Here is a 124,806-nt window from a genome sequence, read left to right as displayed (position 1 = left end):
TAGAACACTACTAATCTACTAATAAGGGATAACTAGACCTGGCACAAGGTGTGAGTACCATCAGTATAAGCCAGGCCAGCCTCCTACACCAAGAATCACCCCAACCCGAAGGAAACTAGTGCGCAAGGGAGCTTATTTCTTCGCTACCTATAAGCCAACCTGGTTCCTGGGCTAGGTAGCATATCCACAGAAGCAGCACAGACTGCAGCCACAAGGCTAGCGCCGACTAGTACGCAATGTGCTCGCCTTTTTTTGGTGCTATATTCTCTGGAAGTGCCTAAGCAGGTACCACACAAGCTTTGTAGATGAAAAATTGATTCACGCTGCAACTTTCTCTTTTATCAGCCGAGTAAATATTGTTTGCTGTGTAGTAAATGCTGCTCTGAAAGTTTTTCGTAGCTCATATATGGTTGCCTTCTTGGTGCACTTCTTTAGGTGCTCTACCAGTATGCTTTTGCTCCATATGTCGTATTTTTTGTTTAAATCTCGAGTGTTGACGTTTAAGATTAGTTTGCTTTTGCACAGCAGGAGGTTATCTGAACAGTGCTTCTGGGTAACACGTGTGCCTTGAACGTGTACAGTTGAAATATAATCACTGAACAGTAGAAGATGGCAGAATGCACCAGTTTTTGACACTGCTTTTTGGTATGATTACATAATACTATGGTGGGAATAAAAGTTGTACTGGTACCCAGTATGCAAAAACTGGCTCCTCCTGTTGTGAAGGAAAGCACAACTCTAATGCAATGTTAGCTGAAAGGGTAGTGGGACACTTACAGCGTGGGGTAATTAACGGTGGAATCTGCTAATAGGAGTTACACTGAATTGGTTTCAGCTATGCTCAGGGTCGCTTTTTAATTTTTAAAAGCGTTCAGGCACTATGTACATTATTGCTTTGGCAAGCATTTTGCAAAGCTAAATTAAAGCACAGCAAATGTGGGTGAGATACTTGTATACCAGGGAGTAAGAGTTGGCTCTTTCCTACATAACCACCATACTCAAACAGCAATGGACTGCATATCCCTGTGCATGTAAACATTAATAATTTGATTATATGTATATATCTAGATATGTGTATTTCTTTGTGCAAATATGTGTAATAACTGTTTTATCTTAAAACATATACATACTTTTTAAGCCTGTTTAACAAATGTATATTTTACTTACAGATAAATGTATATATGTATGTATGTGTGTAAAAACAAATATTTATATATATATATATATATATATATATTATATGTATATAGGTGTATATTATTCTACACTTTACATGTACATCGGTCATTGCATAGTTTCTATGTAAGTTGTTAGAGTAGATGCTTATGAGTCTGTTTTTATTTTATCTATCAGAAAGGGTAAATATTATCTTAACTGTTTATCTACAAGCATTTCATTACTGAAATATTGAGTAAACATGAAATGTTATAAAAGTACACAAATAAATGTACTTCAAATACTGCAAAACTTGAAAGTCTGTGATTAAATGATACAACTTTAAATGGAAATATATTACATTTCCTTACTGTGTAAACATGTATCTATATATTTATTACTTTAGTCCTACTGTACAAGAGAAAAAAAAAAAATATCTCAAAAACTTTACTCTGTCTCGGACTCATCCCAAACTCAATTTTACTACTATGATCTCCCTAACCCTTTTCTACAGACTCTTCTCTCTTCTATCTCTCCTTTACGTTTCGCAAACCTCATCTTTCTGCTATTATCTCCCAATTAACACTTCTGGATTCTTCCCTCTTCTATCCCTCCATTATTCTATTCAGTCCAACTAACAAACTCACATTTCCTCGTCTCAAATTAACTCATACCTTCCTATACTTGTACTAATACTGTACTCATATTTCCCTATACTAATCTACCACTAATCTTTTTGGGTTCCAGAGTAGCGTGCTACTCACCGAAAAGCGCTTGGGGTAGTAAGTGCTACATAATTACACTTACAAACATAGAAGTGCCTGTACATGTATAACTTAATTGACCTGCTGAAGTGATGTATGATTTGATTTATGTTCAGATGTCAAGATAGTATTTCTGGATTATGGCTTACCTGACCTACTGGAGTGATTCATGAGTTGATTTATACAGTAATGGTGATTTATGATGGGTCAAGGTTACAGACCTGTATGATGATTTATGACCCCACCAATGTGTCAAAGCTGCGGCAGTCAACTTCCAACAGGTTCGGTGTATATTGTGGCATTTATGAGTGGCCGCGTGCAGGTTTAGGGCTCTCAGGTCCGTTTTGAAAGTCCTCAACGAGGTGGTGTGTGCAGGTTTGGGCTTGGTGAAATTCAGATTTTAGTTGCGGTTTCCGAGAAGGATTGTGCCATCGGTTGCTCATTCTTTCAAAGGGCCGGGTGTTCGAGGAACATTGGTTCGGGCGTTTTGCCATGGTTTGGAGCCGCCTGATAAATAGAGGCCAAGGGAAGGAAAAGAAAACCAAGATGTATTTTATCGTTTCCATACAGTACAAAAAGTGAAATGTCCTTATTGGTGTAGAATGAAATATGCTACCCCCTTCAAATTCGCCTCATTTGACGGCCCTGGACGTCGAGTGAAGAGGACAGCTGTCTACTGGGGCCTGGAACAAGGCCACAGAGCCACTGCGGATTGGCCAGAGACCAGGACACAAGTTGTTCCGATGGCTGCCTCTCTGATCCGGATCTGAGCTGGTGCCATGCTGTGCCCATGCCCATTTGCCAGGCTGTTCCGCCGTTGGACACAGACTGATGTGGAAGCAGCGAGGCCAGCCCGTCAGTCACAGGCTAATGAGGCCGCGAGATCAGAGCAGCTGCAAGTCGCCTTCCTTCTCGGAGGTGCAACTGCGCAGCAGCCAGTGGTAACTCTGAACGCTGGCATAATAAATACATTTTATATAAAGAGATATTTATCTTGGTCTGAGGTTCTCAGCAGGTTCCACTGGGCTGAGCCGAAAGGGGCGTTAAATCACACATTCCGCCTTCTTCCAAGGCACGAGGCTGCCAATTAAAGCCGGTCTCTCGCTCTGCAGCTGGCCTGGTGGGCGGACGGGCGGGCGCTCGCCAGTCGGGGGGCAGCAGCTTCTCCCGCGTGGAGTCGGCGCGTGACGCGCTCCTGCCTCGTCCTCGCCTAGTGGCGGAGACAGCAAAAGCTGCGAAATGTGCAGTAGTATGAAAGAGCTTCACCGTAGCACGCGCAGCGGCCTAGTCCCAAATACCCGCTGCAGGGCCTGGCGGCTGCCGCGCAGTTACCTGGGCTAGGTAAAAAACGAGTCAGAGGAGTCAAAGACAGCTGTATAAACGAACGCACGCGCACGGAAAAGGAGCTCTGTAAATGCAGTTCGTGTGTGGTGAGAGTGGATGCCATCCAAGCGGAAGCCAGGGTACTGGACCCTCCAGGGAGAGCCCACCATCTCTCACCCTTTACAACTCGCAGCCTAACCCTTAGATAGCAGGTAGTGGCGGCCCGTCCTTTAGGGCGGAGGGGCCACGCCCCCCCCACCTTTTGCCCCTCATGAAGAGTGTCTGTCAGGCTGAACAAAGGCCATCCTGACAGACACTCTCCATGTTCAGCTCAGGCAGCCAGGAGCAGACATGTGCGATTTGCGCAGGCTCCTGGCTGCTTGAGCTGAACTTTGCTGGGCTGAGGAGGTCACAGCTCCTATGGGCGTGACCTCCTCGGCTCAGCAAAGGTGCCCCGAGGCCCTCCCCTGGGTGACGAGGAAAGCGTCACCAACTGGCACTCTCCCGAGTGTCAATCAGTGGCAATTCGTCACAGAGTGGGGTGGGGTCAGCAGTCTCACTGACCCCATTCCACTCTGTGAGGAGGCTGGGACTGCTGCCTTCCTTGGAAGGCAGCAGTCCCAACCCTCCTGGGACCTGGAGGCTGAAGGTAAGTGTGTGTGTGTGTGTGTGTGTGTATGTGTGTGATGTTTTAAATGGAAGGTTTGGTGCGCGCATGCATGTTTGAGTGTTATGAGTGTTGTTAATGGATGTGCGTGCGTGTGTGTGAAAGAATGAGTGTGTGCGATCTTTTAAAATGAATGGTGCGTGCGTGCATGTTTGAATGGTATGAGTGTTGTTAATGGATGTTCGTGTGTGTCTGTGTGTGAAAGAATGAGTGTGTGTGTGTGTGTCCCGCCCACCCCCCTCCCTCCTAAAGCTGCCGGCTGCCACTGCTCATACTACACAATCCTTGCTGTCTAATGCCGTGGGAGCAGGGTTATCTCTCGTAGCACTCAAATCTCACAAGCTAGCACCACTCAGGGCCGGACTGGCCGTAGTGGACATCTGGCTTTTTCCCAGGAGGATGGAAGGGTGGGGAGCGGTTTAGCAGCAGTGGTGCGAACTCGCCACGTCTAACAAAAGCAGCAGTGCTTCCCACTTGCACGCTTCCCCCGACCCGGGAGCTGGTCTGCCAAAAGTGCCAGGGCAGCTTTGTGTTCCAAGGCCGGTCCTGATGCCACTGGTAGGTGGGCTGTGGCACGGGTTATACAAATCTTGGAACCTGATGTCACCGACAGTAGGGCTATCACTCAGGTTACACATAACTCAAGCATCTGACCTCAGGCAGGAAGGTTATCCCTCACTTTACACGCACGACACAGTCTGTGACTGACCTCAGGCAGCAGGACTATCACTCCAGTTACAGAGATCATACAAACTCATTCTACACTGATCTGTCATCGCCCTGTTTTAGGCAGCAGGACTATCCCTCATGTTACACGTAACCCAGAGTCTCCAGCCTCGCGCAGCAAGACAACTGCACGGGATATAAAGAACCCCCAGACTCCTTTCTCCGTGCGCATTCTACATAGATTGGTTAGTACCTGCCCTCAGGTAACAGGGCTATCGTTCCCTCCGTTTACACGGACCTCACAGCTTCCGACCTCAAGCGGGAGGACTATATTTCTGGTTCTACAGAGTGCAGTCTGTGGCCTCACTCAGCAGGACAGTCTATCAGGTTAGTTACACGTCTCTGATGTGCAGCCTTGCACTGATCTGACAGCCTCAGAAAGAAGAGTTTCCTCTCACATTACCCTTTTCACCCAGTTCTTGCTTAAAGCAGTACGGCTATCCCTCAGGATACACAGTTCTCAAGGGTAATCCTTAGGTTAGAAGGTAGCTGAAAGAGCAGACCAAGATGTCTGTTGTGTACTCAGCTTTCAGGCTCTTCAATCATACAACAGAGCTTTTTTCGGGTTATTAAAATATGACAGACTTTGAACTACAGAGATATCCTGAGATTAAAAACATAGGGCACAGTTAGCGTTTTATAGCTATTTTTCAGTGTAGGAAATCTGCTAAATATGTTCTGTTTTCTTTTCTGTTTCTGCTGAGGCCAAGAGCTGTCCATGAGCGCTTAAACAGGCACTCTGTCCTTTGGTTTAAAAAAATGTGGCTCTTGGAGTCACATTATCTATCTTATAATGCATGGAACTCAACAGATCCCTGTATAAATGCCCATCTCTAATTTCTTTCTAATATATGGGCTTCTGTAATCCCTGTATAAAAGCCTGTCTCTAATTTCTTGTGAATTTCCCAGTCCGCAGGCAGCTGCTTAAAGCAGCAAAACACATTGCTTTTTTTTCTTTTGCTCTATTTTAATCGCTTACAATGACATGGAGAGAGAACATGTTTATTTTTGGCACTCCTTAGAAAAAAGCTAGAATCTTTCTGCACGTTTCTACAAATTCCAAGCTAGTGCAGTTTTTTTTTTCAATCTGACTTTTATTAAACTGTTTCAAATACCTGTTTTCAACAAATATCTAACAGGTTTTTGATGTGTTTAATTTTGCACTATAAGTTTTATTTTGATTCTTCATGCTTGCAAACATGCTTGCTCTTTCAGATGAAAGCTTTGACCAACGTTTTAAGTGATTTGTGGGAAAGTTGATGGTGTGATCATTATTATGTGGGCTAAAGTATCCTCTGGCGCAAATGATAAGGATATTGCATGTCACTTCAGAGTTCTATAACATTATAAAATAACTCCATCTCCGGCTTCGTTCCTCTATATGGTTATGGAACTCCTCAGTGACTTGCAGTACTTTTGGAATGTACGGCAGGGGGGTAATGTATCCCTTATATAATTAGCAACTTCTGATGCACTCAGTCACTGACAATGAAGAAAAGATGTCAGAAGTCAACTGTAATACCTTACTACAGTTCAGTTCTGACATCACAAAGACCTAGCAGCCGAAGTGAAAGGCAGGTCATGTCATGGACCAGCTGATGAAAGTGAAACATCGCTTCTCTTTCTTCTGCTCTGTGTTTCTTTGAACTCTACAGTGCCAAGCAGAAGGTAGATATTTAATGCAATATGTTTACTTTTTGCCCTCCTTGGGAAATTATAGAAAAGTTAGAATCTTTCTGCATGTTTCTGCTGCACTTTTTTAGATATAAAAAACACCGACTTCTGTTCGACTGCTTTTAATATTTTTTTCAACAACTAGCTAACCACTTTTTTGTTTAATTTTGCACTAGTGATTCTATTATTTTTCTTCATGCTTGCAAACATGTTCTCGTTTTCATATGAAAGAACTACGCACCAAGTATTTAAGTGATTTACAGGAAAGGGAATTGTATGACCATTTACTATACGGGATAAAGTATCCCCTGTCGGACATAATAAGGATATTGCAAGTCACCTCAGAGCACCTTAACCCTAAAAGGGAAATCGGCCTCTGGTCTCGTTCCTCTATATGGCCACGGACCTTCTCAGTGACTTGCAATATCCTTATAATGTACGGCAACGGGTAATTTATCCCATATATTTCAAGCATCATATAAGTTCATTTACTGACTTTTAATATATTTTTCTTACTAGCATTAGTGATATTAGTCATAGGCAACATTTTTATATATCTCTCCTACTATATGGCTACAAGCACTGCTTTAAATTGCCATGGTATTGAGTACCTGCTCTTCTTTCATTAGAGAGTACCGACATTTCTCAGCAGTACATTTAATGGGAGAGTACCAACACTTTACAAGAGCAAACAGGTGCAGTGGATAGTGAGTAGGAGCACGTATATTTTTTTATTTAAGGCACTGGCTAAAGGACTTCGTCGAATATGATGGTATTTGGGCAAGACGATACACTTCGAGTTTTTTTTCCAAACATTTAGTAAAATATTGTGAATTGACAGCTGTGGCTGCAATGACCCACTAATTCTCACACTGCCCTGTGATGTGAAATAAGGGTTGTTCCGCCATTGATAATTTTGATTCCTGTTTCCTCGAATATTATTTCAATTCACAAAGGAAAGACAGCGATGGGAAGAAGAGTAAACACTGATTTCTTTTAAAAGTATAACGTCTAAGCTGATACAGGTTAAAACTGACCCCTGATTCAGATGCTTCTTACCATGTGATTTCGTTTCAGGGCAGTACTAGGCAGAAATGCGTCACGATCTAGTACCACTGCATAGTGGAGGTTTGCACGAGGAAATTAACCAATTTAAGACCAAAAGAAATGGCGAATTCAGAGCAGATCACCAAGATTAGTAGAGAATATCAGGAGTTAGGTAAAATATCACTGAATTTCTTTTTTAAGTAGAAATCGGAAAGGTCAGCTGATAGCAATCACAATACAACCGCACGGCTTTTTACACATCATACACGTTTTAAGTGAGTAATGCCTGCATTATTATACAGGGAGTGCAGAATTATTAGGCAAATGAGTATTTTGACCACATCATCCTCTTTATGCATGTTGTCTTACTCCAAGCTGTATAGGCTCGAAAGCCTACTACCAATTAAGCATATTAGGTGATGTGCATCTCTGTAATGAGAAGGGGTGTGGTCTAATGACATCAACACCCTATATCAGGTGTGCATAATTATTAGGCAACTTCCTTTCCTTTGGCAAAATGGGTCAAAAGAAGGACTTGACAGGCTCAGAAAAGTCAAAAATAGTGAGATATCTTGCAGAGGGATGCAGCACTCTTAAAATTGCAAAGCTTCTGAAGCGTGATCATCGAACAATCAAGCGTTTCATTCAAAATAGTCAACAGGGTCGCAAGAAGCGTGTGGAAAAACCAAGGCGCAAAATAACTGCCCATGAACTGAGAAAAGTCAAGCGTGCAGCTGCCACGATGCCACTTGCCACCAGTTTGGCCATATTTCAGAGCTGCAACATCACTGGAGTGCCCAAAAGCACAAGGTGTGCAATACTCAGAGACATGGCCAAGGTAAGAAAGGCTGAAAGACGACCACCACTGAACAAGACACACAAGCTGAAACGTCAAGACTGGGCCAAGAAATATCTCAAGACTGATTTTTCTAAGGTTTTATGGACTGATGAAATGAGAGTGAGTCTTGATGGGCCAGATGGATGGGCCCGTGGCTGGATTGGTAAAGGGCAGAGAGCTCCAGTCCGACTCAGACGCCAGCAAGGTGGAGGTGGAGTACTGGTTTGGGCTGGTATCCTCAAAGATGAGCTTGTGGGGCCTTTTCGGGTTGAGGATGGAGTCAAGCTCAACTGCCAGTCCTACTGCCAGTTCCTGGAAGACACCTTCTTCAAGCAGTGGTACAGGAAGAAGTCTGCATCCTTCAAGAAAAACATGATTTTCATGCAGGACAATGCTCCATCACACGCGTCCAAGTACTCCACAGCGTGGCTGGCAAGAAAGGGTATAAAAGAAGGAAATCTAATGACATGGCCTCCTTGTTCACCTGATCTGAACCCCATTGAGAACCTGTGGTCCATCATCAAATGTGAGATTTACAAGGAGGGAAAACAGTACACCTCTCTGAACAGTGTCTGGGAGGCTGTGGTTGCTGCTGCACGCAATGTTGATGGTGAACAGATCAAAACACTGACAGAATCCATGGATGGCAGGCTTTTGAGTGTCCTTGCAAAGAAAGGTGGCTATATTGGTCACTGATTTGTTTTTGTTTTGTTTTTGAATGTCAGAAATGTATATTTGTGAATGTTGAGATGTTATATTGGTTTCACTGGTAATAATAAATAATTGAAATGGGTATATATTTTTTTTTGTTAAGTTGCCTAATAATTATGCACAGTAATAGTCACCTGCACACACAGATATCCCCCTAACATAGCTAAAACTAAAAACAAACTAAAAACTACTTCCAAAAATATTCAGCTTTGATATTAATGAGTTTTTTGGGTTCATTGAGAACATGGTTGTTGTTCAATAATAAAATTAATCCTCAAAAATACAACTTGCCTAATAATTCTGCACTCCCTGTATACCTCAAAGACGAAGCTACCATAGCATCTTTCCATGAAAGCAGAGGTCGTACGGATGTATTACACTGTAAAACCGAAGAGATTGTATTGCGAAAATCGTTTTTACGGGTATTATTCACTGATGATTGTGCTACCTGCCGTGTTCACACTATTAATATGTATGTTGACTCCTGTTGCACTAGATGTTCTCATTCTTGTAGAAGCAGGGTCTGAAAACAGGGTGTAAATTATTGCACATTTACGTTTTTTTTCGGAACAACCAAAATATATAATGGAAAGACAAACTGCTGTTTGTTAATGAAAGTTACTCCTGATGCGCAGTCTAGTTATGATGGAGAAGACTCACTCTGTGCGTGCGCACATACACTCATCTCATTGTCAGAGGCTTGATAGCAATTTGCAGTGCGGAATTTTTTGTTGAGTCTCGGTAACACGGTGAAGGATACCGAATTCGAAATTATCCAGTATGATTCCATGATCTGAAGCTAGTAATCATAACTATAAGAGATCAGATGTGACACGTGGTTTGAATTATAAAACATGATTATAAGCAGGTGTGATAAGCATAAGTAACAACCATTCTATTATCACCTTAAAATGAATCATTATATGAAGAAATATTTTCTGTAATAATCAAGTATATGTCATATCGGTTTAATATTTGATTCTGAATACATAATAATAATTAAGAACTAAACTGGTTGTATTTATCAGACATCTTTTACTATTGTCTCTCCACATATAGACTGGCGAAGTGACTTCATCAAGCACTGGCTCTTACTAACTGAGATTTGTGTTTCAATCTATTTGTCAAAAATATGAAAAAGTGTCTCCTAAATTTGTCTTTTGGAACCGTTTTAAACAGTCTAAAGTTTGGAGTTCATCAATCAATTAATCAATTTGTTGAGGCTCAAGGCGCTGTGGTGGGGGTAGTGGGGAAGGAGGTGGTACTCCTCGAAGAGCCAGGTCTTGAGGTGCTTTCTGAAGGACAGGAGGTCCTGGGTCTTGTGTAGGTTGGTGGGGAGGGAGTTCCAGGTTTTTGGCGGCGAGGTGGGAGAAGGACCTGCCGCCGGATGTGGTGCAGTGAATGCGAGGGACTTTTGCGAGGTCGGCGGAGCGGAGCTGGTGTGTCGGGATGTGGAAGTTAAGTCGATCATTGAGGTAGGCCGGTCCGGTGTCGTGGAGGGCTTTGTGAGCGTGGATTAGGATTTTGAAGACGATCCTTTTGTTGACAGGTAGCCAGTGTAGGGTTCTGAGGTGGGCGGAGATGTGTTCGTGGTGAGGAAGGTTGAGGATGGGACATGCTGAGGCGTTCTGGATGCCCTGGAGTTTTCTCTGGAGCTTGGCCATAGTTCCCACATAGAGGGCATTGCCGCAGTCCAGTGTGCTGCTGACGACGGCGTGGGTGACCGTTCTTCTGGTTTCTATGGGAATCCACCTGAAGGGCTTGCGGAGCATACGAAGGGTGTTGAAGCTTGAGGACGAGATGGCGTTGACTTGCTGGGTCATGGAGAGAGAAGAGTCTAGTATGAAGCTGAGATTGCATGCGTGGGTGGTGGGTGTCGGGGGCGTCCCCAGGGTTGCCGGCCACTAGGAGTCGTCCCATGCTGACTTGTTGGGTCTGAAGATGATGATCTCGTTTTTTTCTGAGTTCAGCTTGAGGTGGCTTGCTGTCATCCAGTTAGCAATGGCGAGAAGTCCGGTTGTTCTTGGTGGTTGCGGGGTTCTTCGTGAGGATGAGCTGGGTGTCGTCAGCGTAGGAAATGATGCTGAGGCCGTGGGGTCGGACGATGCTGGTGAGCGGAGCCATGTAGATATTGAGGAGGGTGGGGCTGAGTGAGGATCGCGTGGGGACTCCGCATATGGTCTTGGTGGCCTTTGACCAGAACGGGGGGAGGCAAACTCTTTGTGTTCTTTCAGAGAGGAAGGAGGTGAGCCAGTCTAGGGCTTTGTGACGAATTCCGGTGTCAAAGAGGCGTGTGCGAAGGGTTTGGTGGCATACGGTGTTGAAGGCTGCGGAAAGGTCGAGAAGGATGAGGGCAACTGTTTCACCTTTGTCAAGCCTGGTCCTGATGTCGTCGGTGCAGGCGATGAGTGCGGTCTCAGTGCTGTGGTTTTTGTGTAATCCAGACTGGGAGACGTCGAGTATGCTGTTGTCCTCCAGGAAGCGGGAAAGTTGGTTGTTGACTATCTTCTCTATGACCTTCGCAGGGAAGGGGAGTAGGGAGATAGGTCGGTAGTTTGTGAGGTCTTCGGGGTCGGCTTTCGGGTTTTTTGAGCAAGGCGTTGACTTTGGCGTGTTTCCAGCTTTCCAGAAAAGTGGTGGTCTCGAAGGAGCTGTTGATGATGGTCCAGAGCTGGGAAGCGATGATTTGGCTGGCCTCATTGAAGACGTGGTGAGGGCAGGGGTCTGTTGGAGACCCTGAGTGGATGGTGCTCATGGTTTTGGTGGTTTCCTCATCATTGGTGGGGGTCCAGGTGCTCAGTACGTTGGTGTGGCATGGTGCGATGGGGTTGACCGTGTCAGTGGTGGTGGGGGGGGGGACGTTGCAAAGCTTCCAAGTATGTCTGCGATCTTACGGTGGAACTAGATGGAGAAGGAGTCGCAGAGGTCTTGTGAGTGGGGAGGGTCGAAAGAGCAGGATTTGGGGTTGGTGAGTTCGTAGATGATGTTGAATAGTTCCTTGCTATTGTGTGCATTGTTGTCTATCCGCTCTTTGTAGAAGGATCTTTTGGTGGTCCGGATGAGCTGGTGGTGTTTGCGCCTGGCTGATTTGAGGGCGGTGAAGTTGCTCACTGATTGTTCTTGGTGCCAGGTTTTCTCAGTTTTCCGGCATTCTCGTTTGGAGGCCTGAAGTTCTGCGGTGAACCAGGGAGCTTTCTTGTTGATGCAAGTGTTGTTGGTTTTCTTGAGTGGAGTGAGGGTGTTGGTGCAGTCATCGAGCCATCGTTTGAGGTTGAGGGCAGCGGTGTTGGGGTTGTTAGTTTTAGGTGGTGGGGATTGGGCAAGGTTGTAGATCAGCTGTTCCTTGGAGATCTTGTTCAACTTGCGGTGAGGGATCGGATGTTGTTGGTGATGGGCTTCAGGAAAGAAAAGTGAACGCAGTGGTGGTCGGTCCAATGGAGTTCGGTGGTGTGAGTGAAGGTGATGTGGCTGCTAGAGGAGAATATGGCATCAAGCGTGTGCCCGGCTGAGTGGGTGGGCGAGGTGACCAGTTGCTTGAGGCTGAGGTTTACAAGGTTGTCCAGCAGGGCAGTGGAGCTGCAGTCGCTGGTGCTCTCCAGGTGGAAATTTAAGCCCCCGAGGAGCAGGTAGTCCGGGGAGGCGAGGGCGTGGGAGCTGATTGCGTTGGTGTCGCAGAATTGGGGGCGGGGGCCTGGTGGTCTGTAGACGAGGGTTCCTCTCAGGGTGGTGTCGGCGTTGATGTGTATCTGAAAGTGTAGGTGCTCTGCGGCATCCAGGGTGTCGTTGGTGTTGGTGGAGATCCTGATAGAACTTCTATGTACTATGGCGATTCCTCCTCCTGGTTTGTTGATACGGTCTCTTCGGGTGATCTTGTATCCCTCTGGGATGGCTATGGCGATGTCTGGTTCAGATGAGGGATTCATCCATGTTTCAGTGAGGAAGGCGATGTCAGGGGAGGCTGTCTTGAGTAGGTCCCAGAGCTCGATGGCATGCTTGTGGATGGAGCGGGTGTTGAGGCGGATGCAGCTGAGATGGTTGGGTTGTCTGGCGTTGTTGGCTTGATTGCAGGAGCAGCAGGTGAAAGGTCCGTGGGTGTGCCTGTGTGCCTGTGATCAGCCTGGGCGCAGGCGGTGGGCCTGCCGGGGTTGAGTGCATAGAGCTCTGCAGTGGTGTAGATGCGTCTTGAGGCGTGGGACGTGCGTTGGCCAGGGGGATGGGCGCTGGGCGCTGTCCAGGCGCAGACGGGTGCAGACAAGCTTACCTCTGGCACACCTTTGGCACGCCAGCAGCACAACCGCTACGCAGACAACAGCGCCATGCTATGGTTCACCTTTTCTCATTTCTATTTCAGTTCCGAATATACACCCTCAAGCTTTAAGGTGTAGGTGAAAGCACGGAAAACTGGGGGGGTCAAAATTTGATGAGCATTGATGAGGTGTGGGTACGAAAAGGTGAAACTTGAAATACACTTGCAGATAATATTCAGGATGTAGCCCACAGCTTAACGCCAAACTCTGTCAAGTAACAGATCCAGATTTTGAAAACAGCAAGAAGGAAGCAGGCTTGCCTGGCAAGGTCTCCTTTATATGGCTGCTCACCTGCACATTTCCCATTTTGCTGACCGTGGATCAGTCCTGTGCCACACACCTTGCAAGCACGCCCTCTCTGGGCATAATAGCTCTTAGCCGTAGCTCCAGGGAGTGGGGTGGGTGCCTGGGCCAATAGAGAGTTAGCCACTCGCTGCACCATAGCACCACATGTTCTCCAGTGAAAAGGATGGATCCTATCTCAGGGGGGTGAGGGAGGGCTAGATATATTTTGATAAGGGTGGTTGGTGAGACCTGTCCCTTATTGGTATGGGTAAACACGGTTCTGCCATCCATGTAAGCAACCACCATTCAGGCCGTCACTCCATAGCCAGAGTCCTTAACTCCCTAGCAACGAAAGGGTGCTCCTCACCAAGCAGAGTGCAGAACTCTGCCTGGTAGCACTTTAGAGCCGGCACTATGGTTGTTCTCAAGGATCATCAGGTTTCAAGGGAAAGCAAACAGTCAGGAATCTCTAGAGACAAAAATAGAAAATAATCAAGCTGGGAAAGTTGCAAATAACCGGTCCAGTCTTCCGTTCTGACAGTATGACAGCACAGATAGTGCATGCAAAATGCTGGGCTGCATGCAAATGTGTCGAAAATGAAGGTATACATTGAAAATATTTGCTATACACTGTTTTAAGATGGCACCACAAACGACTGCTGCAAATTACCTTACCCTCCTGGTGGCCACAAAACAGCCTCTATATTCAGAATATGTCCACGTCCAGTATGAAACGAGAGGGGTCTTTGATAAATGGGACACAGGACCTTCATGAAACTCAGACGCCAACAATATTTCTAGGAAGTATGGCTGTACTGCAATCAATTAAGTTCTTTCTTTAAAAAACATTTCTTTGAAAAACATCTATAGAAATTCCACTTTTGGAAGAGGAATAAAAAAAATTCTAGCTATCGCGTCAAGAATTTGAGATTTTATTAAGGAGGCGAGGATTATGCTTACTCTTCACTTTACTGACAAAACAGCAGCCAATAAAAAATGAGATAACTTTAAACTACCATTCCCATGATGCCAAGTCAATCAATCATGGCCATACATTGACCCCATAAATAGTCTGCATGCTACCGTCCATCCTCTTTCTTTGCGAATCCAACCTTATGACGCATTAAACTTGCAAACTTTGAGAAGAAGAAGAATCCTCGTGACATCTGGGACCGATTCATCACTCCAACCAGAACATAGAACCGAAATCCCAACTCTTGATCCGAAAGGGTGACACTCATGAATTCGTGTTCTCTGACCCTGTGAAAAATAAATAAGATAAACTAATATCCATGTATATTGAAGGGTGGGTCAATATTCTTTTTAACATGGTTGATGCATGTACGAATATTATATTCATTATGAACTCTTTACAACATTTGCAATAATGAATACCGGGTGGGATAATCCTCGCCTCCGTGTCCTTAATAGAATCTAAAATTCTTGATGCGATAGCTAGAAAAAATGTCATTCTGTGTCTGGACCGGAGGCTTCGGATTATGCTAGTTTAAAGTCTATTTACCACATCTGACACCACATCAACAATCGGTTTATGATAGAATACTTTGAAAGTAGAATCATTTGACCAGTCCGCCGCAACCATAATATCTTCTAATCTAGCCCCAGTTGCAAAAGCTTTTGAAGCCATGGCTCCTCTGACAGATTGAGCCCCAAAAATACTTATGTCAATACCTGTTTCTGCTAATAACCATTTGACCCAACGAGCCAAAGTTGCCGCAGTGACTGTGCGAAAAGGTTTCTGTAAAGAAATCAACAATTGACCGATAACATTTTGTCTGAATTCACGTGTGCAATCTTCATACACTTTTAAACATTGAACAACATAAAGGGGCATATTTATACTTTTTGACGCAAAACTGCACCGGCGCAGTTTTGCGTAAAAAATATTACCGCCGGCTAACGCCATTTTGGTGCGCCGTGCGGGCGTCAAATTTATACTTTGACGCACGGCGGCACAAACCACAGGTGGGAGTCATTTATTTTGACACACACCGCAGCGTCAAGTCGTAAAGCAAAATGACGTTAACGCGGCGGAAATGACTGGGGGTCGATTTACGACCCCGCAAACCGGATATGCGCCGTTTTTTTACGCAATGGCGTCAAAAAACCCAGTGAACACTGCCATTTCACCAGAGGAGAGCCAAAATAGATCCTAGATGCCACTACAGACCCCAGGGAGATGACAACAGACCAGGACCCAGCCAGGAGGACTCACACAAGAACCAGGACACTTATAAGAAGAAAAGAAAGTGTTGCTCAGTGCAGAGGAGCAGGAAACTCTGGTTAAAGAGGTGACGGAACACCAGCACCAACTGTTTGTCACCTCAAAGTTGCCAATCAGTAGGAGAGAGGCAATATGGCAACAAAGATTAACAGTGTGGCTGAAGTATGCAGAACTGTCATCGAGTGCAAGAAACGCTGGCATGACTGCAAGCGCAGGACCAAGGAAAAGATGGCCAGGAACAGGAAGGCAGCACTGCAAACTGGAGGTGGTAGTCCAGCACACCAGGAGGCCCTGGACCACATGGAGGAGATGGTCACAGCCGTCATCCCTGAGGAGATCGTCACAGGGATTCAAGGACAGGACAGCGCAGACTACCAGGAGACAACGCACATGCAGGGTAAGTCGCATGGGGAATTGAAATGCACTAATGTCAACTGCAACCGGGGGGGGAAATACCTACTACACATTGCATGTAAGTCATCATATGCATGGAGTGGCATGGGTAAAGGGGCACGGCATGGGGGCATGGCCTGCACAGACAGAAGCTGGGGTACACCATTACACTACACCAACAACAGTCCCATGGGGGCATGCTGCCATGCCAACGATGGAGCAGAGGGAAAGCCACGCCAGGAGGGAAGGGCACAATGTCAAACTGACATCCCGGCACACATCAGCCACCATACCCCCCACATTAACTAGGGCCCTCTTAACAACCTCTAGCCATACCGACAACTGGAATGTAACTGCGACAACAGTTGCCACTACCACTTCCGCTATGTGTGCAGCTCAAGAAGCCAATGGCAGTAACCTCCCCATGGATCATACACACCTAAATTAGAGGGTTGAGGATGACAACTTCAACAATCCCCTGAAAAAAGACAAAGGCCCCAGTACTGTCAAATGTCAATGCCCATAGTTGTTGCAAACATCAGCCAATGTAAACAACAATAGGAGCTACACAGCACTAAGGACATACCCATGCTGCATATGTCAGGGTCCATCCTGTGCCTGGGTAACAATGTAACATCCCAAATGTCATACTGCTCAGACAACAGCATTGAGGAGGGGACACATGTAACTGGTCACTGAAATACACCTGCACAGTCAGAGGAGGAAATAGGACACTGATACAACAATCATGGCAATCCAATGTACCACACATTCCCAACATCAGCTGTACACATTACCAATGCCAACATCCATATCGTGTCATAACAATGCTATGCATAGGATATGCTACATGTCAAATACATTTAAGTGGATGTGAAAGATCAGAGACGGGGGCAGGTCCAGATTGTTAAGTGTGCTGCCAGGGCCATCAGAGCACCCACAGCCAGTGAAAGGTCTCACCATGAGAATGGATGTAGACAGAGGGTTGAGTAGGACAAGAAGGTGGCAATTCACTATTTGGCCAAAACCAACACCTAGAAGAGATGATGCAGACAAGTCTAATAACTTAATAACATACATGTGACATGCAGGTGGGCCATAGGCCTGGGAGAATGCCCATCTGAAAGACTGGAGCAATAAACACGAAACAAGATCACAATGTGAATTCATCACAAGGCAGGCATGTCACATCACTCATGCCACAACACAGACACACTAATTGTACCCTGTTTCATTGCATAGGAAGATGGATCTCCTGCGGATATGCCTGTCCCAGATTACCCTGATGACATGGATGACGAGCTTCCTCAGGAGACTATCCAAAAGGTCCTTGAAACCCTCCAGACCCCACCTTCAGTCACAAGGAGGAGCACAGAACAAGCAGCCATTGCAGAGGAACCACCCACCACCCCAATTGTAACACCTGCCACCTCCAATACAGCTGAGGACTCAGACGACACAGGCACCAGCTTTGAGAGAACTGTAGTTGGGGTACAGCGGGAGCTGACCAAGGAGGTGCGGGTGGGGGTGCAAACTATGGCAGCCAGCCTAGAGGGGGTGCGTTTGTGCATGATGTCATCTGCAGATCAGGCAGCAGCTATGCAAGCCCTAACATCTATCTTGCAGGAACAGCAAAAAACCCAGAAGGAAATCAGCACAGCTGTAATACAGTTGACCCAACACCTACAAGAGTACTCCTGTCTACGCGTGCACGAGTGCAACATTGAACCCCTCAGGGCCGACCTGGCTGCCTACCATCGTGATGTGGCTGCTATTCTCAAGAACCAGCAGATCCTCCTTGCTGCAGTACTGCACTTAAGACCTTCACAGGTAGCAGCGACCGGGATGTCTGACTCCACGTCTTCTAACACTGAGGTGTGTGTTGCCCCTTCACAACCACTACCACCAAGAACAGAGGAGGCAACACACACATCAGAAGAAGAAGACATGGAACAGATCACCTTCACACAGAAAAGTACCCGGAAGCACTAGTCCCTGCCACATGGCCAACTATTACCAAGGTCCTGCACTTTGTAACATGCCAGTCTTGCAACAACTCTACTTAATGACTGTTCTGCTTACCACTGTATATCTTGTCAGCCTGCCCAGTGATTGTCTCTCTCCTACTCAGTGGCAAATCCTGTCCCTCTGCACTGTCTGAAACATCACCCCAGCATGTCAAAATCATTTCCGTAACCCCTTGTGTCGGATCACAATGTAAGATGTCACTCTAATGGACTCACAATCATGGACAATGTACAGAGGGCACTACAGCACTTTTCAATAAATAGCACTTACACAACAAATCTGTCTCTGGGTAATGTGACATATCAACTGTGCAGTAGATAACTGAAATGTGCCTACTGTCAAATTACTTAGCTTGTCAATACAACTGTCCTGATATTATGTAGTCAGATAAATCTGACAGTGGCCATGATTGCATCATACTCTGCCCTTCCTGAGGGTAATATCTGATGAAGTGAGAAACCATACACCATCATGCTGTGTTGGACAGAATAATGCTTCCTCAAGGGATATCTAAGTCACCAAATAGTGGCAGCAAAATGTTGTCACCATGCAATACTAACACACATAACAGTGCACACAAATCTAAGCAAACACTACAAAAACTGCATGAATAAAACTGTCTGAGTTTACATCCAAAGAGGTAATCATGCTGAACTGTGTCACAAATGATCAATGTGAGTCATGATAGAGATGAAGGTGTGCAAAAATGAATAGCCAAACGATTATATGGTGATTATTATATGTGTTTATTTAAATTAGTTCATAAAGTGGTGATGGTGATTATATTTAAAAGAAATTGTTCACGATATTTTGTCGCCTGCGTATACCAGCGGCCGTGTTCTGTAGTTCCCCCTCATGTTGCAGGCCAGCATTCTCCTGTTCCTCCTCTTCAGGCATGTGTGGCTCTGGTTCCAGGAGGGAAATGTTCCTTTTGATGCAAATGTTGTGCAGAATAGCACATGTTAGGATGATCTTACAGACCATCTCTGGGGAATATAGGAGGCTACCACCAGTGATGTTGAGGCACCGGAACCTTGACTTGAGGATGCCGAAGGTCCTCCCAACTATGGTGCATGTCCTCCTATGTGCGTCATTGTAGGCATGCTCTGCTGCAGTATTCGGGTTGCCAATAGGTGTCATTATCCATGGCTGGATGCCATACCCCTGATCAGCTGCAAGAGAAAATGAATGGGATCATGTTGATGTAGCTAGCCCTATTGAAATCACCTTTCATGGCAGTAGTTGTCTTGTGTTGTCTGTGACTCTTTTGTGTTATTATGTCGCATCCTAGGCTTGTAGGATGTACCATCTGCATTGTGTTGTTTCCTTGGCTGAACGAGTGTTTGGCTGCTAACCGGTTGTCAGCAGTATGTTTTGGGTTTTGCAGTACAGTGTGCCCTCCCTAGCATTGTGACTTGTGATACAGGTGTGCGTGTGTCTTCACTGGGGGTGAGATGATAGTTCCATACACAGATTCATTTTGACAGTGTTGTTAACACGTTCATATCAATGTACCCTGGACATCCCATACCTTTAGACTTATGCAATGGAATAATGTAAACGTCATTGGGACACTTACAATTTGCAAGGTGACATTTAGGCAACCCACTCCACACGTTGTGATCTTTGACGTCTTAACATTAGACTGTACACTCATTTCCGATGTGTGACAGGTTCAATGGTGACCTAAGATACATGGCTAGCGATGTCACGACCTCAGTGTGTTCCTGTTCACATGTTGCTGTTGTGGTGTATGTGTTGTGTGTCCTAGAGGGTTGCTGTGCAGTGTGTATATGAGTAGGTTTTTGTACTTACCAACAAGTAGTCCATTGCCATACCGTCCATCCTGGAAGTGTTCATTGATGGTGCAGTGACGGAAGATGAATGAGTCATGGACACTCCCAGGATATTTAGCCACGATGTTGGTGATCAATCCTTGGTGATCGACAATGGCCTGCACATTGATGGAATGTGTGTGCTTCCTGTTGCGGTAGAGGTGTTCAGTTGCAGCAGGTGGCACAAGGCATACATGTGTGCAGTCGATTGCACCAAGGACGTGTGGGAAGCCACTAATGAGGTAGAACCCCTGTTTGGTCTCCTGCTGCTTCTGCGGTGTGTTAGGGAAGCAGATGTGGTGGGGTGTAAGTCCAATGATGGCATCCAGTACTTTGGGCAAAAAGGCAGAGAATGACGGCTGTGATATTTCGGCAACCAGGGCACCAGCTGTTTGAAAAGAACCGCTTGCCAGCATCTGAAGTACGGCAAGCAGCTTGGTTTCTGTTGGGATGGTACGGGGTGTCAGCAAAGTGGGTGCCAACTGCGGCTCAATGTTTCGCAGCAGCTGCTGAATGGCCTGCCAGTTCAACCTGTACCTCTGGATGATGTCGTTTTCCCTGAGGCCATGAAGGGTTGCTCTGGGGCGGAATATCCTCTCCTGCCTTCTGCGCTGCCTTTGGGGTCCCTGCTGGTGTTGTGGTAGCTGCTGTTGTAGCTGCTGGGTTCTGTGTCTGCGTGCACGCTGGATAAGAATCACCCCCATGTCTCCCTTTAGCTGCTCTGCTGCTCTGCTGTTGCTTCTGTGTGTTCTGATTAAATACAGGTGTGTTTGCCCCATTTTAACACCTGCCCTGACCCAGGCGTTAAATTTACACGCAAATCGGGCTGTGCGTAATTTTCCGGCTCCGCCTCCCGGCCGTGCATCATTTTTGCCCGAAAGCATAAATACGACGCACGGCCGTTTAAGTAATTTTTTTGAGGGAACGCCTAACTTGCATACCATTAACGCAAGGCGGGTTGCCGCATCCAAAAAATGACGCACGCGGCGGACTTTTGTCATCCGCGGGCTCGGGCATCAAAGTTTAAATATGGGGCAACGTTTGCGCTGAATGTGCGTAAAAATTTTTGACGCACATTCGGTGCAGACGGAGTATAAATATGCCCCAAAGTTTTCTATTATGCGGAAAGGAAGGATAAGAAATAAATTTTGAGGAAGTTTTTGTACGTCTAGTAATGGAAAAAGATACTCCCTCTGGAGTAAATACTCTACCTGATAAGTCCAAAGCCTTAACATCTGAAACTCTTCTGCAGGACAATAGGCATAACAGCATTGTCAATTTAGCAGATAATTGTTTACAAGATAATCCTTCATTATCAGGCCAATTTCTGAGAAAACGTAGGACAATATTAACATCCCATAAGGAAGTATATTTTGGTTGCGGGGATTTAACCATACGAATACCCCTAAGTAACTTACAAATCAAAGGGTGTTCTCCTACTGGTTTACCTTGAATATGAGGCTGGCCAGCTGAAAGGGCGGATCGACAATTATTAATTGTCCTATATGCCAAACCTTGGGATGCTAAATCAGAAAGGAAATTGGCTATGACATGAATTTCTTACCCCATGGGATCCACACTCTTTGTACCGCACCAACATAACCACTTCCTCCAGACCTGCTCATATCTTTTATGAGTGGAGAGGGCCCAAGACTGGGATAAGAAAAACATTGCAGACTCCGAAACTCCAGGCACTTGCCATCGTTGCCTGAAAGTCTCCAAGCCATCAGGGACAACAAACCCTGAAGAATTAGGGGATGAAAGTTGTTCAACAGATCAGTGAGAAGGTCCACAGACAGCGGAATCCTCACCGGAAAATCGCAAGACAGAATCATTGCAGATGGGAACCAAGGCTGAGCACTCCAAAACTGAGTCGCCAGTATTACTTCCGAGCGTTGGCGACAAACTTATGCCAGGACGCGAGGAATCATCACGAAAGGAGGAAAAGCATACAGAAGTTCCTCCGGCCACAGTTGAAGAAAGGCATCTGTCCCCTTCGACTGAGGATCTGGTTTCCAACTGAAAAAACAAGGAACTTGATTGTTCAACTGGGAGGCAAATAAATCTACTTGACACATCCCCCAACGCAATTGAAGCGCTTGAAAAATCTGCGGTTTTAGCTTACAGTCGCTGCCATCCCGAAGGAAGCGTGAATTCCAGTCCGCTGTCATATTTATTCGACCCGAAATGTATTACGCTATTACTGAAATTTGTTGATGGAGGCAATAATGCCAGAATTCCTTTGCTATCTACGCTAGGAGACGTGCTGTGGTCCCCCTAGGCGATTGATGTACCTGACCGCAGAGACATTGTCCATCCGCAGGAGGATACAACAATGAGCCCTGCGAGGGGCAAGAGATCTGATGGCAAAGGCTCCTGCAAAGAGTTCCAGACAATTGATATGATATGTCAGTTCCCCCGGGGACCACCGTCCCCCCGTTTCCACAGGACTGCATCATGCTCCCCAGCCCCATCGGCTGGCATCCGACTCTATTACTACATCTGAGCTGGATGGAAAAATCGCTCTGCCATTCCATGCATCCATGTGAGAGAGCCACCAGGACATCTCTGTCTTGGCCTCCTCTGACAGGGGAATCAACTCTGAGTACTGAAGACCTTTCTGAAGATGGAGAATCTTCAACCTCTGTAGGGCCCTGTAATGTAAAGATCCCAGAAAAATCGCTTGAATTGACGATGCCAGAAGCCCGACTAGGCGAGCTAAAGTCCTCAATGATATAGTCGGAGAGGCAAGCGCCCTCCTCAATTCCTTCTTGATCAAACTCCGTTTGTTTAGAGGAAGAATTAACAAGGATTTTACTGAATCTATCTGAAAACCTAAGAATTCGATATTCTGAGTTGGCACTAAACATGACTTCTCAGAATTGATGACAAATCTGAGGTCCTGTAATAACTGGATTGTCCAATTTAGGTGCATCAGTACTCGCTGTCTGTCCTGAGCCATAATAAGAATGTCGTCTAGATAACTAATCAGACGCACCCCTCGTTCTCTTAAGAACTGGACCACTGGTTGCAGAAGTTTGGTGAAACACCAAGGAGCTGAAGATAGACCGAAGGGAAGGACGTTGAACTCGAACCAATGGGAGCCCCATTGGAATTGTAGAAAACGTCTGTGGGGAGCAAAAATCGGAACTGATAGGTAAGCGTCTTTGAGATCCAGACGTACCATCCAGTCTTCGTCCCTTAAGAGGTCCTGGAGAAGATGCATACCTTCCATCTTGAAATGGCAATAAACCATCCAAGAATTGAAAAGTTTGAGGTTTAGGACCAACCGAGAACCGCCGCCTTTCTTCTGGACTAAGAAAATTGTGCTGGCGATCCCTCGAGGATGTGGAGTAGTTTGCACTACTGCCCCTTTCTGAATGAGAGAAAAAATCTCTTCCTTGATGAATTCGCGATCTGCGGGGGAAAAAAGGAGAGGTATAGGAGGAGCCTTTTGAACAGGGGAGGCGTAAAACTCTAACTGAAAACCCTGGACGGTTTGAAGAATCCAAGGGTCTTGAGTAATATTTTGCAAAGCTGGGAGAAAAAACTGTATCCTGCCCCCCAAAACAACCTCCGAAGGAGGGATAATTCTCACCTGAATTGGAGGTATCTTGGTTGGAACCACCTCCGCGATAACCTCTGGAGGAGCGACTGCGCCCTAAGTAGCGGTTGGGGTAGGAATTCTGTTGGTCTGTGGAACCACTTCGGTTACCTTGAGAGACGAATTTGGAAGCCTGATATCTCCGGCCTGAGGTTCGGCCTCTGAAGCGCCCGGCCCGGGCAAAAAGAGCATTATTAAACACCTTCTTTATGTTGGACTGAGCCTTATCCAAGGCAGTAAAGGTAGCAACATATTTGCTCAAGTTGGAAATTAATTTATTACCAAAGTGCATACCATTGGCCGATGAACCAGCCTCATTGGTTGCTAATTCCGCTAGTTTAGGATCCAGACGAATAAGAAAAGAGCGCCTACATTCTGTTGACATGGCACAATTGGCGTTGCCTAAGAGACAGACCGTTCTCTGTGCCCATTGCAATACGACTTCCGGATCTAATGGAGTATTGGATTCTTTGGATTGGATGGCAAGATCTAAGATTTTTGTTAGAGGGCTGGAAACGTCCAATAGTTTGTCCTGGCAGCCCCTCCAGACACGATCTAGACCCTTCTTAGGGTCCTTAGCATATTTGCGTAAAAAAGTCGCCATGCTGGGGTCTAACTCTGGCGTCTCCGCCACTTTGTCATCACACAAAAAGGACAAGAAAAACGATCAAACTCAAATAATCCAACATTATGAGAAAAAACGACCCTCACCCACAATTTGTGGCATGCTTCATCATAGGGCCCTGCTAACACACTCCAAGTAATAAATCCATTTTGGAGTGGAGCAGTAAGGGAAGGGGAACATATAAGCACAAAAGACACAACCAACAATTATGGCACAGGGATCACAGACGAACAACAGAAAAAAAATGTCTAAAACTGACTCAGGCTGATCACTTCACTAATTTTATTCTGGTGTAGCCTGGACAGGATTAAAATATTGTTGGTGGTGTTTTAGGAGCTAGTCACCTGTACACCCCAAAATCTGAAAAGGGTCAACATGTTTTGGCCTACTTTAACTGCCCTTAGGGGTCATGCGGCCTTCATCAGGACCTTCGTCCTGTCCCTGTATATTAAAGAAATCCCTACCTGTCCTCTGATCAGAAGGCTATTTATATTGTGCTGTTAGTTGCTCATTAGTCCATCAGCACTTTATTACTTGGAGTGTGTTAGCAGGGCCCTATGATGAAGCATGCCACAAATTGTGGGTGAGGGCCGTGTTTTCTCATAATGTTGGATTATTTGAGTTTGATCATATTTCTTGTCCTTTTTGTGTGATGACTTAGGGATTGAGGGAGGTTGGACAAGTAATTCCTCTCACCCCTTTATAGTGTTGTGATGTCTCCGCCACTTTACCAAGAAGAGAAGGCCGAGGGCATTCTGATCTGAGAGTGTTGCGTACCTCTTTCTCAAAACTTTTTCGCAGTCTATCCTGGACATAGTGGGCTACCTCAGCCATAGGAACCCATTCGGTGAAACGTGGGTGTATGATATCTTCGGGTGGGAATAAGAGATTTTTACCAGCCGGGGAATTCACTTCGGACATGGAGTGACGTGTTTTGCGTTGCCTTTTACGTGGAAGTGAATCTGACTGCGAGTTGTCTGACTCTGATTTAGATGAGGATGGATCATGAAAACTGGATTGAGAAAAAGAAGATTGTTGAAAAGATGAGGATGCATCCTGAGGGGGAGGAAAACCCCCATAAGCATGGTCACGCAGCACAGAGGCTGCCATTTGCGCCAAATTCTCAGCTGAGGAAGAGCCTCCTGAGTGTTGCAGAGGGAGACCAAGGGCCGTATTTATACTCCGTTTGCGCCGAATTTGCGTCGTTTTTTTCGACGCAAATTCGACGCTAAACTAACGCCAACTAACGTCATATTTATACTATGGCGTTAGAGGCGTATAGCGCCAAAGTTCCCGGAATGTGCGTCATTTTTTAGCGTGAACCCCTTCCTTGCGTTAATGATATGCAAGGGAGGCGTTCCCGTCTAAAAAATGACTCCCAGGCCTTTACGTGGTATTTATACTCCCGGGCAAAAGAGACGCCCGGGAGTGGGCGTGGCTAAAAACGGCGCATTTGCGCCGCTTTTTAACGCCTGGGTCAGGCATGGCGTTAAGGGACAAGTGGGCTCAAAATGAGCCCAGAGTGCCCTCCCCTGCCCCCAGGGACCCCCCCTGCCACCCTTGCCCACCCCAGGAGGACACCCAAGGCTGGAGGGACCCACCCCAGGGACATTCAGGTAAGTTCAGGTAAGTATTTTTTTTTTTTTTTTAATAATTTTTTTGGGCATAGGGGGGCCTGATTTGTGCCCCCCTACATGCCACTATGCCCAATGACCATGCCCAGGGGACAGAAGTCCCCTGGGCATGGCCATTGGGCAAGGGGGCATGACTCCTATCTTTACAATGATAGGAGTCATGTTGATGGGGGATGGGCGTCGTTAAAAAATGGCGCAAGTCGGGTTAAGACGATTTTTTTGCCTCAACCTGACTTGCCCCATTTTAAGACGCCCTAACGTCATTTTTGCCCAACGCCGGCGCTGCCTGGTCTACGTGGTTTTTTTCCACGCACACCAGGCAGCGCCGGTCTGCTTGCGCCGGCTAACGCCATTCCATAAATACGGCGCCCGCATGGCGCTTCAGAATGGCGTTAGACGGCGCAAAATTTTTTGACGCTAAACTGCGTTAGCGCAGTTTAGCGTCAAAAAGTATAAATATGGGCCCAAGTGTCTCCTTAGGTTCTCCGGATTGCAAGCGAGGTTGTTGACTGCTCTCGCCAAAAAACTCTCTTTTGGCAAAATTAGTCAAAGGCTGAGTAAAAGGTTTCAAGGCCTGGATTAAGGCCCAATTCACGGAGTCCTGCACATGATGCCCTAGTGCCTCCACCAGTCTTTCCTCCATCTGATGCTCCAGAGGCATCTCCTGCAGTTCCTGATACTGCTCTTCTTCATTGGCGTAGTATGCCATAATAGTAATGGGATGATTGGAGGAGTTAACAGGAAGGGGGGGAAACCCTGAGCAGGTGTATAATGCAAGTATCAAACAGCTAAAAAGCTGTTCAGCCGGCAAAGTTCAAGTGGAGGGAGCCACCTGCTGGTAAATTATTATATAAATAAAGGGAAGGCTCATATTCCCCCCTGAGCAAAGCTCTAAACATATTATTGTAGCCCCATCGGGCGAAAAGCGGCCGTTAAACTTTCCTGCTAGAGGACTGTGTGCCTTCCGACACACGCGCGGAAAGCCGATCGGAAAAACCTCTGATCGGCTCAACGCGCTTACGTGGCCGGCAACACAGAAAGAGGACTATGTCCTCTTTACTGTGAGCTCAAGCTCACACACGCCCTGCTCCCGCTCAACGCCGGGCGAATATAGAAAAAATATAAACGAGTGAGAACGGAGCTCCCTAGTACAAAAACAAGTTAAGTACACGCGGAAGCGCCACTAACAGCGCTCGCGCGTTAAAAATATCACAATACAGTAACGAAAAGCATTAAAATACGCGCGTCACTTAACAGACTGCTGCAGCAGCAAAGAAAGAGAACGGACTGTAGCATGCAGACTATTTATGGGGTCAATGTATGGCCATGATTGGTGGACTTGTCATCATGGGAATGGTAGTTTTTTTTTGTCAGTAAAGTGAAGAGTAAGCATAATCCGAAGCCTCCGGTCCTGACATAGAATCTGAGGTTGTGGATGGCCCAATAGTTCATCCCAACCCAGACTATAAGCTGCTGATGCACATTAAACGGAAGCATAACCAAACCACGTCAGTAGATTAAATAGATCTAATTTACGTCATTGCATTGTGACACATGGTGAATGATGTCTCCTGCATGCAAAATATTCCTTTATTTATTTGTTTAAATGTTTTATTGAACTCTGGTTGTCATGTTGGAATACATTTGATTTTCTATTACATATTTCTCAACAAAGGGTAAACAGTCGACAAAGGGATGTAAACATTCAATGGGACGACGAGAACACCATTGACCCACTTTCTCTGAACGCATTTCAAGGGTGGATTTAGGCAAATGATTTAATTTTAAGACATTTCCTTAGAAGGAGGTAGTTTAGTTTGCTTCTGCTTTGAAGGTCCTGGTTATTTCACATTCGAGGGCTCAGTATACCCAATGATCAGCCTTCTGTGTCTTAACAATTTAAATGGACATTGTGGGATAAGCAAGATAAAACAGACACATCCTGCATACCTACTAGCAGAGAATTCAGACAAATGACACCACTTTGTTATAGTTCTTATTTTTTATTGGCTAGCACCCTCCTTACCTGTTGTTGGAGGTGCACCCGGGTTGGCATCAACAGCAGTACTTTGTGGCTATGCCTTTTTAGTTAATACATTTCGAAAATTGTATGGAATAGTTTAAATGAAGTCATAAAAAATAGATAATGATGTCACCTCAAACCCTGATTTTTGTAATGACAAACCATTACTGGAGATCAGCTAAGCAAAAAAAAGGAGACTGGCATCCAAGGAAACCATAGCAAACCAAAGAAAACTGAACTGAAGTGAGAGGCGGCGAGAGCTTGCAGTTTTACTCAATGTAAAGGAAAGGATACAGAGCATGCTGTCAAACCAAAATAGCCAATTTGCTTTGGAACATTTATGATAATCTTATAAAGAATATTACACAGTCTAGCATGGTTCTGTGTCATGCATGCTACATTAAAGTAAAGAATATCAACTCTATCTTTGCTCATCACCTGCATTCAAGCTGCAATTGGTCTTTTATCAATATGACCCCTGAACTATTTTGATACTTTTCACAGAAGTAATTGATATTTGCTGGTGTGGGAAGCCCAGTTGCTCGTTGGTTCGAATTCTCCAAACACTCTTCAAAACTAGCTCCTAGTCATGAAAACATTGTTCCTCTGGCCCGTTGGTAGTGCAAGACCGAGACTGGAAATCAATTCAGATAATGGGCATTAAGGGCCAGCTGTACCAACCCAGCACTTAAATCAAAATAAATCAATTTTGTTAAGCTATCAGACCAATTTAGTAAACTTAAAAAGTATTTTATAATTTAAATAAGAGCAAAACAACAAACACTGAACCATTCACCTGAAAGATATAGATCTTCAATGTAATTCTTCCACTCCACACGTGTTTTCTTTTCTGTATGGACAGTCAGTACAAGCTTCTAAGTGTTACTGACAAATGACAGCTGGAAGCTTCCCCCACTCCAGGAGCACAGCCAACTCCCAGCTCCAGGCTCCCTCTCGCCTGTAGTCAGGCCAGAGGGCCTGGGCAAGAGTCAGTTGCTTTGTGCAGACGGGCACAGTTCACAGATCCAAAGCCACTGAACGGAGTGCTACTGGTTTGAGAAGTGGGCACTGGAGCAGATCTCTAGCTAAAAGTGTGTCCAATGTACAGGGGTGTCTGGTGGCAGTAAGGGGGCAGTTACCAGATACAGTTAAGAGGACCAGCAAAAGCTCTAGAGTGGCCCCACTGAGTTTCAGGGGGACAAGGTGTTCTAGGAAATGGGATGCAAGCTTGCAATTGTCTTAAAGTATGTAAACACCCATGAGAGCACCAACCCAGAAACTCAAGTTGCTGTGATGATTTTCCAGTAGATGGTGCACACATGGACCCCAACTGGTAGATCTCACTGGTAACAAGGTGCACTGTACTTTAGGACCAGTGCAATCACCCCTATCTAAAAGAACGCCCCTAGGGATCTGGAGTGAAATGTAGAGTTCCAAAGCACATCTGCAGCACAAGAGCTATTCATACTCTCATACAAGTCAAAGGGGAAGGGTGTTGTGACAGTCTTCAGCCCGTGCTCAGCATCACAAATAGGTCAGTAGTCAAGGTGCTCCCAGCTGTGCTGCACATCAGATCTAAACAGGGGGCGGTCACCAGCAGACACGGCATTGCAGTGACCGACATGCACCACGCTGGCCCCTGTCCGGAGTAGCATAGGGAGTACCTAAACAGTCAACAGAAAAATGGTGAGCATGAAACACTCTTGTGGCTGATCCACGTTTTGATTGACAATGTAGCATGACAACAGTTGAAGGCTCTGGAGCAAAAGAAGCTAATGACCGAAGAAGGGCTGACCCAAAGCGCTTTTAAACAAGTACACACATTATGTTCACCGGGATTGGCAGACGCATCCATGCACATCAAAATTAAAATGAAGACCAGTGGAAAAAAATATGGACTTGTCACGCCATGGGTGGGTGGGGGACAGAGGGTGCGTGTGTGTCCGTCCCCCACTGGACTACTCCACGTGATCCAGGACAAGTCATTGTATATTGCTGTGCTTCAGTACCTGCAATCCGCTGGGACACCTTAGACAGCATTACTCTTCTCTAAATATAGACATCTCTAGTTATATAACTTGTTGGCAGTGGGACACCTGAGACAGCATTGCTCTTTCTCTAAATACAGAAATTTGTATTCACACAGCTTGTTGGCAGTCTTGGATGAGAGAACAAGAACTGAATGGAAAAGGAGTCTTATCCTCCCTTTCACTCTCTGTTGCCAGTCAAATACACACGATTGGGTAATATGGGAAACTAATAGTGCTTCACAGCAAGGCTGCTGTAAATGTAAAGGGACATGGTCAATGCATCTCAGTAGAATGGTTATTATGTTAACCGGACAGTATCAACATTTCTTTAGAAAAGCTTCTATATTTTTAATCTGATGGTACTAGTATTTCTCGGCCAGAATGCTGTATGTTGTGATGTAGGAGACCGAGTCATACCAATAATATAAAGATGATTTACTGAAGGTACAAGAGCGAGCGTGGCTTCCCCTTCTGCAGGCCCTTTGTAACGCCAGGGAGTGGGACGTCACTGTTCAAATGCACACAAAATACAACATAGCCAGAAAAAAAAACAATTTTCTTAAAGAACGACATTCCATTCAATCCAAGCCAAACAAACAAGATAAAACAATAGGTGATACCAAATTGTATAAATAATGAACAATATTAAATAACGGTAGATGACTAGAAGAAAACATGTCAAAGGTTAAAGCATTGGACACAACAACAAATACAAAATAAACGAAATTTAATAACAGAAATTTATCTAACAAAGTCTTGCAAATAACTTGGAACTCTGCTTAGTCTTTGAGACATTTCAGATCTAGAAACCATACTCCCACTTCCCACATTCTATTGGACAGTTTTGCCAGCTCCGCAGTCACCAGAACCACACAGAGATGGACCAGAATCAGACAGATGGAACAGTTAAATCTTCCACATCTTCCATTAGTATAAAGTTACTGCACCAAGCATTCCTCTCATCATTCCTGACCTTGCACTCTTGCGGTCCATACTTAGCAACTCTAAGATTCCAGATTTCACCATTTGTAAATCTCACATGCAGAGATGAATTTCCTTAACTTCAAAAGGTCCATCGAAATCACACAAACCTTTCACCACACTCCCTGACTTTGCTTTAACCCAGTCACTTTGTACAATATTCCTTTCAAGTTTATTCCTTCCATCATGGTCTGTTCCCACAACCAAGGCTGGTGACCCCATCGTTCAAGGAACTTTAGCCCATAGATCAACTCCTTCTTCCAGAACACCATGAGTTTAGTATTGGGCTTCCTACCACTCATCAAATAGAAAGATGAAGTATTGACAGAAGAATTTCTGTAGTGTGATATGCCCAGACTAAGGCGGTCGAATAACCGCCCTGCGGTCAAAAGACCGCGGCGGCCATCCCAACTTTCCCACTGGGCCGGCGGGCGCCCTCCAAAAGAGCGCCCGCCGGCCCAGCGGGAAAGCCCCTGCAACAATGAAGCCGGCTCCGAATGGAGCCGGCGGAGTTGCAGGGGTGCGACGGGTGCAGTGGCACCCGTCGCGATTTTCACTGTCTGCTAAGCAGACAGTGAAAATCTTTGTGGGGCCCTGTTAGGGGGCCCCACGACACCCGTTCCCGCCAGCCTGGTTCTGGCGGTGAAAACCGCCAGAAACAGGCTGGCGGGAAGGGTGTCGGAATCCCCATGGCAGCGCTGCAAGCAGCGCCGCCATGGAGGATTCCCTGGGCCAGGCGAAAACCGGCAGGAAACCGCCGGTTCCCCTTTTCTGACCGCGGCTTTACCGCCGCAGTCAGAATAGCCCAGGAAGCACCGCCAGCCTGTTGGCGGTGCTTCCGCTGCCCTCCGCCCTGGCGGTCAGAGGCCGCCAGGGTTGGAATGAGGGCCTAAGAGCTGGAGTTAGACCTTGCCAGTAATGGTTCCATCACCGGTTTCCCATTGGGAATCCCGTCCGTCACCTTGGAAGTCTACCCACCCACTTTAGATGTTGGCGGGCCCATAGGCGAATAAGTCCCACCAACTCCGCCAAGAATCTCCAGCCTCTCCGACAGCAGAATTGGGAATATGGGATGACAGCAGGACTCCAGCCACCTTTATTGTCGAGCAGCTTTGGATGTGCGTTACCGCCAAGCCAACTGTGGTATTCCGACCTCCACACCTGAGTTGGCAGATTGGAGGGGAAATGGGGTACAAACCTACCTTTTTCACTATTCCACTTCTGTTTTTGACTGGACAAGACCTTCCATCGCTACTGCCACTGGACCACAGAGAAAACATGACCCCCACCCATCACCAGACTTAAAGGTAGAGAAACTGCATTTGTTGTGTGGTCACCACATATTAGCTCAGGAACAATGGAGTCATATACTTGTCACAGTATTTTTTTTAAATTTCTGTGCCAGGCATATGTCAGGAGCACATTTGTGTGGGACATGGAGGGGGACACACTGGTACATGACACATATGGCAGACATACACAACTGTCATTTTGGTGTCAGTATGCATTGCCAAATGAATGCTGGCACCACATTGACTTTACATTCACATCTATCGACTGTGTCCATGTGTGCACATTGCAAGGGGACCTGTACCTGTGATGGTGTGCTTCCAGTTGTGCTTAAAAGTCATTAAATCTATGAGTGTATGTGTGTGAGATTAAATTGGCTGGTTGGGGCAGAGGGAGCTGGAGTAAGCAAATTGGTTGTGTCACTGTGTGTGTCACTTGCACACGGGTTCGATGTTGTGTATGTTTGGTTGTGTGTTGTGTTGCTGTGTGCATCATTCAGATAAGTGTTGTTGTGTGGCTGACGTTGTGATGTGTGTAGTTGTGCTTATGTGTGAGTGTGTTTGTGTAGATGAGTGTGTAGTTGGGTCGGTAGTTGTGGCTGTGTCGCGTGCGGGTGTAGTGTCAATAAAATGTGTGTTTTGTGTCATAAATGCATGGCAATGCGTGCTTGCAGTATGTACATGTTGTGTGGTGTTGGCAATGGATTATTGTGTGTATGTGGTGCATTGTGTAGTGTGTTGTGCAGGTGGACACATATGGCTAAGGTACAGTGTGTGTGTGTGACATATCTCTATTCCATGGTCACTGCCATTGTATGATATCCATTGGGTCCAGTGACTGGCTTCCTCCATCAGCAATCAGCCACTAGTACACCACCTGCAGGACGGTAACATCTAAATAGGATTTAGGGGAACCCACCAGGCTCACGCCTAGCAAGAGCACTCCATGGTGTTGGTCTGCAGGTCAGCCGAAATACATCTAAATACAATGGGCGGAATAACCACGGCTGCGGTGGACTGGTGATAACACTGCCAAGATCTAAATCAAGCCCTAAGTCAGACACAATTTTTTTCAACATTCAACTTGTTCATCGGTGCCAACTGAATGGCACCTTTGACCACACGGTTTGCCCTTTCAATTATTCCATTACCTTGGGGATTGTACAGAGGTGTACATGAATGCCTAACATCACATGATAACAAAAAAATCCCTAATCTCACGAGATGTCAACTGGATATTATTTTCTATAATGAGACACACAGGAAACACCTTGCCTCTAAACATTTCTGACAAGACGCTCATCGTGGATGCAGTATTTCTTGGAGCAAGGCGGCAGTATTATGTGGTATTATTGGGGGGTCTAATCATTTCATACTATAACGATACCCAAAAGTGGACCTCAAATTCATACCAGTAAACTTTAGCTCAGTCCTGGTAGAGTGGCAAAGAGCAGACAGGCTACTTAGAGCACAACATCAACATGGACAATAAGTAACTGACATGATTCGAAAGAAATCCCAACACCAATTTATAAAAATAAAGCAGATGTTTATATTAATTTAGACACCGAAATGAAGTTGATTCATTGAGGATAACTGGAGTCATCGATTTTAGAGCATTAAATAAATCACTACTTTGCAGACCTGTCAAACTCTATTATTGCGGTCAATGGGAGAAAACACAGTATGCAATCGATTACCTCGAACTTGGTTATTTGAAGTTCCGTGTAACCCACCTGGGGTTAAGGTCTTGTGGGCCCAAAGACCAAGCCACAAGTCAATACAATTTTACCTGGCTCAAGAGGCTGGGATGCAGATTGGTGCTGGCTGTCCTTGGTAGAGAGCGGAACTCGCAGTCTTGGGGTGGGCGCCTTAGAAAAAAGTACCTTGTAGGTCAAGTTAAGCAAAGCCCTTTGATTCTTAACCTGGGAGTTGGCCTCAGATCAGGTATCCCCAAGCAGAGCAGCTCGGCGACACTCGTGTGACTTAGGTGCAGAGGTGCTCCTGGCTGTCCAGAGGGCTGAATGGGATCCACTGGTGCTGGCTTTACCATGCATGCCAAAGTAGGCTGAAAGGAGAGGCAAAGACTGGATCACAAAGCCACTGAAGTAAGTTGCTGCACAGTGACAGTGGTTCCTTGGGCCTGGACCGTTGCGTAAAGCTGGTAGTCGGGCTGACCACCAGCAAGCCTTGGTGCTGGCAAGCACTGCAGTTTGAGTAATCTTCTTCCAGAAGACGAGGGGAACGATGCAGAAAGCTGAGCCTCGCAGAGGGTCTGGTCTGCTCTAAATGCTCCTGACAAGTTACTTTCAGGTGGCCACGCTTTGGTGCCCAATGGACAGTTCTTCAGTGGTCGTGAAAAAGCAGTCAGGGCCTGCCGTCTTCAGGTGACTAGTCCCTCTAATCCAAGGAAGTTCTGGTGAAGGGGTCCAGTAACAGAGGAGATCACATTAATTTTAGATCCGGTCTCTGGTCCAGAACGAGTCAAAGTCCAGCAATATGCAGAGTGCCTACCACAGGTGCAGATAATGTGCTTCTTCTTTATGTGGAGAAGTGTGGCTCAATGGTTAGAGCGGCAGACCCTGATGCAGAAATCTGGCCCGGGACCAGGGTTCAATTCTGGCCTCGGTGGGTCTTGGGCTCAATTTCCTCAGACCTGATCATTCTTGCATTGGTGCCTAATCTAATTCATGAGTCCCACTCTGTAACTCTGGGCAATAGCTTGCTTAATCTCCACAATGGCCCCAACAGCGCTGGGATGCCTGGATTCACCTTGGAGGTTGCCCAGGAGTGGGCACCTCACAGGGAAAAGCCAGTAGGGGTTCCACAGCAGTATGCGTACAGTGCCTTGAGACCCTAACGGGTGAGTAGTGCGCTATACAAGTATGAAGTTTTTCTTTGTGAAGTCCTGCCTTGTCGTGGAGTCAGGTCTCTTTTTGTTTCACGGATGATCTGAGATTTTGGTGCCAGGAGAGCTCCTTAAATCCTAGATTTAGGGGTGTTAAGGGGTGTGAAGACCAGTGGCCAATGGGCATTTCGTCCTGTGGCTGATTTGCCCCTGAGGTGACCACATCCAGTTGGAGTGTGTCACTAAACTACCCAGAGGCCACTATTCCTAATCCTTTTCAAGATGGCATGGGCCATCTGCCACAGTACACGTCTGATGACCCACCCTAGAGGTGTGGTCAGCCTTAGGGAAGTGTCCACCTCCTGACTAGCTAATTTTCCTGCCTGCCCACCTCAGAAGGTGTCTGGGTGGCGGGGGGGGCTTTGTCCTTGAGTGGGGGTCAAATTCCTTTGTCCAACAGCAGTGGTGTAGAATTTGAAGCTCACTGCCATAATGGATCTAATCACTAGCTATCCTGGCAGGGCAGAGGTGTGATCTCCTTCCTGTACAGGTATTTGTCCTGATCTCTGGGAGTGGCACACAATCCCCAGCACATGGTCAGAACTCTGTCTTGAAGGCAAACACTTGGGAAAGCCTGCCAAGGCAAGGGGAAAGCTGGTAACTTAGTGGGCATCCTCTGAAGATTACACATGGGTACATGCTAGGTAAACCTGAGCATGAGAATTGTGTCCGACGCCAAACACAAGGGAATCCGGTCAGGCCATCATGGAGCTAGACATATGGGGTCTGCCCAGGTGGCAAACTGTTTTATCCTATGGACCACTGTTCACTTGCAGTAGCATTACATTTTAAATGCTACCACAGGGCCATATATGCTTGCACATATATGTCCACACTCATAGCACAATGCACCCTGCCTCCTGGGCCATAGGAGGCATACTTTAGGGGTGAATGACTTATGTTATGGATAGTGAGGGGACTTTGCCTGCACCTGGTGTGGGCAGAGTCAAACTCAAGCAGGCAAGCTGCCCATGCAGGCTGACTTGGCAAGCCTGCAGGCTTTGTTTTTACTCAGGTCACTTAGGGTGGCACAATCAGTGCTGCAACCCTGGTGACCCCTTTATCATCACTGCCCTGGGTACCACTGGTACCATTTACTAGAGCCTTACAGTGGTGGTAAAGTCCTTGCCAATTGCATTTACCAACCACAGTTACAATTTAAGGGAATGAGCACTGGCACTGGGGTCTGATTTGGACGCTTCAGTGCACTTTCAGATCAAAAACAACAGCATAAAGCAGCAAAAAGTGGGGGGATGACCATCCAAAAAGGACACTTTACAACATTTTTTACATACATTTCACTGCTAACTACCTAGAAGGCACTCTGACTAAGACAAGAGCAAATCTATTCTCATGTTTAACCCCAAACAATGGAGCAATAAATTACACACACAAACACACTGTGCCAAACTTATTCATGGTCATGCTGAGTACCTAAATCTTCTGGACAACCAACTTTCATTCACTTTTCGCTCTTTAGCATTGCCCATCCAATTTATCTTTATCCATACCTGCCCACCAGAATTCCAATCTCAATATTTTCTTAGTGTGCATTTGACCCAAGTGCTGTTCATGTGCAATATAAACAGCTTCTTCCACACATCCAAGTGTGGTACAATGTTCTCAGTCTCACCACACAACACCATCCTGTCACCTATCAATAACAATTCATCCAGCACTTTACCATAAGATTTCAAACTTGTTAGCAAAGTACTTTCTCTCTTTCCACCCTTCACAGTCATTTGAACTACCTCTTTCAAAACTTCATCTCCATAGCTTCATATCACTCTTTGTCAATTGCCACCGCCAAACTCCATTGAACAACATCACCCAACCCTTGCCATATGTTTTTCCTTTCCACTCCAAATAACTGCATTTTTATCCACACATTCCCAATCTAACGGCAGACGTGAGAGGCAAACTGCTTCTTAAATATGTCTCCACCAAGGTATATAGTCAACAGTGAACTTGTACTCCTGTAACCTGGCTGCAAACCTAGTGAGTCTGGAAGAACCCTTGTCTGCAGCTCCTGGAGATAAAACCTTTACCAAAGGTTTGTGATCGGTACTGAGTACAATCTGACTTCCCCAAATATATGTCCTGAACTATTACATTCCTCACCCTGCTGCCAGTGCCTCCCTCTCAATTACTGAATAATGATGTTCTGTAGATGTTAAAGTCAAGATGCAAATGCAACAGTTTTTTCTGTCGAACCATGAAATTGCACCAATACTGCCTCTATCCCAGGGGCACTCGCATCCACAGTCACAGAGGTTTTTGACTTAGTGTCTAAAGGAAACAAAATCCCGGTCTCACACACTTCCCTTTTGATATTATCAAAACATAGACATTGTGCATCACCCCAAGAAAAAATAACACCCTTCCTCAACAAGTTTTTCAACCACTCGGTCTTAGAAGTTTTTTTTACAAATGTGGAGTAGCATTCGATTAAACGTAAAAAGCATCTTAATAGGTCTTTGTCCCATGGTGCAGATGCCAACTTAATTGCAGCTAACAAATCCTTCTTCAGGTTAATCCCATCAGCTGGCAAAGTGTGCCAAATATACTGAATCTTATTCACCAAGAACACAAATTTCTCTTTCCTCAACATCATCCCTGAATTTGAAATTCAATCTAGAGCCTGTTTGAAAGCAAGATTGTAACTCTCCACACTGTTCTCAAACACCAAAATGTCATCCTGAAAATATATCGCATTATCCAAGCCTCTAAACACCTCAGTCATAGCACTCTGGAAGACACTTGCTGGTGATGAAAAAGTAAAGGGCATTCTAGTTCAATAGTTATGAATTCTGTCAAAGGCTTGGAATCTTCATGAAGGCGGACCTAATGAGAGTCATTATTTAAATCCAACTTCAAAATCAATTCATTTATGTTGAGAAGAGGAAAAGTGTCTCTTGCGGCATTCTGATTCAATCTTCTCCAGTCCACTCAAAACCTAAGCTTCCCATTTTTCTGTGATAACTCCCGGAGAAATCAAACTTGACATCTCCACAGGTTCTATCACATCACTCTCCAACATCTCATCCAGCATTTTCCTTTCTTCACCCCTAACCAGAATAGGTACCATCCTGACCTTAAGTTGGACTGGTACCACCCCTTGCTTCAGTCTTATCCTATGGACTTGACCTTTCAGCTCCCATATGTTCTTCAAAGACACTCCCAGCTCCTCTGATTATATAATTTAATGTAACCTCTTCCACCACCATAACTTCATTGGGAGCATGTGGATGTGATGTGTAAATCATACTGATGAGGTCATCCTAGAATAGGTGGACCTAATTCTGCTTCATACACCTTGCCTTTTATACACCTCCCTCTGAATTTAATGTCTGTAAAGATCTAGCCAATAATATCTACCTTTTCATCTTGATATCCCCCAGGTTTGAAACCTTTGGGAAGTAACCTCACTTGCGGTCACTCTGGGAAAAACAATTTTTGGGGTATAATGGTGTATTGGGACCCTGAATCCACCATAACTCCACTTGCTTTCCTTGAATGACACATCCTGCTTTCAGTCTATTTATCCTATCTGAACAATTGTCACCACCCTCTACACACAAAATTCTATCTACACTCATGGTATCAGGAATGACTTCTTCTAACAACACTGCCACTTTCCCATATGCTGGATTACAACACATCCTAGTAAAATGTCCCTTATGTCCATATTTCCTACATTTTTTACCTATCGAAAAACAATGTTTGCCTCTGTAGTATGACTGTAACTATTTCACCTTCCGCAAACCTTCCAGGTTGGCCTACTGTTGAGCAGCCCTTTCCAGGATTTACCACAAAGTAAATTGGTTGCTACTGACACGTCACTTGCTACCTTGTCTACTGCTGATACATCATTACCTACCCTCACATCTCTATTATCAGTTTCCCTCATGCAATATTCTGACTCTTCCACAGTCTTTGCTATTTCAATGGCAACCTTCAAAGAAGGATTTTTTGCAGCACACAATCCTTCCTGAATTTTTCTACCTCTGCACTGAACAATTTATTGGTCTCTAATCATTCCATCTGCCATGGATCCAAATTGGCATTTGATCAACATTTGCTACAGTCTAGATATAAAGTCATACATTGATTCCCCAGGCTTCTGTGGCAGTGTATAAAGTTTGTCTCTTCATAGCTACATTATTCCCTTTAGCAAACTTCAACTCTAGTTTTTTTGTGTTTCCTTGTAACATCTGTTGAGGATTTACCCTACTGAGGAGGTTATGCAGGTAAATACTTAAATACCTGTTGTCCTTCCTTGCCTAAGGCATTGATCAATAACATCCTTTTCCTGCTTGAACAAAAATCCTGCCCATCCAATGCCTCAAGATAGTTGTGAAACATGTCTACCCACACTTCTCATTCAATTGGTGGATCTCCAGGTTGGGCCAAGAGTGGAAATGATGGTGTTATTGATGAAGCTTCCATAATACATATGACTCAGTACAAAGTAATATGCTATAAGATCTGTCCCAAAATATGGCAAAAAAGATTTCACTGAGTTGTAATTTGACTGAAGGTCTTTCCTCTAACACCACAGGATGCATTCCCCTGAAGCAGGATGCACCACCAGAGTACTGAGGTAATTTTGCTCTAATAACAAAGAATACCAAAAAGCCGTGGTAAAGTTCATTGCCACCTCCCAGTGTAGTGTTACGGCCAATCCTCTTTGTCTGAGGGGGTTTGGCTTCATGAACAGCATTGTTCCATATACTGAGAAGGAGTAATCGATTTAAAGAAGGCAAAGTGTTCTTGTTTTGTCCTGAGGGAAGCCTGGGCTTGGGCCAAAACACATCAACTAATATTGTTGGAGTTCCCTATTTCTTTATGTGCTAGATATACTTTAAGTTAGTTCATACGAACTGTTGTCTGCAATTCATGAAACGGTCCTACATTATTGGCCAGGATGCTGAATATTGGGACTACCTCTTGGTAGATTTTTAACAGTGAAGTTCCAAGTATAAACACATTTGTATATAAAAAGGATGCAAGAACATGAACAATTCTGTTTTTGCTATGAATGGTGTATATGTGTAATAAATTTGAAATATGAAATCTTTTTAGCCTCTCCGCCCAGTTGATGCAATAGGATATGTTTAAATGCATATGCTTTTTATGGGAATTAATTAAAAAAGTATTGTTCCAATAGCGAACTGTGCCCCTATTGTAGTACCAATTAAGGGTTTTGATAAGTAAACCCTATAGAGAACAGCTTGTTTCATAGGTGGTGGCCTGTGAGCACCACCGGCATTTGTTTTAGGGGACTGTGACTGTTCAGTAAGTCCCACAGGTCACCATCCCAATTCAGAAGCAGTTGGTCTTGGGGGAGACAGTTAGACCATGTTGAGTCACTGAGTCTCTCACAGACGTGTCTGTGACCAAACAGCCTGTACCAGCCCAAGTACTTCTGTTTTTTCTTAAAGGCACCGTGTCACAGGACACCTTACCCCATTGCTGCACAAATCAATAAAAGTAATATCGGTGTGGGCCATGCATCCGAGTGCATAAGTGCACACCTGCAGTTGACATGAGCCTGTGTGACTGTATTTGCCACAGTTCACTCGTGGTTCATCTTCATAGTCTCTGGAGCGGCGTCATAGTGCCTAAAACCTGTCACTAAGCATACCCTGAAAAGAACCTTAACTGGAAGAGAGGGATTCTGTTCTGTTGTAACGAACAGAGAAGACATACTAAAACTACCCATGTGCATATCTTTCGCAGGGCCACAGGCGGGGTGAGTATTTCGTGCTCTTAGATATTTGAAGGGCTGACTTCCCTTCTCCTTTTTATGCTTTGAGCCATAAGTAATGCTACTTGGAACATTTTCAGGGACTTGTGATGGCCACCACCTGATCCCCATGTCTCACCTCCCGTGGCAGTCTAAATCATTGCAGTTGCTGACCTTTAACAAAGGGTCCTCGCAGGCCTTCACCACCTCCTCCAAGCCAAGCAGGTCGATAACATGGTATTGTATTGCTTTGCAAAATGTATACAGCACTTATTAACCCTGTCTGGGGCACTGAAGCGCTTGCCTACCTGGGCAGCAAACCACACCATGTAGGCTGTGTCTTTAAAAGTGTATTGTCTTTTTATTTTGATCCTTTGTGGGAAGTAATTCCATGTTGTGCGTGGTGATCACCAGTGTGCTGTGGTTGTGCTGTTATTGTGTTATGGGATGCAACACATAGCTGTGTGGTGGATGAAGAGGTGTGAGAAAGAGCAGTTTATGGTTTTCGGTGGGCTGGCAGCATTGCACAACTCCTGGCCCATATTTTGATGGTTACTGCTGTGATATTTTTCTGTTGGTCATTAGGAGGCATGGTTGGAAAGAAATTGTGAAGGAGATCTGATGGAATGGGCTTTGTTACTATCATCCTATGTCAGACTGCCATAGTAAGATATAAAGAAGTGGTTACACCAAGCTATTTATAAAGGTAACTTACACTTGGAAGTCATTTACATGTCTAATTTATTCTTACATTTTTTAGTAGCTTTACTGCTTTTCGCTATTCACAAATTCCAAGTGTAAAGTTACTCAAAAGTATGGATATGCATGCCACCACCTCCTGAAAAGGGGGATTGCAGCCGAATTTACAAGTGTAATTTACTACTGCCCAAAAAGAAAAACATCAGTAAGTCCACCACCACATCTGGCCAACTAAGGATACTGCCACAATCTCCCATAGAAAATAATGAAGGAAGAGAAAGACTTAAAATACAACCTCCAAGGAAACAATGTTAAATTAAATAATTTAAAATAGTTAAAAATGTAAATACATTTAGTTTGTTAAAAACATCTGAAGCACATTCATTATTTAATGAAGACATATTTTAGTAATCTTTCTTAAATGTGTACATTAATGTAACATTCATTTTCATTAAAATACAATTAAAAGACTTTTAATGAATTTTATATGGATCACTTTCATAATTATTAATGCATAATACATTTTTTTTCAATTTAGCCAGGAATTTATTTTTTATTTAAACATCAAAAAATAGTTTTTCTTTCATTTATATATTATTTCCTTTATATATTATATATTCCAGACAGTCTGATGACAGTCTGAGTTGTACTCAGCCAGGGCAGCACTGAGTTTAGCGCTGTCTGGCTGATTACAGCTCAGCTTTAAGCCATCCTTCTCATGGTGGGGTCTCTGCCATGAGAAGGCTGGTGGAAAGCCAGTGCCGGGTCCACAAGGGGCCCCTACACTGCCCATGCCCAGGGCATAGGCACTGCAGGGACCCCCCTGTCCAGCACCCTCTGAATGCTCACTATCTGCTTTGCAGACAGTGATCATTCTGTGTTGTGATCTATGGTATTAGGCTTGGCTCCCTTAAGGGAGCCGAGACCAATATCATAGCACTGTTCCCACCAGGCAGCCTGGCGTGTTTCCGCTTCTCAGCCCGTCTGGACCACTGTAATATGCTAGGGGTGGACGCCTCCGCTATGGCATGGCATCCTTCCCACAAGTTTGGTGGCCCCAAAGTGGGACCGCCAAACCCATAATAAGGCCCTAAGTTAACAGTGCTGTAGCATGTTTTTAAAATTAATTTATCTTTAATATTTAACATAAAATATTTTGCCAATTTATTATAACATTTTTAAATACATATGCTTTACCATATCAAGATCTCAACCTGGACCATAGATAGAGTCTACCTATGGTAAAATATAGTGAAAAGTGAAAAGGGCAGCTGTTCTTTCAATGGGCGAGTACCAGCACTTCTATCCTGGGCTCCTATAATTCGAAGGTGACAGTACCACTGTTCATTAGTACCCCCCTTTGATGACAGTTACAGTTGAGAGCTCAAGGATTGAGTGTGCATAGTCTGAATTCCCCTCTCATCCATCAAGTCAAGTATGACAGGCACTAGTGGGAAATGACAAAAACCTTAACTTCTTTGAGTGACTTCTAGTTATAGTGCTGTGGAGGGACGGGCAGGAATATGGCTCCGGAGGCTTGTTTTTTCCCCCAAATGGTGACTTTTGTTCAGAACACAAATGAAAGATGAAACAAAATGATAAAGGAATTTGGACAATGGCAGATAAAGTCTCTATTAATGTATGTTCAGCTTCATGAAAGGTGGAAATAATGACAAGTGCAGCAACCCAGTGTAATGTTCTAATGTTCTATTTCCCAGTTCCATGCTTAGCAGCCACACGCTTGCAGAGTGTTTATGCTGTGGGTTCTACCTTGAAACTGTCAGGTGACAGTTGCTTGAGAGTCTCTCTCCTGGTTGCATGTGACAATTAAACTTGTTCAACCTACCTTTGTATGGTCTTCATTGGTTATTTCACTAGCGGCGAGTGGCCTCGTGACCAGGAGGAGAGACAATGTAATGGATCTGGCAGTGATTCTGGGGTCATTGGATGCGGAATTTCATGCGTCCTTTTCACAGCTGATTGACATCGATGATCCAGCATTTTGTCGGCTGCAATCCACGTTTGTGCGGCTGATCGAGCTGTGGTTCACGATTGTGTGAGCAGGTCTTCGCCGTGTAGGGTAATCACCACAGCCACAAGGAGAGGTAAATTCTGAACAAATTAAATAGTTATCGATTGGACACGTTTTCCAACGTCAGCGTGTCACAAGGGCATCCCGCACTGAAGCTACGTTGCCCAGCAAACGTTAAACATATCCACTTCTATTTCTTCAGCTCCAAGGACGCCCTTTGCTGAATAGGCGTTCGAGGATGTCCCGCACTAAAGCTACATTGCCCAGCAACCAGTAAATGTATCCATTTCTATTTTCAGCTACTAGAACACCCTCCGCTGAAGCGGCGTTTCCTTGCAAACATTTTTCTCTTCAATCCTCAGGGCGATAGGAACGCCTTCACTCGCATTTATGCTCGTCTTTGAAACTGTAAAATCAGCTATAGGCACACTGTATATATAAAAAAAAGAAAAATAAGTAAGACGTACTTATTTATGTGTTGGTCATTGCAACAAGGCATATATATATATATATATATATATGTATATATATGTTTACGATGAGTGATTGTGTGCCTTGGCCAGGATTGCAGCATATCTGTGGTGATGGGCACGCCATTTCTAAATTGAACAAATCGAGTGTAGCAGAAATTAATATTACCTAGCCTTAGTTGTCACTGATATCTTATTAACTTAATAATTCCGTTGTCCAGCCTAATTTTATCATGGAAGGTTTTGCAGCTCTTGCATTTTTTCTCAATTCTCCAGGTGAACCGCTTATGGCCTGGGAGGATTGGAAAGATGGATATGAGGCTTATGTCCTGGGTGGGGGTGGTGACATTTTCACAGCATCTAGGAAACGCGCGATGTTCAAACACTGTTTGAGAGCCAATGGCAGGCACATTTGAACCCCTTCTGTGCCAGGCCTTTTCCCCCTCAGGTGCCAGGCCTTTTTTTGGCTATTTGGGCAGTTCGAGCTTAGGCCCGCCTAACATTTTGTCCACATAAGCTACCCGGGATTTCAGAGGTACACAGAGTTTGTGGGTTCCCCTGGAGGAGACTAAGAAATTAGCCAAAATGCAGCAACAAAATTAGTTTTTAAAAATAAAATGGGAAAAAGGGCTGCAGAAGAAATCTTGTGTTTTTTTCTCTGAAAATGGCACCAACAAAGGGTTTGCAGTGATACAATCACCTTCTTCCCAGCTTTCAGGAACAGGCAGATTTGAATCAGAAAACCACATTTTTTAGCATTTTACTGGAGCATACCCCATTTTAATTATTTTTCATGCTTTCAACCTCCTTCCAGTTAGTGACAGATATGGGTATGAAAACAATGCTGGATCCTGGACACCTAACCATTTCTGAAAAATAGACAACATTTTGAATGCAGCAAGGGGTAATTTGTGTAGATCATACAAGGGTTTCCCACAGAAAATAACAGCTGAAATAAAAAAATATTGAAATTGAGGTGAAAAAAACAGCCATTTCGCTCTACATTTTACTCTGTAACTTTTTTTCTGCAATTTCAGATTCTCAAAAGCAATATACCGTTATGTCTGCTGGACTCTTCTGGTTGCGGGGATATATAGGGCTTGTAGGTTCATCAAGAACCCTAGGTACCCAGAGCCAATAATGGAGCTGCACCTTACAATGGGCTTTCATTGTATACTGGGTATACAGCAATTCATTTGATAAAATATAAAGAGTCAAAAATAGATATCAAGGAAACCTTTGTATTTCCCAAATGGCCACAAGATAAGGTGTTGAGAAGCAGTGGTTATTTGCAATTCTCTGAATTCCGGGGTCCCCATAGTAGCATGTGAATTACAGGGCATTTCTCAAACAGACGTCTTTTTTACACACTGACTTACATTTTTAAGGAAAAAATGTAGAGAAAGACAAGAGGCAATAACAGTAATGCCCACAACAGGAAACACAAAATGGACATATCACATTTTTACATTGAAATCTGATGTGTTTTTTAGAAAGTGCCCAGCGATGGATTTTGGCCTCTCGCTCAGCCGGCACCTAGGGAAACCTACCAAACCTGTGCTTTTTTTAAAGTAGACACCTTGGGAAATCCACGCTGGGATGACTTGTGGGGCTCTCACCAGGTTCTGTTACCCAGAATTCTTTGCAAATCTCAAAATTTGGCAAAAGAAAACCTTTTCCTCACATTTCGGTGATGGAAAGTTCTAGAATCTGAGGGGAGCCACAAACTTCCTTCTACCCAGCGTTCCTCCAGGTCTCCCGATAAAAACGGTACCTCACTTGTGTGGGTTGAAAACTAGACACCAAAGGGAGTCCAGGGAGGTGTGACTTGCATGGATCCCCCAGTGTTTGCTTACCCAGAATCCTCAGCAAGCCTCAAATTCAGCAAAAAAAAAAGAAAATTCCCCACATTTCTGTGTGGGATCGCCACAATGGCACAAAGTTTCTACAACCCGTTCCCTTCAGTCTCCCTATAAAAATGATACCTCACTTGTGTAGGTGGGCCAAGTGCCTGTGACATGGAAGAGCCAAAAATATGTTGAAATTGAGGGGGAACAAAAGCATGTCAAAATAGGCAGTTTGAAAAAACATTTTTAGGCTGACAAGTCGGGCAGAATTTTTATTGTTATAGATGCGACAGTGCTGGGTGGTAGGAATTTTGTGGATTCCTGCAGATTCCTGAAGATTCCATTACAAAAATGTGGGAAAAATTTATGTTTTCAAGCAAAGTTGGAGGTTTGCAGGGCATTGTAGGTAAGAAAAGGGTGTGGAGTGCATGTGAAGCACATCACCCTGGACTTACCCAAATGTTTAGTTTTCAGATGTGTCTAGGTCTCGTACATTTTTCTACATGGCAGCGTCCCAAAGTCCAAAAAGTGCAGCCCTCACCATTCAAAGTGTGACGATTTTGAGAGTTAGACAAGCTTGCCATTGAGATAAGATCCTTCAGTGTGCAGGGGGAGAGCTGAAAGATTGTTACCCTCCCTCTGTTGGGGTGGGGGCATAACCATGCCCATACAGGTTAGTAGCCACCACCCCACTATTTTTTTATTTGTATTCCCTGGCATCTAGTGGGCTTTCTGCCCCTCCCCCCAGGGAGTGGTTTGGGGCTAATTGTCCCATCTGCCCACCTGTGGGCAGAACAACTTTGTCCCCATTTATTTGGGGTGGGGGTATGGCAATACCCCGACCCTCTTTTCTTGAAAAAAAAATCTTCCCTGGTCTCTGCTGGGCTTTCTGCCCCCTAGGGGAGAGGTGGGCCTTACAAAAATAGGCTGATCTGCCCCCAAGGGGAGCAACCCTTGCCTACACACACACACACACACACCAATCCTTGGTGCCTAAGTGGTTTCTGCCCCCCGGGTGCAGATCAGCCTAATAGAAATAGGCTGATCTGCCCCCAAGGGGGGCAGAAGTGGCCTAAAATCAATACCCCCCACCCCAGGGAAGCGACCCTGTGAAACTGAGGTAAAAAAAGACTCCCTGGTGTCTAGTGGTTTCTGCCCCCCTTGGAGGCAGATTGGCCTAATAGAAATAGGCTGATCTGCCCCCCAGGGGGGCAGAAATGGCCTAAAAAGAATTTGCCCCCCCAGGGGAGTGACCCTTGCCTAAGGGGTCAGTCCTCACTTCTAAAAATTTTTTTTTTTATTATCCCTGGTGTCTAGTGGCTTCTGCCCCCGCCGGGCAGATCGGCCTAATTAAAATAGGCTCAAGGGGTCGCTCCCCTTCATTGTTTATGTCCAAAAAAAACTCTGGTGTTTAGTGGCGTTTGCCCCACTGAGGAGCGATCCTTGCTCAAGGGGTCGCTCCCCTCATTCCAATTACACATATAACCAAAATACAACAAAAATCCCTGGTGTCTAGTCGGCATTTCTAGTGGGCATTTCTGCAGCCCTATCGCTTCACGATCGGGCTGCAGAAATGGTCAGAGACATAAAAGGAAAGCAAAGGCCTTTCCTTTCATGTCCTCTGCCTGCCCCCACTCTACGATCGGAAGAGAAATGCAAAGCCGAGCTTCCAGCACGATGGGGGCGGCCTCTGAAAAGGTCAGCGCGTGATCGCACACTGACGTCATCAGACGTCACTGGGGGGATTGGGGTGGAAGGGGAAGCGATTCCTCTTCCATCCCTGCTTAGGGGACAGGGGTGGGAAGCCCTCGGGGGGAGTGCTAGCACTTCCCCTTAGGGCTGGGTTCCAGGACTTAACAGTTACGTCCTTGGCACCCGAGTGGTGCAGCCCAGGACGTAACCTTTACGTCCTTGGCACCCAAGGGGTTAAAATATGTGAGGGACCCTGAGGATGAAGATGTAGAAGACAGAGATGAGTATGATTTAGCGATGGAGCAACTGGATGTAAATTCTGGAAAGAGAAACAGTCTGGTGGTGGAGTGGTTTACATTTTTGAAAAGGTACCAACTACCTGGTGAGTCTGTGGAGAGCTCTGTAGCTGGCTTAAGAGCTCTGGCATCGTCATGCAATTACAAGAATTTTCAGGACAAGATGCTAAGGGACCAGTTAGTTTTGAAGGTACACAACAAAAAGGTACAGGAAAAATTACTGAACACAAAAGAATTAACCCTACAAATGGCAATAGACAGAATGAAAAGAGCAGAAATAATGGATGAGGGTTTGATAGAGTTGCTATCGCCATCAGGGACAGTGAGCAATCTAATACACCTGAGAAGTTAGATGAGAAAAGTGACTTAACTTGTTGCAAGGAGAAACACAATGGTGTAAAGAGGGGCAAGAGTTTGATCAATTCTTTGGGGTGAGGTTGGTCAACAATTTATTCTGCAGATAATGGATGTATGTGGATGGTCCTCATTGTGTCATCTGTACTGATGGCGTTAATGTGAGAATGATGGCTGATTCGGGGGGTGCAATAAACTCTGATTGGGAAAGAGTACATGCCAAGATTTCCTGAACAAGAAATCAAGCCTCCTGATGTGCATTTGGTGGTGTATGGAAAAAAGCGCATACATTTGGTGGGTTACATGGAAGCCACGCTAGAGTTCCAGGGTGTGGGTGTGACATCTAAGGTGTATTTTGTTGCCAGTCTTTTAGGATGGCCACAGCAAAAAGATCCAGGGATACGTTTTGATCCTAATCATCCAGAACAAGTCTTGGTGGCATGCACGGATGTGAGTGTTGTGCAGAAATCCAATTTTGTGAAAGAGTATCTGCAGGTACTTTGAAAGGATTTGAGAAAATAGAAAGGATTTCTGCACAAGATTATAGTTAAACAAGGTGCTGTGCCCAAAGCCCATAGGCCACGTCCTGTTCCTATCGTGATGAGAGAACCATTGCATCAGAAATTAGCAAGGTTGTGTGGACAAGGTGTAATTGAGAAGATTGAGGCGTCAGAGTAGCTAGCTCCTGTGGTGACTGCTAAAAAGAGCAATGGGGAGTTGTGCTTGTGTGTGGATCTCAGGGATCTTAATGCAGCCATCTGAGTAGATAGGCATCCTTTGCCTAATATTGGTGAAATGTTGACTACCTTGAAGGGGGCTGGAGTATTTTCTACATTGGATTTATCATCCGCCTATCATCAGATAGTGCTACATCCTGAGTCACTAGTGCTAACGTCTTTCATCACTCCTGAAGGTGCATACATGTTTAGATGCATGTCTTTTGATCTAGCTTTGGCGTCAGCCGTTTTCCAAAGGGCCATGCATCACTTCTTTAAAGGAACCACACACATGATTTATTTCCAAGATAATATTTTGGTGTTAAAACTGTGTAACCACGATCAAACTATAAGAATAGTTCTTTACATTCTGCGAGAGAGTGAGCTGACAATTAAACAGGAGAGGTGTAACACTGGAGTGCCTGGGGTGGAATACTTGGGTCATTGGAAAGACCAAAAAGGTATTTCTCCAAAATTGAAATTGGTGTCAGCTACTGAAAACGCACCTTCTTCTATTAACAAGGATCAGCTAAGATCTTTTTTGGGATTAGCTGAGTACTATTTGAAATTTATTCCAATTTTTGCAGACAAAACTAAGTGTATCAGAAAACTGATGTGTAAAAAAGAGCGAGCTGTCTGGTGTGAAGGGTGTGAGTCAGAATTAATTGAACTGAAAAGACTGATACCTTCAGCGCCTGCACTAAAATCATTTGACACTAAGGATCAGACCATCTTCAACATGGATGCAAGTTCCATAGCTCTCGGTGCAGTGGTGTTGCAAGTGAGGGAGGACAAAGAAATAACCTTTGCATATGTGTCCAGACCTCTGAAAGAAGTGGAGGAAAACTACTCCGTCATAGAAGGAGAAGCCCTTGTTTTGGTTTTTGGGTCTCAGCCACTGCGTAGTGAGAATGTTGGAGCATAGATATGTTCTGGAGTATATCCCCATGAAAAAAAGGAATTAGCGGATGGTAATTAAGGCTGCCTGTTAATGATGGTGTAGAGGAGAACATGGAACCTGAGGAGTTAGTAGCTTCTGTGGACCTGGATGTGGGTAGTGTTACTGAAGGAAGAATTCCACATGAGTGGGAAATAGAAACACAGAAAGATTCTATTTTGCAGGAAGTCGCAGAATATATGGAAGATGCATGCATGAACGTGTGATGAAACTTGCTCATAAAGGCCATTTAGGCATGACCGCAACCAAGAGGCATATCAGGTCAGAGTACTGGTGGCCTGGTATAGATAGAGATGTAGAGCACCATATCAGAGAATGTGTTTTGTGTGCATGGAGTTACAAATCTCATAAGGTTGTGAAAAATCCTCTTATTGAGTCAAAAAAGTCTGACGGACCCTGGAAGAAAATAGCCATTGATGTCATGGGACCATTTTATGCTTTGGGTAAGATACCAAAGTATGCTTTGGTGGTGGTTGATTCTTTTTCACGATGGCCAGAGGTAAAGTTTGTTGACAATGTCACTAGTGAAGCTGTGGTAGAGTTTTTAATTGATTTGAGTCCGAAGGCGTACCTGAAGTCATTGTGTCCGGCAACAGGGTACAATTTGTGTCTAAGGTCATGAGTGATTTCTTGAAAATGTATGACATTGATGCTTGTTTCAGGTCCATGGAGGACCTGGCTTTGCAGTTCGGGCTGGACTGTTCCCATTAGCGACAAGATCAAGAATGATTTGCATATGGCTAGGTCCAAACTGGGGTGGCGTGGTGAGCAAAAACACAATGGATTAAACCCAGCTCTTTGTGAATGGGGGTGAATGTTTGCATTGTTCAGCATTCCGTCCATCATATATTCTTTTTTGCAATTGAATATATAAGGGCATCAATTTACTACCCCCAAAGTAACTGACTAGTTGAGAGGTGGAACAGAACTTTGAAGAATGGCCCACAGTTGGCAATAAGCAATGGTGTGGGTTGGCGTAAAGCAGTTAAGGAACTTATTTGGTCATACCGCACTACTCCTCACAGTTTGATGGGTAAATCTGCATTTGAAATGATGAGGAGGAGGAAGCATAGACCTCTACTTTTGAAGGGGGTGGAAAGGAAAAAAGAAAGTGATGAGCAAAAATGTGGAAGCGGATAATGAGGTTGGTGACTGGGTTCATGTTTCGAAGGGGGGTAAGGTCAACAAGTGTGAGTCTACATTTTCTGACCCTTTGAAAGTTGTAAAAGTGCATAAATATTCTTTGTTAACTGATGTTAATATGTGGAATCATAGTAAGGTTGTGAAAATTCCAGGCTGCATTGATGAAAAGGTGATTACTAATGGTCTCTCTGAGTCAGTTTTATTGAAAGGTAGTGGACGCAGCCACATCTCCTAGACAAGGCAATGATAAGGTTGCCCAAGAGATTTGAAGATTTTGAAATGTAAAAAGTTTTCCTGTCAAATAACTTGAAAGGGCTTTGATGTAACTTTCATTTTCTGTAATGGGATATTTCATTAGGACAATGCCAACGTAGTAATGTTTAGTTTATCTTTACATGTTTCTTGAAAATTTTGTGTAACATAATAAGGGAAGGGGATGTGTAATGTTCTAATGTTCTATTTCCCAGTTTCATGTGTGGCAGCCAGGTGCTGCTGAGTGCTTATGCTGTGGGTTCTACCTTGGAACTGTTGGGCACCAGTTGCTGGAGAGACTCCCTCCCGGTCACATATAACAATTAAACTTATTCAACCTACCTTTCTGTGGCCTTCCTTCAGTCATTTCACCCAGGTCTGATCTTCTTTCTTTTATTACCATCTTGGGATGACCCCCGCCAGCACCCTCAGCAAAACAGGGAAAAGGTAGGGGTAAGTATGACTTCTTGGGGCATATTTATACTCCGTTTGCGCCGAATGTGCGTCGTTTTTTTCGACGCAAATTCGGCGCAAAACTAACGCCATATTTATACTTTGGCGTTAGACACGTCTAGCGCCAAAGTATGGGCAAATAGCGTCATTTTTTTGCGTGAACGCCTTCCTTGCGTTAATGAGACACAAATGCGTCGTATTTATACTCCCGGGCAAAAATCACGCCCGGGAGTGGTCGGGTCAAAAAACCCTGCATTTGCGCCACTTTTTAACGCCTGGGTCAGGGTAGGCGTTAAGGGACCTGTGGGCTCAAAATGAGCCCACAGGTGCCCTCCCCTGCCCCCAGGGACCCCCCCTGCCACCCTTGCCCACCCCAGGAGGACACCCAAGGATGGAGGGACCCATCCCAGGGACATTCAGGTAAGTTCAGGTAAGTATAACATTTTTTTTTTTATATATTTTTTTTGGCATAGGGGGGCCTGATTTGTGCCCCCCTACATGCCACAATGCCCAATGACCATGCCCAGGGGACAAAAGTCCCCTGGGCATGGCCATTGGGCAAGGGGGCATGACTCCTGTCTTTACTAACACAGGAGTCATGTAAATGGCGTCTGGGCGTCGTTTAAAATGGCGCAAATCGGGTTAAGACGATTTTTTAGCGTCAACCTGACTTGCGCCATTTTAAGACGCCCTAACGCCATTTTTCCCAACGCCGGCGCTGCCTGGTGTACGTGGTTTTTTTCCACGCACACCAGGCAGCGCCGGTCTGCTTGCGCCGGCTAACGCCATTCAATAAATACGGCGCCCGCATGGCGCTTCAGAATGGTGTTAGCCGGCGCAAAATCTTTTGACGCTAAACTGCGTTAGCGCAGTTTAGCGTCAAAAAGTATAAATACGGGCCCTTATCTTTTGTCCTAAGCAGTCTGAAAGGAGAGCCCGTCACCCATGAGAAAATTAGGGAAATGGATTCCCAGCTAAGAGGGAGGTCAAGATTTGGTGCCGGTTTAGTGGATTCATCGCTCCTTCCTTTAATTCCCAAGCGATAGTCAGCCAAGTAGTGTGTCAATCTAGCATTTTCCCTCCCTTTATTCAGGCTGTAATTTGTGCCTCAATAGCAGAAAAGAAAATTCAACACTGAGAAGAAGTAAGTGAACAAAATAAAGGTCCTAATATAAAAAAATAACATGCTGGAAAAGGGACATATCAGTGCTCAAAATAGGGAACTGGGGTATTGTAATGTCCCTGGGAGGCTTACATTTGAGCCCCTCACCCGAGTAGCGACAAATCTCCTGAGTTGTGCCAGGCTAGCAGGAGAAGGCTGGCTGCATCCCCCAGTCCTGACTACATTTGGGTCGTTCCCCAGTTTCTTCTTCGTCTCCTTGCTCTCCTGGTACCAGTTCCTCAAGGGTCACTGGGGCTTTTCCTTGTTCAGTCATCCCCAGAGTCACGGTGTCAATCTCCTTCATTTGGTGCTCCAGAGTCTTCCAGGTTTGATGGACCATCCCTGTCAAGTCCCCATTTTATTGACCTCGTCTCCTCCTTACATTCCTGAAAAGGAGATTCTGTCTTAATTTTTATTGGTAGGTTGGACGACATCAGTCTCCCCACTCCAATGATGTTTTGTTTTCCTTTTTCCATTAGGTGGTGCCAGCGCATAGTACGAAAGGCAAACAGGTCTATGCTCCTTGTTTCTGGTACGCACCCAGAACGGATGAACCCTTCGCTACAAGTGCTCTCAATCCTGGCTCTTTTCATAACCTCTCCCATAGCTGAGGACAAAGTGGCTGACACTGTCACAGCTGCCGTTCAAGAGTACCAGCTTATCAGGAAATTCCTTACAGGAATTATGCAGTATGGTAGGAACAAATTATGTGGTAGAGTTAACTAGATTATTTGGCAGGAAAATACAAATTATGCTGTGTGATGCAGTATAATTTGTAGTAGTATTACTTAACTATTTTGTGTATTTTACAATGTTAACACTGTCAATGTTAGTATCAGTTTAAATCTTTAAAGCAGCAGTCAGCAAAAGAAAAGTGACCTGTGGTCATGTAGTAAAGAGCCTGTCACTGTGGGGCAACATGTTTGGCAACGTATTTAATTAATAACTTTTATTTACTTATGCTGGAGTAACTGCACGTTAATCTTTGATGCGGAATTACCGATAACTACGCAATTACTCCTCCTCACATAATTAGGAGGAATTTGCATTTAGCACGTACGAATGGCTGCTCTCACTTACTATTTGTGGCCTGCTGCATGTAGTGCTACTTCTTGGTGCTAAATGCATCCTCACACCCATTTTGGACATTAGGGGACATTTTTGCACTAAGAAATAGAGGTGAATACAGAAATTAAAGTGTAATCTTGCAGAATTCTTAGGTAAATCTGCATAATTATGCTACATGTAATTATCTGAGTTATGCCCACACTTTCTTTTGATTTGTTTGCGCTAGAAACTATGGCCCTCACTACAACCGTGGCGGTCGGTGTTCACCCACAACACCATACACACAAACACATGCAACAACATTACATTTACACCCCGTAACCCCCTGGAAGAACGAAAGAACAAATAAATTGAGTCAAATCAGTGAAATATTAGAAATAGGCAGATATACGTAATGAATAGAAAAACTGTATTTACAAAAATATACAATGTGTACATAAGGCCGTACATTATCCTTTCCATATGCCCGTGGGCCACTGGGCCAAAAATCATGGGCTAAGCCCACACTTGACTCCTGCCTCAATATGAAGAGAACACTGCATGGGCATCAGGTCGAAAACAAATAGGCACCTCAGGGGGATGGGGAGGGGGGGCACCTCAGCCGGAAGACAGATTAACGCCACTGCTCCTGGAGGGGGCTCCATGCCCACAGAGATGTCCTGAGGAGTGCAAGGCCTCAGTGTCTCAAGTGGGTGGTTTGCCCACTGCGTGGTCCTGGGGAGTGCAAAGCCACAGTCTCACAAGTGGGTGGTCTGCCCACTGCTTGGTTCTGGTGAGTGCAAAGGCACCGTCTCTCTAGTGGATGGCTTCTCCACTGGTTCTGGAGGGGGCTTTTTGCCCAGTGTGCTTCATCCTGCCAAGGAGGGGTGAGTGAATGCATATCTCCACTGGTTCTGGAGGGGGCCTTGTGGCCAGTGTGCTTCATCCTGCCAAGGAGGGGGTGAGTGGATGCATATCACCACTGGTTCTGGAGGGGGCCTTGTGCCCAGTGTGCTTCATCCTGCCAAGGAGGGGGTAAGTGGATGCCTAGCTCCACTGGATCTGGAGGGGGCCTTATGCCCAGTGATGCAGCACTTGGGTTGTGGCAGTTCACATTCCCTCACCTGGGTGTCTGAGGCACGAGATTTGCAGGGACCAGGTTGCATGATAGTTCATGGAGGCAGGGCTAGACTCCATCCTGCGGCGGCTAAGGCTGCAAACTGGTGGTAGTGCCGGTGCTGGTGGGGGTGCTGCCAGTGGAGGTGGGAGGCTCCAGCCCGTCTCCTGCTGCCTCAGACGTCCGCCCACTGGGACTGCTGCTGCTGGTAGTGGTCCTACTGTCAGTGGTGCAAGTGGCAGTGCTTGCGGCGGGACTGCTGGCTGTGCTGGCTGTGGTGCAGGTGCCGGTGCTGCTAGTGGTGGAGGGAGGCTCCAGCCCTTCTCCTGCAGCCTCAGACGGCTGCCCACTGTGGATGCTGTTGCTGACAGTAGTGGTGCTAGCGGCAGTGCAGGTGGTGGTGCTTGCGGCGGGGCTGCTGGCGGTGCTGCCCGCGGTGCAGGTGGTGGGGCTGGTGGTTGTGCTGGTGGGCACCAGGCCTTCACCTGCAGCCTCCGACGGCTGAAGTGCTTGCCTTGGGTTGTCAGCCCCTTCCTCAAATTGGCATATGCTGTTGTAGCCTTGGCTCTGGCAGCTGGAGTTTTGGAGGAGGCCTTACTGGGTGGGTCATGCTCCATGCCCTTGATGCATGCTGTCCCCTTCTTCACCTCAGCAGGTGGCGGAATGGTTTGGTCCTTTGCTGGGGTTGGTGGCACACTGGCTGGCCTGACGGGTGCCCCCTTTGAGCCTCTGTGAGTTGCAGGTACCACAGCGGACGCCGTCTTGGTGGCTGAGGTGCTGGCCTGGGTTCTGCATACTCTGGCCCGAGGGGAAGGACGGGGGGAGGGGTAGGGAAGAGGTCAATGTTTGCCAGGAAAATCTTTTTAGACACACTGGGCGGGAAGAGGGAGAGGGTTTGGGAGTGGAGGAAGAGGGAGTGGTTGTAGGAGGTGTCTGTCTGCTGAGTTTGGGTGAAGGTGCATGTGCTGGATGCCATTGTGAGGTGGGTGGCTGTTGGGTGGGTGGCTGTTTATTGACTCCTTGCGTTTGTGTACTTTGGGAGGAGGGGGTCACAGACACACTGGGAGAGGACACAGGGGACGTGTGCATGGATATGAGGGTGGTGACTGCCAGTGAGGGGTGAGTAGTGATGGGCGTGCTGGTGATGGAGGTAGTGGATGAGGATGTAGTGCATGCAGGTGTGAGTGGAGATGATACTGGGAGGGAGGTGGACGAGGAGGAGGAGGGAGACACAGTGGAGGCAGTGGACATTGGTGTGTCTGCATGGAGATGGTGCTTGTGTGAGTGCCTGTGGGATGATGTGTGGTGCTTGTGTTTGCCTGAGCCACTTCCGTGTGTTGATTTGGGTGAATGTTGGTCTGAAGGTGTGCTTGGGATAGGCTGGGGGTTGAGGGGATTGGGACTGGGCAGAGGAAGTTGGAGAGGGAGGCTAGAGACAGGGACAATGGCTGTCATCAGTGCGGAGGCCAGAGCCTGAAATGCTCTCTGTTGGGCCGCCATGCCAGAGTGAATGCCCTCCAGGTATGCATTTGTTTGTTGCAAATGCCTCTCAACACCCTGGATGGCATTCAGAATGGTTGACTGCCCAACAGTGAGGGATCTCAGGGGGTCAATAGCCTCCTCACTGAGGGCAGCAGGGCTGACTGGGGCAGGGCCTGAGGTGCCTGGGGCATAGGAGATACCCACCCTCCTGGGTGAGCGGGCACGGGAAACACACTGAGGGGCTGCTGGGAGGGCTGCTGCTGGGAGGGCGCTGCTGGAAGGGTGGGTGGCGGCTGTACCTGTTGTTGGGGTGGGCACAGAGGTGTCCGCCACCACCAGGGAGATTCCATCGGAGGAGGAGTCGCTGTCTGTGGTGTCCCCTCCTGTCCCACTGGTGCCCTCACCGTCGGTGGATTCGGCCTCCAGGCCCATGTGGGATGAAGCTCCCTCCGTCGCCGGTGCTTCTGCCCCTCCGCCAGATGATGCTAATGCACACAAGGACAGGATGACAAAACAAAAAGGGGGGGGGAGACAGAGGATACACTTGGTCCATGCAACATGCTCACAATGTACTCACCTGTTTGTCTGGAGGACCGTAGAGTAACGTGTACTGAGGTAGGACCCTATCCACCAGTTTCTCCAACTCCTCTGCAGTGAAGGCAGGGGCCCTTTCCTCAGACACATGAGCCATGGTCGGTTCCAGACACAGGTCACAGCAGCACTTGCAATGTAGGTCCTATCCTGTTGAAGGTCAGGTAGCAAGTGAGTGGACAGATAGAAAATGGCAGTGACGTCCACAGCAGTGCGTACCGTCACCGCCAGCGTACATCGCCATTGGCTTCTGGGACCCATAGGGTCCAATGATAACCATTGCGAAGTTGCGCAGCAGTCTTCGACTGCCTACCGCGACGGCGCACAACGCCACCGCGATTACATCATTTCCACTTGTCCCTCCTCACAGGTCAGGCATCCTCCATTTTAGGGGGGCGCAGGGCATGGCACCTAACTGCGTCACAGCAGACATTGGCACAGCAACTGATTGTCGGATTCACATCTTGTTTCTGTAAAGTAGACAAATCATCATTAGTGCAATAGATGTGGGAATATGACCCTCTGCTCACCGTTTTCTTCCATAGGCTTCAGCCGCTGAGGCTGAATATGAGATGGTGGCATCCTCCCGTGTACAGACCCTTGGTGGAGCTTGCGATAATGGAGGACAGACACATTATCATAACCTACAGACTTGATCTTGCCACAATCATAGAACTGTGTGCACAATTGGAGCCAGACCTGATGTCAGCTATCCGCCAGCCCACAGGTATCCCCCCCCATCTAGTGTAGGTCCTGTCAGTGCTCCATTTCCTGGCTAGTGGTTCCTTCCAAACAACAGTGGCCATGGCATCAGGGATGTCCCAGCCAATGTTCTCCAACGTGTTGACCAGAGTGTTGTCAGCCCTGCGCAGCTACATCGTGTTCCCCCAGGTGGAAGATTTGGCCACAGTGAAAGCTGACTTTTATGCCTTGGGACATATCCCCAACATCATTGGTGTCATTGACGGTACTCATATAGCATTTGTCCACCCCCCGGAGAAATTAACAAGTTTTCAGAAATAGAAAAAGCTATCACTCTATCAATGTGCAGATGGTGTGTTTGGCGGACCAGTACATCTCCCATGTGAATGCCAAATATCCTGGCTCTGTGCATGACGCCTTTATCTTGAGGAATAGCAGCACCCCATATGTGATGGGTCAACTCCAGAGGCACCGGGTGTGGCTAATAGGTGAGCCCAAGGTCCCCACATACTATGAGTAGGTGTCTGGTATGGGGTTGTCCCTAAGGGTTAGTGTGTGTCTAACAGTTGTCCCTCGATATTTGCAGGTGACTCTGGTTACCCCAACTTCTCATGGCTAGTGACCCAGGTGAGGAATGCCAGGACAAGGGCAGAGGAACGTTACAATGAGGCACATGGGCATACAAGGAGGATTATTCAAAGGACCTTCGGCCTCCTGGAGCCAGGTTCCGGTACCTCCATCTGACAGATGGCTCCCTGTACTAGTCACCCAAGAAGGTGTGCCAGATCATCGTTGCATGTTGCACAACCTGGCCTTGAGACGCCAGGTGCCTTTTCTGCAGGAGGATGTGCCTGGAGATGGTCTTGTGGCAGCGGTGGAGTCTGTGGACAGTAAGGAAGAGGAGGCAGAGGAAGAAGATGTTGACAACAGAAGCAATATAATTCAGCAGTACTTCCAGTGACACACAGGTAAGACACTGTAAGTTCACTTTACATTTCAGTTATCTGTTAGACATTGTACATGGCAGCCTGTTTCCCTATGTCTATGGCCACTGACTGTACCCTTTGGCATCTCTGTTTTCAGATCTCTGTGCCCCACTCTGGCTCCTGCTATGTGTACTGCTGCCCACCAAAGGTCATTCCAAAGTATATTTCACTGTACATTTGAGTTCCAATGCTTTGATACTGATATATTAATACATATGTGAATCATTTGACAGACTCCAGATTAGTATTTGTTCCAAGGGTGTTTATTTAAGTGCTCATAAGGCTGATGGTGGAGGAAAGTTCATGGTAGAGTCCATTCTCTTGTTATCACAGGTGCATTGTCCAATGGGGCATAGGAAGGGGAGTAATGGCAGTTCAAGGTGGACAGGGTGACAGCGTGGGACAGAAGGGTGACAATCAGGGGAGTCTTATTTCCTGGCAGGGGTCTTGGCAATGTTCTCTGGCTTCTGCCTGGATCTCAGGGACTTTTAGTGGGGTGGTTCTCCTTCTGCAGGGGATAGGGTGCTGGTGGCCTGTTGGTCCTGTGGCGGGGCCTCCTGTTCACTAGCGCCGGCGGAGGTGGAAGGCTGTTCATCGGTTTGGCTAGTGTCATGCGCCGTTGTTGTGCCACTGCCTTCCTCATGGTTTTGCCCATGTCAGCCAGCACCCCTGCAATGGTGACCAGGATGGTGTAGATGTTTCTTAGTTCATCCCTGATCCCCAGGTACTGTCCCTCCTGCAGCCGCTGGGTCTCCTGCAACTTGGCCTGTATCTGGTCTATCGTCTCCTGGGAATGGTGTTATGCTCCCAGGATGTTGGAGAGTGCCTCGTGGAGAGTGGGTTTCCTGGGCCTGTCCTCCCCCTGTTGCACAACAGTCCCCTCAGCTTCCCTGTTGTCCTGTGCCTCTGTCCCCTGAACCGTGTGGCCACTGCCACTGACCCCAGGTCCCTTATAGTCCTGTGTTTGTGGGGTTGCCTGGGGTCTCTGTAGGGGTGGACACACTGCTGATTGACGTGTCCTGTGGGCAGTGGCATGGGCCCGCTGGGTGGGTGCTGTGCTGGTGTTTCCTGAGTGGGGAGGCTCTGTGGTGGGTTGGGACTGTGGCAGGGGAACTGACTGTCCAGAGGTCCTGGATGGGCCAGATTGGTCATCGTAATCCAGGCGTGCAGGGCTGCTGTTGTCACTGTGGGCCTCTTCGGGGGAAGGGGTTGACTGGATGTAGCTGGCACCTCCTCTCCCTTGACATTGAGCATGGGTCCTGTGGGGATGCAAATGCAGTGTTATTGTATCTGCGTGTGCCATCTTGTGCATGGGTGTGTTTCCCTGTATGATTGTGATTTCCCTGTCAGCTTGGCCTTGTGAGAGTGGTGATTTTGTGGGCTGAGTATCTCTACTGGGCATGCTGTAGTGATGGGTGTCCATGCAGGTCTGTGTTGGGAGTCCATGCTTTGGTGTTACATGTAGGGCTTGGTATTGGGATGGGTGGGTTGTGATGGTGGGGTATGTGTGAGTTGGTGGAGTGATGGGAGTGAGTGTAGGGGTAGGAGTTTGTGATGGCATGCAGGTAGGGTGGTGGGGATAAAGTAGTAAAGATTTGATTTACCAGAGTCCATTCCTCCTGCTGCTCCTGCGAGGCCCTCAGGATGCATAATTGCCAAGACTTGCTCCTCCCATTTTGTTAGTTGTTGGGGAGGAGGTGGGGGTCCACAGCCAGTCCTCTGTACTGCCACGTGGTGTCTTGCAACCACAGAACACACCCTCCCCCATAGGTCGTTCCACCTTTTTCTGATGTCATCCCTTGTTATGGGGTGCTGTCCCATGGCGTTGACCCTGTCCACGATTCTCCGCCATAGCTCCATCTTCCTAGCAATGGACGTCTGCTGCACCTGTGATCCGAATAGATGTGGCTCTACCTGGATGATTTCCTCCACCATGACCCTTAGCTCCTCCTCTGAAAACCTTAGATGTCTTTGGGGTGCCATGGATGTGATGTGAGTGATATGTGGGAGGATGTGGGAGGTGATGTGTACGACCAACGGTTTACCGCGTTTGAAAGACCGCTGCGGTGATTCGTGATACTGTGGGCATATTCTTGTTGGCGTAACAGTGTGGGTTTTGCTATCACCAGTTTATCACTGACCTTTGGGCTGGTGGACTTGTGTGGGTGTCTGTATAGTGGCGGAATTCTCAGTGTGGGTCATAATACCCGTAGCGGAATACTGCAGCGGGCACAGTATGTTGGTGGCCGTCAGCATGGCGGTAGGCCGCATTTATCGCCACGGTTGTAATGAGGGCCTATATATCTAATTAAAATCTGAAAATGAAGTACAAACCAATAGTTGATGTGGCAAATCCATAATTGTGTGGAAAACACCACAGCCTGATATACGTCAGGTGTTCCTGCTTATAGGATAGTCATTTCAGTATCCATTAGGACTGGAGCACAGTCAATCATAAACAGGACTGAGCATGCCTTAGATTTGACAATCTCCAAACGTACAACAATTCCAGACGTAGTAGCCTGGTTCATAGGTAAGTACACCTGGTGCAGAGATCTGGATTTGGGGGCATATTCATCAACAAATCGTGCAGTGCAGCAAGTCACCTTGTTGCGCTGCACTGTGTGACAGGGAAAGGGCAGGAATGCACCATACTTAACATTGTACAGCACATTCCTGGCCTCTTCCTGCACTGGCACACAATGTGCTGCCTAGCCCAATGTATGCACCATTGTGCAAGGGTGCCTACATTGTAAGCAGTATTATTTTTGTGCAGGAAGAAACACTGTTAGAAATTGGGTTTTTGGTTGGCAGTCAGGTTACCCCCTGTCCAAGCAAAAGCCCTCACTCTAGTCAGGGTAAGTCACACACAATCCAAGATTATCCTGTGCCCACCCTCTGGTAGCTTGGCACGAGCAGTCAGGCTTAACTTAGAAGGCAATGTGTAAAGTATTTGTGCAATAAATCATACAATACCACCATATAGCACCACAAAAATACACCACACAGTGTTTAGAAAAATATATAATATTTATCAGGACATTTGTAGGTCAAAAAGAATAAAGCTGCAATGTGAATTTGTAGAGATATCACTGGAAAGTGATATAAGAATGTCTTAAGTCTTTAAAAAGAAAACAAAGTCTCTTTCAGCACAAAGTACCTGGTTTGGAGCGAAAAATCTCCTCAGAGGGCCACAGAAGAAGAGAGGCGTGGAAAAAGGGTGTGTGCGTCGATTTCTCCCCAGCACACACGGACTTGCGTCGTTATTTTTCACGCGTGGAAGTCGTGCGTCGTTTTCCGGCGCGCGGACAGTTTCTTTCTCTGGATCGCAGGGATTACCAGATGTCCCGGGTCTGTGCGTGGATTTTCCTGCTTGTTTTCCGGCTGCGCGTCGTTCTGCGGGGCTGCGCGTCGCAATTACGATCTCACGGCAGGCGTCGCGTCGATTTCTCCTCTAGAGGTCGGGCGGCGTTGTCCTTGCGAAGCCGTGCGTCGAAGTTCCGGTCGTCCCGGAGCCGTCGCGTCGATCAGCGTCAGTGTGCGGCGTTTTTCTCGCCGCGGAACAAGCTGTGCGTCGAAATTTTCGGCGCACGGAGCGTCCAAGTGAAAAAGAGAAGTCTTTTTGGTCCTGAGACTTCAGGGAACAGGAGGCAAGCTCTATCCAAGCCCTTGGAGAGCACTTTCACAGCCAGACAAGAGTTCAGCAAGGCAGCAGGCCAACAGCAAGGCAGCAGTCCTTTGTAGAAAGCAGACAGGTGAGTCCTTTGAGCAGCCAGGCAGTTCTTCTTGGCAGGATGTAGTTTCTGGTTTAGGTTTCTTCTCCAGCAAGTGTCTGATGAGGTAGGGCAGAGGCCCTGTTTTATACCCAAATGTGCCTTTGAAGTGGGGGGAGACTTCAAAGAGTGGCTCAGAAATGCACCAGGTCCCCTTTCAGTTCAATCCTGTCTGCCAGGGTCCCAGTAGGGGGTGTGGCAGTCCTTTGTGTGAGAGCAGGCCCTCCACCCTCCCAGCCCAGGAAGACCCATTCAAAATGCAGATGTATGCAAGTGAGGCTGAGTACCCTGTGTTTGGGGTGTGTCTGAGTGAATGCACAAGGAGCTGTCAACTAAGCCCAGCCAGACGTGGATTGTAAGGCACAGAAAGATTTAAGTGCAGAGAAATGCTCACTTTCTAAAAGTGGTATTTCTAGAATAGTAATATTAAATCCAACTTCACCAGTCAGCAGGATTTTATATTACCATTCTGGCCATACTAAATATGACCTTCCTACTCCTTTCAGATCAGCAGCTACCACTTCAATACTGTACGAGGGCAGCCCCAATGTTAGCCTATGAAGGGAGCAGGCCTCACAGTAGTGCAAAAACGAATTTAGGAGTTTTACACTACCATGACATGTAAACTACACAGGTACATGTCCTGCCTTTCACCCACACAGCACCCTGCTCTAGGGGTTACCTAGGGCAACATTAGAGGTGACTTATATGTGGGAAAAGGGGAGGTTTAGGCTTGGCAAGTACTTTTAAATGCCAAGTCGAGGTGACAGTGAAACTGCACACACAGGCCTTGCAATGGCAGGCCTGAGACAAGGAAAAGGGGCTACTTAAGTGGGTGGCACAACCAGTGCTGCAGGCCCACTAGTAGCATTTAATCTACCGGCCCTATGCACATAGAGTGCACATTACTAGGGACTTATAAGTAGATTAATAGTCCAATCAGGTAGGATTCAAGGTTACCATGTTTTAAGGGAGAGAGCATATGCACTTTAGCACTGGTTAGCAGTGGTAAAGTGCGCAGAGTCTAGAAGCCAGCAAAAACAGTGTCCAAAAATTGGAGGGAGGCAGGCAAAAAGTTAGGGGTGACTACCCTAAGGCTGTCAGGTCTAACATGTGTCCCCCCCAGCTGAAAGTGGGGAGAGCTACCCGACCTCCTGGGAGCTCTCATCGCTAAGGCGGAAGTATCTGGAGAGACCATCAGCATTGGCGTGGTCAACCCCGGGGCGATGTTTCACCGTAAAGTCCATCCCCTGAAGGGAAATGGACCACCTCAAGAGTTTTGGATTCTCACCCCTCATCTGCATGAGCCATCTGAGGGGCCTGTGGTCTGTCTGAACCCGGAAGTGAGTCCCAAACAGGTAGGGTCTTAGCTTCTTCAGTGCCCAGACCACAGCAAAAGCTTCTCTCTCAATAGCACTCCACCTCTGTTCCCGTGGTAATAGCCTTCTGCTAATAAAGACTACTGGTTGGTCTAGGCCCTCCTCATTTAGCTGTGCTAGGACTGCCCCTATGCCATGCTCTGAAGCGTCTGTCTGCACGATAAATTCCTGGGAGTAGTCAGGGGCCTTGAGCACGGGGGCCGTGCACATGGCTTCCTTCAGGGAGTCAAAGGCTTTCTGACAAGCCTCTGTCCAATTCACCAACCTAGGTTGTTTCTTGGAAGTGAGTTCTGTCAAGGGTGACACAATGGTACCATAGCCCTTGACAAATCTGCGGTAGTATCCTGTGAGGCCTAAAAAGGCTCTCACCTCAGTCTGAGTTCTAGGTGGTTGCCAGGCCTTGATAGTTTCAATCTTGGCCTGGAGTGGCTGCACCTTGCCACCACCCACTAGGTGTCCCAAGTACACCACGGAACCCTGCCCAATCTGGCACTTACTAGCCTTGATGGACAGGCCTGCCTGTTGCAGGGCCTGAAGCACCTCCTTGAGGTGAAGCAGGTGTTCCTCCCAGCTGGAACTGTAGACAGCTATGTCATCCAGGTAGGCTGCACAGAAGGCATCCTTGCCAGCTAGGACCCCATTAACCAACCGTTGGAAGGTAGCGGGGGCATTTTTCAATCCAAACGGCATCACCCAGAACTGGTAATGGCCATCAGGGGTTGAAAATGCGGATCTTTCTTTAGCCCCCTCAGTCAGGGCGATCTGCCAGTACCCTGAAGTAAGATCAAACATACTCAGGAACTTGGCAGCGCCCAGCCTGTCAACGAGCTCATCAGCTCGGGGGATGGGGTGAGCATCAGTCTGTGTGACTGAGTTGAGACCCCGGTAGTCCAAACAGAACCAGAGTTCTGGCTTCGCACCTGGGGCAGTAGCCTTAGGGACCAACACCACTGGGCTGGCCCAGGGACTACTGGATTTCTCGATAACCCCTAGAGCTAACATCTTGGAGACCTCCTCCTTGATGCTGGCCTTCACCTTATCCAATAACCTGTCAATTTTGTTCTTCACAGGGAGACTGTCACCGGTGTCAATGTCATGAACACAGAGGTGGGTCAGTCCAGGAGTAAGGGAGAACAGGGGGGAGAACTGCTCCAACAGCTCATAGCAGTCTCCTTTCTGGTTTAGAGTCAGGGAGTCAGAAAGAATGACCCCGTTCACTGACCCATCACCTTCTTGGGCAGAGAGGAGGTCGGGGAGAGGTTCACTCTCCTCTTCCATTCCTTCATCTGTGACCAGAAGCATGTTGATCTCCGACCTCGCAAAATGAGCCTTTAGTCGGTTAACATGGAGCACCCTTAGGGGGTTCCTAGGGGTTTGGAGGTCCACTAGGTAAGTGGCCTCCCCTTTCCGCTCCTTTACTTCAAATGGGCCAGACCAGCGGTCCTGGAGAGCTCTAGGCTCTACTGGCTCCATTACCCACACTTTGTCTCCAGGTTGAAACTCTACCAGGGTGGCCTTCTGGTCATACCAGCGTTTCATTACCTCTTGACTGGCCTCAAGGTTATTTTGGGCCTCTTTCCAGAAGCGGGTCATCTGGTTGCGGAGGGCCAACATGTAGCTGACCACATCCTGAGGGGGTGCCTTTGGAGCTTTCTCCAACCCCTCCTTGACAATGCTTAGGGGTCCCCTGACAGGGTACCCATAGAGAAGCTCAAAGGGACTGAACCCTACCCCCTTCTGGGGGACCACTCTGTAAGCAAAGAGAAGGAATGGTAAGAGGACGTCCAACTTACGCCTCATGGCCTCAGGGAGGCCACCAATCATGCCTTTCAAGGTCTTGTTGAATCTCTTCACAAGACCATTAGACTGGGGGTGATAGGGTGTGGTGAACTTGTAGGTTACACCACACGCATCCTGCAGAGACTTCATGTATGCAGACATGAAGTTAGTGCCTCTGTCAGACACTATCTCCTTGGGGAATCCCACACGGGTAAATATCCCCATCAGAGTTCTGGTCACCACCGGTGCAGTTACGGTCCTCAGAGGGATTGCCTCTGGGTAACGGGTGGCATGGTCCACCAAAACCAGGATGAACCTGTTGCCTAAGGCAGTTTTGGGGTCCAATGGACCAACAATGTCAATGCCCACACTTTCAAAGGGGGTGCCAACAACAGGAAGTGGAATCAGGGGGGTTTTAACCCTCTTTCCTGCTTTACCACTGGCCTGGCAGGTAGGACAGGATCTGCAGAACTTATCTGAGTTTGTCGTCATTCTGGGCCAATAAAAGTGGGTGACAAGCCTGTTAAAGGTCTTGCCTTGCCCCAAATGTCCTGCCAGGGGAATGTCGTGAGCCAGACCCAGTAGGAAGGTTCGGTAACACTGGGGGACCACCAGCGTACGCGCTGCCCCAAAGGCCGGAACCTTAGGCTCACTGTAGAGGAGATCATTCTCCCAATATATGTGGTGATCGCCAGAGGCTTCACCTGCCACCTGGTTTGAGGCTTGTTTCCTCAGACCTTCCAGAGTGGGACATTCTTTCTGCGCCTTGCAGAATTCCTCCCTGATGGGTCCACCCTCAACTTGCCAGCCAGCAAGCTCAGGTAAGTCACCTAGGGTGGCAATGTCTTCCCCAGTTGGCTCGGGAGCCTACTCCTCAGGAGCCCCGTCAGCCACTGCGGGAACTTCTGGGGCCGGTTTCCCTTGCCCCTTGCCCCTCCTCTTGGCAGCTCTCTGGGCCATTGTTCCAGGCTCCAGACGCCCTTGACTTCCCTCTCGGTCAGCCATGGACCGTGTGGTCATGCAGACCCACTCAGGTAACCCTAACATCTCCAGGTGAGACCTGAGCTCCACTTCTTTCCAAGCAGTATGCTCAAGATCATTGCCTAACAGACAATCTAGAGGCATGGCAGGACTCACAGCTACTTTCAGAGTACCAGAGACCCCCCCCCACTGAAAGGGAACCAGAGCCACCGGTAGGTGACTCTCACGATTGTCAGCGACTATGACCTGGTGGAATGTATTAGGGACTATCTGCTCTGTTGACACCAGCTGACTCTTGATAGTAGTCATACTGGCTCCTGTGTCACGCAGAGCCTCCACCTTCTGCCCATCAATGGTGACCCACTGCCTGTACTTGGAAGTATTTTGGGGCATGTGGGCTTTGGGCACCATTTCTCCTTCTCCCAGGGACACTAGGGAAATCTCTACCTGTTCCCCAAAGCTATCTGGGTCCATCTCCCCCCGAGCACTACACTAGTCAACCCAGGTGTCTGTCCGGTAGTGGACGGTGCTCTCTTGGGGCACTGGGGGTCGCCTTTATAGTGACCATACTGGTAACACTCCATGCATTTGGGGTTGGATTTTCCTGACCTGTCATAAGTCCCTGGCTTTTTCCCAAATCTGGAAAAGGAAGGGTTGCCACCCCCTCCCTGGGAATTCTTTTGGGGGCCTTTGGAGAGTTCCTTATCTGTAAGTTTATCTCCCCCCTCTTTCTTCTGTTGGGAACCCTGACCACCTTTGTGGGTGTCCCCGACCAGGTACCTTCTTGGACACTCTGGTGCTAACCCAGAGGTCCGCCTCCTCAGCAAGCTTCCTGGGATCAGTCAGCTTACTATCCACTAAGTGCTGGCGCAACTCTGTATAAGTAGTGTTAAGCATATGCTCTCTCAGAATCAAGTCATATAAACCTTTGTAATCATCTACTTTGTTGCCCCGCACCCATCCATTCAGTGCCTTACTGGAGAAGTCAAAGAAATCTACCCATGTTTGTGTGGTTTGTTTGGTGCTGTCCCTGAACCTCTGACGGTATCCCTGAGGGGTCAGCCCAAACTTGGCAAGTAAAGTGGCTTTCTGAACTGGGTATGTGTTTTGATCAGGTTGATCCAATGTGAGGAGTGTGTCCCTCCCCAATGGCGGTACATAACCCCACATAGCTACCCCCCATTGCCCTTCAGGAACCTCATGAGCCCTTAGTGCAACTTCGTAAGCAGCTAACCATTTATCTATGTCATCTCCCACCACAAAACTGGGTACCACATTTTTGGGTATACGAACCTTCTTTTCTCCAGCAGGTCCTGTCTGTATGCTGCCACCATTATTGCTGGATTCAGACTGTCTCATCTTGATCTCCAGCTCCTTGAGACTCAGTTCATGAGCCAACAATAGTTTCTTTTCAGCCAAAGCTCTCTCAGCCTCCACCTGTTTGGCTGCTCTTTCAGCTTCAGCTTGTTTGGCTTCTCTTTCAGCTTCAATTTGTTTGGCTGCTCTTTCAGCCTCAGCTTGCTTGGCTTCTCTCTCAGCCCTTCTTTCCTCCTGTTGAGCCTCAATTTTCAGTTTTGCCATTTGCAATTGGAACTCCCTTTCCTCTCTCCTTTCCTCTGCGGTCAGGCTTTGCACAGAGACACTGCTCCCTGGTCTGGAAGGGGGCACAATTGCAGTGGTAACATCATCCACAGATAGCAACAAATCCTCTGAGGGGCCATTTTCTGGCTCCTCTTCCTCATCATTCTCTTCTAAATGGGCTTCTGCCCTGGCCCTCAGCGCCACTTGAAAGTCCTCCTTTTTGGAGGCCCCTTGGGTGGGTACCCTCATTACCCTGCAGAATGCTCTTAGCTGTTTGACCGTATATGTATCCAACAGGACTAGGTCAAAGTCTCCCATTTGAGACCCAGTCAGAGACATGTCGAGTGACGATTTAGTTTTTGAAAATTGTCAGGAAGAAAAAAACGAAATTTTGCAAAAAGAGATAAAAATCAAGTTGACCTTCAACTGTGGGTAGGTAGTGAAATACTTAGCTACTGTATGTCACTGCACAAACACAAGTCCTATCCTCACCGCTGATCACCAATGTTAGAAATGGGGTTTTTGGTTGGCAGTCAGGTTACCCCCTGTCCAAGCAAAAGCCCTCACTCTATTCAGGGTAAGTCACACACAATCCAAGATTATCCTGTGCCCACCCTCTGGTAGCTTGGCACGAGCAGTCAGGCTTAACTTAGAAGGCAATGTGTAAAGTATTTGTGCAATAAATCATACAATACCACCATATAGCACCACAAAAATACACCACACAGTGTTTAGAAAAATATATAATATTTATCAGGATAATTGTAGGTCAAAAAGAATAAAGTTGCAATGTGAATTTGTAGAGATATCACTGGAAAGTGATATAAGAATGTCTTAAGTCTTTAAAAAGCAAACAAAGTCTCTTTCAGCACAAAGTACCTGGTTTGGAGCGGAAAATCTCCTCAGAGGGCCACAGAAGAAGAGAGGCGTGGAAAAAGGGTGTGTGCGTCGATTTCTCCCCAGCACACACAGACTTGCGTCGTTATTTTTCACGCGGGGAAGTTGTGCGTCGTTTTCCGGCGCGCGGACAGTCTCTTTCTGTCGATCGCGGGGATTACCAGATGTCCCGGGTCTGTGCGTGGATTTTCCTGCTTGTTTTCCGGCTGCGCGTCGTTCTGCGGGGCTGCACGTCGAAACTACGATCTCACGGCAGGCGTTGCGTCGATTTCTCCTCTAGAGGTCGGGCGGCGTTGTCCTTGCGAAGCCGTGCGTCGAAGTTCTGGTCGTCCCGGAGGCGTTGCGTCGATCAGCGTCGGTGTGCGGCGTTTTTCTCGCCGCGGAACAAGCTGTGCGTCGAAATTTTCGGCGCACGGAGCGTCCAAGTGAAAAAGAGAAGTCTTTTTGGTCCTGAGACTTCAGGAAACAGGAGGAAAGCTCTATCCAAGCCCTTGGAGAGCACTTTCACAGCCAGACAAGAGTTCAGCAAGGCAGCAGGCCAACAGCAAGGCAGCAGTCCTTTGTAGAAAGCAGACAGGTGAGTCCTTTGAGCAGCCAGGCAGTTCTTCTTGGCAGGATGTAGTTTCTGGTTCAGGTTTCTTCTCCAGCAAGTGTCTGATGAGGTAGGGCAGAGGCCCTGTTTTATACCCAAATGTGCCTTTGAAGTGGGGGGAGACTTCAAAGAGTGGCTCAGAAGTGCACCAGGTCCCCTTTCAGTTCAATCCTGTCTGCCAGGGTCCCAGTAGGGGGTGTGGCAGTCCTTTGTGTGAGAGCAGGGCCCCCACCCTCCCAGCCCAGGAAGACCCATTCAAAATGCAGATGTATGCAAGTGAGGCTGAGTACCCTGTGTTTGGGGTGTGTCTGAGTGAATGCACAAGGAGCTGTCAACTAAGCCCAGCCAGACGTGGACTGTAAGGCACAGAAAGATTTAAGTGCAGAGAAATGCTCACTTTCTAAAAGTGGCATTTCTAGAATAGTAATATTAAATCCAACTTCACCAGTCAGCAGGATTTTATATTACCATTCTGGCCATACTAAATATGACCTTCCTACTCCTTTCAGATCAGCAGCTACCACTTCAATACTGTACGAGGGCAGCCCCAATGTTAGCCTATGAAGGGAGCAGGCCTCACAGTAGTGCAAAAACGAATTTAGGAGTTTTACACTACCAGGACATGTAAACTACACAGGTACATGTCCTGCCTTTCACCCACACAGCACCCTGCTCTAGAGGTTACCTAGGGCAACATTAGAGGTGACTTATATGTGGAGAAAGGGGAGGTTTAGGCTTGGCAAGTACTTTTAAATGCCAAGTCGAGGTGACAGTGAAACTGCACACACAGGCCTTGCAATGGCAGGCCTGAGACAAGGAAAAGGGGCTACTTAAGTGGGTGGCACAACCAGTGCTGCAGGCCCACTAGTAGCATTTAAACTACCGGCCCTATGCACATAGAATGCACATTACTAGGGACTTATAAGTAGATTAATAGTCCAATCAGGTAGGATTCAAGGTTACCATGTTTTATGGGAGAGAGCATATGCACTTTAGCACTGGCTAGCAGTGGTAAAGTGCGCAGAGTCTAGAAGCCAGCAAAAACAGTGTCCAAAAATTGGAGGGAGGCAGGCAAAAAGTTAGGGGTGACTACCCTAAGGCTGTCAGGTCTAACAAACACCTTCCTGCACAAACACAATCCTGAGAGGCATTTTTCTCTTTCTATGTATGCTGCATCACACAGAGAAAGAGGAAGTGAATAGGAGAAATAAAGATATTTCTCCTCCTTATGCCTCACTCAGGGAGGCCTAGGTTTTTGACACATTCCAAGGTCTACCAGTAATGGTAGTTCTGGGAATGAGCTTAAATTGATTGGGTGGATGCATGGAAACACCCACGCTCCACCTATGGAACTTCTTCCCAGGGAAGCATAGCACAACGCAATGATTTGAGTTGCGTTGTGTTACTCTAGATTTATCAAGCCAGGCAAGACCATGCAAGGTGAACTTGTGTAGCTTAACAAATCTAACTGAAGAGTTGCGTTGCACTGTTACCCCATTGCATAGCACAAGAAGGGTGCAACTCTTTGATAAATATGCCCCCTAATCTTTTGAAGTCATGTTCACACGCTGTTGAGATAGTTTGGAACATCAAAGTGCCTGCCCAGAGGTGTGCATAAAACAGCATATGACACATTTGAATCACAGGTGACCCGACCTAACCTTCCACTTTTTAACAGAGCTGCACCACTATTTATTGGACCTGTCTACTGCTAAAGGTGCAACCCCACACTTCTCAACAGGGCTGATGTGTACGGGAACACTACAGCTGTTTTCTCAATGGTGCTGCAGTGCATATGAGCGGGAACCAACAGCACATCCTAGCAGCATTTTTTTAATTAGCATATTTTAGTAAGAGAGCGAAGGCAGACAAAAGCAGCGCTACCATGTTTGGACTCGACCCAAAGATCAGCGCTTCACAGCAGGGCAAGCCTAATACTTAATCACATGTACGCTTGTTAGCACAGCTACGAGGTCTTTATTCGGACAATATGAACAAGTCTAGGCAGGCCTTCTGTACCTGAGAGGCAGCAAGAAGCAGTTCGCTGCAGGGGAGATGTACTTTTACGTGAGCATTATTTATACTACATAGTCTCATTAGGAAAGTAAAGACACTTATCATCTGTGCTCAGCCACTTATTGTCATGTTGTTTTGTAAGGAGGCAAGCACATCTCATAGGCATGGTATGTAAAATAGAATCACACAACCTCTTTCCAGCAGGGGACGCCATAGTTTTTTATGGACGTGTCTCAGCAGTGCTGCTGTGCCTCTGCAGGGGCAACACTGGCAGCTCCCCCCAGGGCTGCCATGGTTCTAATCAAGGTATGCTGCACGCGTGGGCCCATCGCTGAGGTAAGACCACCTGCAGGATAAAAAAAAAACTTTGTGAATAAATCGACACTACAAGCCCTTTCCAAACATTACCTTGTGATTTTTTCCCCATCATTTGCTCTGCATTGTACTGCTAAATTACTCTTCAAATTTCTAAACATAAAACATTAGAAAGCCAGAGATGCAGGTAGAGAGAGGAGGAGTGGGCAGAGGTACAGTGAGATGCAAGTGTGAAAGTCCAAGAGACAGAAAGGTCAGAAGAGAAGGGGCTTGTTAAGGATATACTGTGTCGAAAGGCGTATAGAAGGGGGACTTTATAAAGTAATGGAAGAAATAAAGAGAATGAGCTTCAAAGAAAGGGTGACATTTGAATAAAGGGAAGAGGGAGAGATGAAGAAAAGGATGGAGGGATAGGCAGGGAAGCAATGAGAAAGCAGATGGACTGTAGCAATGCCAGAAGGTGGTGGGTCCCAAAGGCAGGTGCTGACTGGATTGCTCTGGCTGAAGGTGGTGGTCAGTGGTGGCCGTGTTTGAATTTTCACAGACTCCCTGCAATACCATCCGTTGGGTGGTGATGGAGTGACACGGTCGCCTGGACCGAAGCCATGGGCAGCCAGATGAGTTAAAAAGGAGCACAACCACACCTGATGCCACCTGTTGTTTTGCCTGTCTGCCCCCCAGAACTGCTGGTACACCTGCACCGTGGGACCTACCTTTTTGTCTGCCACACTAAGAGGTCAAAAATATCACCTTCTTGGAGTTGTTTTCCATAGTGGAGGCATTATACATGTGGGTTGACCAATTTCACAATGTCACCTTTTGGCCAGACAATATGGCAGTAGTTGAATACATTATTTTCCACCATTCCAAATGCAGGAAAGTACTGAGTTTGTTAAAGGAACTGGTATTCATCTGTTTAAAAAATAACTTTCTGTTTAAAGCAAAACATGTACCAGGTATTTTCAATAATGCCGCAGATTTATTGTGTCGTCATAAGCTACAGGAGTTTCTCCGTTTCCACCCAGGCACAGAGTTGGAACCCACACACGTTCCAGAACATCTGTGGAAGCTTGAGACTCAGCCCTTGCACATCTAACTGCAGCCAGCCTCGCACCTAAAACAAGGAGGGCATACAAAAAGGTTTTTCATAGTTACATTACATGTACCTCAGGCAACCTCAAAATGCAGCTTTTCTCTCTGCACAGTTTGCTGGTTTTTATTGAGTAGATGCTAGGGCAGGGTAGATCAGTAGCAAGTGGTAGGTGACAAATCTCGGCCATTGCCTTTTTTCCAAAGTTATGGGGAGAACAGAATATTCCCAATCCTTCCTTTATAAGAAGATGCTCAAGGATTGGGAAAGGTTGGAAGGACTGCTCCCAGATCAGAGACGTCCCAGTACGGAAGCTGGAAAGAATTATAGAGAGACTGGCTACCGTATGCAATTCAAAATATGTGGTGACACTGTTCACGGCAGTCTTAACGCTTGCCTTTTATGGGGCTTTTTGAGTGTCTGAGCTTGCAGCCAGATCTAAACAACACAAATGAGGGATTCTGCCCAGCCACATATACTGGAAGGGGGATGACTTAGTGGTTACGTACCATGCTCAAAAACATACCAGTTGGGTAGAAGGGACCAGCTACTGCTGGGGAGGGCGGGCAGTTTCCTTGGGTGCCCAGTGGCTGCCATACTCAAATTCTGACTAACTCGCCCCACCCATTCCCTCCACCTTGCATCTATATTCCTATATGTCCATGCATAAGTTATAAGCACAATGTGCATTTTCTTATGATATAGGGGCATTGAGATCCCGCTTGAGTAATAGATTGTATTATATCTCCTCTCGGGTTTTCTCCAGGTCACATGGCCCCAGCCAGTGTTTGGGTCCTTGGTCATTCATTTGTGCAGTGGGCAAAGCCAAGTTCCAACCAGTACTGCAGGCAGGCGGAAGAAGGGGGTCTTCGGTTCCATTGGATGGATAGAGGGGGTTTATGCTTCGGTGGTCTTCGCCAGCTCGTAGAAGAGGTTTTGCATAAGCAGCTCAAACTGCCTGTACTCATCATTTTACACATAAAGGGCAACGACTTGGCAGCTCTGGGCAGAAGAGTACTATTTAAGAATTTTTATGGTGAAAATCTCATTGTTATCTAAGAGGTGCCCTGGTTGGGTCATAGCGTGGCCCTACAGCACACCAAGATGAGAAAGGAGGTCAGGCCGGTCTGCTAAGAACCTTAATGATTTACGCAAGTGCCTGAATAGCAGAATGAAGCAGTTACTCACAGTGCATTCAGAGACTATTCCTCATGGGTGCCTCTGCAGGAGTCACTATTCCACAGTGATTGAGTTCACCTTTGGGACCATGGTCATCAATTGTTGAAAATCTGGTAACCTTTGCCATACAGTATTTTCCTTAACAATAGGTATGTCAGTTCTGGCGGGAGGCCTGGTTGGTGGGGCAACTGCCTAAGGCCATGGCAGGCATAGAGTCATGTTTGGACGCAATGCAGGTGGACAACATTGGCATCAGGATTGGAAGTACAAGGCAAATTCAAGATGAGTTGGTTCAGGAAGCCTTTGACTCAAACTGGGGCAGGGTACTGCAGTATCGAGAGAAGGGCTAAGGACACCTGCTACAGTGACTGTCCATAGCCACCCAAGGTACTTCAATACATGGCCCCTGTGATGTCAGGGATGTTGACTGCACCAGGGGACCAACGTATGGACTGGTTGCCCAGGCCCATCACCCATTGAGAGCCAGGGGGCTCCCTCCTTTTGGTTGGCTGTGGCATGGTTGTTTGGAGGTCGTGATTTCATGCTGGTTCATGCCCCCTCAATCGTGAAGGGAAGGTGAGTTTGCTTTGTGAAGTGAAACTTAGTGTGGCAATCACAGGTGCTTGGGACATGGCCACATGCAAATGAAGAAATCACTTTGGCTCTCTGACATGGGCGCCTCAAAAAAGCATGTTTGCCTCTGCGTCCACATCCATAATATGCGCAGATGCAGAGGCAAAGTAATTCCCTCATTTGCATGGAGCTACGTCTCATGCAAATGAGGGAACGCCCTTTAATGATAGCACTGGCGCTGCATGGGCTCCAGTGCTCTCAGTATTACAGAATCGTCCGCACAAGCGTCTGCGGCCCCTTTTGTAATACCAAAGTGCCCCGAGTGCACAAATGATACAACCTTTTCACGAGAAGAGATGTCACAACCCTCTCCTACCCTTAATGGGTCAAGCTATGTTAGATATATTACGGTATTGACGGTATTGATTTTCATATAAAAATCACACATTCATGTTTATTAGTGTATTTTTGAAAACAGGAGTAAATGAGGCAATGCAAGGGGCCCACAAGTGAAAAATACATGAATTTCAAAATATTCAGTCATGCATGTCATTAATGTCGAGGAATACAAAGATTGCTTTAACAAGCTATGCAATCTTATGCAACCTTACTTTATACATGGATTTCATCAAATTTATATTATCAATCATTTGTCATTTTAGTAGCTTGCATTTTTTATAAATTGGGGTAATTGCACCAGGGAGTATGAGCGCAGTTTGTCAATCAGGGCTCTTAAAGATTAGTGATCATGGCCAAAGCCTCACTTGTGAGTGCTCTTAAAAAAAACAACCAGTGAACTAGATGTTATCACTCTTAAAAATGTGAAAATAACTTTTTTAAACCGGTTTACGTATCGTAAATCCACATAGACTTTTACTACAAGCAGTGATCCAAGAAATTATAGTGTCCAGGTTATATTGCTCTAATGCAGTCTTTCTAGGACTTCCCATAACAGCAGACTTTACATTTAGATGTCCTTTTAAATGTGGGAGTCTGCCTTCTATTGAGGAGCAGAAAATGTGACATTGCATCTTCGGGACGTTCACTGGTTAAATATTGAAAACAGGTATCTATCTGGCTCTCTGCTTCTGCCATAAAGGAATTGGGAGCATCTCAGCCCTATTATATTTAGCAGCAATTTAAGCACTACATGCCTTCTCATATGCTCCGGTTGTCCCCTGCTAATGATGTTTCAATCTCCTACTCACGGAATTAGAGACACGGAGGTTGATCTTTTAACTACCTTACTGTGAAGACCCAGAACCAACTTCCAGATCACTTTTCATCACTTCTCTGTTAGCCTTAAAATCCTTTGTCAGATCCTCTTTTTCCATACACAGCTTTTGGTGATCATGGCATCAGGACACTCTTTCTGGGTAACACTGTGCTCTATACATTTCTCAGTCAATCAACACATTAAATAGTAATAGAGAATTTACATGACACAAAATGGCAACATTTTAAAACAAAGGGGAGGTAAACAAACATTTTGAGTATATAGTTTAAAGTGATAATGCGCCCTTAAAAACCTAACAGCTTCGGTAATATATCAGTTTGCCCATGAGTATTTGATGTGCGAGTGATAACTTTGATATGTGTTTGAGTATTAACCATAAGACTTATTTTATGAAGTGAATTCTGAACAATACTCCCTGAAATGTATAGGGAGGTCCTGTAAGTATTTATGCTGCTCATGATATGAGGTCTCAGAGATTAGCACTAAACAGTTGTAATATTCTCTGCCTCATTGCCTGTGTGACCTTCAAGTTCCTTGATCAATGTCTATGGTTATATCATGCTGGTTCCAATCACATGTTGATTTGATGTTATCCAGTATTGGATCTTTCATAGATTCACATGCTTGAATCATCTCCGTCATCAAGGTGGGCGTCTCATGGTATCTTTAAATATACATAGCAGTGAGAGTACTACAGTAGGCCTCAATGGCCATACACAGGCACTGCTATAGCCTATCCATGTTATTTAAAAAAAAAAGAATAAATCTGAACTACAACCAATCAGGGGACAGCACCCTCTAGAACACTCCCAACAGAGGCTGCTTCCCTCAGATTTTCTACCTCACGTCTTGAGAAGGGAGCCTGAGCTCTGCTCAGCTTCTAATCTTTCTTACTGAACTGACAGGAAATTTTTTTCATTGGACATGATGTCCCAACAAACTAAAAAAGGACTGTTCAGAATTTGTGACACTTGTGGGAAGAAAAGACTTTGTATTGATGACCCACACATCAAGTGTATATACTGTCTACATGCTAAGGTGAGAGATTGCAAAATATGTCACACCTTTACTCATAAGAGTCAAAGACAGAGAAGGGAGACTTTTACTATGGCTGCAGAGGCAAAATGCAATGGAATGCCCTTCATCTGATGAGAGTGAGGCCTCCTCACAGGTCTCTAAATCTCTTAAAAGACCTAAAAGTAAAGAGAAACGTTCTTCAGAACCACCTAAGAAATAACTTAAAAAATCCAAGCATCTTTCACTAGAACAGCAGAAAGGTCAGGAAAGCTATGTTTCATCGACAGGAAGTCACTCAAAGGACTTAAAAAAGGTTCACTCAGAGCCTACAACTCCAACAGTGAAGAAAGCACCCCTGAGATTGCATCAAATACAAAAATAAAGAAATTCCCTCTAGAGTCTGACAAAAAATCCTCATCGACGAAAAAACTTTGATGACACATTCACTGACGACCGCGTCTACGATACTGTGGACAACAATCAGGTCAATGTTTACTACAGGGGTGTCTATGATTGTCACATTGTTGCCACTTTTATTGATCATGATTATAACGGTGAGAATATGCAAGAAAACACTGTTGATGTTTACCCATCCGTCGACGACACACCCATCGACGAGGGACTCGTCTGTGAGTGACACGTTGAAGAGAGACACAATAACGAAGAATCTGTCGACGACAGACCTGTTGACGAGGGACCCAACGATGAGAACCTCGTCAACAATGGACCAGTCGACGGATGAGGAGCAATGAAAGATCTGTCGACGAATGACCCGTCAAAAACAAACATTGAGAAAACAAAATTTTTGCCGCTATCATTGATAACAGTGAGGAGAACATCCTCAACAATTTTGCCAATGCATACTTCTCCTAACAAAGTGTTACCATACCCTCCTCAACACCTTTTAGACAACGAGGATGATGTACATTCTCAGGATGAAGGCATGTTTGGGGTGACCAACAGTCCTTCGCAGCTTAGTGTCAAGTGTCAAGATTTAGATGATGACGATCACTACCAGAACAACTACTACTCGGCAAGAGGCCAAGTAGATCCATCGCATTCTGAATACGGCAATAGGGACACCTCCAAAGCTATGCCAAATGGCATGGGCAGTGCAGTGTCCCCCATGGGCGGCCCTGTCGCACTTTACACTGCCTGGATTACAGGCAGTGTAAAGTGCGACGGGTGCTGTCGCACCCGACGCACAACATTGCCGCCAGCTCAATTATGAGCCGGCGGCAATGTTGTGTCCTGTTTCCCATTAGGCCAGTGGGTGGAAATGCTGTTTCCGCCCGCTGGCCCAGCAGAAAACTCATAATAGGGCGGAAAACCAAACTGGCGGTCTTCTGATCCAAAGAGTTTGGCGGGCGGCCTCAGCTCATAATGAGACCTACAGTGTCCAACAAAAGGTGAAAAATACAGGGTGATCACTCAGAAAAGGCAGCTTTCCTACCACGGGGATTGGACTACGATGTTGGAACCAGAGGGGGATATATCTGCTAAACTGGAGATGGCAAATAATGGGTACTGCTTCATTCTTAATGATTGTATGGAAGACTTTGCACTAGTAGACATATGGAGGTTAGTAGATTATTACACCCAGTCTTGTGTACATGGTACTAGTAGATGCGTTGATTATTTCTTACTATACCAGCATGTTTTGTCTTCTGCTGTAAAATACAAGATCCTAGAGGGTTGTTTATCAGACCATGCGCTAGTGATTTTAAGCATCTCTTCAGGTATGATTGTTCCCCTGTCTAAAATGTGTCAAATTAACACAAATAGGTACAAATGCCTTCTTACAGGTTAACTTTGTTCAGCAACACTGTATGAAGTATGTAATTACCACATTAATTTAGGAGTAATATACTCCTCTAAGTATTTTGGAGTTATGGTTCTCCTTTCAGATTTCCTGACTCCAATTATTGAGTCACTTCTAGCAGGTTCTTTCCCAATCAGGTTCTCCTTGAGCACAATCACCCTATTAAGACTCCAGATCCTAGAGTCTTCCCTCTTAACAGCATTGGTGAATAACTTCACCACTCTCACAGGTTTAGGACTACCTACATTCTCTCCTTTCCTTACAGGTTTTCTAATTAATACCCAATCTCCTACTCAAATCTTTGTTTCTTGTACTGATTTTCTTGTATCAAAATTGTCTTTGTGAGCTATTATTTTATTTTCTTCTCTCACTCTCCAATTAGTATCTGACACCACCTGCCCAGTTCTAAGTTCCATATCATTCACCCAATTAGGTGCTACCAGGGTGTTGGGGTGTCTGCCTTTAAACAGCTCAAAAGGAGATTTCCCAATCACAGAATGAGGGGAAGCACTGTATGTCTCAATTTTCTTAACCACCTCATTCTTCCAGTTTAGTCCACTGTCTTTGGCCATACCTATGGTTTCTTTCAGCACTCTATTAAAGCATTCCGCCATACCATTGGTTTCAGAATGATATAGTGAACACTTCTTGTGTTGAATAGCAAGATTTTTTTAAAACATTTCAATCTCCTTGAAGACTAATTGCACCCCATGTCCGTAAGCACTGTATTAGGAACACCTTTTCTCCCAAATATCTCTTTTAGAAAAGATATCACATGTTTTGTTTCAATTCCCCTAGTAAACGTTAACTCTGGCCACCTTGAGTATAAATCAATCAGGACTATGAGATACATATCACATCCATCCCCATGAACGGAACCTAAAATATCAAGGACAATCTCTGCCCAAGGATGAGTAGGGCGATTCCTAATCATCATGGGTTGAACCTTAGGTTTGACAGATTTCTCACTGAACACACATTGCATACATTCCCTTACCGCTCCTTCCGCTTGACAGTCCATACCTGGCCACCAGTATGTCAACTGTAGTCTCTCTTTGGTTTTTTAAATGCCCTGATGACCACAATGTGCAAGGGTAATTAGTTTGTTTCTAAGTCCAATGGGCGGAACCATTCTTGTCCCACGGAACAACAATCCTTTTTCTCAGATAATTCTTCTTTAACATGCCAGTATTTTTGAGTCTCCAAACTCCCCTCATTCCTATTCTGCCAACCTCCTTTTATTAATGATAGTACCTCTAACATTACTTTATCAGATTCACATTCATCTCGCCACCTTACCTCAGTTATAGTACCATATTCATCTTCACAATCCATCTCATCATCTTGACTTTTACTTTAATACTCCCCACCCTGGTTTCCATCACTTAACTGCACCAATCTCGATAGTGTGCCAGCAACCCTGTTCTGTGCTCCAGGTATGTACTTGACCACAAAGTCATAATCTTGCAGGGCTACTACCCACTTGGTGATTCTGCTTGAAATTGCATCAATACCTTTTTTTTAAAAAGAACAAAAATCACAGAGGGGTTTATGGTCTGTCCTCACTTCAAATTTACTTCCTCACTGTAATTTCCTTAATTTCTGAATGGCCCACTGAACTGCAAGGGCCTCCCTCTCAATCACTGAGTAGTTCAATTCTGCACACTTCAAAGCCCACAACAAGAACAGTACTACACGTTCAGAATTGACTTCCTCTTGCTGTAACACAGCACCTCAACCCCTCATGCTGGCATCAGTAATCGAATAGATCTGCAATTTGGGTCTAAGTTTTTCAACTCAGGAGTGTTCCCTAACGTTTTTTGAATCCCATCTCACATTCAATACTCCAAACAAATTCTTCACCTTTCTGCAGTAATTTCCTCATATTCACACACATTTCAGCAAACCCCTCCATGAATTCGGTATAGTTCTCTGCCATACCAATTAATTTCATTAACTCCTACTTATTAGAAGGTGACTCTAGATTTATTATAGCATTCACTAATTCCACTTTTGGAGTAATCCCTTCACCCGTGACAGTATCACCCAAGTACTCTATAGAAGTCTTCCTGAATTTGCATTTCTCTAGTTTGATTGTCAAACCAAATTCTCCCAGTCTCTCCAACACACTTTGTAGTCTCTCATCATGCTCAGAGTTGCCTTTACCAAACACTAGAACATCATCCTGATATATTCTTATGCCCTCGAAATTCTTTAACACTCTCTCTAAAACACTTTGAAAAACTGAAGCTGCAGAAATTAATCCAAATGGCAGCCTGACATACCTGAATGTGCCAAAAGGCGTGACAAAAGCAGTGAGATCCCTTGAGTCATCATCCAAACTTATCTGATGGTAAGCTGATGTTAAGTCTATGGTGGAGAACACTTTTGCTCCATAAACTAACATCAACATGTTTGAGATATTGGGTAAAGGATACCTGTCTACCACCACATTCTTATTATGTTCTCTCAAATCAATGCACAGACAAAGACTACCATTGGGCTTTCTGGCAACGACCACCGGGGTGAGCCATTCAGTTACTTCTACTTCCTCAATTATACCTTCCCTCTTATTTTTTTCTAATTCCATCCTCATTGCCATGTGAGGCACTGTTACAGGAACATTGCGAACCTTGCTACACACAGGTTTTGCTCCTTCCACCAAACAAATATGATGAGTATAATGTCAGAGACACCCTAACTGGTTTTTGAACACCTCAGGAAACTTCAATTTAAAATTTTCCACATAATCATCTACTACCACACCACATTTTTCATTCACTCCACCCTGCTCACACACTGCATTCATAAGAAACTCTTCTCTCAATTTTACAAGTGGATTACTATTGGGATCAAGAATTACTCCTAAATCTTTTTAGTGAAACCAGCTTAAAATGATGTCACCTTTTTTTGAAACATACAGTTTTGCATTGGTATACTTATTTTTGGATTCCCGTAAAGCCCAAAAATATCCAAATAACTTAAAGGGCTCACCTCCATACGCATACAGACTGATATCAGGTTTGAACAATCTAACCTTATCCTTGAGTTTCTCAGAGTAAAACTCCTTTGAGACCATCATTATTTTCACTCCAGAGACAAATAAAACTTTTGTTCTCTTATCATCTACTATTATTTCATCCATTGAAATTTTCCTTTTCCCTCCTTCAGTTGGAAGAAGAATTTGACCACATTCAAAGTCATTGTCACATTCCTCTTCTGACCCCAGTTTGTCCCTCACTTCATATATATTACCTTTGCCACCTCTTGCTTTGCACACAGCAGCAAAATGACCCTTTTTTGACAATGACTACAAACCATTTTTACCACTGAAAAACTTTTGTCATTAGCCATATGACTTTGTTTGCCACAGCAAAAACACTTCCCTTGGAATATATTTTTCTCTTTTCTCTTGTAGTTGTTTCCTCCTAAGGTTTCATGTTTTCCTGCAGAATTATTAACTACTTGAATACTATCACCTTTCCCTTCTTCCTTCTTGATTATCTCTACACACTCTTCTATATTGCAGCCTAGTATAAATTGATCTCTAATTCGTTCTTCTAACAACGCGCCAAACTTGCATGAGGAAGCCAATTTCCTTAACACAGTTGTATAATTTTCCACAATTTCACCTTCTGTTTGACTTCTTCTCCCAAAGTGATACCTCTCCAAAATAGCGCTAACTTTCCGTAAATAATGTTTATCTAATTTCTCTATACATTTCTCATACTCATTTAAATTCTCATCATCTACTTCTGGCAGATTATCAAACACCTCTTGTCCTTCCGATCCCAAACAGTAGTGCAGTTTTCCTTTCTGCACTCAGTGATGCTCCAAGCACTTTCGCATATCTATCAAAGACTTTCTTCCAGTTCTGCCACTTTATTGGCGGATTACCTGAAAAGGCTAAGAAGAAAGGTGGAGCAGTAACATTCTGCATAGTCTAAACTTGAAATTACCACAACACACTATATTTATATATTTTTGGTTAAAAAAAAATTATATATATATATAAGCAACCCTTTCTTAACACCTACTCTTGTTGCTACCCCTTTCTTTTCTCTTTTTTTTTTTTTACAATAAAACAAACAATTTAAACCGGATGGTTTACAGTCCAAGTTAACTTGGCAATTACATACTGCATACAGTGTGGCTGAACAAAGTTAATCCAAGTGAATTTCCTCTTTTATAAAAAATAAATAAATAAAAAACACAAACCACTAGTGTGGAAACAACACGTTTCCTGTGACGCTCTGTAATGTTTAGAGGCACTTTCTATAGTGTCTGGTTTTACTTCCTGTAGCGCGTGAAATTACACAGTAACACTTCCTTTAGACGTTACGTTGTTTTAATTGAAAGACGTCCATTCAGGCGCGTTAGTCTTTCAACACACGAACACCTTGACACGCAGTCCAACGCTCCATGCAACCAGGACACCAGAGTGAATCTGCACAAGAGTACTCATCAAACGGCTAAGGAAACTGGTGAGTGTTGTTATTTTTTAAATCCTCCCCCCATGCATGCAATATTCAAAATCCCCTTGCAGGTGGCTCCTCTATAAACCAGTACTCACTTACGTTGCAAGCCAACGTGTGACTCCTCTGCAAACCATCACCCTTGCAAGTGGCTCCTCCACAAACCAGCACTCGCCCACATTGCGTGCCAAGATGTGACTCCTCTGCTTATGCTGTAAACAAAAGTGTGTGTCCTTCACAAGCCTACACCTGCTTGCATGAACCAAAGCATGCACAACATCCAGCTCCCGTGGCTCATCCGAAATCCGACACTTGCCTGCGTTGAAAATCAAAGATGCTTTCTTTCAGTCAGTTTTGGGTTCATTATCTTTACCACGCAGTAAGTATGCACAAAGTATCTTCGAAGAGTCACTTATTCCAAAGCCATAGCGAATTTAGACAAAATCACACTGAGGAGCTCCTTTTGTTCAATATCACACTTATGTCCAGTGTTAAGACCTCTGTGAGAAAACAACAACAACAAAAAATCCTTAAGGTCCTACTGTTGACAGTCTTGAATCTTCACATCCCATCCTCCGTCACCAGTGTAACAAGGTGGTCTTGTATAAATAAATCCATGAGTAAATGAAGATAACAGGAGCATAGGTTTATTGTACAAAGAAAGGTCCCATCCTCTCTCCAACTGTTCCTCAGCCCTTCTCGTAGTCTCACTCTTTACATTCTTCAATGACCCTGTTACATTCCAGATTGGAACACATTGACTCCATTCAGCCTATGCTTGATAATCACATTAATACATACATATACCTAGGATACTACATACCCTGATGGAAAGAAAAAGTTGCAAATCGTATAAGTGGATTATTCTATTTCTAACTGTGGTTCAGTGTCCCCCCCGTTCCCAAATTTTGAGAGCCATAGGCAAGTCGGTACTGAGCGGTAAAACTCATGCAAGAATCTGCAGCAAATAAGAAATTACTTCCGGACAGGTGAACTGTATTAGAGTTAGAGATCAAAACGCTGTTATCTAGATTTAAAGATATCCCCACATCTGGCCTACTAATGGCCAAGTTTCAACTTAACTCTTTCGCTGCTAGGCCTCCACCTCCCCCAGTGCTAAGCCTTTTTTGTGAGTATTTGGGATAGTTTGCGCTTAGGCCTCCATAACTTTTTTCCACATAGACCGTCCATGGCAAATGTGCGCCCTTTTTCCCAACATCCTGGGGATTGTAAAGGTACTCTGGGGTTGTGTATTCCCCTGAAGGGAACCAAGAAATTTCCCAAAGAAACTGAAGTATTGAAATAAAAACATATTGAAAATCAGTAGGGAAAAGGATCATTTGTAACAACATTTTCATTTGTAACTTCTCATTACAATGGCCGATTTACAAAAACTATATAACATTACATCTGCTAGACCCCTCTAGTTGCAGGGATATATAGGGTTTGTGGGTTATCCAAGAAAGAGCCAATAACTGAGCTGCACCTTTCAGTGGTTTTTCATTGTTTACTGGGTGTAGAGTAATTCATATGGCAAAAATTTAAAGAGTGAAAAATAGGTATCAAGGAAACCTATGTATTTCCAAAATGGGCGCAAGATATGAAGTTTAGAAGCAGTGGTTATTTTCACATCTCTGAATTTGTGGGTACCAATACTAGTGCACTTCAGCAACCTTATCCCAAACATTCACAGGTAAGGTACTTTTATTGTGAATGGTTGTCAGCATGTGGATATTTCTCCTGTCTGTAAATTTCACAGCTAGAAGTTCACCACTACACAAGGTACTGCACTGTCCCTCTAAAGTTTTTTTTTATATGCAAGGTCTTTAGGGTAATCTTTATGGTTAGAGCAGATAATGCCACATGTAACATTGTCCATTTTGAACAATTCCTTGAATAATTGCACACCAGTGTAGAAGGATCTATGTATAAATCGTGACCTTTGTTAAAAAGTCCTCTACCAAGTTCCCACACGATTTTCTCACTGACCCCAAAAATGGACGCACAACCGGGGGGTCAACAGAAGAATCCCTACCAGTGTACACCCTGAAATTACAGACATATCCAGTGCTACTCTCAGGCAGTAAATACATCTTAATTCCATAATGTGCCATCTTGCTAGGAATATAGGGCCAGATGTAGGTGGCTAAAAAATAGCGACTCGCAAATTGCGAGTATTTGCGACTCGCAATTTGCGAGTCGCTAACTGCGATGCAGGTAGAAAGTGCAAGGACAATTTGCAACTCGCACACGGAGTCGCACCGCAAATAGCGAGTCAGCTGTTTGTGAGGTCGTTTTTTGCGACCGCGCACAAAACGGACTCGCAATTTGCGAGTGGGTGTCGCAAATTGCGACTGTGCTGAAAATTGAACGCAGGTGCTGCAGAACACTCTGGAAAACACTGCAGAACACTCTGGAAAACACTTCCTGGCACATGATGATGACATCACAGCCAGGAAGTTTACAAATACACCTGGGAGGAGGGAGGACCACATCCATTTCAACTTCAGCACAGCTAACAATCAGAGCTCCTGCAACCATGGCTAAGAATCCTAGGAAAAGGAAGCTAAAGTTTGCTGAAAAGGAGTTGGAGGTGCTGACTGATGAGTGCTGTCAGCACCATGACGAGCTGTTCGGCAGGGCAGCCCTCACCGTGCCAGACACAGAGAAGAAAAGATTTTGGCAGGAGATCCAGGATAAGGTAAACTCCCTGGGGGTCAGCCACCGGAGTGTGGAAGAACTGAAGAAAAGGTGGTATGACCTTCGCTCCCGGACAAAGGAGAGGGTGGCAGAGCAGCTCCGGGAGATGAGAGGCACAGGAGGGGGACCATCGACTGTACCACCACCCACACCCCTGGAGGAAAGGGTAGAAGAGACCCTAGAGCCTGAGGCTGTCAGCGGAATGGGAGATCTGGACACCTCTGAGCCAGGACCATCAACCGGTGAGTACCATGTGACATGCATGTACCCTCATTAATGCCATACCCCCACCCACCTTGTACACAGGGGCATGCACAACCAAGATAGCTCCATTTCAGAGTAGCAAACACCAGAATGATGCATTATGAGCAATGTAGTCAAGTAGGCAGTTCATAGGCAATAGTTTATTATGAAGTTGATAACAGATAGTAGACACTGACAGTGTGTTCCCTATGTCCCACAGGTCTCCCACAAGACACCCCCACCAGCCCAAGCAGCCAGGGGCCAATGGTCAGCCAGCACACACAGGAGACAACAGGACCAGCCAAAACTGCTACCTGCACCACCAACACCAGGCCCTCTCAGGAAACACCTGTTGCAACAGTGGTGTGCGAGCCTGCCCCAGGTACGAGCCAGAGTGCCACAGCAGACAATACAGGGCCTCCACCGCTTCGCAGGCGATGTAGGAGATCAACAGCAGAGCGGCAGGCAGAGTCAGGGCATGCCTCCACCTCACCAACAGAGGCCCAACTGCTACGGGGTCAGCGCCTGCAAAACCAACAATTAAGGAGGATTAGTGGGGTGTTGCAGCGCTTTGAAAGAAATCATGCCGCAGGTACATTCGGAGTTGCAGGTGATCGGTAACAACACGGGTGACCTTGCACTGTCTATGCGCCAACTAGTGGCAGGACTGCTAACGCAGAGTGACAGTGCACGGCGCAGGGACCGCCAGCTGCTGCAACGCCTGGACAGGATGGCCTCTTCTATAGTTAGGCTGGCTGTCAACACAACAGGGCTGTCTAGGCGCACAGTCAGCCTCCAAGTGGACATGGGCCACTTTGCGGGTGATGTGGCACGGGGACTGGGCCGTCTCAGCCATGCAATGGACCTCACGGAGGCACAGCAGGTGGCCAGGGGCACAGGCGACACGCCACAGGACAGTGTCAGCAGTGTCTCTGCCAGTGACACCAGGGTGCTACGTAGTGGAAGCACAAGGCAGAGCACTGCTGACCCCCCTAGTACCAGCCAGGCTGGCCGAGGCCGCCGTAGGGTATGAGCTCCACACTGTCCTTGGGTTTTGGGCACATGATGTCAATGTGACCCATGCCAGGTGGACTATTGAAGCCCCTGAACTGTTCCCATTGTACATAGTTTGGGTATTTGCACTAATGAAATCACTTGTTCTTTACACTTAACACATGGGCTCTTTGTTTGTTACATTGGTGAGTATGGTAAAAGTTGGCACGTACTTTCCAAAGTATTGGTTTGCAATGTGTTCCCGTCTCAGTCTGCCTTGATTTGCAATGCTCCTATCCCCATGATGGTGATGTGGCGATGTGGTTGCTCTTGCTCTTCATCCTCAGAATCTGGGTCTTCAGGGGTGAGAGGTAGCCCGCGTCGGGTGGCAATGTTGTGCAGGATAGCGCATGCAACAACTATTTTGAAAGCCGTTATTGGGGTATACTGGAGGGCACCTCCACTTCGGTGGAGGCATCTGAACCTTGCTTTCAGCAGTCCAAAGGTATGTTCTATCAGGTTCCTGGTCCTCTTATGTGCACTGTTGTATCGCCTCTCGCAATCATTGCTGGGTGTTAAGTACAGAGTCAGTATCCATGGACGTAGTGCATATGCACTGTCACCTGTTTGGCACAAAACGTACAATGTTAGCAAGGCATGGGTGGTTTGCACATTGACCTGTGTGCATGTCTTCAAGGTGTATTCAGCTCTACCTAGGAGGTATCCGTCCAGGCGTTGGTGTATCCCACTGTGCCTAAAAATGTAGGAGTCATGAGTACTCCCTGGAAATTTGGCAACCATGTCAGTGATGATATAATGAGCGTCACATACCACCTGAATATTGAGTGAGTGGGTACACTTCCGATTGCGGAACAGATATTCCAGGTTTGCAGGAGGGCATATTTGTATATGTGTCCCGTCTACACACCCTATGACATGGGGGAAGTTGGCAATCCTGTAAAATTCCAACTTGGTGGTGTTGATTTCTGCCTCATTCCTGGGTAGGTATATGTATCGGGACATGTGAGTGAGTAAGGCGTCTAGGAATGCCCTGAAGAACCTTGATAGTGCACTTTGGGATACCCCACCTGCCACAGCAATGCCCTGATAGCTACCCGAGGCCAAGAGGTGCAGTGAACATAGCACTTGCACATGCGTAGGGATGGCGCAGCCGCGCACAGTCTGCCGTTCTAGCTGTGGTTTGAGTAATTCTATTAAATCTAGTATAGTTGCGCTGCTATGTCTATATTTATCATAGATTTCCTCCTCAGTTTGCTGGAAAAGTGTCTGCCTTGTTCTGTAAATCTTCTCCTGTCTCTGGCTCCTCCTCCTCCTCTGCTGTGCGGCTTGGGCTCTCCTCCTCACTGCTATCAGGTATATCTCCGCCATCTTGAGTAACCCAGATGCCTTCTGGGTTGCCTTTTATACTTTGGTAATGGTTACCACCTGCTCTGAGTTAGTGGTAAATTGGAAGTGCAAAATGGGCTTTTTGCGACTAGTCGCAATTTGCGAGTTGCTATTGCATATGGTTTGCGACTCGCAAATTGCGACTTCCTATTTGCGGGTTGCAAAATGGGGTCGCAAATTTTGCGAGTCGGTAACGGCTCGCATCTCATTTTGCGAGTCGGAAATGGGATTTTTGCATCCCATTTCCGATTTTGCGGAGTCGCAAATTGCGAATCGGGCCATTTGCGACTCGCAAAAGTTTGCTACATCTGGCCCTTACTGCCTAAAAATCAAACGCCCCTTGAAATGGACCAAAGACTCACCTACAGTTATTTCTTTCTCTGGAACATAGAACTATGAAAAAATATCTACAAAATGATCAATGACAGGCCGAATCTTGAAGAGATGGTCACAATCAGGGTGATCCAGTGGCAAAGATGAAGCATTATCAACATAATGCAGCATTCATAGCAGAAGGAAACACCGATCACAACTTATAGTTACCGGAGATGTAGCAGTTGGCCCCAAGGGACTAGAAGGCCAATATGAAGACAGCGACGGCTTCCTTATCAATCCCATCAAAAAAGGTAAACCAGAGAAATTCAACTCATCCAGATTTGTGGAATTTCACCAGATAACTCTAGACTAGGACATAAGTCTGGCACTGTTGTCCCTCAAATACTGTTCAGCATACAAATTAGTCTCATCAACAATCTCATCCAAAAATACATTGTCCATAAAACCAACAAAAAGACATTTTAGGCAAAAGGTTTTCAGTATTGACTCTACACCCTGTGACACCACTAATGGCAGGCAACACAGGCTGAACCATGTTTGGGGCAACTTAGAGTTCAGCACTTCCAATGGGAAGCCTTTCGCTCCCAGTCTGCAATTCAGATTCCTTTTGCTGCTCTATCGGCTTATCAGTGTCCTCCTCTAAAAGAGGCACTTCCTCTGCACTGATAGTGGCTTCATCCTCAAATGATTTCTCGTGAGACAGAATATTCACTGCCAGAAACTTGGGTTTCGTTGTCTGCCTCAGATGCAGAGTCAGTCTCAGAACCATGCTCAGAGGAAGACTCAAAATGCAAACCAACAACCTGCTGAGTGGTAATCATGTGGTTAGCCATAATCCTTACTAATAAAAGTAACACAACAAATGAGTCAACAATGACCAAAACTGTGTAAAATAGTTAATACACAAACTGTGGCTTTATCAAACAGAAGTAAAAACTACTGGCGTATAGTAATCTAGAAGAAAAATTGAATCAATACAGAGCACAGAAAGATCTATTCACTCAAAACAATACCACTCACTTGCCAGAGACAGCAACACTAAGGTTCAACTACACCTAGTGTGCACAGACACAGCAAGCACCAAAGAAGTCCCACTGGAAAGGAAACAAAAACACATTACACATCAGAAGGTAGTCTAGAACCTGCACAAATCAATACATTACTTTGGAGACAATCACACAAAACGCTAAATATTCAGACACTACTATAGTAATAAAAAAAAACTATACAAACAGGCCAAAGATAGACATTAGATGCAAAACCTACACAATGAGTTGCTTACCATCCACAGAGTGCCAAAACTTCACCTGTGAACAGGATTCACCACCAAGACAAAGGAAACAATTGCCTCTACAATAAAAAAAAAGATAAAATATCAATGAAAAGACAGTGATATCACCCAGAAAGGAGGTGTGACGAAAGCAAAACAGACATCACAAGATGAAAGCAAACCACAGCCATGCCTTGAAAATTTCCGATCTGCCGTCAGGGTGGGGAGAGGATAGCATAAAAAACAAAGCTCCCTATGGATGCAAACCTTCTACACTCTATCCCTAGTGTGTAGTGGGCTTTTGCCTCCCAGAGGGCAGATCAACCTAAAAGCGGTCAATCTGTCCTCCGGGGAGCAAAATACTGAAAAAACATTAGCCCCCAAGGAGAGCATCCCTCGTCCAAGAGGTTGCTCCCCTTTAAAACATTATTCCCTTATATCTAGTGGGCATCCACCCCCTGAGGGCAGATCAGCCTAAAAATAGCCAATCTGCCCTCCTTGAGGGCCGAAATACAAAACAAAAATGATCCCCCAAGGATAGCGACCCTTGTCTAATGTGTCACTCCCTGCAATTATCTAACAAATATTATTCCTGGCATCTAGTGGGTTTTAACCCCCCTGGGGGCCAGGAAGGCCAAGCACAGTGGTCGAACTAGCCCATCCCCCGGACATGAATTTAAAATTTGTCCCCTAAGGTGAATGACCCTTGCCCAAGGGGCAGCTCCCTCAACAAAAAAAAGCTCTGGTGGTCTAGTGGGCTTCCAAACCCTCCTACCCTATGCACATACCACAAGGGGCAGATCAGCCCAAAAGTGACTGATCTGTCCATACAAAGAAAATAAAAATATTCCTCAAGGGGAGCGACCCTTGCCGAAGGGGTCACTCCCCACAATTGTCTAACAAATATGCCTAGCATCTAGTGGGTTTTGACCCTCCCAGGGGACCAGATCAGCCAAAAAAACTGCCAAACTTGCCCAAAGGGTTGCTCCCCGCAATCATCTAACAAATATTATCCCTGGCATCAAGTGGGTTACTGCCTTCCTCCCCCAAGGGGCATATCGGCCAAAAAACAGCTGAACTAGCCCTCAGAGAGGGGCAAAACAAGTATTTAATATATGCCCCCTAAGGGGAGCAAACCTTGCCCAAGGGGCCGCTCCTCAAACAATAGAAAAGGCCCTTGTGGTTCAGTGGTGTGCATTACTACTCCATAATCACGGCCCCACCCACAATCATGGAGCAGGAATCCACTATAGACAGATACAGGGGGAAAGGAGAAACTCATTCCTTTACCCTTGTACGTGTTCTGCATTCAAACCCTCTCCCACCCCCCCAGGCCCCTCCCCCCAGAAAAGGACCTACCTAAAAGGTGTCCTCTCTCCTGGATGTGCTTGAAGCAAATGGCTTCCAGTGCATCCCTGGCATCATCTGATGATGTTGGGGTGGCGTGCAAGTGTTGATGTCATCAGATCGCTGAGTGAGGGCACCAGGATTGGCAGCTTAAGGTCTTATACTGCCACCACCAATGGAAGCATGTCAAGGGGAGGTTGTGGGGGGAGCACCAGCACTCCCAACATGGGTGGGTGCCAGGATGGCCTGAAGTCATCCTCAGCACATGACCACTGTGGCTGAGGGCAGCTCCAGGACATCCTCTGCACCCATGGGTCTCTCTTTTTACCCTAAAGGTGGAATAGGTACTGACATGTATAAGCTGAAAATAATATGAACATGGGGAAAATACAGGTTGCCTTCTAGCCCCATGGCTTAGACAAATGAAAACAGAAATACCCATCCTAGTAAGAAGAGGGATATTACATAGGAATTTATCACTTACTTGTACTATTAAATCTGTCAATACAGGGGAAAGCTCAGGTCCTTAAAATGACCATGGCATTACGGTTCTGTGTTTAATGTGTTGCCATGCCTATCCCTAGAAAAATCTTGAGAGGTATTGACAAGTACTTAACCAAAATTCTACTGGGATGGGATGGGAGGAGACAAAGGTTGAAAATATCCAAACTCTATACCTCCTGGAAATTTGGCAGTCTCAGAATTCCCAGAATTCAGAATATGAGGAAATTAAAATTCATATGTTCAGTTGTGCTAAGCCACTGGTGATGTTGATCAAGATAATGGATATGTACAGACCATATTTATTGTGTAGTGTTCTTGGAAATTTCTTTGACCTTTTGATCTTTGCATCTTGTTATAGGATAAAGTTTGTGGATTTCTCTGTTTAGCTTATCACAGTAGTTGCACTTCATTAACACAACCCCGTGATAAAGAACACAAAGTCCAAAAAATGCAATGGAGTTAATTAAAGGTTAGGAAATAATGACAGTGAAAATGAATATACTGTGGATGAATTTGAATTTTGGTATAATGCATAGTATATAGTGAAAACCAAAGTTGGAAATAATGACTGAATAAGTAAATTATACTAGTTGGAATCCAAAATTCATGTATTCAAGAGTTTAATTTGAATCAGTGATCTACTGTAAGAAAGTAGTGAATCCATGGCACCATTCTGTACATCTGCAGGAGGTTTATCTAGATGCTCTTGGACACCCATATGCACCCAGGTTGTATACTAACATGGTTTAACATGTAAATCAAAGAGAATATAAGGGAGAGCAACACAGGAACTTTTTTTTGACTGTTGTAGTGATTAAGAGAGGCCAGATTACAATTTAATTCTCTCAAAATCATACATGGATAGACCTCCACCCTGCAGTGACTATTCCAGTCCTAAATGAGTCCAACATTTGCATGCTAGTGGTGCATCCTAGAAGGTAGGAACATTTTACTTATATTGTGGGACTGTCCCTGTATAACAGAATGTTGGGATGAGCTTCATTCAGACATGGTGCTGGGAAGGGAGCAACATTTTTTCGTGTAGCAGCACACTTGATAAATCTCCATCATATGATTGGAATCACAGGACTTACTGAACATTGGTGTACATGGTTTGCTACAGCCCAGCATTGGCAAGCCTGTGCGTATTACTTAATGGATATCTAATGCGCCTCCAGAGAAGGGTGAGTGGTATAAAGAAATGGTAGTCAAGGTGGGATATGAGAGGCATATATATAAACTCAATTGCAGACCTTGGAAAACATATGGTGCCAATTTTTGCATTCAAATAATTAGGTGCTGGTAGGACTGGTAGGACAAAGAAAATATTTCAGATATAATTGTAGGTAACAAGATGAGACCTAAAGGTTTCAGTGATTTGCAATCAATGATGATAAAGGCCATAAAGATATACATCAGGCCACAGAGATGCACATGTGGGTGGCCACTGCTACATGACTGTTACTGTCTGAGACTATTATGTTTAGAACTGTTATTTAGATGAAAAATCTGAAGTTATTTTTCTCGTTGTTAAAAGTTGATACAAATATAATTGCTCTGACAGTTGACTGATGACATATAACGCTGGAGACACTTAGGTTCAGATTTACAAGAAAATGGCGCAGCGCAGCAAGTCACTTTGCTGTGCTGCACTGCATCACTTGAAAAGGGCAGAAATGTGCCGTATTAAAGGCATGTGGTACATTCTTGTCGTTTCCTCCTGTGCTAGTGCACAATGGGCTGCCAAGCACGAACGACGCCTTGCACCATGGTTGCGTGAGTGCAGGATTGTCTTTCTGCAGGAAGGGGGACCTCTTTCTAGAAAGAGAGAAAAACTAGGAGAAACAAAGATATTTCTCATTGCTGCGAATCTCATGGGGAGGCGTAAGGTTTTGACATATTCCCAGGTTTACAAGTCCCTGTAAATCTAGGGATGCGTCAAAATCCATGGGTGTTGCGAGGGAACACCCACCACAACGCCCATGGAATGGCTTTGTAATGCAGAATAAGGCAACGCAGTGATTTACACTGCATTGCCTCACTCCATATCTATGATATGTGCGTGGCCTCACAGATATGGTTGAAAGGTTTGTGCTGCCACTGTGTCACTAAAAGTGGCACAACAATGGCGCAAGCTTCTCATAAATATGCCCCTTTGGATCTATGTTGTGTGCTGGATATGGCATTGGTCAACCTCTTGTGTTTGAAAAAAGATAAATAAATGCTTTAAAGTGAGAATGCTAACACTTTCTTAACCCATTCTGTGCTGGGGATGGAAAGGTTCTGTCCTTAACCACTCTGGGCATGTGCTGCAGACTGAAGCGTTCCATCCTCTGCACAAGCCCAGAAAATCCGTCTGCTTGCTCCGAAGGCTGTTTTTTGTGTTTCAATGAAATGATGATCAGTGAGCATGAAGTGCTGATGTCTTTTCACTAAAAGAAAAAGTGAAATGAGCCGATCGGCTCATTTCATTTTCAGTGCCTAGGTCCTTGTGGGGCTATGTCAGTCCACTTGAGCAACTAGGCAGACGGGAGGGGTATCATTGAAAGGGGGGGGGGCTCTCCTCTTTCCAATAGTACTGTTGGAAATGGCCTCTCTGCAGGGTCACCCCCAAACTTTTTGCCTTCCTCCTCTTCTTTTTCTGACCTCATTTTTGCTGGCTTTAGGACTCTGGTCACTTTACCACAGCTAACCAGTGCTAAAGTGCATGTGCTCTCTCCCTAAAAACATGGTAACATTGGATCATACATAATTGGCATATTTAATTTACTTGTTAGTCCCTAGTAAAGCGCACTACATGTCCCCAGGGCCTGTAAATTAAATACTACTAGTGGGCCTGCAGCACTGAATGTGCCACCCACATAAGTAGCCCCTTAACCATGTCTCATCCCGTGTGTGCAGTTTCACTGCCACTTCGACTTGGCATTTAAAGGTACTTGCAAGCCTTAAAAGTCCCCTTTATCTACATATAGGTCACCCCTAAGGACGGTCCTAGGTAACCTATAGGGCAGGGTGCTATGTAGGTAAAAGGCAGGAAATGTACATATGTGGTTTATATGTCCTGGTAGTGGAAAACTCCTATATATCGTTTTCCACTACTGTAAGGCCTGCTCCTTTCATAGAATATCATTAGGGCTACCCTCATATACTGCTTGAGTGGTAGATTCTGATCAGAAAGGGGGCATATTTATTATGGCCAGAATGGTAATACAAAGTCCTGCTTATTGGTGAGGTTGGATTTTATATTACTATTTTAGAAATGCCACTTTTAGAAAGTGAGCGTTTCTCTGCACTTAAAATCCATCTGTGCCTTACAGCCTGTCTCCAATCCACGTCTGGGCTGGGCCGGTTGACAGCTCCCTCGTGCATTTGACCCAGACAACCACAAACACAGGACACTCAGTCACACCTGCACTCATCCGCATACTGAATGTGTCTTCCTGGGCTGGAAGGGTGGAGGGCCTGACACTTACATTTCAAAGGCTAGTGGGCTGCCCTCACACAATGGACTGCCAAACCCCCTACTGGGACCTGACAGGCAGACCTGTACTGAAAGGGGAACTTGTGCACTTCAAAGGCATTTTTGGGTATATAAACTGGGTCCGACCCCACCAACTCAGACACTTCTGGACCTGAACCTGTAACCTGTCAAGAGGAACTGCCTGGCTGCCCAAAGTACTCTTCTGGACTGCTTTCCTGAGAAGGACTACTGCCCTGCTGTTGCCCTGCTGCCCTCTTTGCTGAGAAGTGCTCTCCAAGGGCTTGGATTGAGCTTGCCTCCTGTTTTCTGAAGTCTCAGCCAAAAAGACTATAGTGCTCATTATGAGCTTGACGGTTAGGTTACCGCCATGCCCGCGTTGGCGGTAGTACCGTTGCCAGGCCGGCGGTAATGTCCGCCAAATAATAACCATGGCAGTGATCCCTCCCATAGACAGCCAATGTACCACACCAACTGCCAGCGCGGTACGACCACAGAACCCGGCGGTAGCCACCTACAGGCAGGAGGAAGACAAGGATCTGCCTACCATATTATGACATAGCAAATTGCCATGATTTCCGGGGCGGTAGCAACAACACCAAAAGCCTGGCGGAAACACATCATATAAAAGAAGACAATCACCTCCAAGGACACAGAGGAGTCCGCGGCCGCCATGGAACCTGAACTGCAAGTTTTCCCGATGCTGTACCACGCCATAGCCGACCTGGAGCACTAACGCTGATAAAGACGACGACTGTGAGTACAGCTGCCTAGCACACAAAGGAGGGAGAGAGGGAGGGGAGAGTGACACACACAAGTACAACACACACCATACACACACACCCCTCTCCCAGAACCAGCTGCAGAGTAAATCGACGTTAACAGTACCCAGGAGCAAAAAAAGGCTGGACACATACCTCTGTTCCAACAACTGTAATCATGTAGGATGAAAATTCAAAATCCAAAAACAAACCCAACTGCATATGTGGTTGCAGGCCCAAATGCCAGTTCAAAGTCTCTAATGCCCACAGGGCAAAGTCCAAACCCCACCTTGACTCCTGACAACTTTGGGACTCCACTGTTCAGGGGTATCATGTTGGAAATGGGCAGGCACCTCAGGGGTAGGAGGATGGGGGAGTGGGTCTTCTCCTTGCCCACTGGTTTCTGAGGGGGCGCCTTGACCCTTTTTCTGGAGGGTGATTCTTACCCACTGTTTCTGGAGGGGGCTCCTTGCCCACTGGTTCTGGAGGGGGCTCCTTGCCCTCTGGTGATGGGGGGGCTCCTTGCCCACTGGTTCTGGAGGGGGCCCTTGTCCTCTGGTGATGGAGGGGGCTCCTTGCCCACTGATTCTGGAGGGGGCTCCTTGGGCTTAGTTTTGTGAGGGGCTTCCTTGGTCTTAGTTTTATGAGGGGCCACCTTGGGCTTAGTTTTGGGAGGGGTCTCCTTGGCCTTAGTTTGGGGAGGGGCCACTTTGGGCTTAGTTTTGGGATGGGCCTCCTTGGTCTTGGTCTTGGGAGGGGTCTCCATGGCCTTTGTCTTAGAAGGGGTCTCCTTGGCCCTAGGTTTTGGAGGTGGCTCCATGGTCTGGGTTGTCTGTTTGGGAGGGGAAGGCACTTTAGCCCTTCATTTTGGGGGTGGAGGAGTGTCCTTGGGTCAGAGGGCCGGCGTCGCACTCATGTGCCCCTTAGTCGCAGCTGGAGACTTTGGGGGTGGGACGGTGTCAGACTGGGTGCTTGAGGTACCGACCTGGGACCTTCCTCTTACTGGCATGACAAGGGGGGATGGGAAGGAAGAGGTCAAGGTGGGAATGGAAAAGCTTTCTAGGGCCAATGGGGTGGGAGTAGGGATGGGAGTGGAGGTAGAGGGAGTGATTGTAATAGAAGGAGGTGTGCTGGACTTGGGTGCAGGTGCATGGACAGTGTGCATGTGTGAAGTGTGCATGTGTGAAGTGGATGGCTGTTGGGGGTCTGAGTGCGAGCATTTGTGTGTCTTTGGAGGGGGGCAGAAAGTGTGGGGGAGGGCAAACACGACATGTGGATGGATGTTGTGGTGGTGTCTGCAAGTGAGGTGGGTGTGCTGCATGCGGTGGTGGTGACTACACATGTGGTATGTAGGGTGCATGTCTGCGGGTCTGCTGTTGTGGTGACTGTGGGCAAAGCAGTGCAGGTGGCAGGTTCAGGGACTGTTGATGCAGTGCATGCAGGTGTGTGTGCGGATGTGACTGTGAGGGAGGAGGAGTAGGTGGAGACAGTGGATGATGTTGTGTGTGCATCTGTGTGTTGGCTGCTTGAGTGCTTGTGGACTGAAGTGTGCTGCCTGTGTTTGTCTGTGCGAGTCTTGTGTGATGTTTTGTGTGCATACTTGTCTGAATGTGTGCATGAGGAGTCTGGGACTGGGAAGTGGTAGTTGGAGGGGGGGCTGAAGAAATAGCGACACTGGCTGCTGTCAGTGAAGAGGCCAGAGCCTGAAACGATCTCTGTAGGGCACCAATCCACTGTGAATGCCCTCCGGGAAGGCATTGCATTGCTCTGTCTGGGATGCCAGCCCCTGGATGGCATTCACTATGGTTGACTGTCCTACAGAGATGGATCTCAGAAGGTCAATAGCCTCCTCACTGATGGTCACAGGGCTGATTGGGGCAGCACCTGAGGTGTCTGGGGCAAAGGAGATGCCCACCTCCTGGGGGACAGGCACGGACAACTCAGTGGGGGGCTACTGCGAGGGTGGTGCTGGTACGGGTGGCAGTAGTACCTGTAGCTGGGGTGGTCCCAGAGGGGTGGGCCACCACTAGGGAGCTCCCATCAGAGGAGGAATCCAAGTCAGTGGTATCAGCTCTTGTCCCCGCCGTGGTGCTGCCCTTGCCCTCCGTCCCACTGGTCCCCTCGGTGTCATTGTACTCTGCCTCCTGGGTCCATGGGCTGCAGCTCCCTCACTCGCTGGTGCCCCCTGCTCCTTCGCCAGGTGATGCTAATGCACACATGGACAGGATGACAGAAGGGGGAGAAAGAAAGGGAGCATAGGGTCAATCACAGCACCAGCAGCACAGATGGCATACACATCACTGTCACAGACTGAGACTAAGAATAGACAGTATGGACCACACTGGCAAACCATTGGCTAAGTACCACAGCAGGTCGGAGCCAGACACTGACAGCTACACACCCACTGGGACCTACCAAGTCCTGTCTGCCATGGAAAGCCAGCTACCTCAAAAACATTCATTTCACCCTATTAACCTAAGATGGACGCAGCAATGTCTAAACTGGCATATTGGGGCATCCACTGACTAGTACCTGCACCCAAATCCCATGCCAGGCAACAGAGATGGTTGTCAAACACACTGTACTCACCCCCTTGTGGCTGCTGTGATGCCCTCAAGTGCCCATCCAGCTCTGGGTAGGCCACTGCCAGTATGAGTCAGGTTCCGACGGGCATCCCTCCCTCATTGGGAGGCCATCCCCAGCTGGGCCTGCGCAGATTCCGAGCCCAGCGTCTCAAGTTCTCCCACCTTTTCCTGCAGTGGGTGCTCCGCCTGCTATGGTCCCCCAGGGTCCGCAAGTCCTTGGCGATGTCACGCCACAACCCCTTCTTCTGATGGGCACTGACCTGCAGAGGAAACACAAACAGTGGGACACCAGGAACCAGACAATCCAGCCTGTCACACGAAGGGTCTACAAACTGCATTAGCCCCTCATCAGGCACACACATGACCCGTACCCCTGCATTAACATTGCCACAAGCCATATCCCCCCAAATGACACACTGCCAGCACACACACACCTCCAAACAGCCATGTCACATGCAACATACCCATGGTGTACTCATCTGCTGGTCTGGAGGATCATACAACTGCCTATACAGGGGTAGGACTCCATCCACGAACCTCTCCAACTCCTCCGACGTGAAGGCTGGAACCCTTTCCCCTGTTGCACGTGCCATGGCAAGTTCCAGACACAGGTCACAGCAGCACACGCAGTGGAGATGTCGTCCTGTGGAAAGTCAGGAATCAAGTGAAGTGGTAGAAATGAAATGGCGGTCACGTCCACAGCAGTGTATACCGTCACCGCCGGCGTTGATCATCCCTGGTTCCTATACTCCATAGAGGGCCATGTTAGCCAATGAGGAATTGCCCAGCGGTGCAGACCGCCTCCCGCCATGACGCGGACAGCAGCGAAGTGAGGTCATTTCCACCTGTTCCTGCATACAGGACAGGTGGTTGCCATTTTCTAAGACTAGTACAAATGTACAGATTAATAAGTGCATCATTGTAGTCAAATGTACTCACTTAAACAATTCCAGTGTCCAACATACAAGCATGCTCTGTGTACACTGCTGTAGTGTGTTCGTGGTTCTGGCTTTTGGGTCCTTTAGGTACCAACCACTGTGGAGGAATAGGAGGAGGAGGCAATCACCCGTGTAGAGACTCCTTGTAGACCTGGCTACACTGGAGGACAATCACATCATACTCGCCTATCGTCTGGACAGGGCCACAATCACAGAGCTGTGTGCACAATTGGAACCTCATCTGATACCTGCTGTCCATTGCACAACAGTAATACCCCCTCTTGTGCAGGTACTCTCAATGCTCCATTTCCTGGTAACTGGTTCTTTCCAGCTGAAAATGGGCATGGCTGCAGGAATGTCACCGCCAATGCTCTCTATTGTGCTTGCAAGGGTTTTGGCAGCCTTGCTCAAACACATGTACAGCTACACCGCATTGCCCCCAGGTAGATGATTTACCCACTGTGAAGGATGCATTCTATGCAATGGGACATGTACCACATGTTATTGGGGCCATTGAAGGGACCCATATTGCCTTAGTCCCCCCCCAGGGCCAATGAACAAGTGTACAGGAATAGAAAGAGTTTCCACTCACTCAATGTCCAGATGGTGTGCCTTGCTGACCAGTTCATCTCCCAGGTCCAAGTATCCTGGGTCGGTGCATGATGCCTTTGTCCTGAGGAATAGCAGTGTCCCACAGCTGATGACGCAACTACAGAGGCACAGAGTGTGGCTTATAGGTGAGCCCATGTCCCCACTCAATGTATGTCAGTGTATGCCTTCAGGAGTCATACCCCATGCCATTGTGCAGGGCTAATGTGTGTCTCTCACTTCTTGTAGGTGATTACAGCTACCCAAACCTGTCCTGGCTCCTGGCCCCTGTCCTGGTCCCCGAGAACAGGGGCTGAGAATAGGTGCAATGATGCTCATGGGTGTACCAGGAGGATTGCTGAAAGGACCTTCGGGATCCTGAAGGCTAGGTTCAGGTGCCTCCATCTGGGAGGTGGTCCCTATGCTACTCCCCTGAGAAGGTCTGCAGGACTGTTGTTGTGTGCTGCATGTTGCACAATTTGGCCCTCAGACGGCATGTGCCCTATCTGCAGGAGGAGGGGGGTTACAATGCAGCTGTGGCAGCTGTGGCAGCAGTGGACACTGAGGACAGTGAGGAGGAAAAGGAAGAAGATGTGGACAACAGGACACATATGATCCAGCAGTACTTCCAATGACACTCAGGTAAGACTGTTGAACTAAACATTTCTCCATTTCAGTGTTGTGCTGTGTGGCTGTAACATAATGCTAGTCATTACATTTGATTCCCACCTGACTGTCACCTATGCCTGCCCTTATTGCAGATGTTGCTGTGGTTACAACTGTATAATGCTCTTATGTGTACAGACTGCTAAGACACATTTGTAGGATGGATCAACATATTACTGGATATTTACACAGGATCATGCAGTCCATTACAGTTCTAAACATTGTACATTACCTTCAGATAAAGCACTGTTACTCAAGTTGTGTCCAAGGGTGTTTATTAAAAATGTGTATACAATGCAATGTGCAATAGAGTGGGGTGATGGTTGGGAATAGGCCAGTGTAGTGGGCCAGTCTGTTTGTAGCACAGGTCCAGTGTCCAAGGGGCCAGAGGAAGGGGAGCAATGGCAGTTCAAAGTGGACAAGGTGACACAGTAGAACACAAGGGGGACATTCAGGATGGTCTCGTTTCCTGGCGGTGGCCTTGGCAACTGTCTCTGGTGTCTGTCTGGGTCGCACCCCTCCCCCTGCAGAAGGTGAAACATGCTGTTGGCAAAAATATTGTGTCAAAAGTATAGTTTACTACTATATCGTGCTTCTATACTTACAAAGGTAAATATAAAAATATTGTAAATAAAATATTGTTGACATTAATATCGTCTAAAAATTTAAATAATTTCGATTTTGTAATATAGAGTTTAGAGTAGTAAAAGGTAAATGTTTTAATATATAAATTTCATATAATGTAAATTAAATAAATGCCACTAATATTTAATATTATATATAAATATATACTAATAACATTAACACATATAAATGATTGTGATGTTAGAGAGCCAAGCTGTTAAAATAAATTATTTTGTCTGCATCTAGGGCAGTCTGTGGGCTTGTTTTTTGTTCTTCAGAACAAGACGTTTTTTGTGGAATATTGCAAGCTTCACACCCACATGCAGACCACCTTATCAAGAAACAGAAGGGCTTGTGAACAAGAGAGAGTTGCATGTTTGTGTCATAATTAGGACCTAGTTTCCATAGGAAAACTGTTTTTTGTTTTGGCAATAACTTTGGCACCGTTTGAAGAATCTTCACAATTTTTTTAAAACTAGTACGCGCATCTGAGTTAAGCTGCTGTCTTGAAAGTTTCAAGATAATTCGCCAAACAAGAGGTGAGAAAATAGGGCTGTCCCAAGATGCATTTTCCCCATGCAAGTTCTCATAGGGATTTTATACATGACTACAACGTGAGCCCCTGGACATTATAACCAGGGGAAGTGTTGGCAGCCATTTTTGAACTCAGACGAGTCTCCCCAAAAAGATTTTTTTTAAAGAACCCCTTAGGCCTGGTGATGGGGTCTCCTAAACCCCCCTGGGGCCAAAAGCATTTATTTTGTTTCATGTGTGCTGTGAAAATCACAGAGGATCGGCGAATCTCAGCAAGAATTAAAAAAACAAAGAAGAGTAGTCTCCCGCGCTTGTTTGCACCTCAGCCCCCAGGTGGGCCACGTGCCCAGGGCATATTCAAATAATTATAATGTAGAGGGGCTGCAGGCCGCCCCCCTTCCCATGGCCATTTACTGCCCTGGGGACAGCCATCTCTCTGGGGCAAGGCCTAGAAGGTAAAGAAACTATAACTTGTGCCCTAAGGTAACTTTAACTCGTGACCTCACAATGCTCTGCTACTTACCCCACATATCACATCAGCAATGACATCTTCCATGACATAATTTACAATATAACTGCAACATTTGCAATAAAATTATTGATGATAAAACTGTGCATGGCTGGGGCGCGAATTATAGTTACCTTAAGGCATGAGTTATAGTTTCTTGAGATAAGTAGAACTATAAATGGTGAATTTCTATGGTTTGGTGTGTATACTTGATATACATATATATAAATATACATATATATATATATATATATATACACACGTTCTACTTACATATATGTTATTATAAATAATTTAATAAAAAAATTGACATACATATTTATATTAATGTTTACCAGTTTGCCACCAGCAAGTGAAGCCCCTCTGACATGAACTCTGACCTCGGTCAGAAGTTCGAGGCCCTCCTCCACCCGCAGGCTTCTGCCTGCGCCTCATCCCTGGTGTCTAGTGGGAGAGCTCTGCTCTTCTACTGGTCTGCCCTCTGCCTCAATTCTCTTTTCTCCTCGTTTTTTCTTTTAGTGTGCTGTTTCTGTACCTATCACTTTGTGCGCTTTCCTCTATCTTTTCCTTGTTTTTCTCGTCACTCCTCTCATTCTCAGTTGTCTCTCACTCTCCTCAACGCTGCTGCCCCCGCAGCCCCACCTCACTCCTCTCTCTCATTCACCCCACTGCTGCTGCCCCGCCTCCCTTTTTCGCGCTGTTTCCCGCTCCCACCTCCCAGCTGTCCTCTCCTCCCCCCCTCCCTACTTAAAGCTGGGCGCTGTGTGACCACGCGCCACTGGTGCACCAAAGGCGCGCCTAAGGCAAGCCTATCTGTGCCTGTCTGTGCCCGTCCGCAACCCGACAGCGACCACCGCCAGAAACCCTGGACCTGCCACCCGCCTCCGATACACGCCAGCAGAACTCATATCACTCAACCTAGGACGCGACAACAACTGTAAGCAGGCATCACCAGCAGACACTCTCAGACCTTTCACCTGCCTCCGCTGCCGCCAAACCCACACCTTCACCAAGACCTGGGGCCCAGCACAACCCATTCAAAACAACACACTGACTCCGAAAACTCAGAAGTGCATCCTCCTTAACATCTGCTCCCTCCACAAACACGTCACCGAAAGCTGGGACCTTCTTGACAGCACCAACCCGGACCTCGCTTTCCTCACTGAGACCTGAACCAACACCACCTCAAGCCTGGACATCGGCATTGCCATTCCCCAAGGATACAATATCACCCGGAAGGACTACCCTCATCCCCCCCCTTTGGGGGGGTTGGAGGGTAGGGATATCGCCATCGCCCACAAATCCAACATCCGGCCGAGCACGCACTCCAAAGAACCCACTAGCCTGATGGAACACCTCCATTTCAAAATACAGACCAGCCCGACATCCATCTTTAGAGGATCCCTCATCTATCGCCCACTGGGATCCTGTGCAACCTTCTCCGAATCCATTACGGAGTGTATCACCACACAAGCCATCGCAGCCACCAACTACATCCTGCTAGGAGACCTGAACTTCCACCCTGACAACCTACAAAACCCCAACACCATACCCTTCCTAGATAACCTCTAGAGCCTAGGGCTCCGACAGATCGGACAGAACCAACGCACTCAACAGGACACACCTTCAACCCCATTTTCACAACAGGAACATCAATCACCTTCAGCCGTACCTCCGAACTTCCATGGACAGACCACCGTTGCACCCACTTCACCTTCAACATACCCTCCATCCTCAGACCTCAGCACCAACCATCTCGCAGAGGCTGGGCAAGAGTCACTGACGACCAGCTCACCAACACCCTCACTAACTCCACCCCCTCCTTCGCACACAATGACGACCCGAACACTGCAGCATGTACTTTGCACAAATGGATCGCTGGCTGTGCCATCAACATAGCTCCCCTAAAAAAAAAAAACAGCACCCACGCCAAGAAAGCCAGATGGTTTACCCAAGAACTCAGGGAATCCAGACACACCTGTCGTAGACTTGAGAAAATCTGGAGAAACACCAAATCCACAGAAGCCCAAAACAACTTCAGAACAGCCACCACCACACACCACCAACTCATCAGAAGCACCAAAAGAAAATCAATACAAGACAGAATCTCCTCACACGCACACAACAGCAAGGACCTTTTCAGCATCGTCAAGGAATTCGCCCAACCCAACAGTGAAACAACAGACATCCCACCCTCACAAAACCTCTACGACAGACTCAACACCTACTTCCACCACAAAATCAAGACCATCTATGGCAGCTTCAACGAGGACAACTCATGTGCAGAAACCCCTCCACCGGAACCCGAAACCAACAAACTAACAATCACTAACTGGACCCCCCTCACCACCGAAGCCACTCTGAAGACGAAGTCCATACACTCCGGGGCCCCCACGGACCCATGCCCCCACCACATTTTCAATAGAGCCACTGACATCATCGGCCCCAAGCTCCGCCTCACCATCAACCGTTCCATAGCTGAGGCCTCCTTCCCAGATGACTGGAAACACGCCGAGATCAACCCGCTCCTCAAGAAACCCTCGGCTGACCCCACTGACCTCAAAAACTTCAGGGCCATCTCACTGCTCCCATTCCCAGCGAAAGTCATAGAGAAAGCCATCAACAGCCAACTCGCCACTTTCACCGAAGTCCAGAACATCCTCAACGCCTCCCAATCCGGATTCAGAAAAAAACACAGCACTGAAACAGCCCTCCTGGCCGCAACCAACGACATCTGCTGGACAAGGGAGAGATGGCGGCACTCATTCTGCTAGACCTATTGGCGGCCTTCGACACATTCTCCCACCACACCCTGATATGCAGACTTCACGAAGCCAGCATCAGAGACAAGGCCCTCGACTGGATCCACTCCTTCCTCTCTGGCAGAACCCAACAAGTGAGACTCGCCCCCTTCATCTCGGACCCACCACCTGTGGAGTCCCACAGGGATCTTCCCTACTCTGTCCAACATCTACATGACCCCACTGGCCGCCATCACCAGGAGCTACGGAATCAACATTCTCTCCTATGCTGACGACACTCAACTCATTCTCTTCCTATCCAACGAACAAAACACAGCCAGACACAACGTCCGCAAAGGCATGGGAGCAATAGCCAACTGGATGAAAAACAGTTGCCTCCATCTCAACGCAAACAAGACAGAAGTTCTCATCATGGGCCCACAACCTGACGCATGGAATGACTCATGGTGGCCACCCACCCTCGGAAACCTGCCCACCCCCACGAACCAAGCCCAAAACCTCAGAATCATCCGGGAAGCCAAACTCAACATGAACCACCAAATCAGTTCAGTCACACCCACCTGCTTCCACACCCTCCGCCTCCTACGCAGGACGTTCAAATGGATCCCCCTCGAACACAAAAAGACCGTCACACTCGCCCTTATCAACAGCAGACTGGACTATGGCAATGCGCTCTGCGCCGGGATCAACAAGAAGCTCACCCGCAGTCTACAGAACATCCAGAACCCCACCGCCAGACTGGTCCTCGACCTGCCCCAACACTGCCACATCTCTCAGCACCTGCGAACACTTCACTGGCTTCCAATAGAAAAAAGAATCACCTTCAAGATCCTCATCCACGCCCACAAAGCCATCCATGACACCGGACCAGCCTACCTGAATAGCCGACTAAACTTCCAAATAACCCACAGGACCCTCCGATCAGCCCAGCTTTCCCTCGTCTAAGTACCCCGCATCAGGAAATCAAGAACAGTGGGGCCCTCTTTCTCCCACATCGCAGCCACGGCCTGGGACACCTTCCTGCTTCACCTCAGACAAACTACCTCCCTCCTCAACTTCATGAAGGAGCTGAAGACATGGCGTTTTGGAAAACCACATCAATGATGGTAGCTACACAACCACTCCCACAGAGCCTTGAGACCCCTTACGGGTGAGTAGCTGCGCTATACAAGCAATGCCTGATTTTAGATATATTACTGTGAAAACATATATGTGTGTGTGTACATATATTTATATGTACACACTCACACAGAGACACAATAAAACCATTAAAACCATAAAAAATATACACAATTCAATAACAAAAAATATATTCATTAATTAAATCCATAAATACAATATTACAATGTTAAAACCCCCAAAAATATTTACTAAAAATGCCATGAACATTGAAAAAAAAAGATAGCATAAAATATTTCAAAGCAATTGATGTTATAAAATCAATTTAACCAATATTATGAAAACTATTGAGTCTAAGAACATTGAAGCAAATATTCCCACTCTAATTTATGCAACAGTAGGAAAAGTGTTGGACTTCAGAGGGCTTAGATGAACTATTCCTACTCCAGTCAATGCAACAATAGGGAAAGCTTTGAGCTTCAGAGGAGTGAACCCTACTAGTGCCACTCCAGTCAAAACAATAGTAGAGAAAGTGTTGGACTTCAGAGTGGTTAAACTTACTATTCCGTCTCCAAACAGTAGGGAAAGCTTTTGATTACGGAGGGTTAAAATTTACTATTCCCACTCTAGTTTGTGCAACAGCACGGAAAGCGCTGGACTTCAGCGGGGTTAAATTTACTATTCCAACACCAAACAGAGCAACAGTAGGGAAAGTGTAAGACTTTGGAGGGGTAAAATTTACTATTCCCACTCCAGTCCGTCCAACAGTAGTAAAAGCATTAGATTTTGGATGGGAGAGATTTACTATTCCCACTCCAAACAGTGCAACAGTAGGGGGAAGTGCTGAACTGCGAAGAGGTTAGTTTTACTATTCCTACTGCGGTCTAAGCAAGAATATTAACTGACATGAAATATATATATGTATGTATTAAAAATAAATAATCAGTTCACATAATTGCTATTCAATTAAATAATGATCAGTTAATAAATATTGTTTTAAATGGTTCAATTAATTACCTTCCCACCCTATACAGCTACAAATCTAGCAGCCCACACCTAAACTATAAATTAAAACAATTGGTATTCCATAATTTGCAATATTTAAAATAAATTAAATAATTAACAATTGATAATTACTTGTTAATTAATGCTTAAATACGTTCCGACCTTAAACCCCTAAAAACATAGCAACCCGCAACTAAAGTATAAGTAAAACAATTTAACATTTCATAATTTACACATTTAAAATTCAATAAAAAATATTTTACAAATAAAAATAAATAGTTATATATTATTTAATTAGCTCCCTACCCTATACCTCTACAAACCCAGCAGGCCACAACTAAACTGTAAGAGAAGTAGCCCAATATCCCATAACTTACACAATTACAAAAGAAATCAAATAAATGATTAATTTACAATTAATGAATTGTTAATAATTATAACTTAATTAACTTCCCACCATAGGCCCCTATAAGTCTAGCATCCTGCAACTAAAATATAAGTAAAATGAATAAATATTCTATAATTTACATAGTTAAATAACTTAACAATTAACTGTTAATTCTTTAAAAAATAACTTCCCACCTTATACCCCTACAAAAATAACACACACCACTTTAAATTACTAGTAATAATTAAATAACAAATCTAAATCACTTAAAATTACAAGCTATATTGTAAAAAAGATAACATTTATATAAACAGTAGTAACACATAAAAGTAATATCAACTAAAGAAATAAAATAATAAAAAAATCATTTAGCAACTATGATATTAAAAACATCAATATTCTTTAAAATAATATCAAAAAAACAATATTCTTGTCAATGATATTACTGTATCACAAAATTTGTGTGTCATGATACTTAATTTCCAATATTTATGTCTCCCAATATTTTAAACTTAATATTTTGTCTAAACATCCCATATACACGTATCACTTGGGACAACTACTCTATTTAGCACCTTTCCAAGTTTTAGTGCTAGGCAACAGCCAACGGAGCCCAAACATAAATGAATCTCCTTTTGTCTTTTGCTTACAGCTGTAGAGAGGACCATTGCTCTGTTTCAGCCTTCCAGGGCCCCAGTCAGATTTAACAACCCTCTTTGCATGAAATATTGTTGGGAAGCGGGCTCCACCAGCCACCATAAACTGGTGCATATGCATTCAACACTGTACAGATAGGCATATATATGCACAAATGATGCTCCAGAGAAGTCAGAAAATTGTCAATCTACATTTTGGAATTGTGTGACTAGCCTCATCCATATGGTAAATAATGTTGTTGCAATGTAAATATGATTGATTTAATCCATCTTGAAATGTCAATATGATTATTATCAGATTATTGCCATGGAAAACAGAGGGATTCTATTGACTCATAGTAGATTTCACAGAACATTAGCTAAAACTCACATATAACAATGAATAGTATTGCCTAGTTAACTGTTGTCCTGCCTAAATTAGATTAGCTTTGCCTTAAGAAAACGTGGTGCAGGCTTCACAGTGAGGGAACATAAACTGATTTACAATCTTAATACTCATACCATCTGATTAAATGATGAGAATGATCGGTAAGTTACCACTTCAACAAAGATTTGGTGCCTAAAATAAATGTTGAATTGAACCCCTCCTTTAATTTAGGACTATCGTTCTAATGTAACTACGATTGGTTTAATCCACATGCATCTGCCAATATGAATAACGGTAAATACTAATAATGGAAAGAAGATGTTTATGTCACCCATACATTTAAGAAAAACCTGCATACTACCTGGAGGATGGTCCAGCTAGCCATTAGTCCCTTCTAAACTAGAAACATGTATAATAGAAAAAACATGTGTCTCCGCAATAAGACAATTACTTCTAAAACTGCCATCATTAATGGATTGGAAACACGCCCACTAATAGCAATGAACAAACTTACTCAGACAAAAAAACTGTATTTGCAAATTAACATCTTTACCATATTTCTAAGCCCCAAACCATTTATTGAGTGCCTGTCCACCAAGCTTTAAAGGCAGCACATTGTCATCAAGCAACTCCCCAGGCCTCGAGAAAATAGTATATTTGCAGCAGTTTAAAGTCTTTTTCCAACCTGCATCTTAACTGGTCTCCAGCTTTTTACTCTTTTCTTGGATCATCCGACTATACCGGAAGAGCTGGAAACCATACTGCAACAATCATAACTTCCTAGTTGTCACCAGTAACACAGTTGGTAGGCCATTGGTTTCTGATAATCCTCACTTCTACGTGTTCTGAAATTAATTGCATTTAGACACTACTATTCTGGCTGTGCCTTACTTAGAACCCTACCCACTGACATTGGCAGCAAAATATCTACTTGTCCATGGGACAGGTTGCTTCTTAAATCTATTTGTCCTGTAAAAAAATCTACTTGTCCTTTTTGTGCCATTTAGTGTGGCAGCAAATTATGGGAGCAATCTCATTATGTAAGAGCTCTGATAAAAGCCTCCCTGATTATGCCAGGGTTACTACCATAGTAGGGCTTCAATACTTGCAATTTCATTCCCTACTATAGCAATTTCCACCTTTCCGCAGATTTACATACAGGGACTGGAGGAAGCAGTAAGCACTAGTTCCAGGGCTGGAATGCATTTGAGTCTGCAAACCTATTAACTTGCATGTTTTAAGGATTCCCACCAGCTCTTCTCTAATCTTTTCCCATAATGAGAAAGCTTGGAAATGTACTCCTGTCAATGGGGGAAGTAGAAGTTCTTCCAGGATTGGGAAAAAGTGGTTGGAGGGAAAGTAAACTTGTAACTCTCAATAGATTTTCACATGAGCAAATCTACACATGCATATTTGCTTGTGCTAAAATACAGTTCACAGATATTTTTTAGGAGTACAATTTCCTGGTCTACTTCTTTAAGTTAATGAAAGCCACTGATTCAAATACGTATACCAAGAGTGCACTTTTCTGACTTTCTTTACATCTACATGAGCCCCCTTGCCAACATTGCCCGCAAACACAACCTCAACATCATCTCATACGCCGACGACACCCAGTTGATACTCTCCCTCACCAAAGACCCAGCCACCGCCAAAGCCAACCTGCAGGATGGAATGAAAGACGCCGCACAATGGATGAAGCTCAGCCGCCTGAAACTGAACTCTGACAAAACGGAGGTCCTCATCCTCGGTAACTCCCCATCCGCCTGGGACGACCCGTGGTGGCCCACGGCCCTGGGCACCGCACCCACCTCCTCGGACCACGCACGCAACCTCGGATTCATCTCACCATGACCAAGCAAGTCAACGCCGTCTCATCCTCTTGCTTCCTCACCCTTCGAATGCTCTGGAAGATCTTCCGCTGGATCCCCACCGACACAAGAAAGACTGCTACCCACGCCCTCGTTACAAGCCGCCTGGACTACGGGAACACTCTATACGCAGGAACCACCGCAAAACTTCAGAAACGTCTTCAGCGCATACAAACGCCGCTGCACGCCTCATCCTCGACGTTCCCCGCCACAACCACATATCCGCCCACCTGAAACACCTGCACTGGCTCCCCGTCAACAAAAGGATCACCTTCAGGCTCCTCACCCACGCACACAAAGCCCTCCACAATAAGGGCCCCGAATACTTCAACAGTCGCCTCGCCTTCTACACTCCCACCCGTCATCTTCGCTCTACCAGCCTCGCCCTCGCCACCGTCCCTCTCATCCGCAGAACCACCGCCGGAGGCAAATCATTCTCCTACCTGGCAGCCAACACATGGAACTCCCTTCCTGTCCACCTCAGGACTACCCAGGACCACCTCTCCTTCAGGAAGCACCTCAAGACCTGGCTCTTCGAGCAGCAGTAACCCCCCCCAAGCGCCTTGAGACCCTCACGGGTGAGTAGCGCGCTCTATAAATGCTGATTGATTGATTGATCTTTACGAATTGGGTCCCTAATAAAGTCTGGGGTTAGCAAAGACTTTTTGGGGGCCATTACAACATTGGCGGTAAAATCCGCTTACCGCCAACACACCGTCGCGGGCTGCGGAATTCCGCCGCAGCTATTATGACCCACAGCTCGGAATCCGCCAGAATCTAGACACCCACACAAGTCTGCCACACCAAAGGTCAGTGATAAACTGATGATAACAAAACCTCCACCGTCACGCCAACAGGAATACGCCCACACTATCACAATCCACGAATCCACTCGGCGGTCTTTCAACCGCGGTATTCCACTGGCGGTACACACCACTGCACTCAAAATACACACACATTTACAAAACACTACCACATTGGACAATTCCAAATACACACACCTGATACACATACACACACCACTCCCACATACCCAATACAATATAAAACACACACCCACATCACCCACAAACCCTTACGACAACAATTGCAACAGAAGGCCAGAGAGAGACACCACCAGAAACAACACTACCATCCACAGGCACTCAACACCATCACTCACACAACATCCACGCACCTCACACAACATACCTCTAAATATCACCCCACACATCACAACACACACCACCCCACACATCACCCACACCACCACATGGCACCGCAAAGACACCCCAGGTTTTCTGAGGAGGAGCTCAGGGTCATGGTGGAGGAAATCATCCGGGTAGAGCCACAGCTATACAGATCACAGGTGCAGCACACCACCATAGCTAGGAAGATGGAGCTATGGCGCAGAATCGTGGACAGGGTCAACGCAGTGGGACAGCACCCAAGAACTAGGGATGACATCAGCAAGAGGTGGAACGACCTACAGGGGAAGGTGCGTTCCGTGGTCTCCAGACACCAGATAGCGGTTCAGAGGACTCGCAGCAGACCCCTACCTCCTCCCCCACAACTAATAACATGGGAGGAGCAGGTCTTGGCTATACTGCCTCCTGAGGGCCTCGCAGGAGTAGCTGGAGGAATGGACTCTGGTAAGTCAAACCTTTAACTACCATATCCCCCACCCTACCTGCATGCTATCACATACCCCCACCCTCGCCCTCACCCCCATCACTCCAACTCCTCATACATGTCCCACTTTCACAAACCACACATCCCAAACCCAAGCCCTGCATGCAACTCCAAAACAAGGACACCCATCACCAAAGCATGTCCACTGCACATACCCATACACCCCCCTAAACCATTATCAGCGAAGGTCCCACACAAGAATGCAAGCACTGGGGTACAGGGTCACCCACCCATTGCACACCATGGCACACACAGATGCAATAATCATGCCTTTACACCCCGGCAGGACCCCTACCCAATGTCACTGGACAGGAGGGACCAGACATGTCCACTCCACCCACAGAAGAGGCCCACAGTGATGACAGCAGCTCTGTCCAACTGGATCAAGATGACCAGCCCGGCCCATCTGGGACCTCGGGACAGTCGGATCCCCTCACACTGGCACAGGCCACTACAGAGCTTCCCCCCTCTGGAAACACCAGCACAGCACCCACCCAGTGGGTCCATACCTCTGTCCCCAGGACACGTCATGCAGCAGTGTGTCCACCACTACAGTGAACCCAGGCTAACCCACCACCCCAACAACACCCCAACAACACCAGGGACCTGGGGGCAGTGATAGTGGGCACATGGTTCAGGGGACAGAGGCCCAGGAACACAGGGGAACTGGGAGGGCTGCTGAGCGACAGGGGGAGGACAGGCCCAGGGAACCCACTCTCCACGAGGCCCTCTCCATCATAATGGGAGCCTACCACCATTCCCAGGAGACAATGGCAACGGTACTGGCCAAGTTTCAGGAGGAACAGTATTTGGTGTTCAGGGAGGAACTCAAATCTATCAATTCAACCCTGGGCACCAGTGTAGGGGTGCTGAAGGAACTCGTCAACACCAGAAGGGACACTGTAGCACAACAAGGGGCCCCTGACACTAGCCTGGACGATGAATTGCCCACCACCTCTGCCGGCGCTAGTGGACAGGAGGCACCGCCACAGGACCACGACACCAGCACCCCACCCCCTGCAGATGGAGAACCAACCCGCAAGCGGTCCCTGAGATCTAGGACAAAGACAGAGAACAATGCCAAGACCCCCGCCAAGAAATGAGACCACCCTGATTGTCATCCTTCTGTCCCACTTTGACACCCTGTCCAAACCTAAACTGCCCTAGCTCCACTTCCTATGCCCCTTTGGACAATGCACCTGTGAGACTAATAGACTGGACTCTGCCATGGACATTCCTCCACCATCACCCCTGACCATTTTACAACCCCCTCCACTATTTAGCACTTAAATAAACACCCTTAAATCACAAAACAATCTGGAGTCAGTCTGTGCTTTAGAAAATGTGTATTTGCAATAACTGTGGAAAAATGATATATCCAATGTAATGTCAACATACCTATGTCACACACCTCTAGTCCATGCGGAAACAAGGCAGAGGTCACACGGTGGGACCCACATCTGTGAAATCGGGAGGGAAAGTGACAATTCAGTGTCCATACACTGGGTGAAAATGACAGACAGATGAGAGGTACAACAATTAAATCAGATGTAGCAGGCAGTGCTGTCTTCTTACCTGTGTCTCACTGAAAGTATTGCTGGATCACAGTGTTCCTGTTGTCTATGTCCTCTTCTTCTGCTTCCTCGTCTTCACTGTCCACAGGCTCCACAGCTGCCACAACACCTCCATCTGGACCATCCTCCTGCAGAAAAGGCACCTGTCATCGCAAAGCCAAGTTGTGAAGCATACAGCAGGCCACGATGATCTGGCACACCTTCTTTGGAGAGTAGAATAGGGAACCACCTGTCATATGGAGGTACCAGAACCTGGCCTTCAGGAGGCCGAAGGTCCTCTCTATGCTCCTCCTAGTTCACCCATGGGTCTCATTGTAGCGTTCCTTTGCCCTTGTCCTGGGATTCCTCAATGGGGCCAGTAGTCATGACAGGTTGGGGTAACCAGAGTCACCTGCAAATGGCGAGGGACAACTGTTAGACACACACTAACTCTTAGGGACATCCCCAGACACCTAGTCACACGGTATTGGGTCCATGTCCTCACCTAATAGCCACACATGGTGCCTCTGGAGTTGCCCCATCACATAAGGGAGGCTGCTTTCCGCAGAATGTAAGCATCATGCACTGAGCCAGGAAACTTGACATTTACATTGGAGATGTACTGGTCGGCCAAACACACCATCTGCACATTCTTAGAATGGTAACTCTTCCGGTTTCTGTACACCTGGTCACTCCTGCGGGGGGGACCAAGGCCACATGTGTCCCATCAATGGCACCTATGATGTTGGGGATATGTCGCAGGGCATAGAAGCCACATTTCATTGTAGGCAAATCCTCCGCCTGAGGGAAAACGATGTAGCTACGCATGTGTTTCAGCAGGGCAGACAACACTCTGGACAACACGTTGGAGAACATAGGCTGGGACATCCCTGATGCAATGGCCACTGTTGTTTGAAAAGACCCACTTGCTAGGAAATGGAGTACTGACAGAACCTGCACTAGAGGGGGGATTCCTGTGGGATGGCAGATAGCTGACATCAGGTCTGGCTCCAACTGGGTACGATCAAGTCTGTATGTGACAATTACATGTCGCTCCTCCATTGTCGGCAGGTCCACCAGCGGTCTGTACACCGGAGGATGCCGCCATCTCCTCACCTGCCCCAGCGGACGTGCTCTATGTAGGAGAACAGCGAGCAGAGAGTCAACCAACACTGAGGTACGTAAGCACAACTTTATAGCAAAATGTTTGAAAATCGATATATGGCTGTATTAGTGTTAAAGCAAGGCCTAGATATGTGTGAGGCAGTCAAAATTAATGCCTTGTGGCCCCCTGAAATGGCGGCTGCCTGACCTGTAATGTGGGACAAGGGGATATGAGGTAATTGCGCTGGCGTTGCACACCGTAGCGGTAGGCAGTCGAAGACCGCAGCGCAATCCTGCATTGGTTAACATTGGACCCTATGGGTCCCAGGAGCCAATGACGATGTACGCCGGCGGTGATGGTATGCACCGCCGTGGACGTGACCGCCATTTTCTCTCTGTTCAATCACTTGATACCTGATCTTCGACAGGAGAGGACCTACACTGCAAGTGCTGCTGTGACCTCAGTCTGGAAGAGACAATGGTTCATGTGTCTGGGGAAAGGGCTCCTGCCTCCAGCACCACGGAGGAGTTGGAGAAACTAGTGGATGGGGTCCTCCCCCAGTACACGCTACTCTACGGTCCTCAAGACAAACAGGTAAATACACTGTGAGCATGCCTAATGGGCAATGCCTGTGTGGAGTGGTGTTGATGAAAGATAGGGGGGGGAATGAGGCATGCATGATACGACGGTGAGTGCATGTGCGTCATGGCAAGGGTAGGGATGCGGGCCAATGACTGTGACGGTGCGAACGGTTAGATCTTCTCCTTTTCCCCTGTACTATTCGTGTAGGTCAGCACCCACCAGGAGAAGGATATTTGGCGTGCCATCGCCAAGGAAGTCCACACCCTGGGGGTCCACCATAGATGGAGCACCCACTGCCGGAAAAGATGGGAAGACATTCGCCGCTGGTGCAAGAAGACGTCGGAGGCCCAGCTGGGGATGGCCTCCCAACGTGGGAGGGGTGCCCATCGCACCATGACCCCCCTGATGTTCCGGATCCTGACGGTGGCGTATCCGGAGTTGGATGGGCGCTTGAGGGCATCACAGCAGCCACAAGGGGGTGAGTACACTCTCATTCTGCTGATTCAGCACGCATTGTAGGTGTCTGGGTGGGGGAGGTGGGCTGTCGGTTCCCCTAGGCCAGGGCGAGTTTAGTAGGCAAGGTCCCTTCTTAAGGCAGGCCCTGTGGCACCCCACCTGTGTTCAGAGGCAACTACACCTAGTCAAGCTCCTGTGACTTCCATGTGTGCAGCAATCGGGCATAGGCCTTGTAACCCATGTCCCTGTGATTAATTAGGGAACTCTTAAGTGCACGGCATAGTGCAGGGGGCTTCTGTGTCTGTAGTGTCCACCAACTGTAGTGGTATTTGATGCACTCAACATGTCTTTCTTCTGTCTTCCCCCCCTTTTTGTGGTCTCCCTGTTCTTGTGTGCATTAGCATAATCAGGCGGAGGAGCAGTGCCAGCGGAGCAGGAGGGACCTGCATCCCACATGGCCCTGGAGGGTGACACAACAGAGTCAGAAGCCACCAGTGGGATGGAGGGCGAGGGGAGCTCCACGGCGGGGACAGGAGCTGAGACCAGCGACACGGACTCCTCCTCTGATGGGAGCTCCCTTGCGGTGGCGGGCCCCTCTGTGCCCACCGCATCTACAGGTACAACCGCCACCCCCCCTACCAGCACTGCCCTCCCAGCAGCCCCTCAGCGTACCCCGTGGCCGCTCACCCAGGAGGGTGGGCATCTCCTTCACCCCAGGCACCTCAGCCCCTGCCCCAGTCAGCCCTGCTGCTCTCAGTGAGGAGGCCATTGACCTCCTCAGGTCCCTCACTGTTGGACAGTCTACCATTTTGAATGCCATCCTGGGTGTAGAGAGGCAGTTGCAACAGACCAATGCATACCTGGAGGGCATTCATTCTGGCCAGGCAGCCCAACAGCGAGCTTTTCAGACTCTGGCCTCAGCACTGATGGCACCCATTGTCCCTGTCTCTAGCCTCCCCCCTCCAACTTCCTATACCCAGACCCAAACCCCTGTACCTCAGCCTATCCCAAGCACACCATCAGACCAGCATGCACACACGTCAACACACAAGGGAAGCTCAGGGAAACATAAGCACCACACATCCCACTGGCACTCACGCAAGCATCATACCCATGCAGACATACCAACATCCACTGCCTCCACTGTGTCCCCCTCCTCCTCGTCTCCCTCCTCCCTCCCAGTCTTGTCTCCACTCACACCTGCATGCACTACATCTTCAGCCACTACCTCCATCACCAGCACACCCACCACCACACCCCGCTCACGTGCAGTCACCACCCCCACTACCATACACACATCCGCTGTGTCCTTTCCCAGTGTGTCTGTGAGCCCACCTCCCAAGGTACACAAACGCAGCCACACACCCACCCAACAGCCATCCACCTCACGACAGCCTCCAGCCCATGCACCTTCACCCAAAGTCAGAAAACGTACACGTCCTACAACCACTACCTCTTCCTCCACTCCCAAACCCCTTCCATCTACCCGTCCCAGTGTGTCCCAAAAACTTTTCCTGTCCAACCTTGACCTCTTCCCCTCACCTCCCCCACCCCTTCAGTCTCCTAGGTCCCGCCTTTCCAGGTCCCAACCCAGCTCCTCAGCCACAACATCTGTGGGAACAGTGGTGCCAGTAGTAACCGGCTTCTGGAGTGCGCCAAACAGCAGGGCAGCCAGACCACGGACAGTCCCCCACCTCAAAAGCACAAAAAGTTGGCCAGTGCCCAGCGGGAGAGAGGCAAAACATCTACCACCAAAGCCCAGGGGTACAGTTGGGGGTGGGAAGACAGCTGTGCGCCATCCAAGGTGGGGGAAAACAGAAAAACAGGCAAGTCGGCGAAAACCTGCACGGCGGACAAGACCGCCACCAGCACCGCTGCCAAGGACACCGCCGCCACCACCACCGCTGCCAAGGACACCGCCGCCACCAGCACCGCTGCCAAGGACACCGCCACCACCAGCACCGCTGAACCGGACACCGCCGCCACCAGCACCGCTGCCAAGGACACCGCCGCCACCAGCACCGCTGCCAAGGACACCGCCGCCACCTGCACCGCTGAACAGGACACCGCCGCCACCAGCACCGCAGGCCAATGAGCGCCAAAAATTCCGACACTACTGAGGCCGCCACGAGCAGGATGAATCACTCTGGGCACAAGGCCCCCTCCAGAACCAGTGGAGTATCCCATCCACTACCTCTGTCTTTGGCAGGATGAAGCACTCTGGGCACAAAGCCCCCTCCAGAACCAGTGGAGTATCCCATGCACTACCTCTGTCCTTGGCAGGATGAAGCACTCTGGGCACAAAGCCCCCTCCAGAACCAGTGGAGTATCACATCCACTACCTCTGTCTTTGACAGGATGAAGCACTCTGGGCACAAAGCCCCCTCCAGAACCAGTGAAGTATCCCATCCACTACCTCTGTCCTTGGCAGGATGAAGCACTCTGGGCACAAATCCCCCTCCAGAACCAGTGGAGTATCACATCCACTACCTCTGTCCTTGGCAGGATGAAGCACTCTGGGCACAAAGCCCCCTCCAGAACCAGTGGATAAAGGCATCCACTACCTCAGTCCTTGGCAGGATGAAGCACTCTGGGCACAAAGCCCCCTCCAGAACCAGTGGAGTAAGGCATCCACTTGAGAGACTGTGGCTTTGCACTCCCAGGATGCAGCAGTGGGCAACCCACCCACTGGAAAGACTTGTGAGACTGTGGCTTTGCACTCCCCAGGATACAGCAGTGGGCATGGAGCCCCCTCGTGGAGCTGGCGTCGTGCACTCGTCCGGCTGAGGTGCCCCCCCTTCCCTTCCCCCTGCGGTGCCTGTTGTATTTCTATCTGATGCCCCAGCAGTGTTGTCTCCGTTTTGATCGGGTATTGAGTGTGGCCTCGCCCATGCATTTTGGGCCCAGTGGTCCACGGACTATGATGGTGGAATACCTTTGACTTGTGTTCCAGGTGTATATATTTGTTTATAGGATAAATATTTATATATATATATATATATTTTGGATTACTGTATTTGAATAGATTACAAACGTTTGACTCATTTCCTTTTGTCCTTGCATTCTTCCCGGGGGGTTGGGGGTTGTAAATGTAATGTATCTACATGTACTTGTGTGTGTGTTGTAGTGGGTGAGGGTGGGGGTGGGAGTGTTGCGTGTTGCGTGTGTGTGTCACTCTTTTTTCCCTACCCCCTCCCCTGTGTCGTAGGTGCACTACTCACCATGGTCTTCGCCGCCGTCTTTGTTGTTCCTGGTAGAGGAGCAGGAAGATAAAGGCTGGGAGTATCTGGAGCTCGGGTTCCATGGCGTCCTGGTTCCTCGTGGGGTGTGTAGAGGTGAGGGTTTTCCCTTCCAAGTCCTGTTTCTGCCGTGTTTTTGTTCGTGGTGAATCCGCCCCGGAAAAGGTTGGCGGTACATTGTGTTCTGCCTGTCTGTTGGCGGTTACCGCCGCGGTGTTTGTTTGTACCGCCATGGCGGTCAGAGTGTTAAAGTCGCTGTCTGTGTTGGCGGTTTCCGCCACGGTTGTGATTCCATTTTTTTTTACAGCAGACCTGTTAGCGGTTTTACCGCCGCTTTAACACCGACCGCCAGGATTGTAATGACCACCTATGTTTTTATTAAACTTCTATTTCTCTATCTATCGGCTGGCTGTACTGTGAATGATCGCATTCTGCTCTTCCATAAGGAGCATATTGGCACACAGTGCCTGGAACTACTGTGGCAATCAGTGATGTAACAAAACTGGAGGGGCCCCCCTGCAAAGAACATGGATGGCCCCAACACCCCTCCAGACTCACTCAGGGCAAGTGCTGCAGAGAGGCTGCGGGCCTTTGTTACACCCCAGGTGGTAATGTGTGGTTATTGAGACCAAAGCATTTTTTTCTTTTTGCCAGTGTTTGTTACAATAATGAGGGCCTGGCAGTTCCCACACCAACAAAGTGTTACAAAAGCCATATCAAAACAAGACACACATTGATGAAACCGAAAGACTCTCAAAATATGTCAGATTGGTTGGCTTTGCCAGTGCTTGTTTATTTTCATGCTTACCTTAACCTTGTTGAAAATGGTTACACTGATTTTCCATTAGGAATATTTTCTGGAAATACTAGCATGCATCAACACATTTTACTAAATGACGCTTCAAAGAAATAGCACCTAAAATGTCATAGTAGTGAAACGTTTTTTTCCTACTTGCATTTTTTCCTGAACATTTTATTTTGAAAGCAAAGAATCATCACTCTTGCTTACAAGCTTCTGCAAACATTTGGATCTAATCAGAGAGCATTATACGTAGCCTCATATTAAACTTTTCAAATGTCTGTACATTTATTTTTTATTTTACTGGAAACGCTGTTAGTAGTGCAGTGTGACCCTAAAAGGTTTATTTACAGCGGTCTCCCTAATAATGAAAGCTTTTTATTAATCAACCATAAATACAAGTTTGAACAGCAGCAACATATGGACACACATATTTCCGCAGCTGCAGACAGTTTCCTTCTCTGTAAACTGGCGGCCAAAGGATTTGTGCTACAGGAGGATGGACCTACTTGCCCCAAGAACAAAATAAACATGAAAACTTGTTGTCCTTGACTCCAAACAAAATGTTACGGGCGTTGGGAGATCGGAATTCCACATTCCTGTGCCAGGCAAAGGTGTTATTCCCTCAGCCTTCCATAGAACTTTTAATGTAAATTATTCTCATTTTCTATGTACCGGAATAAAAGTTGTGTGTCTCTAAATTTCAAGCCTTGACTTAGCTTCTGCTAAATAAATTAGCTATTTTATGTAATCCTAAAAACATAGAACCTCCTGTCCATCTACTCTACTGAATATGTAAACTTTGCTTTCGCATGTGAAACAATGAACTCCATACCATGGTCAACCGCCTGTTCTGTCCTCCCAGCTGCTAAGATACTACTATTCCATGACAGGAGTCACTATGAGTAAAACTATAACTTTATCAATGCCCAAACCATTTTTTAATCTTGGACGTGACGTTGCGTATTTGACAAGTTGTGGTAGTTATCAGCAGTCAGTCAGCAGAAATATATGTTGCAGGAGCACATACTCGCCTTCCTTAAATAGACCCCTTACGAAGCGGAATACATGTCAAACTGTGCCTAAGCTCTATACAGTTATATGGAGCTCACAGAGTAACCACCCCTGTGGTGGTCCAGTTCACAGCCAGCATACTATTAGAAGTTTGCATCATTTGATAAAAGCTCATCATTTATTACCACTTTGTGCTGCTGCTTGGATCCACATTGCTACTAACTTTCTTAGGAGCCTGTTAGAAACAAAAATGAGGCAGTGTAAAACCCCCACTTACACCATTACTTAGTGCTCTTCTACGCCATGGGGGGGGAGTTGTTGAGACTGCATCGGCGATCTTCTAACCCACCATTCAGGTTGAAGCACTGAAAAAGTGCAGTCTATGCGCGTTTGAAGGGTCCATCGCACTGCTTAGTCAACGAACAGTAATCCTAAATCTTTAAACCTATTACTGAAATTTGCAATAGAGGATTAAGCAAAATAGCTTCTCATGATCCGGTTCCTGTTGGGATGCTTTTCTACCGAACTAAAGGGGCCAAGCTTGTGGTTGGAAAGCACTTTTACACTGAATGGATCTCTCCTCAAGGAGTCAATGATAAAAGGAGCTTACAAAGACCTTAGCTACTTCCTTGGATAGCAGGGTGTTCGACTCACAGGAGCGGTGACACTGGCCAGAGAGCCATTATGGTCCACTACTCAAACTATAACTTATTTTGTTAATAACTTTGGTGCCATTTGACGAATCTTCAGGAAACTTTCCCAAAAAAAAAAAAAACTTTATCCACCTTAGCTCTTTCCTGTAAAGTTTCAAGATGATCAATCAAGCAGGGGCTTGGAAAAAGGGAACTCCTAAAATATATTCCCGTTCGAACTTTGGGAAACAATAGAGAAAAAAGGCTGAATAAATTACATCATTTTGGCAGGAAGTTGATCTTTACTCAGAAGGTTTGCTTTTTGTGATAAGATGGAAATCCATTCAGACGTTGTTAAGAAAGTAGCATTTAAATTATAGTGCTAGCTGGATGGATGGTCCAGTAGAACCACAGATTTTAAAAAATGTGTTGAATAAATCGGTCCCATCCCACGGGACAGAGAGATTTGATTAGCTGGCCAAAACAAGAAGAACAATGTTGCACCTGCCATAATAGGAAACCCATACTCTAGAAAAAAAAATATGGGGTGGGAGGCCATGGAGGGATTGCTGCCTGATCACATCACTGATATCATCCATGCTACCTCTCTACAATAGAAACATCTAATATAGCCTTATAGCCATTAAAGACCCACTCCAGCGTTTTAAGGCCCAAGCCGAAGGCGAGGGTCTTTAACAAGGTAATAGGACTTTAATGCCGGTATAGCCCAGCTACGAAGAGCTGTAAGGCAATTAGAACATTCTGCCAATAAAAGGCAGAATGTTCTAATAAATAAAACAAAGGCTTCACGAAGCCCAAGGGGACTGAAATCCCCTCAGGCTCAGTGAGGCCTTTGTTTGCAGCAACAACTGGAATGTTGGAGCTCTGGGCTTCTACCGGCGATTAGAAGTCCAGAGCACACTACTGTTTTCAATAGAGCCCTCAACATTCCAATGTTCTAATACTGGAGACAAGTCTCATTCAGTGCGTTAAAAGTTATATGGTGCACACTTTAGCTACCAGTAAAGTTTTACTTGCATGAGTTGCAGTCATACACTTCAAATAGCTTGTGCCTTAACTATAAGGCCTGTAACTAAAAATATGTGAGGGAAATTACAGCTACTCCTTACAATACATTTTTTTAAATTCATTCTTATTGGGTTTTCTTTCTTCAACAAAGCAAGAGTGCATGTCAAATCATAATACAATGATAGGAAAAGAGACATGCCACGTTGCCCTGTAGTCGGGCACTCAGTGCCTATTGTCTGTGTGAACTACTGATGTTGCAACAGTTTCTTGGGTGAACTATGGGTAAACAGGACGGAAAGAGGGCGGACGTGGCAGAATATGTCAACGTCTGCAATGCAACTGGTAGGGAGTACAGGACAGAGGGAGATTAGCAGCACAGGGGGTGGGGTGAGTGTGCTATCCAGAGGGGCCAAGAATGAAGGAGTAAAAGGTTTCACAATGTGAAGGCTCCATCCCTGGGGAGGCGGGCCACTGTTGTAGGGGGGTATATGAGCTGCTCACTGAGGAAAGTTATCCTTATTGCCCACTTGTCAGAAATGTGAGTAGAGTGCAGCCAGGTCATCAGCATATCCAGCGGATCTCCTCATATTGAGCGGTATCCTCTTCCGTGGCGCCCCACTTGCTGAGCACCCTCTCCATGCCTTTATTGGGGGGGCCATGGGTGAACGCAAGTGTAGTGTGACTGCACATTTGGCAAGTAACAGGGCCAGGGCTGCGAACTGCATCCGCACCCGTGCTTATTTTTGATTACCTGAATATGCCAAGAGAGCATGTCTTTCATGTGTATATATCTGGAAGTTCCGTGACCTCCAGTAGTGTGGTGTTGATGGTGCTCCAGTAATGCTGGAGGGCCAGTCATGACCACAGCACATGTATAAGCTCTGTGCTTAGGGCCTGACAGCTGGGACAGGTGAACTGTGTGTCTGGGAAGTAGCGGTGTCGTTGGGCGGGGTTAGGAATGACCGTGTGTAATATAAAGAACTGTATGTTCTTGAATTGTGAGTTAAGGGAGACTTTTGGGGGGAATTTGAGCGCTCATTCTCATTCTTTGTCATTTAGTGCTCTCACAGAACTCATTCTCCCATTTATAACAGATTGTAACTAATGAAGAGACAGTCAGTTCTCAGAAGGCCTTATATAGCTAGGTGATAAGGTGGAGGCCAGGCCCTATGGTCAACATGGTCTGAAGCATTGGGTGTGTCTCGGGCTCCCTACCCTGGAGATCCCACAGAATACTATATATGTGATGGAGCTGTCTGTAAAGGAGAAACTGTCCCAGTGGGAGTCCACTTTCTTCAAGTAATTGCTCGAAGGGAGGAGATGGCCCGCCGCGAAGATGTCACCCACCTCGAGGAGCGAATTTTGAGTCCAAATTCTCAGTTCCCCTGCGGTGTGGTAGTCCTGTTCACAGAGTAGGCTGACTAAGGGTAATTTTGGGGTATAGAACAGAACTGTCCAAGTGAGGCGGTGTACCCTGCCCATGCAGGTCCACCCCACTGCCACTTGAAGGGGCCGGGGGATGTGGCAGTC

General features: G+C 46.5%; 1 long non-coding RNA gene across 1 annotated transcript; it reads right to left on the bottom strand.

Moving 5' to 3' along the window:
* Positions 1-14,420: 14,420 nt before the first annotated feature.
* Positions 14,421-90,577, bottom strand: LOC138299859 (uncharacterized). The gene is made up of 3 exons (XR_011204842.1): positions 90,508-90,577; positions 72,030-72,184; positions 14,421-14,757 (listed from the first exon to the last, which is right to left on the bottom strand). It is a non-coding gene; the product is annotated as an uncharacterized lncRNA (long non-coding RNA).
* Positions 90,578-124,806: the final 34,229 nt, after the last annotated feature.

Source organism: Pleurodeles waltl, chromosome 6 (genome assembly GCF_031143425.1).
Source record: "Pleurodeles waltl isolate 20211129_DDA chromosome 6, aPleWal1.hap1.20221129, whole genome shotgun sequence".
Lineage (NCBI taxonomy): Eukaryota > Metazoa > Chordata > Amphibia > Caudata > Salamandridae > Pleurodeles > Pleurodeles waltl.
Note: the sequence above shows the minus strand (reverse complement) of the source record. Positions and strands in the feature narration are given on the sequence as shown.